The 122323-nt window shown below is 47.9% G+C and overlaps 2 protein-coding genes across 4 annotated transcripts; one reads left to right on the forward strand and one right to left on the reverse strand.

Moving 5' to 3' along the window:
* The first annotated feature begins 24410 nt into the window (after positions 1 to 24410).
* Positions 24411 to 93764, forward strand: LOC119453204 (uncharacterized). Its single transcript, XM_037715225.2, has 8 exons — positions 24411 to 24814; positions 78988 to 79049; positions 80461 to 80694; positions 81016 to 81106; positions 82366 to 82659; positions 84334 to 84649; positions 87230 to 87915; positions 90785 to 93764. Exons 2-8 carry the CDS (start codon positions 78995 to 78997, stop codon positions 92364 to 92366), a joined length of 3258 nt encoding a protein of 1085 aa, XP_037571153.1. The 5' UTR covers positions 24411 to 24814; positions 78988 to 78994; the 3' UTR covers positions 92367 to 93764.
* Positions 93765 to 98133: 4369 nt separating this feature from the next.
* On the reverse strand, positions 98134 to 118721 carry LOC119453206 (uridine phosphorylase 1). 3 transcript variants are annotated; one of them, XM_037715227.2, is made up of 8 exons: positions 118345 to 118721; positions 115673 to 115802; positions 112969 to 113130; positions 109536 to 109650; positions 106732 to 106802; positions 103256 to 103397; positions 102185 to 102331; positions 98134 to 98351 (listed from the first exon to the last, which is right to left on the reverse strand). In XM_037715227.2, exons 1-8 carry the CDS (start codon positions 118542 to 118544, stop codon positions 98200 to 98202), a joined length of 1119 nt encoding a protein of 372 aa, XP_037571155.1. In that variant the 5' UTR covers positions 118545 to 118721; the 3' UTR covers positions 98134 to 98199. The 3 variants fall into 3 exon arrangements, with proteins under 3 accessions (XP_037571155.1, XP_049523592.1, XP_037571156.1); XM_049667635.1 differs by lacking the exon at positions 118345 to 118721 and adding an exon at positions 117757 to 117894; XM_037715228.2 differs by lacking the exon at positions 118345 to 118721 and adding an exon at positions 117671 to 117818.
* Positions 118722 to 122323: the final 3602 nt, after the last annotated feature.

Below are 122323 nucleotides of genomic sequence, written 5' to 3' on the forward strand. Positions count from 1 at the left end.
ACTGATATACTAGTATTTAAGGCTAGCTTCTGTTGAAGATGTATTCTTAGAAGTCGCATTGTTGTTGTTGTTTTTTCGCTGTAACGCTCGTTTCCCATTCCAGAAGTTTCCCATTCCCTTTCAAGACGTTTCATAAGTTGACACTTGTGTCTGTGTCTTCATGCGTCATTGTCTGTAGTTCATGCACGAAACCTGCCGTCGTGGAATAGATTCCCAATTGATCCAAATCCTTCTTTGTGTGCCCGTGGTGCCCAACATAACTCGTTAATCTTTCTTCAAGTTAGTACACTGGTTTAAAGAACATGCTCCATAAGAGAAAATTCCTGTCCTGGTTACCTCCATATATGAGCTTCACTAGGTTTGGTAATAATATATTGATGAGAGTACCGTGCCAGCTGGCACACCTCCTGGAGTTGAGTAAGATGGCTTTAATGGCGTAGTTCCCCTATATTGTGATTTTTGTAGCTGTGAGGTACCTCGGAGCATTTGAATACACCATAGCGGAGCTGTTTAAGCTCTTGGTTAGACCGCGTAGTGTGAACAAAAAAAAATTACACCATCTTCCCGTAGGGGAACCCTGAGTAGTATGCGAAGCAGCCATGGGGTCGACTCAAGGTAGTTTTATCAGCTGTATAAACTTGGACATGCAGCAGCACCAGCAACGCGCAGAACTGTTGTCGACGCCGTCGGCGTTTTGCCCGCGTTCGCACCGAACGCGCGCGGCGTTGATGACTGTTGACAGTTGCCGGTGCCTCTGGGGCGCCTACCGTCGCGTCACTAACCTAAGCTGCTTCGCATTATCGCGCGCGGAGCCGCAGGTGTTGCCATTCGTTGCGCAATCCGGAGAGGAGATGAACGTCGGAGAGGAGAGGAATGGGAGCAGGATGCGCACGCGCAGTAGGGGTGTGGACGCCGCACGGCGGAGGGAGGGAGGGAGTGACATAGCCCCAACCATAAGCAGCTTCGCATCTAAAAGCAGTGGCTTAGCTCGGCTACGCCAGGATATACGTAGCGTGAGCTAATAAGGTTCAGCTGGTTATTCTTAGCTTTCCTGGTTGTCTAGGATTAGCTTGATTGTCATGCTTACTGCTCCTTCAATGACACATCAGCCTCCTGGCGACGCCGCTTTGCTAGACGTTCCTCCCTTTGCTCCGGTGTCTCCGCAGCACGTTTAGCCTTCTTCTGTTCGTTCTTCCTACGCTCAACCGCTAATTGCCAGGCAACTACATCGGTATCCGATGAGTTAAGCTTCTCCGCTCTTCTGCGCCGCTGAGCAGCAATTTCTCTCTCCTTCTAGATGGCTATATCACACTGGCAAACACCCCGCTTTATGTATACTCCCACTGATACCTGTGCGCATGCGCACAAAATGAGAGACGCTATCAAGCGGCTCCGGCGCAGCGTCAGACTTGGCTACTGCGTAACGGAGGCGCACAGCTGGGCACGGGCCGGCGCCAGTGCATCTGCCGCGGCTATGACGTCACTTCTCTGAAATGCGCAGACCGGCGAGGCGCGCGCGGTGGCGGCGGCTCCGGCGCGCCAGCTGTGCGCCGTGTGACGTCCCTGCTCCTCGCGCAAGCGCAGCACGGCTCTCCAGGAGCCACGCGAAACTGCTCAACCTGGGCCAGTGTAGCTCACGCTACAAAACTGTGCCTGGCGATAACGTCTCCACGCGTTGCCTAGCAACCACCTCGCGGAGCGGCATGTGCTTCGCCTCCTCAACATACCGCGCACATGTTGCCTTGACATGGGACGTTAAGGAGAGGGAAGGAGAGCATGCGCGCGGTGTGTGCTATGCTCGGGAGAGAGAAAGAGAAAATGAGAGAGAGAAAGAAATTGTAGCAGCACCAACGAGGCAACGCGCAGAACTGCTGCCGACGCAGTCCGCGTTTCCCACGCGCGCGGTGTTGATGATGATGATGATGATGATGATGAAAATGATGATGATGATGATGATTTAATGGCATCCTCTCTGAAACGGGGCGGCGACAAATCGTCACCTAGCTTTCTTTATTTAATCAGATATACTATACATCTTCTTTATCTAGCATTTTCGTATACCTGTCATTATTCTTTTGCTTTTTTACCCGAAATCTATCTTCTACCACTACTCATGATTTTAAGAGATCAGGTCATATCAATATCTTCCAGGCTGTTTAAATGCGAAGCATTTCTTGGTGAACATTTCCTACTTTGACAGTATCTATCTATCTATCTTAGGAGGAAAACCTTGGGAGTAACGTTAAGAGACAGGAAGAGAGCGGTGTGAATCAGAGAACAAACGGGGATAGCCGATATTCTAGTTGACATTAAGAGGAAGAAATGGAGCTGGGCAGGCCATGTAATGCGTAGGATGGATAACCGGTGGACCATTAGGGTTACAGAATGGATACCAAGAGAAGGGAAGCGCAGTCGAGGACGGCAGAAAACCAGGTGGGATGATGAAGTTAGAAAATTTGCAGGCGCAAGTTGGAATACGCTAGCGCAAGACAGGGGTAATTGGCGATCGCAGGGAGAGGCCTTCGTCCGGCAATGGACATAAATATAGGCTGATGATGATGATGATGATGATGATGATGGTGATCTATCTATCTAGCCGCCTACGTCTTTGTGCTCTCATGGTCGTTTCGTTAACTTGGTAGGTACCAAAAATTGGCATAGTGTGACAGGACTGTATGACGAACATAAGTGATAGGTCATGACATAAATGTCATGACATGCGTGTCATGTAGGTCATGACAATGACCTCACATAAAAAAACATTAGCACTCAGAAACCACTGAAATGAATTCGGACGAGGGTACTAAGTGAAGGAAACACTAAAGAATGATGGTAGAAGTCATAGTCATGAGCATGACTCAGCATAAGTGACAATGACTCAGCGAAAAAAGATTAACACTCGAAAACTACTGGAATGGGTTCGGACGTGGGCACTAAGTGAAGGAAACACTAAAGGGTAATGGCGGAAGTCATAGTCATGAGCATCACTCTGTATAAGTGACAATGACTCAGCAAAAAAAGATAAACACTCGAAAGCCACTGAAATGGGTTCTGACGTGGGTACTAAGTGAAGGACACACAAAAGGATGATGGTAGAAGTTATAGTTATGAGCATGACTCAGCATAAGTGACAATGACTCAGCAAAGAAAATTAACACTCAACAATCCATGGAATGGGTTCGGACGTGGGCACTAAGTGAAGGAAACACTAAAGTATGGTTGTAAGAATCATAGTCATGAGCATGACACAGCAAAAATGACATTGTCTCAGCGAAAAAAGATAAACATTCAAAAGCCACTGAAATGGGTTCTGACGTGGTACTAAGTGAATTAAGGCTAAAGTTTGATGGTCGAAGTCATAGTCATGAGCATGACTAAGGCTTTCGCCTTAAGTTCTCTCAGGTGTAGCTAAAGCGACTCATGACATGCGTGTCATGTAGGTTATGAAAGAGCCGCCTACGTCTTGGTGCTCTCATAGTCGTTTCGTTAACTTGGTAGGCTCCCCGTCCACTGCTTCGCATAACATCGATTCCCACAGGGCGTGGGATCTGCCGGCCTTTTTCCCCACCAGTACTCTAATTGTCTCTTGCTTATCTCTACGATTGATCAGTTGATGTTTGCTTCCACTTTGAACCCAAGCGCTTCTGGAAGTTGTACGTTACCTACGGTTCTCGCTGGCTGAATCCCTTCGCATTCCATCAGGATGTGCTGAGCGGTCTTCGGATCTTTACTGCAGCATACACATGTCTCATCTAGTTCTCAATATTTTCTCCGATGTGTTTTGGCCCTTAGGCAACCGGCTCCAGCCTAAAATAGCAAGGCACTGCCCTTTGTGTTATCGTACAGATTTTTTCTTCTAATTTCTTTCTTCTCAGTCTTGCAAATCTCCGTGGTCCTTTTTGTTTCCGTTCTTTACATCCAATTCACTGTCTCTATTTCTCTCCCTTTCTTTCTGATGATTCCTGGTTTTCTATGATTGTCCGTGACTGCAGCCGGCGCCTCTGGCGGCGGCTCGGCAGGTTTCGACCAGCCAGGCCCCAGCAAGTGTGGAGGCACAGCTTGGCCATGACGTCACCGGGGAGATAAAGCTCGGAGCCGCCGCGACGGTGGCAGAACTCTCGTTGACTCTGTGGCGAGTACATGTAGCCTTGACATGGGACGACCAAAGAAGATCCGGACACCCGAAGAAGCCGCTCATCCTGAAGCGCGTCGCGCGGCCAAGCGAGAATCTGCGTGTCGTCGGCGAGCCGATTCGGAATACCGTACCTAGCAGCACTTAGCATTTCCTAGCAAAACTTAGCCAAGCCTAGTAAAACCTGGAAGAAGCTAGGCTGATCACTAGCTCCGCTGTTTACTCCCCCCTTGCACCACTAGTGCAAGCTGCCCGCATTTTTCGCTTATTTGTTGAAACTCTGAAGCGCCGAAAGGGCCACTACAGTAGTGGTAATACATGAGAGAATATATATCTAACTTTAGTATAGAATTTAACGCATAAACATAGCATCAAGCAAGGTAGTACACGTATTTCACGCATATATGGCAGTAACGCCCACATTACAGACATTTTTCAGATTCATAGTAAGGATAAGATAGCGCACAGTTATCAATTAGTTGCACACATGAAAAGAAAAGAAAGACAGCAATTTTAGGGACCTACGCCATCATAAAAAGCTTGAAGTACAGCGAAACACCATCAGAATTGGAGGACTTTTAAGCTTTGCCTTTAAGAGTAGAACGCGATATATCATTAAAAGATTGCTGACTGCTTCTCACGCTTCCCGGCAACTGCAGCTTATGTAACCGTAATGTTTACCGGGAAAGGTGGCGGCGAACGCTATGCACGAAGGCGAGCTTTCTGGTAGAAACGAGGCCTCGTGCGTTTGCCGATCTTGTTATTGTTTCGCACTTTTAATATTTCAGTCTGAGACGATTTAACATAAAACGCATGCGCTGTCGGTGTTTTGTTTCATGACATTTGTTTGTGGGCTGTCATTCTCAAAGTTCCGAGGAATAACTTTGTCAAGAATTCAAGACAAGGTATTAGCAGCTGTAGTGGTGATGTAATGGTGTTGCAATATAACCCGCCTATGCCGTATGTCATATAGCAAGGCGTGGCATATACATGTACCTAAATATGTACGAAAATTTTCGCTCGTCGGGACGCCGGCGCCGGACGCCGCCCACCGGATTTTCTGCGACACGGGGCCCTTAACTCTATCGCGTTAATACATACATGAATCAAGCTGCGTTCAAAACGCGTTCGACGAAGATACTACCATCCTGAAGCAGGTTCCATTCTCGAATTACCCTGGTGAAGTAGCTGCCTTTAAAGGTGCATCCTTTCGTGTGAATGGTGGCGATATACCGATACTATGCCAATCTCTTGAACGATCAACTGGCTGAAATTTAGGAAAATTCGACGCATATTTTTCGTTGTGAATTGCCCGGAAAAAGGTTTTAATCTCTCAAAGCTTGTCCTCAGTTATAGCGGTGATAGGTTTGCCGACCTGCAACGATCTGATATGTAGAGGAGTGGAAGTGGCGACACTTATTAAAGGTAAACCTGGTAGCTAGGCGTTGGAATCTGTCTAGTTTTGTGCAATTCGTTAGTGTGTGCGGATCTCTAACTACTTCGGCATAATCTATAATAGCCTTTTGTTAGTGTCCTATATGGCAAGCTTCTTTTTTTCGGGTGTCGTACTACGCAAATTACGTCTTTAATGTTTATCTAAAAATTGGAAACTATCGTGCAGAGCGAATCTTACCCGTTCGCTCAGCAGCTGTTGCGTCTTCATAACAACCGTAATGTTCTTGCATTTGAATAATTTGCTATCCCCGTTATTGGTCTTTCTTCCCGTAGACTGAAACAGCAGTTGTTGCCCCTTATAGTATTGGTCCATAGCCGAGTACTGGACAGCTTTGAATAGTGAATTTTTGAATCGAAAATCTAAGATATGAGGGCAGTTTCGTAGCAGTTGTAGATATCTTTTTCCCAAGTAACGCTTCAGCGCGGTGGTAAACTTTGTTACCAGCCACTGTTTTTTTTTTTTTTTCTTTTTACCTGCGCATCTAACGACGCTCAATTCGCAATCGAAGATTTGAATAATTTCCCACCCCACTGCTTACACATGCCTCACCGTACATTCCCGATCAATCGCTGGAAATAGCATAAACCCAAGAACATGCAAGACTATTCCCGACTCCCGCACAATCCGATCAGACGCGCCTGCTTTACTGTTGAAAACGGGACAACGTTCAAGAAACCATCCTGCTTCCAGATCCCGTGGACACTCGCGCCAGAGTTAATTATCGTAAATTTTGTAAGAAACTCTATAATACATGCGTTTCTTGCTCCAAGCAACAACGTCGTGACAGTGATGACCAGATTAAAGTGATCAGCGGCATAAAGTCTAACAATGAAATAAAATGAACCATTGGCGAACATATGAGGTGTTTCCGGCTCTGCGTATTGCTTCCGGCGTCTGTAGTGCGCAAAAGCGTGGCCTATAAGATTAGATTGTGTTACCCAGACGCAGCTGTCACGGGGACCCGGATTAGGACGAGACCTACATCAACGTGGAAGTCGAACTTGCTCTTCGCACACTACGCTTTAAATCTGTGGAAATTACTTTGTGGGCAGTTGGGGGCGAATGAACTTCCTTCCGTGATCGGCACGAGCTGCGATCAGAATCAATAGGAAACGATATGCCAACGGCAACAAGTGCAACATCGCAATGAGGTTAGCGGACGTGACAGTTGAATTGCTATACAAAGCAAACTTTGCTTTGTCTATAGGCCACCATGGTTTCGCGTCGGTCGGTATCTCGCCGGATATACCGGGTGTTTTAATTGCGAAACATTTCTTGGCGAACATTTGCCACTTTTGGAGTATCTATCTATCTATCTATCTATCTATCTATCTATCTATCTATCTATCTATCTATCTATCTATCTATCTATCTATCTATCTATCTATCTAGCCGCCTACGTCTCGGTGCTCTCATGTCGATTCGTTAACTTGGTAGGTGCCAAAATTGCCCACTGATGACGACAGCAGTTGACAGGACAGAAAACGCTGTGGCCAACGGTTTAAAGGAAGGAAAAATGCAGTCGCTAACAGTCGGAAGACCAGAATCGGTGCGTGCGGCCTAGTGTGAATCAGCCTTAAGTGTCCGCCGTCCGTCCGTCCGTCCGTCCGTCCGTCCGTCCGTTTGTCCGTTTGTCCGTCATGTCTGCGTGGTCTGTCTGTCTGTCCGTCCCATTTTCAAAAGCAGAAGCCGCGCCAGACCTGCGCGGCCCATGGAGCCACGCGCAGCGGCGTCGTTTCTTCGCGAGAAATGAGACCTTCCGCTCTGACTATGTTTTCCTCCACGCAAACGAGCGCACCAGCACGCGGAAACAGAACATGTGCAAGGAACAGCCGCCATCACCGCGCGGCGTCGAGCAAAACGCCGTAAAATGCAGTCAATCCGCATTTCGAGGTTCTGCCGACGAAAAGAATGAAATTCTCGCGCGCGTTTCGCCTCACTTTTCTCTCTATCTCTCTCTGACGTATCTCTCTCTCTCTATTTCTTTCTTTTGGGTCTGCATTCGTGCTCTTTCTCGGGCTTCTTTAACAAAGCGTGCACCTAACAGTTGTTGCAGAAGTGGGAATGTACACACTGCCGGATCCGGCCCCGTCCGGTATGTTTTCACACGGTCAGCGACGTTTGTAGGAGAAAGAAAGAAAGAAAGAAAGAAAGAAAGAAAGAAAGAAAGAAAGAAAGAAAGAAAGAAAGAAAGAAAGAAAGAAAGAAAGAAAGAAAAGAAAGAAGATGGCGTTGAAGCCACCTGCTGCACACGTGCAACTTCCTGTCTCTCAGAACTAAACTGAGTGTCACAGGCTGAGTGTCACAGGCAGGCTCATAACCAGCAAATTACGCGACGTTATACGAACTCTGATGAGCAACACAGAGTCATTTAAGACTGGTGAAGGATTCACTCAAAGCCACGTTTTCAATCAATTAGCTGAAGAAGGTTTGCAACTAGTAAACAAAATAAAGGCGCAAAGTTTACCTGTATTGAGTTTCGTGCCGAAGTCTCAGCACTGGTGCATCCCTTTGATGTCTCTGGTTTCGAAGTATATATACCCGTATGTGGACCCGTTTCATCGCAGGAAAAACGATCAAAGCTTGCTTGGTGCAATAGTTTATCCATGTTGAACATGTGTGTGTGTGTTTGTGCAGCGTGAAACAGACACAGCAGTCGGTGTATGTGTGTGCGCGTGTGTGAGTGTGTACAGTACTCACGGATTGAAACGGGACAGGCAAATTTTTGGTAGATCACTCCTTATGTGCAATTACTCGAGAGTATCATGTCATGTTGCTTCGAATCTGGTCACAAAAGGTGACGCGGACTCTGATCTAAGCGTACGAGTCGAGATTACGCTGATGTCACACGAACTACCGACGGTGGAAACAAAAGCATGCGCATTGGTTAGGCCTAAATTGTCTCGTTTCAATCCGTGAGCACTGTACGTGTGTGTTTGCGTGTGTGCTTGTGTTGTTTATGTGTGTGTTTGTGCGTTTGCGCTTGTGTGTGTTTGTGTGCGCTTGCGTTGTGTATGTGCGTTTGTGCTTGTGTGTGTGCGCGCTTGTGTCGTGTATGTGTATGTTTGCGCGTTTGTGTCCTTCGTAATGTTTGTTTCTATGCGTGCGTTTGTCACGTGTCTGTATGTTTGTATGTCTGTGTTTCTGCGCGTGTTTTATGTACGTGTGCGTTCGTGCGTGCGCTTGTGTTGTGTGTATTTGTGTTTGTGCGTTGCGCTTATGCGTGTTTGTATGTGTGTGTTTCCGGGCGTGTGTTTGTGTGTGCATTTGTGTGCGCGCTTGCATGGGTGTTCGTGTGTGTGTGTTTGTGTCTTTGTTCGTAATTGTGCGCATATATACGTGCGTTTGTGCGTGTGTCTGTATGTTTGTATATGTGTGTTTCCACGCGTGTGTCAGTGTGTGCGTGCGCTTGTATGTGTGTGTGTGCGCTTGTATGTATGTGTGTGTGTGCGTGCGTGTGCGTGTGTGTGTGTGTGTGTGTGTGTGTGTGTGTGTGTGTGTGTGTGTGTGTGTGTGTGTGTGTGTGTGTGTGTGTGTGTGTGTGTGTGTGTGTGTGTGTGTGTGTGTGTGTGTGTGTGTGTGTGTGTGTGTTCGCGTGTCTGTACACGTATGAGTGCCTGTCTGTGCTTGTGTTGTACGTGCTCGTCAGTATGTGTGCCAGTTTGTGCAGTCAAGGCGTCGCATCACGTTGAAGGGCGCTCCCCCTGTCCTAAACCTGCTAAACACCTATCGCCCATTATTGGCGCTTCGGGCACTCTGACGATCCTTATTAACTGCGCGTCGATACGAGAAGGATCATTAATTTTCGGCAGGCCCTTGGGTGGGGTGTACGTTGCGGGCTACGCCGAGCAGTTCCGCGTATAAATAGATCATCTGCCTATCAGCTATTGGCCGCATTGTCCCGAGGGCAAGACGTTTATATAGCAAGCGCGTCCAGGTGTGCAATTAAGGCCACTGCCTGTCCGCGGTCACATTTCAAACGCGGAAAGACCCCACACACAGTGTCGAAGGCTCGCGCTACAACCTGCCATGGCGCCCTCGTGAACATAATAATAATAATAATAATAATAATAATAATAATAATAATAATAATAATAATAATAATAATTATTATTATTATTATTATTATTATTATTATTATTATTATTATTATTATTATTATTATTATTATTATTATTATTATTATTATTATTATTATTATTTATATGAAATTAAATGAGAGGTTGGCAGTTTTTTTTGGCGTCGGCTACTACTCTTCGCGGGGCACGGCATACTAAAAACACGGAAAGTACTGAAAAGCAAGCATCACGAACCTTTGCACGCGAGTAAAAAAAAAAGGCACAGAAGAGAGCGAAACTTTTATTGTCCTGCTGACATAGCCCGCCAAGAAAATCTGCCAAATTCTGCTTTGGCGGGCTACTGCTACTCGCCCTTGTCTTCCTGCCCGCAATATTTAGCGGGCTATGTCAGCGGGCAATACCAGAAGCCGTCCAGGGCCTATGGTGTTTCGCGTAACGCGAACCATAGGCGTATCGACCGGGTGGGCAGAGGGGGGAACTTGCCCTCCCCCCCCCCTTTCCCACCAGGTAGATGCGCCTATGGCTCAAGTTACACGAAACACCCTGCATAGGCCCTGAACGGCTTCTGGCATTGCCCACTAACCACAGACGTATCTACCGGGTGGGCAGGGGGGGACTTGCCCTTCTTCCCCTGCCCACCCGGTAGATATGCCTATGATTCAAGTTACATGAAACACGCTGCATATGTAAACAGAGAAACACACAAACGCACGCACGCACACACACGGGTATCCGTGCGTGTGTTTTATATGTGCGTGTATGCTCCTGTCCTCGACTTCGTCCCGCGACGTTTAGGCATCCATTAAGAGAGTCGTTAGAACTTTCTCTCTGTAGGGAACCACCACGGGGACCTCTCGGAACTGAGGACAGTGTCACCGCGGACACGGCGGCCGCCGCGGCCTCGTCCTCCTCCGTCCTCCTCGGCCGGAACGAAGCCCTGCCGAGGCGAGAGCGACGTCCCACCGCACGACGCCGGTGCTGCCGGCTGTTGTGCGTACGCCGTCCACCACCTCTCGCCTGCCGGCTCACGCGCGTGAATGTATATACAGCGGGTGTCGCGTGTCCTGGTTGTTCTATTAAAAGCCGTAGTCCAACTCTCCCCTCTTCCTACACGACGTGTCCGCATGTCTGCGTGGTGTGCGTGTGTGTGCGCCCGAGGGGGCGACGTAGGTCGTCGTGCCTTCCGATTACACGCGGAGAAAGCGGTCCGCTCGGCAGCCGCCGGCTCGGCGGCAACAGCAGCAGCAGCAGCCGCCGACCGACGACGACGCAGTCTACGAGAAACAAAACGAACGAACCAAAGAAAGGCAAAACTATAGCTAGCGGGAAACGCGAGCAAGCGGTCCTCGGACGCGTGTTTTCTGGGACGAGGAAGTCGCGCTCCTCTCTCCCCCCTCTCTCTCCGCCCTCTCAACCACCGCCCCATCTCTCGCCCCTCTTTTTCTCCCCCAGGGGGCCACAGGGTGGGGGCTTTTCTGTGGGGTGCTCTCCGCCGAGCAATCGGTCGACCGGCCAACGAGGCGTCGATGTTTTGGAATCGAATAGAGTGCAGTGACGACCTCACACCAGGGGGCAGAATTCACAAAGGTTTTCTTTGGTATAACTGATTTTTGCCATTGGCTAGCCACCTCCGCTAAAATTGTGTCCAGCATCAGGATATGGGGGGCGACATGCAAAAAAAAAAAAAAAAAAAAAAACGCCCGTGTACCGTGCGTTGGGTGCACGTTAAAGAGCCCCAGGTGGTCAAAATTAACCCAGAGTTCCCCCGTACGGCGTGCTTCAAAATCATATCGTGGTTTTGGCATATCGCGTGTGTGTGTTCACTGCGCGACAGCGCATGCGGGCCTGCGTGCCGAATGTTGAACGTCACGTGATCTGTCGATCTTCGGAAGCCCGGCACAGTTGAAATGGTTCAACGGGTCGGCAGCACCGAACGTTCGCTTTGGGACAAGCACGCACGCTCACCTTTGCCGGCGTTTCTCGACGCGTGACCGTTCTGACCGTTAGTGATCGTGATCATCGAGTGCACTCTGTTCATTTGTGTGTACGGGAGTGACACCCGCGTGTTAGTAGGCGAAGTTATAGTAAGCGAAATGTTGACTGCAACCTATACCGCCCACAAAACTACCGGTAGCATTACTTCGTGTAATATGCCAATACCTCGCTACATTGAGAAGACTTTAAATGAATATATCTATCCTACGCGGTGCTGCAGCAGACAATAAGCTAGCCGCTTAACAGCGTAAGAAAGGCGCAGTCACGATTCTGAATCTGTACGAATGTGTTAACTGCATGATGACCGGCCCTTTGCGATTGGGTCGGCGTTTTGGCACCCTTAAAGTGTTAGTTGTGATCGTTGTTTAAAAAAAACACCTCGCTAATCAACGTCAAGAACACAGAACGAACGTCTCGGAACACGGCCGACGTAAAGCCACCAGCTAATTTCTGTTCACTTGTGCGTTCGGTTCCATAAGTTGCTGTCAGTAAGTGTATGTCCGCCCACGGAGCGTGGCGTCATAGGTAGCTAAACCAGACTACTCAGCGGCGCAACCAAGGTCTCTCTTACTACAAGGCTAACAATACTCCCGCAGCATTCGGGCTAGCAAACAGCTAGTGGGGCCCGTTTGAGTTATACGCTCGACGCAAACGTGCTCGAAACAGCACCCACAACGGGAAACAGTCTATACCCGCAGGCTCAGTGCGCGGCAGTGCGAGTTGACGGTTGTTTTGCCTTCTATTTTGGGGGCGCAAGGAGAACGTGAGAGCCCGAGTGTCGGTTGCAAGAGACGAGTATTATTGACCGCCGAATCTGTCCAGCTCGACAAGATGTTTACCGCGCCTTCAGTCTACTGGACGCTGAAGACGATCTTGAAATGTCTTTTCTTACTTCATTCACTTCACCGCGGGCGACTACAGTCCCTCGATGTATGGTATGCACCGAAGCTTCTGTTTACGCTATACGTTGTCGGTTGCAGATCGTTAACAGGCGCCGTCTTTTGTTCCTCTTCTCTCAACCCACTTTTGCAAAGCTCGTCTTTTGTTTTCCTGTTTTTTTCTTCGAAGCACGTTCTTATTGCGTACACCGCGTACACGCCGTATAAGTGTACATTCAACGAGGAAACGAAGCTCCACCGGCCACTTTGCACAGTCTACAAAAAACAGGAAGACACGGCCTGGCTCTTGCAAAACGGGAAGGCGGGGTGGGGGGGAGTAAAAGATAGAGTTGCACCCCCTCCTCCTCAGCTTTCGTGCCTGATTGAGACAACAGCGGACCGGAAGAGCGCGCAGTGGACGTTGCTTAGCTGCAAGGCACGGGGATGTCCCGGAGAATGCGGGCTATATCTAGCCGTCTCAAGGCAATCCCGAAAACGAGGGGTGGCTTGTACTCAATCTGATCGAAACGAATGTCTAAAATATATCAGGTGAACAATCAGGTTTTATTACATTGCTGGTATTATTGGTTGATTGAGAAAGAGAGAGAAGAAAGGGCAAAGGCAGGGAAGTTAACCAGATGGGAAGATCCGGTTTGCTACCCTACGCTGTAGATTGAGTACGAAATGCACCCTATACGGAAGATTGTATAATAGCCGGCGTGGACGCCAGCAGTAGCAATTGCAAGACAACCTTTTATTTCATGAAATATTGACCCTTTTCGCAGCGATCCCGTAGGCGCTGCCATGTTTGATCACGTGGTAACGCGTCCATTGCTTGCCTCAACTGCCTCAGTTGCCTCCGTGTTTACAATGGATGTGTATGACGCCGGTGCGGCTTAGCAAACCTCTGTTTTGGGAGATATCGCAGACTGTGACTGGGTGGACGACAGGAAGCTTTGGCCAATGCTTCAGAGAACATGCAAAAGCGCTTTCGGAGCTGACTAAGCTATGTCCAAACGGCACGAGCAGCGTATAAGCTATGTCCAAACGGCACGAGCAGCGTATATGGTGCTTGTTCTAAAAGCGGGGCTAAATATGTATTGCAAGCTATCCAAACTTTCCGCTCATGAATTGATTCAGGATTAGTGCATTGCTCGTCCTTTATTTGGCAAATATTTTGAAGCAGCGGCTTGTCACGTTTCTGACTCAGTAAATTTCCTCGGTGCGGCCACTATCTGTTTATTTTCTGCCTAATTGCTCACGGGTGTGCTCAGTTCCGTTGGATTTGTACTTGCTGCGCACAAGGCTTCAATGTAGCTGTTTTGTACATTGTAATGCCTTCTAGCAAAGAGGTATTATCGCTGGTAACTCGCTTACTCTTACTGGACCGTCACGAAATATTTAGCTTCGAACATTCGTGCGCTATCGGTGTAATCCGTCATTTATTGTGTGTATAAAGGTACGCATATATAGGTGTGCGCCCATTCACTTATTCATGACACGTTGGCGATAGAGAGGGCGTAAGTTTCCGTGCCAGTTGGGGTAGATGTGTGTAGATACTGTGCGCGAAACTTACTACGACAGGAAGTGGCGCTACTCCCTTTGTCATTGTTTACCCAGTGGTACTCACTCTTGCCCACGTTCCGGGGCTGAAGCCCTTTCTTTGAAGGTTAGCGATACAACGCCTGGCGGAGGAGCAAATTTCTGTCTCCTCGAGAAGAGCCGTACATCTCGAAGTGCCGCTAACGCGTACGGACAGTCGCAGCAGCGGTTCGCAAACTTGACCACACAGATTCATTCCGTTCCTTAATATACAAGTCACTATTTTTGCAGCCTACTACTGCACATGTCTTCAATCCACGTGATTCAATCCAGCATGATCGGAGCATATTGCGTTTCCAAAAAACTCAGTTGCATTGCCGACAGCTGATTGCACAGAAGCAAGGTAGACGCGGTAATGGTTTCGTATTCGTGCGCTGTCGCTGAGGCCACGTGAGGCGCGCCGCCGAAAGCGCCATCTCGTTTCTTTAGGACAAAGTGCTCCGCGAAAAGGGTCATTAAGTACGATACGTTGATTACCGGCGCACCTGCGATTAGTTTAAAATAAAGAACGCTTCGTGTACGTGAGGGCGCAGTGCACCTGTATTGAGCCAACTGGCGCAGTTATCACAAAAAAATATACAAGAAAATATTTGTATTTATCCTAAATGACTCAATTTATTCTCAATACTGCTCTAAATAGACTAGAAAACTTCCCGAAAGGCTGTTGACTGGAGCGCCATATTCCTCCGAGACAATGAACGACCTTTTTTGTTCTCGTTTTCGGCGAGAGGTACGCAGCTAAAGAAGCACGCCATTCCTATTCGAATCAATTACTCATATTTAATTGTTCGGGAACGATTGATTGATTGATTGAGTGATTGACTGATTGGTTGATTGATTGATTGATTGATTGATTGATTGATTGATTGATTGATTGACTGATTGATTGATTGATTGATTGATTGATTGATCACACAATACCTCGAGTAGGATGGCAGGCTGTCAACTAGCTTCTCATTTAAGATAACACCCTGTCTTCAGCAAGGTTGACATTTGGGCGAGTTGGCACGAATCCAGGGTGAAATTTGGGTAGCGCTACAAACGAGAACGAAGAAGACACCACAAGAGAGAAAGAAAATTTAATGGTGTACAAAAGACACCGGAATTTCATTTACTCGCCACTGATGCTTGTTTCTTGGAGTCCGTGTTTGTCGCGCTACCTTTATTTCACTGTGAACACACACACACACTCTCTCTCTCTAAGTCCCAAGCACAAGACCGAAGCTGTGAGAGACGGTGTAAAGTGGGGACTTCGGACTAATTTTGACACCCTGAGGTTATTTAAACGCGCAACAACCAAAGCTGGATACGCGATCGCTGTACGCGTGGTAGCTACACACGCTGTAGTGTCAACTATACACCGCAAAAGGTGTAGTTTCTAGTACTCCCTATACTGTTACAGTGACGATGACGTAAAACATGAAAAAAAAACGCACGGTCACTCACGACTACGTCTGCCACAGCGCTTAGTTTTAGCATTGTTCTGGAGTGCCTAAGGCAGAAATCATACGTCACGAGTCGAGGTATCGGTCCGATATACTGGAATACATGGGAACGGGAAAACGGTTTTAATGCGAAAGCATTATATGCCCCATTGTACGAAAATCTGTCGGCGTGATCGAAAGATGGTTCCGAAAATGGCCGCCGACGGCGCAAAGAGTAATAAGGTGTCAAAAGTGCTCGGGGATTGACGTCAAATTTCTCAGGCTGGTTCCTGTAGACAAAGCGAATTAATGGCGTTGAAAAGCAACGACGGAACGCGGCGAGTGATAAATATTGGTGGCCGAATTTGTTTGCGTAGCTTGGCTGACTAAAGGTTTCACCAAATGGACTATATTGCTTTCGTATTGCCACACGTAACAGTCATAAGTGGCTCTGCCGAATTTGTTTTCTCCCCTTGTAATGCACCAAGTTTGGTGAGGTTTCTTGCGTTTCAATGAAAAGGCTATAGAATGTAGGGGTTCTATCAAGAAGATTATTTTTTATTCATTTAAGGGGTCATATTTTGTTTTGAAAATGTCAAAACTGAAGAAAAATTGAACTATCAAGTTGTCAACTTCTGTAACTCTGTAGTAAACAAAGATATCGTAATCCTGTAAACTTCACCTGTTATAACATATAAAGCGGTCTTAAATTTTCTTCACCATATCCAATTTTTGAGAACTTATGCAAACAGCAGGAAGTCCTAAATGAATATTATGCTTCCTATACAGCTGCTAATATTGAACTTTCTCTTCCGAACGCAACAAATTCTTGTTGCAACAATTTCAACGACTTTCATGAGAGCATTTCGGCGTTTTACATGTATCCGAATAAACTATTCAGATTTGGCCCAGATCAGCTGCCAGAAAATTTCGGACTGCCTAAAAAAAAAAAGCCTAGTTTCAGATATTTGAGATGCATAGCAGCTTCCGTGCAAGATTTTACACTTGATACTAGTGAATGCACCACGAAAACTTCGCAAAAGTACAAGTGCTTCATATCGAAACTGGGGATGCGGAACATTGAGAAGTAACGAGGCGTCTGAGCGTGGCCTCCGAGAGTGGCGCAGTGTGTTAGGAGCGGTTAAACATCTCGAAGGCGGTGCACTGAGATTTGCGTCATGTCCGCTAACCAGCAGATGACTGCGTGCTTTGCAAAAATGCTATTTTAAAGTCGAATAATAACAAAAGATAGACACACCCCTGGCGGTTGCTTTGGCAAGATTGCAACCAATTTAGCCAGCGGGCAATTTTCTTGCATTTGACCTTTAACGTAAACAAGTTGAAATAATAGAGGGAACAAAGCGCGCACCTTTTATTTACTGAGCATGCACCAACAAGCCTAGCTACAAATACTGCAGAGTAAAAAGACGTTGGCGAACTTCGCCAGCTGAGAACTGTCCCAACTATGCGTAAAGAGGTCACCTCCGTATAGGTTCCGAAGACCAACACACGTACGACGAACGCTCAGGAAATCCAGCTATTTGGCCAAAGCACCGGTGAGATCGTATCATTTTGACCCGACGAACCGGTACACGCAGCGCGATATTTCACCCGTTTAATTGCGGGTGACGCGACATTTTTTGAGATATTCGAACTTTGTACCCAATTGCGGACTTGTGCCCATTATTTTGAAGCGACGAGTCTGCTGGGAGTTTCGCATCATAATAATACAATCAAAAGTAAGCTCATTGGGACATTTAATGGACTAGCTGGTGCATTTCTGTTAGCTTGATTGATTGCGCAAGGAAGTACGAACCCCACAAGGAAATATGTGCGGCACGAGAGCAATGACTCGGCGTAAATTTCTTTGCGTGGTATTTCTTCGTAGAGGCAGTTACTCACGCTGACAATGAAGTATGAACTCTGAACTGTGCGCGGCCAGCTGACAAGCCCTTCATGTTGGTCTAGTAGGTGAAACATAGCTACCAGAAAAGGAGCGCGGAAATTATTACTAAATTAAAAATTACTACTAACATAGCTATTACAGAAGGGGCACATACAAGCACGAAATAGGCAGGACGCGGGGCTCGTGCTGTCTACACTATAAAACAAATTACACCCTTATTCATCCGGGTGTAATGAATGTAATGAATACGGGTGCAAATCGGTTTATAACACATCTTTACACCCAAAAAGACACCCCAACCGTGTAAGGGTGTGAGTTATAGACCCTTTTCACTCGGGTGTAATCAACGTATTTAATAAGGGTGTAAATCGGTTTATAACTCACATCTTTACACCCCAAAATTACACCCTAATGGTGTAAGGGTGTGAGCTATAGACCGATTTACACCCATATTCACTCGGGTGTAATGAATGCAACGAACAAGGGTGTAAATCGGTTTATAACTCACATCTTTACACCCAAATGGGGTAAGGGTGTGAGTTATAGACCGATTTTACATCTTTGTTCACAGTTCAGGGTGTAAGTCATTTTACAGTGCACTTCCTTTACGAATGTGGTTATTTCGCGCCCCACTTCTAATACCTGGCGAGCCCTTTGCTGCCCGCCGTCCCACCCGGCAGAAAACGAAGCGGGACTCAGCATGGCTTCCGACCGCTCCGTCGTCTACTTGCCCGTCGACCAAAAGATTTGGAACACACCCTTAAAGAGCTCTAGTCACGGCATTACCCGATTTCCTCGTGCACACCGTCAAGGGCGTGGTGGTAGCTATAGGCTTGACGACGGAGCGCGCACGCCGCCTCGTGACATTTATGTCATACCGTTGCGGAACGCATTGCGTGCGTTGATCTGGCATTTATATACAAGGCGGCCGCGTAAACACGAAGCGTTTTCGTTCCGCGCGCTGGCTTATTGCGAGCCGTCTGCGGAATCCGGGAGCGCCAAGTGAGGGAGGGAGTGTGCCACCGACGTCATAACATTTCCTCCCGCCTCTCCCTCTCCCTCAAGGGCTGCAAAAGATAGTGCCAACCTTTCCCTTCTTCATAAAGAACCACTTCTCTCCCTCTCTCTTCTTCCTCTCAACGGGCCAAATTCTCATGCGTTGTACTATAGGCTATAATACGAAATATGACTGCCGCGTTCCTTTGGATGTGTGTGCGTTTTTTTATCTCCCCCTCTTTCTATGTGTGTGCATCTTTTCTTTATATTTATGTCTCGTCTTACCCCTGCCCCAATACAGAGTAGCAAACTGGATACCAATCTTCCGGTTAACCTCCCTGCCTTTCGCATCTCATTTATCTCCCTCCATCTCGATGTGACGCTCTTGTTGGGCCTTGTTTTGCTATCAACTCCTCTTGGCTACAAGCACAATTCTCATGTTCAAGACTGTTCGTAAGAGCAAATGCTATAGCTATCGCGATGTCGCCCACATTATTAGGAAAGGTGGCTGGTTAATGGCATATACAGCACTCACGAACAAAATACCGAATTCGGCCCCTCACCTCCAGAGGATTAGGCCTAACGGCCCACGGGTATACAACTATAAGCTGTATAGATAAACGCTGCGGGGAAGGATTGCTTATTTACATGTCCGCATTTAAAAATGTCAAAAGAAAGGAAGCGCAGTTGAATACTGCAAGAAGATTACGTTGTGCAATGAGACTACAAAACTTGTAAACAGCGCTGAGTCGGCTAGGTCAAGACATGGCCAGTTGGAGATCTCTAGGAGATGCGTTCGTCCAGCACTGGGCATAAATGACTATGATATTGAGGAAAACAATCAACCATGCTGTTGAGTTTCACTAGGTGGCTGTTTTTTTTTTCGTTTTTTTCTGAATTCCTACTTTGTCGTTGTACTGCCTCCATCGTTAGGGAGTCAAACCGCGACCTTATATTCACAGCCCCACAACGCCGTAATGGCTCATCAATCATCAGCACGAGCCCATCACAACATGTCGAATCGCTTTTGTCACTGATCATATGCGTATAAACTGTTGTGCTTGCACTACTGCCATTGCGTAATTTAAACGTAAAGGGAAAGGCAGAATGATGCACACTCGGGGTGTGTTCCAATTCTGGCCAGCATTGTATAGACCGTAGACGTTGACAGCTAAGAAGACAGTTTCGAGCCCAGGTAATGGAATTAACTCCCCTATTGAAAAAAGCGCCCACATTCCCCATAACTCCTACATGCAAAACATCGTATGACATATAGGAAAAACGGGTTTCTGTATGGGATCCTACATGTTTCATATCTGATTATCGGATGGATTTTCCAATAGGGTCGTCTGGAACCATCGGGAAGACGTCTCTGTGACACGACGCCCCCTCGCGTCAACAAGGAAAAGCTAAGAAGCGCACATATTGTCGCTGTTCTTCAACACTTTGCGTGTGCGATCCTATGAAAAGACAACGTGGCTTACATTAATCGCATTTAAAAGGGGTAATTCCCGTTTTCCTTTGAGCAGACGACCTGAATTCCGTCGAGTCGCCATCTTGTTTGGACAGCAAAGTACCATGTGTAAAGGTGGGGAGGATGCCCCGCTGTATCGTCCCTCTTCTTCGCTACACCTGCATCGTTTTTTACTTCAATGCTGCCTTCGCGAAGCTGCCTTTTTTTTTTTTTTTTGCCGGCTTCTTCAGAAATGGAACAGAACTTGAGATGGCCTCTGTCCGCTTAGCCGTCTATTACGCCGTCTACGGCGAGTTTGGAACACAACTTCTCTTTTTTCGCGAGAAAACCTATGTCCCTTGCTTAACTTCCATTTTCTAGAGTTATCTTGCTCCAAGGTGAACGAAGCACGTTCGCACTGCTTCAGCATGTCTTACGTCAGTTATCTTACATTAGTTTTGTTGTCATTGTTGTTGTGGTGGTTGTTGTCGTTTCGCCTTTGTCATGTTCTTCCACCCGTGACATAGGTGTTTCTACTTTCCACAGGTCACAAGGAGAAGCCGGTACCATTTCTTGGTAAAATATAGCCTCCCTTAGTCACGTAAGTATAACAAAAAATTATTCTTGTCTTTGTCCAGGATTTCATAACAAATCAGATCCGAGAAGTACGGAACCATGGCATTATCCTCTTCTTCGTCGTGATGTAGTCGTCATCGTAGCACGGTTGTGGTCATCATCGCCGTCATTGTATCTGTCGTCGGGCAAGAAAACGCTATCGCTGTCTTGGATGGATGGCCCGTCCGGATTTTCTTTCAGTGGCACATCCCAGCAACTTTCTTTCCCCTCCTATCTCTCTCTCTCTCTCTTTCTTTCTTTCTTTCCTTCTCCGCTACTTTCTTTTCTTCCTTCTCTAGTTCTTTTGCTAGAGACGTTTCCATTTCTCTTCAATGTGAGCTGGCGAGCTACGTTCAGTGGAAAATATTTAAATAACTAGAAAGGAGATTCCGACAAAAGTGGAAAGAAAGAACATAAATACTCGAAGACGTAATGTCACAATTGGGCGCGGGGTTCTTTCTATTCTTTCCTTTTTTTTTTTTCTCAAGCTCTCTCTTTCGTTCTGTCTTCTTTTCGTTCGTTTGTTCTTCCTCCATGTCATTCTTACTCTGTTTGCTTTCTTTCCTTCTTTTTTTCCCTTCCTTTTCCTCACTCTTTACGTTACCGCGTTGGAAAGCACACGTGGCTACCGCGCGAGAATGGCGTATACACGCTTGCTCGGCACGCGGAACAACTCCGATCAGCGACCTCACCTTTTTTTTTTTTTTTTTCTGAGATCGTTGTGCGTCGGTGCATGAGCGCGCATCTGTCATGTCGACGCGCTGTGCGAGCCGTGGGAGAAAGGGTGCGCAATCTACAGGACGTCTCCGAGTCCCCAAAGGTGGAACCACCTAACAGCAGAAACTTGCATTTCCTACGGGCTTCACGGCTGCCGACGTTGAAAGTGTTCCAACCTATTATAGAGCTAAGATTACGCAGCAAGGTATAATTTGTATTCCATTACACGTATACAAGCATTAAATGTGGTGGGATAACCTATCATAATGTGACCTCAGTCAGTCGGTCAGTCAGCCAAGTCAAGTCAATCAGTCAGTCAGTCGCTCTGTCACCTGGTCATTCGGCTGGCCGACCGACCGACCGACCGACCGACTGACTGACAAAGCAAACTGCCAGCTTTGAAGATGCGGGTTCACTAAAGAAAACAAGACCAGGTGGTACGCTATACCCTAGCATATATTTCGCCAGCATTGTTCGTGACTTCTGCTACCTCACATCAAAAAATGGTTCCCGACAGTCTACAGATCACCTAAAGAGCTCTCGTAAAACGCTTTGCCTTCTTACATAACTCTTCTTTATAAGATACACTTAAGCTCGATATTTACAAACTATAATCCGCCGGCTTAACAATCCCGTTTCCTGCCACCCATTATGGGCCATTAACGTTCAAACCCATGGCTTGCAAAACGTATAGAGACACTTACGCTAATTCACAACCTAAGAATTCAGTGCACGCTCCACCCACGAAACCGCAGTGCACCCGCCTCCCATTCCACCGCTCTCCGCAACATAAACAGATGAAGCCACCATGTGCCCCGACTTCCCCTCTGAAATAGAGCCACGCCAGCTGGAAGAAACTCACAGCTGAATTCCTAAACGCTAGGCTAATTGGAAAATAAACACTCATTGTTTACCTGTATCTGACTTCTGACATCGCGATTTCCTATAGCAGTTGCCAAGATGTTCAGGTTTCATCCTAAAATTTGTGAACACAAAGATATACATCTCTGTGCGATGAAATTAACCATATCAAACACGCAGGAAAATACAAGGCGCCTGACGCCACGTGTAAGTGAGCGAACGTAATTGGCTGGCCACCTGTACTAATTATCTTCGAGTTGGACTGCAGTTCATATGCCTCTGCACTTTTATAGGTTGTCGCCGACTATAGTAAAGAAAGATAGTAAAGTCGTTATTCCGTAGACTGTTTACAGGCGTTCTTTACAGGAAATAACGTGCGTATGTATTCTCGAGAAGTGGTCGTATGCGTACCTTCGTTGTCTTGCATGATTCCAGCTTGAACTCTCACTTTTCAAAAGCAATTTGCAAAAAACTAGGTGAGGAGCGAGTTGAGTTTTGAGTCCATAGTTACGCAAACTTTCTATTGACTGGATAAATCGTGTCAATAATGCAAGCATGTACTACCAGCTCTGTGTACTGTCCGCTGCTCCTTGTTTCGTTTTACGTGATGTTTCTTTCTGTCCCGTGTAAGTCGCCGTCAGAACAATGAAGACACGTGGCTAGCGGCTTAACGTTTATAAAACGTGGACTGTTAGGAGCAAACATAATACTGCTTTGTAAGGAAGACGCACGAAGCTAGCGCCATTCAATGCACCCCAGCACGATATCTCCAGCATACTTCCTAGAAGGAGCGAAAAATCCCGCCAGCACCCATCTTACGACGACCGTCATAGATGTCAATGCGTTTAGCCTTCAAGCAATGTACAGATGCACCGTATTGCTGAAGACGCCCTCCATTTCCAACCTTCGCGGTCATTCTCAGATTTTCAATTCCTTCGGACAAATGCGACACACAACACTGTCTCCGGCATCGGCCCATTTTACGGCCAGGAAATTGGCCCTCACCACGACGTCATGGCTGGGCCCTGAACATGACGTCACGACGATGACTGTATGACGACTACGACGCAGTGATGACGACGATGTTATGACGCTGACGGAACGACAAAGGCACGATGACGTCAACGGCCCGATGACAATGCGGTGACTGTTCTGAAATGGTTAATGTATGGCACGACGACGGCCTGACGACGAGGACGTGGCAACAATTGAATGACGTGATGACGACGGTGACGAGAGTCGAATGAGGAAGACGGATCGAATGACGACGATATAACGACCACGACAGCATCGCGACCACGAGCACGCAGCTAGTGACACAAGCTAGGCGAAAACTTGGTCACTATGTCGGCTTGAGAGGCTTGATAGATAAACATACGAAGTCGGCAAGGGATGCTAATTGCATTGAAAAGGCCCTGAATGTGAATTCGAAATAAATATGACGGTGATTATTTCACTAAGTTAACCAACAAGGCCAAGGATGGTATACACGCGCAAAGAAGTTCTTACTGATAGACTATTCGTAAGAACAGATAACTATGCTGATGTCGGACATACTATTACCAAAGGCGACAGGCCCGTGGTCAACAGCACCTAAGAGAACCATCAGATTCGTGAATTAGGCTCCTATAACGATGAATGAGCAACAGTATATGAACAGGCTCTCCAAAAAAATTGAATAAGTTTACGAGTGTGCTGAAAGTTCACCAAGCCAGGTTTGGATGGCAGTCCTGAATTTCAAGTTACCCTCTTTTGCGGAGAAGAAAAATCGGCATTATCGCAGAATTCTCCATGTCGGTGTAACTTTAAAACTTGGGGGGAATACGCATTCGCCGCTTAACGAGCGCCGCGCGCCCAGTCGTACATACAGAAACCCGCAAAACCGCCCGAGACAACACCAGCGGAGAGAACGCGCTCGCTTTTTTGCATTTCGCCCGGCGTGGAAATGCGGCCGACGTCGGCGAGCGGCGGCCTCCAGACTCCGTGTCCGCCGCCGTCGCAGGTAAAAAGCGTGGCGCCGCGCAGCGGTGGCGGGGGGAAAAGAGAAATAAGAAAGAAAGCACCGCGTTACAGGCGCCGCCGCCACCCTTTGGGACTGTGCACCGGCTTACGAAGACGTAGCGAAGAGAGGCAGGACCTCCTCCACTTCTTCTTCACACACCCCTCGCCCGGACTGACGAGGTAGTGGCTGTGGTGGCGGTGGCGAGAGAAGAGGGCCCGTGACGAGGAGGCGAAGGAGAGGCAAAGTTGAGGCTGAGGAGGGGGCCGTCTAACGGGACTCCATCCACAAGCGGGACACCCTGAGGCGAGAGGCGCGCGCGCCTGCGCATAAAGACGCTCTTGTAAGCTGGGCCACGCGAGCACAGTCACAGCGCCCCAGAGAGGCAGTGAGAGCAGGGGTGTCCGTCACCCCCCCTTCGGGTCCGTAAACGTATTGTGTCTTGGTGCGCGAGGAACGGGACCCCACATCGACGCGAGGCTCTGCGGTTTCTTCTTCTCCGTTAATTGGGACACATCAGCAGTGGGTGGTGCGCTGCTGAAGCAAGTCATCTTCTCTTATTTTTTTATTTATTTTTTTTTATATCTGGGACTCCGCGACGAGAGGGCAGCGAGGGAGTGTGTGCCTTCCTAAACTCCGTGGCCGCCAAGACGACCGCCCCCCCGTCGGCCCTGGATTAACCTCGGGAGGCATTAGACAAGGTACGTGTGAAACACCCCGATGCTCACGAAAACCAACTGCGCAAACCATGGCATGCAAAGAAACGTGCGGATTCGAACCTGGGTCCGAATTCGCGAAGTATTTCGTTTGTAACAACTTTCGACGTTTGTTGGTCGGCCTCGCTGATAACATTGGCGATAGTGGTGATTACGATATGTACAGATGAAGAAGATGAGTTGCGAAAATTGCTCTCACAGTATGCCCTGCACGATGATCAGCTGGCGCCTGCTCTTCAGAACAGCGTAAGAACGTTTTTTTGCGAACGCGGGCCTTGATGTCCTGGCAGTCCTGGACTGCTACTTCCGCCAGACGGAAGGTTCAAGCTTCTAACGCGCTGTTCCGCCGTGCGCGCAATAGCCGTAACAGCGATGCCGCGATGATGACCTCAGTCCTGGACTGAAGATTACGAAAGAAACTACCGCTGGCGCGGGAGGAGGGGGGAGGTTAAGACTCGGTGTCACATTCTTGAATATACCGCGCTGACACCGGCGAATTAAGGGGCGCCGGCGACGTGAAGACATTTCGGCAGATTTTAGCATGCAACCTGCTAGGATGCACGTTCACACAACAGTCACGTGATCTGTAAACACTTAAAACGTCAGAACTTTCGGCACACTCACTTGGACAACAGGAAACGCTCGCCGATCGATGTCTATACTATTGCAGTTTCCGCGGAATGTGTCCTCCCCATTCCAAGTTTGAACAGCGCATCATTCCAAATTGTAGCTTCTGGAACCGCATTGCTCGTACTCTGTATATACGACTCCGCCGGTCCGCGACGCGCCGAAGCATAAATGCTTGTTCTGTAGAAAGACTCCTCGATGACGAGACATGGGATCGACGTGTCAGCATGGGCGCACGTGTAATGTTTTACAAAAATTACAAAAATTATTTACGCCTTTCATTGAACGTCTGCAGAGTTTATATGCAATGTCAACAGACATCTCGTAGTTAGCTGGTAGACTAACGGCGGTACACACCTATCTGGCCTGCTATTGTCTATCACGTTCCCACCATCGACCAGTTCGGTGGTCTAGTAATCATCCTGGTTATCACGAATACGTCCATAGAAAGGACACCGGTTACTATTTTTCTAGACGCTGTGAACAGTTTATATAGATAACCGATTCCACATAAAGGCAAATATGTCTACGAGAAGTTTCTGGAATGCGTTGCGTAGACTTTCTAAAACGTACCAGGGCGGGTAGTCTCGAAACCACCGAGAGTAAAAGTCGAAGCTCCGCGGGCGAGTAGATTTCAGCGCGAGCTGGAATACGAAATAGGCCAAAGAAAAACTTGAAGCACAACTCCGCCCGCTGACTTATCTATACGTCGCTTCTTCGGCTCTGCCCGGGAAAGTGACGTGGAAGCACGCGCGGATAAGATGTAACAGGTGAACCGGTTACGTTCTCAACCTGCCATAAACGCACGACTGTTCTGCGGCGACTGTATCCTCCACATCCTGTAGCTGTGACCAGTCATACAGCCGCGTTCGCCATGAATTCGACGACGCCGTGTATCGTTACATTTACTCCCCTTTCCCCTTACGGCGGGCCCCACGGCGAAATGAGAGTATGTACCGAAGCGGGCAGGCAGTGCAGAGACCCCCCCACCTTCCAACTTCAAATCCACATCATACCAGCGTGGCGGCTGGGGGGTGCAGCAAAAATATTTGGGCTACGAGGCAGTAGGTCACCAGCTCCCAAGGGGGCGCGCTTGGTGGGAGAAAGGCAGGACGATAAAGAAGAAGCCGCCGGCCTCCCTTCGCCCGCCGCCGGTTCTGTAGCTTCTTCTTCGTTCGCCGGTCAGTTTTTTTGCGCTATATCGGCCGTGACGTCAGGAGGCAAGCATTTCGGTCTCGTTCGAGCGTTACGCAAGAACCGACGTCGCCGTCGCCGCCACCACGGGCCGGTCGGTCGGTGCACGCTGCGACGGTGGTCGGAGGACACAGTCCAGCGGGTTCTGCCGCCGCAGTTGCTGAGACGGGGCTATATCGTAAAGAAGGACTATTATACGTTCACGCGGTCTTGGCTTGGCTTTTTTTTTTATTGCGGAATCGACTCACTGTTCCAAGGGCTGTGGCCTATTATAAGGCAGTGACTTTCTCGTAGACGGAGTGTATCTAGGCGTATATTGCGGTAAGGACACAGTCGAGCGGCTACGACTGGATGAAGCTCCGTAGACGAGTTAAACAAAGGTTCCAACTCTTGCCTCGTCGAGGTGTTGAGGATTTTTTTTTTCTTCTTAAGGCGGTCAGAGAAGGTTGTCACTGTCTGGAGAGCTGAGGGAGGTCCGGGCGTGTATTGCTGGGGAGGGAACCAAAAGACGGTGCTTGGTAGTGCTTTGGACGGTTTATGTGATTCTGCGAGAGGGTTCATGATGGCTAAGATCAACACGAGGGATCACTTACTGCATACGCGGTGTTAGCATAAAAGGATGCTACCACGCTCAAACTGCAGTCCTTACGACAGCACCATGGCTGATATGCATGAACAGCGCCATTCATCAAACACTGTCTACGCAGAGGAGCAGTGGTTAAGGATGCTATGTAGCACGCCAAACTGGCATCGTAGCCGACGCGCGTTACTGAAATGTTTCGCGAGTGTCTCGATCGGTTTTAGTAGTCAGGTTTCAGGGCGTCTTGATGAGTATTCTTATACGACGGCTGCGTCTGATCAGTGCACGTCGGCTGTGCTGTCTTTTTTTGAAAACGCTGAGGGCTGCCAGCATGCCTTTCGGCTACGGCTAACATAATAGGCTTTAGTGCAGCAGCGTTTCTTTATAATTTCTCGAAACATGCGGGAAAGGCAATGCCACAGCGCCGATAATTATACGGCCGTGATTCTGACACTATACGTCCAGTTATCTACCGTCTCAAGTCTGAGGACCACTGACGGAACTCTAGGGATGTTTACCACCTGCACGTTAGCCAAAATGATGTTGTGCGAATTAAGCGCGTACTTACAACCATTTGTAAGTGAGAAGACTTAAAAAAGAAAAGAAAGACGAAAAAAAAAAGTCATGGAGGCATGACAGCATATCCGCGGTATAACTTTCGCATTGTATTTGTGACCTAACCTAACCTAACTAAAGAAGCCACGGTCTTCTTTGAGCACCACGACCTTATGTCGGGCCGTAACCAGACAGCGTGAAAGACACTTTGTTGCGGTGCAACTAACTCGAAAAGAAAAAAAAAAGAAAGAAGAGGACCGAGTGTTTGGGTTGATTGTGGCGATGTGTGTGGTTCCTCGCCGAAACGTCATTCTCATGGTTGCTGAATTGGCTATTCAGTTTCCACGTCCCTTTTACCAGTTGTTTGGGTATCACCAGCCCCGTTCGGTATTTCGGTTTCAAGCTGATTACGCAGCACCTCGTCCTCGACATCAGCATCGAATTAGGACGTGTCTAACCTCTCAAGGGCAAGATCATATTGCGAAATTAAAAAAAGAAGAAAAGGGAAGGGGTGAGGAACCACCAAAAATGTCTTTAGCATGCACTTCTCTCCGCGAGAAATTACAGAGGCATATCGCGCGCAGTTACTGTCCGACATTTGAGGGGATCGTTTTCGGTCTGCTGGCGGCGAAACCACACTGAACTGCTCTTTAACGGTTACGACCGAAGAATGGAGCGGCAAACGCGCCGCTGTTAAACTTGTAGAAAGTTGGCGTGCAAGCGCGCCAGCCAATTACGTTCGCTCATCTTCGGTGACGAAATGGCGGAATTGAACTTTCCTTTAATATCGGCTTCCCTCGGGAACTGTTGTTTTCAAGCGCGGCAGCACAGATGCAGTACGGTATTTGTGGCCGGAGCTTGTACTGAATCCTTACGCTGTCACCGAGTAACGTTAAGTCAAACCCAAATATGACAAACCCGGATATAGCGAATTATTCTGTATATGGAACACGCGAAACTTGCTGACCGATACGCATGTAAAGTAACTCTTTCCATAACGAACTAAGACATTGACTATATCTAACTCGAGGCGCCCGCTGCGAGCGTAATGGTAAAAATAAAAATAAAATAAAAATAATAAAGATAATGAACCGTGAACGGAAATGGGCTGGAGCCCGGCTATCTGATTTCGCTTGGCTTGATTTGATCTGTTCTGTTTTTCTTGATACATTTCTCGATACTATGCAATCTCGTGCATCGAGAACACCACTCTTAATGACGCTGAGATACAGTTCAAGGCAGAGGAAATAATTGCTGCCTACCAAGGGTAGTTTTTGTCTTCAATAAAGGGATTTTTTTTTCTTGCCTCTGTTCTCTAGTGGAAATAACAATATCCAGCGGGGATAACAACTCCGCATATAGCGAGTAACACGTCACAAATATATCGTTCGGGTAAGTTATAGGCGAGTTTGGACATATCTAATTACCTGACGCATCGAACTATTTCCTTGCGCATAAGTCTGATTCATTATAGCCGGCTTTGACTGTACAGGCAGGGTCAAAAGATTATGGGAGGGGGGATCCGAAAAACAAAAAACGACAGGCAGAATGTTTCTTGAAACACGGCACGCAGCCTAGGTTTCCCATGTGCTACGTGCAATAGTGCACGCGATCAAAATTGCGTTCTACTGATTTATTCGTTACGAGCTAAAACTGGCCAGAGATTACGCCTACCTTAGCGGAACCTGTATCCCGTAAGCTTCTGACCCTCCCTGTACGTATGCAGAGCCGGCATCGAACCGCCATTGCACTTCTGCACTGACTTTATATTTCTTTATCGTTGACAAATTTTCTTTCTCGTTTCCTTTTCTTCTTTTTTCTGGGTTTTTTTTTTTCCTAAGCTGACTAAACAGAGCTATAGCCAACGGACTTTCAACCGCAGCATTTTTCAGATTCGAACAACTCAGCCCAGGCGCCCACTCTCGATAATATTTCCTTACATCGCGAACGAACCAACCGGGACAAAAACGTGACACGTCTTTGTCCCTTTTGGTTCGCTCGCGCTGTAAGTGAAGGTGCTAGGAGAATGCCAGCAAAAATTGAAAAAGGAAGAAAATGAGAGGCAGACATAGACAAAGCGACAGAAAGGTGTCAGTCGCTTTGTCTATGTCTGCCTATCAATTTTTTCAACCTTTTTTTCTTCAAATTTTGCTGGCATTCTTCTAGCATGACCACGTACCAGCTAGCTCAACAAGCCACTCTCAAGTGGAGATGCAGTTAGTACCAACTCGCCCAGCTAGTGAAACCGTACACTTCACTCTCGATCAGAACCGAAAAATGAACTAAAACCGGCTCTCACAGCATGGAGAGAGAGAGAGTCCTTCGGTGTCCAACAAGGAAAAAGAAAAGAATGCGTCATCGCGGAACGGCTCGAAGCGTTCCTGTATAGCCGCGAGCAGTCTCCGGTTGAGCCGTCCCTCCGGTAGGGCGACGCATTTCTCTCGACACAATTTGCCGGCCGGCCGGCCAGCCGGTCGCATAACGGTTTGGGCGGAGGCCGCTATACGATGGCACCGAGCCATCGGGGAATGCGGTTTTCGACATCGCCGTTTGAAAAGTCTCGCCGATGTCCCGTTGCGCCGCCTGCAATAGCCTCTGCAGATGAGACGATGCCCTTCTCCTGGAACGCTTAAGCGTGGCGCTCAAAAAGATCGCTCGAAGCCCACGCATTCCAAGATTGAATCACTCGCAAGAAAGTTTCCCCGTCGAATCGTTTGGCAGCGTCTTTTTTTTTTCAATTTTTTTCAGCTGTTGACATATCTTCAAGGAGGGAAAAGAGCTTGTCGCATATTTGCGATTACAACGGCCCACCTGTCTAATTTGGGAGATGACTCGGTATTGCCAAGTATATTCCTGAAGCACACACAGATGACTCGAAGTACAGGCATTCGAAGATTGAATATCTCGCTAAAAGTTCCCCGTTGAAGTTTGGCAGCGTATTTTTTTTTTTTTTTCAATTTTCGGCTGTTGATTTATCTTCAAGGAAGAAAAATACTTGTCGCATATTTGCGATTACAACGCCTCCTGTCTAATTCGGGAGATGATACGGTATTGAAAAATATATTCCTGAAGCACGTACAGATGACTCAACGTGCACAAATCATTCGAAGATTGAATCTCTCGTATATATAGCTTTCTACTGTTAAATCTTTGGCAGCGTCCTCGTGGGTTTCTAAGCTGATGACAGCCGTTCACGTGGGTCAGAACGTTGTCGCAGTTTTGACGTTCCAACAAACTTGTCTAATTTGGGAGACGACACCGCATTTGCCAAATACCATTCCTGGACTAAGTACAAACTACTTAACATTCCTCGTGCCAATCCTTTCGGGCTTCGTTAATAGACAGGATGCATCTCCGAAACAAGATAAGCTTTCAAACAGTTTTGCTTACCGTAGACGTTAGATAAGACTGAAGGAACAGGGTCGGCGGTGTTTTCGCATTTGTTGACCCGTGAGCGAACATCATTTGAAGGTAGTTCTATAGATCCTTCGAAGGTTTTGAATACAAACGCGAAGTGAGCACTGCCTAATTAGGAGATGACATTACGAATTACCGACGCGCAAAGTTGCCAAGCTGAAGCTGCCACCGATGGCAAGTGTCTTTAAAGGTGCGTAGCTTGGAGATTTCACGCGTTTCCCTGTGAGACAATAGCCAGTTTCCTAAAATTATTGTTATAGCGTTAGCATTAGGAGTGTCAAAGTAGAAAAAAAGTGTGTGTATGCTGTGTGTGTGTGGGGGGGGGGGGGGGGGGGAGGAGCCGGTCACGTGGTAGAGGTAAAGAAGGCATGGGGGAGCTCAGAAAAGCGTGTCTATGTGTCTACAGAACGTCTATGGAGTCTCAAGCTTGTGCTTCACGAGGTGTCGCTGACAGCCCGTCTGTTTTGGGCTTTTTGTTCATTTATTCAGTCAGTCAGTCAACTTGTCAGCCAATCAATGAGCGAATTAGCGATTCAATCATTAAATCAATTAATCATTCCGCCCGCTAATCATTCAATCAATCAGAAGGTCAGTCAGTCAAATCACCAATCAACAAGTGAGTCGACAAAGCAAGCGGTCAATCATTTAGTCAGCTAGCCCATCGGACATTCAATAAAATAATCATTTAATCAGGAACACAGTCAGTCAGCCAGACAGTCAATAAGTCGGTCGGTCAGCCGCGGAATCAGTTAATCGTTCAGTGAATCTCTCAATCAGTCGATCAGTCAGCGAACTTAAAATCTTAGACTTAAAAATCAATCGGCCACCTAATTAGACACTCAGTCAATTTATTCAATTCAATCAGTCAATTTATTAGACAATCTACAGTTGCTCTACAGCAAATTTCATTAAACAGCATGCCTTCTTTTTTCTCTCTCTCTCTTCTTCTCTTTCTTAACTGCAACGTCGCACCAGCTTCTACACGTCACAACAGGCCTGCGCAGCGCTGTTGCCGCGTGCGCAGTCCTGTGCGTTTTCCGCCACGCCATAGAACAAGCGGGGCCCCGCGACCAGGCATTATGTAGGCCACGTCTGAAAGGTGGTCTCGGCGCGTAACGGAAGAGAGAAACAGACGCTCGCCGCAGCTTCCCCGGGTCCTTGTTACGCGCCGGGCCTCATATACGAACGAGACGCGCGATCATCCCAAGGGTGCCCCCACACACAACAGATCGTCTCGGGGATGCGTGACGCCTCCGCGTAAAAGCCACCGCGACGCCCACCTAGATGCAGGCGGAAGCGCCCAGCCGCCGTCGGGGAGGTCTCCCGAGACCTTCGCTGTGCTTGCTCGAGCGAGACAGCTATAGCCGCGCCGGGCCTGGCCGGGCCTGGCGTGCAGCTGCTCGCCTCTTGTGTAGCACGTTGAGGGAGCCCGCGCCATTGTTTCACTCTTACTTTTATTTGTCTACGCGCGCCGCCTTCACTGTATCTCGTTAGTTGGTTGGCCATTTAGAAAGCGAGCCTCGAGCGAAATGAGCGGTGGTCTATATGTTCGGGCAAGATCCTCGACGCCCCGCATTGTTTGAGTGGACGATAGTCGCACCGGCTTCGGCTGTCGTAACGGAAGCCGACGAAAGGGGCTGTTATTGGTCGACCGGGGTGTTGTTGGTCCTTCACACACACAACAAAAAAGCAATTCCTTGTTATAGTTTAATAAGGCTTGTAGAGGTTTACCTGCGATGTCTATAGAACGTCTATAGTGCTAAATGTGTGGACTTATTAGGGCAAGGCTTGTAGACGTTCATCTGTGATGTGTACAGAACGTCAAAGATAAATATGTCGACTTATAAAGGGTTCTCCAGCTAACATCTACAGAGATTTTTGCAAACAAGCTGTTTAATTGGTATAGAGATCAAGATAGACAAAAAATGTACATGTTAATGGCTTTTTTTATATACCGATTCTCAACGGTCGCATTGCTTGAGCTGGCGATCGCATTGGTTCGGCTATCGCAACAAAAGCCGAAGAAAGGGCGTTCTATTGGCCAACCGCCACTATTAGACCTTCGAATGGATGGTCTAGGCCTGTAAACTTTTTCCGTGATGTCTATAGAGCGTATATAGACAGTTTGTGGACTATTACGGCATGGATATTTAGATAATACGCGTATGCCATCACCAAAAGAATCTGTTGGGCGGTCTGAAAAAGCTTGTAGGCGGTTTTCTGTGAGGTCTATAGATTGTCTATGGGCAGTGTGAACACGTTATGACCTGCACTTTCTTTCAGCTAGCATCTACAGACTTCTTGCAAACAAAAAACGTTGCGATGTATAGAAAGTCGACAACACAAGATACACAAGAAAATATACGTGTTAAGCACTTCTCTCTATATAGGGTGTCACTGTAGACCTTTGATAGCGAGAATGAGAAGTCATAAGGAGGGAAAATGTCTACGAAATAAAGGGGAAAGTCTACACAGATCAACGCAGAGCGAGGACCACAATGTAGACGTCGCCGTAAGGTAGGCTTTGTCGTGGAGAGAGCTTTAGGGTGATCTTAACCGCTGAGAAAGAAGCGTACATGGTGCAATTCTAACAAGATGTAGGGTCACATTAAGTGTAAGAAGGGATAGATTACCTTTTTTATTAATGCTGAATACGCTAAGCTCTAGCCCATTCGACTGCAGTGTCAATCCAGCCCTTGGCTATAGGTCTTACGCCAAGGTCTAAACAAATTGTCAAAGCATCTTCTCTAGTGAAGTAATGTCTCGGGCGTCGGATAATTGCTAGACTGGCGAATCAACGCGCATTCGTTGCAACACGTCCTTTTGTTGTCACCGTAAAGAGCTTTAAAACTAAAGCCAAGAAATATGACACGTTCATTGTCTCCGCATTAAGGCCGGTGGTCGTTCTCGTGAATGAAACTCCCTTCGCCATCAAAATTGTCTGTCGCAAGGGTCGTCCTTCGTTAATCTCTCGCAATGCGTGCACCGCTGTAATTGTTTTAACGGGGGCAGCACACGCTCACCGGATGCTCGCGCCCGGACGAGCCGAGGGACAAAAGCCCCACGCACTGCCGCTATCTTTACAGTGTCAGCGCGCGCCCTCGACGACGTTCGAGGCAGAAGCAAACAGGTTCTTTTATGCCCGAAGGTCGTCCCTCGCGATTACGAATCGAAGAAGAAGGCACGCTCGTTCTTCGAGGTTTCATATACGTGCGTGCGCTATTTGGCACGATTGTGCGGTCGCCCGCGCACTGGATGACTCTCCATTGGGTCGGTCTCGTCCGGCCGAGCAGGTGCATAGAAATCCTGCTGCGTTTTTGACGACTGTTTGTTTGCCTTCAATTTACTTTCCATTGAAAAACAATTGTATATCGTGATTGAATCAACTGACTTTCTATTGAGAATCACTTGTATATATCGTGATTCAATCGTCATCTCAGCCAATGTCTCAGTGACGTGGAATTCCGTGCTTTCGAAGCGCGGAAACAACTCGCTTTCTGTCTTTATGCCTACACTGACCCCTATAAAGTTGTTACGCACAACCCGTTCTGGGAAAAGTTACGTCGAACTTTCCAGTACAGGTTTGGCTCACTTCGAGATAGCAGCGCTTCCCAAACCTAACTGCATGAATGTGATGGATCCGATACGGCGGTTCTCCGACTCAACAGGAAATTGCTGCATGCACGACAAACTGAGGAGTAAATCGAGGCCCTTCCCATGACTTCCCCGGCAATGTCCTTCACGATTGCTGTGGGCATGGACACTGCAACGTGTCTACCTATTTGTGCGTGTCGTCTTAGCGGCAGATATGTCTTTCAGGTGCATAAACAAATTGTTGTGTTTTTACTGACTTTTTTACCATTCAGTTAACTTTCTGTTGAGAAGCAATTGAATGCCGTGACTGAACCACCCCCTCGCCGGATCGCTCCGTAACGTCGACCACGTGCGTTAGAAGCGTGGAAATAACTCGCTTTATGTCTTAGTTGACCCCTAAGCAGCCAAAATCGTTACGCATAACCCACTCTGTACCGTTACGTCAAACCTTCCAGTATACGTGAGGGTAATTTCAGTATAACGGCGCTTCACATGCTTAAGTGTATACGACGAGGGTTCCACTGCGTCTGTCCTTGGATCCAACGCGCCATCGATGCGTGCACGACAAAATGATCCGAGTAAATCGAGGCCCTTCTCATGACCTGTCCGCTGGCGTCGTCCTTCACGATCGCCGTGGACACTGCATTAAGCCCGTAACCGTCAACGGAACGCCTTATTTCTACGTGCACCACAGTGACGTCAGTATGTCGTGATCTAAGTGCAGTGTGTTAGGTTCTCATCGGGCGGGACGTTACTATTGTACGTCATGACATTGTTTTCTGATGAGATGTGTGTGCGAAAGTAGCAAGCGGTTTGCGATTGTGACGTCATCGACCATTCGCATCTCAGGTCGACGATGGCGCTTGCCGAGAGTCATCAATGACCGGGCGCAGGAAATGATTGCCTGTGACAATGCAAAATGTAGCAGCTTGTCCACTTTCTCGGCACTCACGTTCCTAGTTACATTGGTGGGTGTGAGTGCCCTTAACCATTGTTGGGTCTGTGGTCTTGAACTTTCCTACATGAAGCGGCCGCAAACAATACTGCTTGGCAACCACTGCAAGATCAGTCATTACGTTCAACTGCTTCTCAACAACAACAAAAAACAAAAACAATTGAAGGCCAACGAAATGTCAGCAAGAACACAACATAGTTTCCATAGCAGCTCTTGCAAGGGAGTCTCGCCCACGTGCCATGCGACTGATAATCGAGGTAGCATGGCTGCTCTTTTGGAATGCATCTGCAGGGTCTACAGACTACTGATTCAGCGAGATTCTCACTTTGGCAAAATAAACTGCAGATACAAGCGTGGCAGGCAGCCTGCATGCTACGCCAGGTCATGTGTGAAACGTCAGAAGACAAACAGTTTGAACACATCTCAACTGCCCCAAAACACGTGCATATACGTGGACATACACATTAATCGCTCGCACACCCACCGGGCTGGATTCGTAAATCCTGCTCTACTCCGATGATGAAGATGATTATTATTTATTGGCCTCCCCTTTGAAACGGGGCGGTGACAGTCACCTAGCCTGCTTGAGCATGGGAACAGGTGTGCCATCTTTAATAAGATATGCATGCTAGCTCTTTATTCTAGCATTTTTGTGTATATCTTAATATTTTTTCTCTTCCTCGTAACTTCTCTATCTGCCTAGCACCGCTACCTACGCCGCTACCTCCACTGAATGGACACAGCGCCACCCTTCGACTGAAGCAGATACTCACGCATAGATATGGGCTTGTGAGAATAAGAAGTGTTCACAGTGCAGTGTAACAACTTGAAGCTACGTGAGTGTCATTAGGTGGGGACTCCACAGTGGTGGCACGTGGTGTATATCTGGGTGCAATAATCCCATATATGTAGTTTTATCGTGCGGACCAAAAAGATAGTCATGAAGCTCTTTGGCCAACGGCATCATTGCGCCATCAAAAGTTGTCCCTCGGTCAATCAGGTTTAATACTGTCAGAGGGGTGTAGGGCCGTATCCAGGAGTACGCCTGTTATAGGAAAGCGAATTGGTAGCTGATAATATATTTGGCTAATTTTGGGGTACTGTCTGTGGGACTCTTGGTTGGTTAGACGAGAGGGATGATCTTGAGTCGAGGTGTATAACGTTGAGTGGACGAACGTTTAGAAAATGGTGACTAAGCTCTTTAAATATCCTTGAGATTCGTGGCCCTCGGGAAGAAAGCTCGCCAACCTAATTTAGATGAAATAGCTTTCTAATTTCCTAGCGGCTTCGAGCAATACATCGCTTATTGACGGTCCCGAGGTCACTGGTGAGAACAGGTTCATGATGAGGACATGGAAAGCCCTCAGTCTGCCAAGCCATGACTACTGTACTCATTGTAGGACAAGTGATGGTGTTGCTGCTTATCGTACCCAACGCGGTTTACAACGTCCTATAGGCACACTAGTACGGCACATCGACTTCGCAGAAATGGAGTGGTGACCGATATTCTCAAGACCTGAACAACGTTTTTCTCTCTCTCTCTCTCTCTCTCTCTCTTATACGAGCAGCGGGCAACTTGTGACGGAAAAGGAGGCTTTACAAGGACGCTGATGATCGCCAAAGTAGTATGTGCCAGCGTCCGCGATGCATACGTTAGCGCAGGTCGTTTGAGGTCGTCGAGGCTTTACCGATCCAGATGCATTTAAAACAGTAACTAGTTTATTTTATTCTTCGACGCCGACGCTAAGTGCCGCTCGCTGACTTAATGTACGACGTCATGACGTCACATTTGCTCAGGACTGTAATGCGATAGCATCCTCTAGATCTGCTCATCCACACCATGAATTACACCGCCTCCGGAATCGACCTAGTTTATTTTGCATCGACGCCAACTGAGAAGGCCGGTGAATACTCTGTAAATGCTATCGCATTAAAATGACTAGGTATATATATATACATTGCAGCACTTTGCATAGCAAAAATCTGAACAAATATTTTTGAGCGAAGTCGCAGCGAAATGCTAGCGCTCTTCGCGTAACCATAGAAACAAAAAAAAAACGTAATGTTAAATAAATGTATCGTGGCATAATGTGAAAGTATAATTCGCCGAATGTTGGAACGGAAAGGGTCCACCTTACATGGTTGTCATGATTAGCTGTCATGGTTACCTGGTTGTCATGTAAGTGAGTCCGCATGTCATGCGTCGCAGTTTATTGTGTGACTGTCGTTCGCGCCCCTGCATCAGTAGCACGCAAATACGGCCTGTGTACAGGCGTTGTCAAATGTTCACGGACCGCGGGATCCAACAAAACGGTGGGTTACCGAGAAATTAGCCAGTAAAACCGGGCAGCACTAGTTGTCCGCATATATTATAGTACATGCCGGGAAACTCGAATACTAGGAAGGGCTGTGTCAAGGCTGCTGAAATATTTAGCCTTCTCAGACCCATGTGTCTCGACATTAAGCCAGAAAAATAAAAGCTAAAAACATTCCGGTGTAACGTTAAGCCATATTTAGGCGGCACTGTGTGTCATATGAAACGTTAATTCATTTTGTCATCCCCGGTCGCTGAGAAAATTGATACTTTTTGTGAGACTTATACCATTGCATCATCATCGACGACCCCCCAGGCGACGCGGCAATTTCCAGGATGAAAAGTCGAGGCAACGAATTGCCACGTGATCTTAAGCCTTTTTCCCACGTGTCCACGCAAAGAAAGAACGCTTGTATTTGTACAAACTGGGAAACTTTGAACAAAAGCTGCGGTTAAGCAGCTTTTTCACGCCACCCCCTTTCTCTTCTTGAGATGAATAAAGTTGTTTGATTGATTGATTGATTGATTGATTGATTGATTGATATATGCCACCTTACCTAGGAAGTAATTCTTCAGAATCGTAAGGCACCGGTTTTCAATAACAATAAAGTCTGAAAGATATCCTGTGACTAGCGCTTCGTTCAGTCTGAGAGGTATATAGCCTTTCTTTTCTCAGATGGCCAAAGTCGATAAACACCTGGCGTCGCCTGTGCGTGTACACTTTCACTATGCAGCGCATACGTGGCCACGTTACGTGTTGTCTCGCAAACAGGCCTTGGTGTCTCCCACGATAACGACCAGTCCCGCCTGTTGTTCTTGGAACGCGTTTGGACAGCTTTCAATTTAGCATCGGCCTTGGAGCCACGCTTCACCGCAACTGGTCTTCGTGACAACCCGCGCCGAATACCTCGTTGTTCGTTGCCTTGACTTCGGGCATCTTGCAGGCACACCTGATTAGTTCGACCGCGCTGCTTTGAGCACGCGCGAAAGAAGGATTCACCGAGCAGTTGCTTTCAATTCCTTCGAGGATTAGCGACGCCTCTGTGCGCGCTTCAAGGGTTTTCAAAGGGCACGACGCCAGCTGGGACACTCGATGGCCTTCTCGGAGCATGTTCGTCACCGTGTATGGATGACCAGAGACGGTCCATGTTTTGGCCTGCGCATGACGTCACGGACGCCATATTTGGTACACTCTGACGCCGCAATCGCTCCGCTACGCTCTAAAGGCTGTTTCAAAGAAATGTTTACACCCTTTGGGGCGTATCTCGTCGCCCGACAATAATCGTCATCCATCTGGCGCGTGCTTTACTTTTTTCATCGCGAAAGTGTGTTATGGTGGGCTTCAGGGAAAGTCTGTACCATGTACGAACGTCACGCGATCATCGCCACGCTAATTTCCTCGCATTCCCGCGAGATGGCGCTACTTTGCCGTTTTGTGATGGAGGGAAAAACAATCTGGGAAATGATTGATACGAACGGATCCGTTACAGGCATAGGTAGCGGTACAAGGTAGATGTACCAAGATGTACCAGCAAGGTAGAATAACCAACTAGTCCAGTCAGCCACCTTAGATGTAGAAGTTTTCAGGAAGAGAAAAAGATGAAGGACGAAGGATGTATAGATATCGATGAAGGATATATATATATATATATATATATATATATATATATATATATATATATGTCCACTCCTTCTCTACTACTATCATATTTACTGTCCTCTCTCCATGCCATTTACTATCACGTCCCATTCCGCGCAATGCCGGCCCCCACTCACAGGTCAACAGGCTCATCCAGACAGCGTCCGGCCAGCAGTAGTTTTCCTGACAATTTTTATGTTCCATTATCTTTTTTTTTTCTTCACAATGAATAAACAACGAACTACTAGTGCACTTGGAGGTTGGAAAACCATACGGCGCGTCAACGGCATCACCTGTAAAACGCGCGATGACGCTTCGCTTCCGGCAGTTCTCTATAGTAAACCGCGCGCCTGGCACGCTGTGCCAGATGCCTCGATCGCTACTCCCGTCACGCCTGTCAAAAGCCCTGTCAAGCGTGACAGATTCACTCCTATCAGGCGCGACTGCGCGCGTTTAGGCAAGGATGCCAACGCTGTTACCGCTACCAACGGTCCACTTACGAAATCTAGTCGTCAACGCTGTCATGGCTGACTGACGAATCTTTCAACGACGTGCCAACTTGCGGAGTAAATTCGATTTCGGACCTGTTTGCTTCGAGAAACTGCACTGCACCTCACCAATAGCGTAGTATTCAACTGAGCTAGTTGGTTCATAGCTAAGACGAGCTTCAACAGCTGAACTGAAACACGGGACCAAGGGAGACAGACAAACAAAGACGTCGCTGAATAATCGATTGATTAAAAATCAGTTAACAGTCGTTCAGCGACGCTCTCCCTTTGTCCCGTGTTTTCAGTTCAGCTGAAACCCCAAATTCCTTCCCCTGTGCTTTCCTTGGCTTCGTTACTTTTTATTTATGTCCTGCAGTGGACATAAATATAGGCTGATGATGGTGATGATGATGATGTGACTAACAATTAGGGAGTGTGCGAATAGTGATTTTGAGACTGAATCAAATACGAATCGAATAATGGCAGAAACGAAGCGAATCGAATAGTCTTGGAATAGTGAACATCCGTTATCACAATTAATGTAAAGCGTTGTTCGCCTCCTAGTATTCTTAAAGTTAGCAAGTTCCTGTCAATACATAGTACGTTACGAAGCGTTGTTTATTAAAAGCAATAATGGGGCAGCACAGAAATAGTTTCTTCAGATGCACATGACTCTTAAGAAAGCGCAAATGATCGTTGTATAGCCTGTAAAGTACGCTTACTTAAGCGACGTAGCCTGCTTTACTACGCAAGTTCTCATGTTTTATGTTACTACTATGCCCACGGAGGTGAAAATTTACCGTACTCTTGCTCCAATTTTATGTTTAATTAGCGTTTTGAAATATTCGCAAAGGTATTCGAAAAGTATCGCCTTTATGAATAGTGACTATTCGATTCGTAGACCTAATCGAATAGGACACTACTCAATTCATTATTCGAAAGTTTCGAATATTCGCACACCCCTACCAACAACCCTTCTTCTTGCTCATTGCACAATGAGTGTCTCGACCCCGGCAGGTCTGACGCAGGTCAGGTAGCATACAAGGGTTTATTGGTCAGCTACCTGGCTCCCAAATGTTCATGTATACTACGTGACGTTATCGGTCAAAAGAATGTTCCTCAAGCGCCACTACGGTCATGAGTAGCGCTGGCTAACACTCCTCAGGTTGAATCTTGTACACGTACGTAAATGCCAACAATGTGGACGTGAGAACAGCCAACCGCCGTACGCAGCACAATTGGCAGTGCATAACGCGCGCGGAACGATTGATTCAGCTCCCACCGGCGGCAAATTGTTTTTTTTTTTCAGCCATTTTCATTTTCCCTTTTGCTTATCCTTTCTACACTTTAATTAAAGCTACCAATAACTTCCCCACGCTTTCCTAGGCTACAGTGTATGTTGGCTTCGTATGGTTTTCTACACCGTGTGTCCCAGCTAATGTTAGCCAAGCTGTTCAAAGAAAAAGAAGATTTAAAAAAATCACGGTGCAAGATACGATTATAAGACCTCCTGCGTTCAGTCATCAGATGTCTGACGACAGAACGCCGTGAGCCTTAAAATCGTATCTTCCACCGTGTTTCATTGCGATAGAAAATGTATGGACACTCCAGACGAAATTCCGCCGTCGGCGTCGCCGTGACGTTCCGTATAAAGTTCAAGTGCGATAACATCGCGGCCGCGCACCGTACTCTGTTAGTGTTGGTGTTAGGTTAGGTAGTGCACATCTCTTCTACTTCAGCTGCAGCGGTTGAGCGCGGCCGCGCGCGTCCGATCTTGGAGGCAATTTGCGCTGGGTTCGAAGGTTAGCAGACCTGAGTTAGCTGATGGCTTCGGGTGCACTTGTATTCTTGCGCGCCTAGTTCGCGTTGAAGCGAGAGGCGGCACGAAGACGAATTCGCTCACCGCTGCTGCGGCTCTTTATCACGCCAGCGCTCTAACAGCGAGTGTCCGCGGTCATCGAGTGAGATGTGTTCGTGTTTGCCTGTGCGTGCCTGACAACGTTCTTCTCAATATGATTAGTCAGCGAACCTTTACAGCAGTTTATACGGCTGATAAAACGACTAACCTTACTTCGTATGGCTGTCTAATGATTCGCTATCGCAATCAATGCTTCGCCTGTCGAGCGAAACTGTGACTTTCTCATTTTCTTTTTTTTTTTCTTTGAAGCTTGGTTAACGTTAGCTGGGACAACCTCCAGTATAGAATACGTTCGTGCGGCTTGGTTAGTCGCATCAATTCGGTCATACAGGCATTGCCACTGTCACACTTGTTCCTACCGGTGTTTACGCGCAATTAGCGCTCTATCATCATCGTCAGACTATATTTATGCCCACTGCAGTACGAAGTCCCTTCCCTGCGATCTCCAATTACCCCTGTCTTACGCTAGCTATATTCTACCTTGCGCCTGCAAATTTCCAGACTTCACCACCCCACATAATTTTCTGATTCCAACTTGCGCCTGCAAATTTCCCAACTTCATCACCCCACCAATTTGTGTGCCATCCTCGACTGCGCTTTCCTTCTCTTGGTGCCCATTCTGTAACTCTAATGGTCCACCGGTTATCCACCCTACGCATTACATGGCCCGCCCAGCTCCATTTTTTCCCTCTTAATGCCAACTAGAATATCGGCTATCCCCGTTTGCTCTCTGATCCACACCGCTCCGCGCTCTGATCCACACACTAGGCTTCAACCAAGAATGGAATCGCCAGAATGGGAATTGGCCTCCCTGGTGCAGTATTCGGCCACTATACCTCCCTCATGCACCCTGCAATTAATAACGCTCTATATGTTCCCACAAAACGTGCTTTACAATGTGGCGCAGTTCGAAGGAGACGCAATGGACGTTTCAGCCGTTCTCTCGGTACATATGGCTTGCAAAATACGTCACCCCCACGGGGACATCGTCACCGACCAACCGGCCCGTCGGCTAGCGCGAGAACTGGAGATCCCTTCTCTTTTTTTTTTTTTTTTTTTTTTTTCTGGGTCGGTCACACGGCGGCATCTCGGCGTCGTTGCTGCCAAGGAGGTTTAAAAAAAAAAAAACCTCCTTCATTGCGACGAGCAGGCAACACGGGTTTTCTCTTCTCTTCTCGACTGTTCTCGGATTCCCATGGATGTCGAAAAGCCCCCCCGCGGCGTTTCCGTGGACCGCGCTCGCGTCGAACCGATAGGCATCGCTTTCGCCTTGCGCTCTGCGCTCCAACTAGCAGAGAATGCCGTTTGCGGGAGCCCGCTCGCCTGCTCGTGCTTATATTATTGTCCCCGCTCCGACGCTCGTCGCCATATATACCTGCAACCTGTAAACGCTGTATACCGTATTTATTCGTGTAATGGCAGCAGCGTTAGAAAACGACAATCTTTGATATATATATATATATATATATATATATATATATATATATATATATATATATATATATATAAGCACAATTGCACCTAAGACAAGGAACAGCGGAAATGTCGCGTACAGGGGACACGAAAGTACACAGGGCGATTGCTGGACTACGTGAACTTCATTGTAGAGACGAGCCTTCTGGGGTCCTACTCATAGCATGCTTCAATTGAAGCCTTCCAGATAGAGAAGCCCGGTGATATCAGCATCAGGGTAGCGTAGCTTGCCTTAACTTGGAAGACTGGTCGTATCGCATCCACACTGTAAAATATATTTGCACTCTTAATTGTCAATAAGGGTGTAAATTGGTCTATAACTCGCACCGTTTGTGGGTGCGAATGACAGGCCGATTTATATCCTTATTCACCTTTAAAGTGTGTAAATTATTTTACTTTGTATAGAATCATGATTGGGATAGTCAGTTTGACTGCTGAAGTGTGAAGCACGTTGTAGTTGTAGTGTCGCATGGTGTTGGCGCATGCTCTCGGCGAGACCTTGAGGGCTTAATTAAGTCAACAATACAATTCAGTCGTTATAGTCCAGCCTTTGTCCTGTGTACTCCTCGTATCTTGAGTATGCGCCCTTTTTCTCCGATTCTCGTTATACACATAGTTGATCATGTACCACTTCGATTGTTCAGTAAGTGCCACTCGCTTAGGTGACTAGGTATACAAGCTACGCGAGTGCAAGGCCCGCACCGTGGGAAGCTTTCGAAAAACTGCGAGGCTTAAACGAGTAAATGCGGTAGTAACGGTACCTGCCGGCCGCCCTCGTTCTCAGCGCGTTGCCCACTCGCGCTTTCGCTAAAGCCGCCGCCTGCGCCGTTTGCTTTCTAAGAATGCCGGGCACACTGCCACGTGCTTTGTCTGCGACTCGCACCAACAGCCACGCCGCAGGCGCGCGCGTGCATGCAAAGAAGGGAAGTCGTAAGGAAATGCGCGTACAGTTTGGTGCGCCAGACGGCGCTACGCGAAAAACAATGCTGAATGGACCGGCGGTTTCTTTGGAAAACAATGAACGCGCGTTACATTTGCGGGCAGTGTGGAGCTTGTTTTGTTGACGGGGGGCCTATAAAGGGGAGCACGCGATCTCGTTAGGAACGTGATTCGCGTCACGTCGATTATCTTTTGTTTTACAAACGTAGCTGTAAAGAGGATTTCCACGAACGTTCTTTCGCGCGGTGGTGTGGACCGCATCGAGGAAGCACACGCACGTTGTGCACAGCGGAGCCGGCGAAGTAGAGCCGGCTCAAAGATTTGCCTTGTAAAAGAAGCTGCCTATATTCTGTAGTTCTTTAACCAGACGAGCATTCTTTGGAAACTTGGCACACTTTTCGCTGTGTCCATCCGTATCCACGCCAACTTGGGCCACTCGTCGATATGGGTAGTGCTGGGTAGTGCCACTGGGTAGTGCCCATAGGTATGTGCCACTGCGCATGCGCCCGGACAGGCATATTGAAATGATTCTGGGGTTTTACGCACCAAAACCACGATTTGATCCCGAGGCACTGCCGTAGTGGGGGGACTCCCGATTAATTTTGACCACCAGGGGATCTTTAACGTGCCCCAAATGCGCGGGTCATTGGCGTTTTTGCATTTCGCCCCCACCGAAATGCGGCCGCCGAGGCCGGGATTCGATCCCGCGACCTCGTGCCTAGCAGAGCAACACCACAGCCGCTAAGCCACCGCGGCGGATCCAGGCAACTTGGAAGTATACGACTTGGATCGTTGGATATGTGAAACTGGTCATGTGCCTGAATAGACATTTTCGGGAGGCTGGCCGGTAGGTACCCGGATAGGCAAGCAGAAAAAGAGACAAGAAGGGAAGAAGTGGACATCAGAGAAGTAAAAAATATTTTACAAAAAAGTCGGCATCAAGAGCAGCCGAGGTGGACAAATAAAGTGAAGCGAACGGAACGGGACCAGAGCGTGCATTGGGCAACGAGCGTTGAGCTATTGGCTATACAGAGAAGTGAAGAAGATGTCGGTATCAGAAAACTGAAGAAATTGACTAAGCACAAGTTAGGAATTTGGCAATACGGTGTGTCGCTAAACGTTGCTTCAATGCTGATCGCATTAACTTCCACACTCGTCGTGAGATGGGTTCTGCCGCAATGCTTTTTTATTGTTCTTGTCATGTACTGCCAAGTACGATACCATCTGAGACCAGCCAAGCTAAAGACGTTTACAGCGTACACTAGGAAAATGAAAATTTCACTGATATGAATACGGGAGCATGGAGTCTCATATGGCGGAAGTGCTAAGCTTAGATATAGCGAATTGCTTCAATGGCACTGAGTCATGCTCCCTAAAGGGTTGGAGAAAAGAGCGCCTCTTCCTCTTCACAATCACTCTACCTCTGAAAAGACTCGCGTGTAGCAAAGGAATTGAACCGGATACAGCGAAGCGTTTGCAGATCCTTGGGTAGCTTTCAGCCAGCGGCAAAACAGACCACTATAGTACTTCCAAAGGCTGTGAGAGCTTGCTTCGCTATCGTTTCTCTATGAGTATGAGTTGCTCGAATTTGCATGCATCTGCGAAGTTTTATTTATTTATTTATTTATTTATTTATTTATTTATTTATTTATTTATTTATTTATTTATTTATTTATTTATTTATTTATTTATTTATTTATTTATTTATTTATTTATTTCTTCCTTCCATCTTTCCTTTCTTCCTTTTTTGCCTTTTGGTCGTGCATAAGCAGCATAACACGGTGGTCGATTACGTACGGGGTATGCGTGCCAGTGAAGGCTATGCTTGTCTATACACTCGACATGCTCGACATACTATAATCGACACTTCCGCATTCCTTCCCCCTAAGGGCTGACTTGCGCTCTATCCGCACAGCCCTTCCGCGCTTCCTTCCGCACGCGTGCGGACAGCTGCGCAGGTCGCTCACAGGTGCACAAATTTCGGTTAACACTGATTAGTGTTAACACTCAGTGTAATATAAGCCCGATTAATATAAGCCGAAATTTGGGCATCTGTATGTGGCATGCGCAGCTTTCCGAACGCCTTCCACACGCGTGCGGAAGGCCGTGCGGACTGAAAATATGTTGGCCCCAAACGAACGCGGTCGCCGCTGGCCGGAATTCAATCCCCTACGGCCTCGTGTCTCGGGAGCAGAACGGCTCAGCCGCTGAGCCACAAGACAGGGTTGATTCTGCCGTCACATTTACCAACAAACAAAAAAAACGAACAAACAAACAAGGACAATCGTTGACCGAAACGCTCTCTCCGCTAGCTTTCTCCGAGTTAGCCTTGCTCGGGCAGGCCGTAAGTAAAACGTCGCCGTGCGTCTCTTAAAGTGAATTTACGGGGACACGATAATCGCCGTGCAATCATCCACTGAGGACGTGTGTACGCCAGGCCCCCATTAAACTGTTTCCCCCACTTCCGTCCGAGGCACCAGAACAATAGGACTACTGTGTTGTGTGCGTAAGACAGTTTTATTGTCCCAGCCCAGTAGAGGGCTCCGGAAGTGTATTTTGAGTGTGAGGGCAAGATCAGCGGCTTATTTCATCTACACAAACTTTCTCTCTTTTTTATTGTGAAACCTCAGGGCAGTGATAGTGTGTCCCCCTCCCCATTCGGTCATTAGTTGTTTTATATAATGCAATGTAATAATTTGGCTGTAAATGTTCAACTGGACCCGAGAAGACGTTATCGAAATTCATGACGTCATGGTGCGCTCGTTAGGGAACATTGGAGCGGCGTCGCCACCGTACTTTCGTTGCTATTTTTCTCTGTTTGCTTGTATTTTTTGTCATTTTTATTTGCCATACCAAGCCACCTCTCCCGTAAGAGTGTCCGTTCTGACACTGCAGAAGCGTAATTCGCTAAAACTCCCTAGCTTGAATTTCTAATTTAGGATGCGATCTTGTACGCGTTCCAAAATCCATTCCATCGAGCCGCACACGATTGGCCAATTTGATCGTCACGGTTCAAATTGACCAATCGTGTGCGGCTCATGGTTCAAATTGACCAATCGTGTGCGGCTCGATGGAACGGACCGCCTCCGTTCCATTTTGGAACGCGTACAAGATCGCGCCCTTAGTGTCCATTTGAAGTTCGCCTATCGTTTTCGGTTTCATATCGCTTGACTCTCCACTCTTGGCAAACACCCCAAAAAAACGTGGCGAGAGAGCATGAACATGTTCAATTATAACCAACTATTTTGTCCGCAGTCGAAATGCAGCAGCCGCCGTAGCCTGCCGCGAACTCGAGCTCAGCAGCGCTTTGCCATAGCCACTGCGCCAAAACGGCGGGTGACACCTGTTTTCCACTCTGTGTTTCCTGGAATGCCGCTTTTGCCATTCGCTTAGTTCTGCCCGTCATATAACACGAAGTAGGAGAAAGAAAGAAACAAAAAAGTAAAGTAAGAAAGAAAGAAGTAGCACAAGAAAGAAAGAAAGAAAGAAAGAAAGAAAGAAAGAAAGAAAGAAAGAAAGAAAGAAAGAAAGAAAGAAAGAAAGAGCAGATGACACCTTGAAAACATGACAGCGTAACCCACTGCGTATACAGTCAATGAAATACGGGGCGTTGCGCTTCGTTTACGCTGTGCCACCGAGTAACGGCTCGGCACGAAGACGGCAAGGTCATCGCCCTTGACACCGCGGCGACGCCAAGCGAACCGTGGCGCAAGCCGCGCCTGCAACGATTCCTCGCGCACTTCAAAGTCCGTGAAAGCTAAGTGACAGCCACCGAAACGACTCCCAAACAGATTCGATGCGCCCGCCAGCGACCGCCGTCGAAAAGGTCGAGACTTGTCAATTACTTCAAAACGCTACAGCAAGGACAAAGTCGGTATGAAAGACAGTACGGCGTAGCTGATATACGGCGCACATATGACGTGGGCGTAAACGTACGCAGCCTACGCGCTTCATTTCAGGTGGGATCGTGAGCTGTCGTTATCAATGCGAAAGCATTATACGTCCCGTGAGAAAGAAAAGCTGGTGCTGTAGGCAACGAGTGGTGCCAAAGATCATCATCAACATCCGTGACGTCATCAGCGTCTCGTACGAGGTCAGCAGCAATATCGAATTAAAGTTATAACAAGTTAGAGTGAGGTAACTTAAGGTGAAGTAAAGCGAATAGGGTGGATTAAAGTGAATTAAGGTGGATTCAAATGGCTTAAGGTGGATTAAGGTTATTACAAATTAGAGCAAGGGGGATTAAGGTGGATTAAAGTTGATTAAGGTTGGTACAAATTATAGCAAGGTGGATTAAGGTAGAGTTGTGAAGGACACGTGACAATGTATGACGTCACGTATCATGAACGTAACCAATTCGAGAAGTCATAATGCTTTCGCATTAAATTCGTGTAAGGATACTTAAGTGACTGTCAGTGTTTTACAACCTTACAGTTTCAGGTCACTTCAACATGCCGTAGTTGCATAGGGCGTGTCTAAAACATATGGCACCCGCTGTGGTTGCTCAGTGGCTATGGTGTTGGGCTGCTGAGCACGAGGTCGCGGGATCGAATCCCGGCCACGGCGGCCGCGTTTCGATGGGGGCGAAATGCGAAAACACCCGTGTACTTAAATTCAGGTGCAGGTGGTCGAAATTAATCCGGAGCCCTCCACTACGGCGTGCCTCATAATCAGAACTGGTTTTGGCACGTAAAACCCCAGAAAGAAGAAGAAGAACGTTAAAGAACCCCAGGTGGTCCAAATTTCCGGAATCCCCCACTACGGCGTGCCTCATAATTAGATCGTGGTTTTGGCACGTAAAACCCCACAGTTTAATTTCTTTAGCACATGGCAGCCATGAGGTGTTTCCGGCTCCTCAGTTACTTCTGGATCAAGAAGGGGACAAATGCATAGACTTCGACATCGTTTCTGTTATTCACAGCCAACTGTTTCTGGGGCGTGTTCTTGGACACCACCTATTGCCCACAAAGAGGAAGACGCGTTATACCTTTACTCTCCTAGTTGACAAAGTCCTTCCGACGGGTCACGCTAAAAATAGTAGCACCAGGAAATAATTTATTCCTTTATGAATGAAACTAAACCTGGAAAGTATCGCTAAATGACTAGGACGTGCTACGCTTGTGGCTTACGAGCCCCACCAAGAGGAGCGTGCTGAAAACTATTAGCTGATTTCATGGCCTCCGAGGTTTACGACTCATGCTGACGTAATAAGCGTCTTTGTCTCTCTCGGTCTCGACTGTGAGTCTGCGAGGGTCTACGCAGGGGCTCCACGTGTCTTGCATATTTTTTGACAGGCTCGCAAGATTGAGAGTAATCCTGGTAATTGCTGCCTGGACCTTCAGGACCTCAAGCGAAGCCTTATAGGTCCTCGTCCTTTCTACCGCCACAGATAACTTTGGCCAGGGCGACCGTTACACCAGCCATAAATTGTACCTCGGATCAACTATATAATGACATGTAATGTCTAATGTCCCAAGTGGTCCGTTCCTGCATATGCAGCGCAAGCGCGCCATCTACTATGGACGTGAGCTGGGACAAAGACAGTCCTCGAAAGGCTACGTAGAGGTGTGAAGCCGAGAAGTCACCAACATGGAGAATATAAAGAATGGCTCTTCGACAATAGTATTTATAAGTCGCCATTGCACTAGTAGCTGCATGAAACGGGCCTCCACGCTTATATTTAATTTTCATCCTACATTATGCAGCGTGACCACACCAGGCGAATAAAAAAAAAGATAGACTCCGAGCACTCGGAAGTTGACTTCCAAAACAAACTGATCTCCGTGCCTCCGGGGCGGAAATGTTTCCGATGTGAAACGGCGACAAGCAGGAACGAGAAGCACGCGTTCTTTCATAGTATATTTCGCTTCGACGCAAATCAAGTTATCAGGGTCGTTCCAAGGTAACAAAAGCGATCTCTAAGAGACGTCGCGTAGTTGTGACGCTCCGCATTCATTTCTACCACCTGAGGTTCTCTAACGTATACGCCAAAATGTAAGTAGACGAGTGTTCTTGCAATTCATATCCTTATATAGGAATGCGGCTGTCTCTGAAGGGACTCGAACCCACGACGTGGTGCGCAGCAGCACAACGCCGTAGTCACTGGGTCATCCCGACCCGTGTAGGCTTTGGCCGGGCGTGGCAGCAAGCGCTGATAAGGTGCTTCGCTGCAGCGATGATGATGATTGATGGATTTTCATTGGCGCAAGGGCTACACATATGATCAAGGAGTGCTGTAGCGAGTTACTGCCGGACTTATCGATCACTGACAGTGCACGTGCCCGTCCCCCCCCCCCTCCCCCCTTTCACGCTTGCATGTTTTCGTGAACACAGCTGCGAAGTCTCAGATCCATGCGCAAGCTGGTAGACGGAGACTACCAACATTGAGTGCTCTGAGAAAGCCAGCACTTTCTCAGTTCCTCCGTTCTCGACCACAGTCGCCAGCCAGTTCGGGCACCGAAAATAGCTTCGGCAACCGGTGGCGCGACTCCGATAAGCATCTCCGGATCGGGTGCGCGTCGAAGCAATCGCGACGTAAACGCACCTCCGCCCTGACACGAACAGGTTCTGTGGTCACATAAAACCAGCGTCTATATCAGTATATGACGAGCTCCTTTTTTTTTTTCAAGAACCACGAGAGGTATAAGCACTTGCTTACCGTCTCTATTCATGGCGTCAAGCGAGTTCTACAAGTATCACGTCACGGGCAGGGCACTTAGACCATCCACCTGTCGGTCTGTCTTGATTTCTGGTTTTATTTTATTTTCTTATTTTTCCCGAAGTAGTCCAGGCCCCGCCATTCGTGTCAATGCAACTCGACGCTTCCAGACACTGACAGCCGCGTCTATGTGGTCCCTGGTTTTCTTATCTTTAGTGTGCGCGAAAGAAGACATCGATAACTTTATCAGACTCAGCTGGTTACCCTTCTAACACATAGCGTATGGACAAGCATATTCAGCAGCTCGAGGAAGTGACCTCTAAAATTTTAGAGACAGTTCGTTGAGTCGTAGCGCGCTGCTTCTATAGGGTACCGCGCAGTAACTTCAAATAACCGTAACGCAACTACAACGCAACCGAAGCCAAAACCACGCCACAACCGCACCGCACCCGCACCGAAACCGCACCGAAACCGCACCGAAACCGCACCGAAACCGCACCGCTGCCACAGGGGCTCCCGCAGGCGAAAGGTAAGTGCAGACGTAACCGCAGCGCAATAGCATCGCAAACGCCAGTGCACTTCTCAACACTCACACTTTTCACCAGTAAGGCTAGAAAATTCAGCTTTCTTTCACTACGTGTATATTTTTCCTGTTGACATTCCGCTGTGCGCAAGCTTCTGTCAGCGACAGCGCGCTGGAGCACGATCCCAGGTACACATAACGCGATGCGCAAAGTACGCAACGCTCTCGACTGTGTACGCAGCCGTAACAGCACGCTCAGACAGGTCGTACAAGGGGGAAAGAAAACGTGTAGACGAAGAGGAAAGTGGCCGTACCGACTTTTCCTTCTCGATTTCCTCCTATACTTGGCTTGCTTCGACGAGCGCTCAATTCGGAACGAACCACCGAAATCCCCGCCACTCCTCACCGCCACTTGCGGAGAACAGTGTTGTTTAAATGCGAGAGCATTAAAATTCCTTTGCCTACTCCTACACACTTTGTTAAATCTGGGTTTCTGGCCTTCATGCGACGCTACAGGGCTCCATATGTGACTCCACGGCGCTGTCTCCTCAATCAACGACATTCGGCTGGCGCTTCCCATGATACCCGTGACGATGATGACGATAATGACGAGGACGATGGTGATGATGATGCCAATGATGTCAATCTCGGTCATGACCACAGACCATTGTGATGATGCCGACGACGTCATTGATGAAGATGATGATGCTGTGACACCTATGATGATGACGAGGACGTTGACTCGATGCCCTTGACGGTGGTGACTACGATGACTCCTGCGGTGAGAATGACGATTGATGGCCGCATTGATTACGTGATGATATAGTGATGACCATGTCTGCGCTTGGTAATTATTCAATTTTGGTGGTTGTGAATTTATGGTGGTGATGATGAGAATCCCCCCTTCCCTCCACAGACGATTCTTCATTCAACTGTTCTCGCACTGGCATTGAAAGTCTTCGACAGATAGGTTCTTTCGAAATGTTTACGTTTTTTCTTCTCTCTCTCTCTCTCTCTCTTTATTTTTGGTCTCTTTCTGCTCTCGGAGCCTCCATATTTGCCGCAGCTATGCACGGGATCGAACACGCACCAGATACTCTCCAGCTTCCGGTGAACGCAGCCATAGTGTCTCCATCATTCCACAAATTTCGAAATGTGTCAGTGAAACCGCGTAAGCAGTCCTTTCTCACGCAATGCAGCGAATCCAGTCTGTAACCTTTTCTTTTTTTTTCTTTCCTTCATATTTCCTCCACGCTGTTGCCCGTATCAGTGGAATCGCTCATGTGCGTGTTTATCCTGTACTGGCGCACCGTACTCCGCACTTCCTTCCTCAGACTTACCAAACAGTTGTTTTTGTTTTCTTCTGCTTATATCCACGCGCGAGTGCTCTGTTTCGACGAGAACAAGCGCGAGGAAATGGAGCTAAGAAAAATAAAGCAGGAAAGACGTTTGTCAGCGAGAGTATTAACGCGTGACTTTAAGCCATAGTTTACACCGCAGACGGCCGCTTTCGCTTCTACGGCTGGACCTCAGATTGCCTTGCTTTTTGTACCGTCTCCACGTCGTTAAGCCTTTCTATGCTTTAACGATTCGTTGTTTTCGCTAGATCGCCCTAAGTCTAATCGTGCCGCTTTCTAAGTTTCCTTCTCTTGTCAAAGGTGAGTCGTTTCAGTAAATGCAATGCTTTAAATGCCCTGGCAGTTTCCCAAAGCTCCGTGTTCGAGAACAAAACGCCAGACTTCCTATTTAGGCCGCGCATTGTTCCCTTTAATGTAGGCCCAGATCCGTGTGATAGATAAATCAAGAAAGAAGAAATGCCGCTTCTATAAACGACTCTAAGTAAGAGTAGCTGAGGATCAAGCAAGCAAGCAAGTCGCCGCTTTAAAACTTCAGCCGGCTGCCCAGCTGTGATTCCGAGTTCAGTCATTGGACGAAAGCGGGTGAAAAACGTTAAACAATACCGGCTGCCTATTGTTTGCTCTGCACAGAGAAAAGACTGGAAGTGGAAGCAAACGAAAGATTAAGCACTGCAAGCAGGCATGCAACTTGAGTAGCACCCGTCACGGCAGCCCGGTGGCGACGGCCGTTGCTGCTGCCGAGTACGAGGTCGTGGGTTCGAATCACGGCCACGGGGGCCGCATTTCAATGCGATAGGAATGCAGCAGTGCTCGTTTACCGTGCATTGTTCTGCACGTTAAAAAATACCCGGTTGGTTAAAATTAATCCAGAGTTCTCCCAGTATACGGCGTGCCTCATAATAAGGTCGTTGGTTTCTGGCAAGCACAAAATCCCATGTATTTTTTTTTTTTAATTTAACCTAGAGCATGTGTGCTTGCACTTAAAGGGACTTTACTTGCACTAGGTGTACAATGACACCCATTCATGATTGCATCGCCCGTGAAGACAGACCCTCGTACCCCTCTTCAATACGACAGGTGATGATGTGAGCATCACCTTTTAACTCGTCCTTTGAACGTCTCCGGTGCATACCTAAATACGGGATGTCAGCGCGATCACCTAAAGCTCAGGGGCGTTAAGATGACCGCGACTTCAGCTCCGCCTGCTGGGGCTATAATGAGGAACTCTCCCCACACCGTGGCAGCCGCCCTGCCCATCAGCACATAAACAGAAGAATGAAAAGAAGGAACACAGAACGGTATACACGCGCTGAATGCGGAACACGAACGACGCAAACAGCGGCGGTCCAGCCAAAACAGGCCGGGCCCCCACCATCAGAAGGAGAAACGTCTACGCATCTGCTGTACTGCTCTTCGCGTAGCATCCCCGTCCACCGGCCGTTCTCTATCGCCATCGCCCTGGTTTCCAGGGGCCAATGCCTCCGCGTCGCATCGACGCAGGCGCGCCGGCCGGGATGGGCGCATGCTTTCACCGGCCAAGGGCGATTCATCGGACCCAACGGTGGCCAATCGCTTTTAATCACCACGCCAGCCGCCGCCTCTAATCGACTGTCGTCATCTCGCCGGCGCGAACGTTCGACCGCCTGGCGTGCAGCGAACCGATCGAGATGGCATACCTCTGATCGAGGCGCGCGCCTTCGCCTCTCCAACAGGGCAACCGTATAGTAAACAGTGGCGCTGACGACGTCCCCCAATCAAGGACGCGACGCGTGCCTAAAGCCGCCGCGCCCGCGTATGGTGGGACGTCGAAGTCGTCAAAGCGTGCAGGAATCGACGGCGCGTGGATGGCGACCGACACCCGCGCCCGATGGGCGCCATTAAAAAGGGAAAACGTCCTTTGAAAGCGCCCCCCGCCTCGCGTATCTTCTCCAGCGATGCATTAAGACGAAGCTCGCCGGCGTGTTCCGTCGCTTCCTGTTGGACACGTCTCTCCTGTACATGTTTGGACCGGCAACGCGGCTATTGCCTTCCCCCTCACGCACCTCCCCCCCCCCTCCAGGGCCCTTACCACACTGGGAAACATACACGCACATTGCTTCGTGTATATCCGCAAAGCTGGGCAGAGAATTCAGAGGCAGGCCTTCGAGAGACGCCATCGAGGGTAACAATGAATCAGTTTACAACCGTAAGGTATTCCTTCAAAACTACTTTTATCAATCTGACGAGAAAATTTCGATTACTCGGGTGAATAACTGTATTTCTGGGAACATTACATTTGGCGCAGTCGTAAGAAGTAGGGAGGTTACGTTCACAATAAAATTGGCGTCAGCCCTATACGAGTATCACCGTAACGATGGCCAAACTTTCCGCATTTTAAATTTGGGTCCTAAAACCGATTGTCAGTGTGACGTGACAAAATTTCAAATAATTTAGGCGTATTTCCGGCCATATTACCGCGGATAAATGTCGTGGGCTACTTGGTACATCGAGTCTTCTGTTCCTTCAGAGCACAGCGTAATCGTTTTTTCATCCACAAAAAAAAAAGCGAACCAGTCCCCGTGCAGACGCAGTCAAAGCTAATGACGTCACGAGGGAGCTGGTGCGAGAAATTGAAGGTGGCGTCGCTACTAGTCTCTCGATCTCGCGCCCTTTCTTGGCCAGTTGAGTCTTGCACTTCGAGTATACACTCGCTTTTTTCGGTATTCTTGAAGCGTAATCAATGTAGCTTGACGTATTTTACCCGTTGAATGTCTCTTTGACCATTTCTTTGTCGATCGGGTTCATTTTTTTCTTTTATGTTAGCGATAGCCGACCCTTCGGTGGCCTATTTTCACGAGTTCTCATCGTTTTATAAACTACAGCTACAACTATAAGAAACTAGATGCGCTCCTACAGTGGTCCATACGGACTCCTTGGTGTGGAATCCTGTGGACCGCGAACAATATGCGACGACGTCAACGAGAAAACACACAACATCCACAGGCACACTCACCTAGGGGCTATCTGCTTCGCTCTGCTAAATGCTGCTCGCCAGGGCGTTGCATTTCCTCATTTCGGTGGGGTTTTTTTTCCGATAGAGATAAGATAAAACCGGGCTACGAGTGTCCAACGGAGAGTCTCGGAGAGTCGAGAGGGATAAATATGCCAGCCGAAATAGCGCACTCTATGAAGATTTATCGCGTGCTCCATTCAGACTATACGGGTGCGCTGGGGCGGCGCTGCGTTCGCCGCAATGGCACCGAATCGCTGCGTGGTTAAAAGCCCCGAAGCAGCCAACGAGGAAAGATGCCCTCTCCAAGAACCACAAGAGCGAGCCGACCGGGCAAATAATAATAATCGCGCAGCTGCAACGTCTATACGCGAAGTATCCATGGTCGCAAGCTGCATGCATCCGTTGGCAAAGTTGGGGAGATCTTTTCCTGGACCCGAGAGGAATGGTCGCAGTAACTAAACATTCCTTTAATACCGTCCTCTATTTTATCGTGCCTTATTCTAATATCGCTCAGTGAGGGTGCAATTGGTTACCTACCTGTTCGCCTGGTCTGATTATAGACCCCTTGTTGTTTGCACACAGCACATAGGTACAGATCCCAAAAGACTCCCGGTTTCCCCCTCTGGAATAACCCGCTAAATTTAGCGGTTAGCTACAGGAATAAGAGTCTCAATACTCTGTAAATATAAAGGACCTTCCCGCTGTTAGTAGCACTGTTTGATTTAAAAAAAAACACGTTACTACCAAACGCATATGAAAGCTACATGCATAATCTCAATGCGTGTGGCGTGTTTCTTATATTAGAACATAATAATTAAAAACATGTTTATGCAGGTGGACAACGTAGCTCATTTCACTTCATAAACTTTGGTGCCAAAAACGTTCGACCGGAAGTTTCGTACGATCACAAATGCATTGCTGGTACAGTGCCGATAAAATGGTCTATAGCAAGTACTCGCATGACGTCACGTACGCCATATTGTAGTCCAAATCACAGCTTCCATCTTGCTGCTGGAGGTATATAGCTGATCTAGATAACGCGTAGCTTGTCATCGTGCTGGCTGTACTGCAGTATAATGGCCTCGATGACGTCAGGGCATTCCTTCTATTCAGCTCCGTAATACGTCACTGTTTTCAGCGAAGCACGCTCGTGCGCAGGAGCACGATCAAGTTCACGACCAGTTTTTCCATTGCCCACTTTAAACTTTGAGCTAATCAGTAGAAATTTTAAAGATGTATCCTAATCTTCTTGTTTAATGCCATCAAAGCTAGAAAATAAATGTATCCGGCCAGTGGGCGTAGCCAAAGGGGGGAAAGGGGGGGGGGGCATACCAGGCACCCCCGTGACACCCCACCCGGAGAGAGAGAGAGAGAAAATGATTTAATGAAAGGCAGGGAGGTTAACCAGGACTGAGCCCGGTTGGCTACCCTACACTGGGGGAAGGGAAAAGGGGAGAGAGAGAGATTAAGAGAAGATATAAAGTCCGCTGTTGATATCGCCGACATTAGCAACAGATCTCTGTTCTATCACTGATGATCAATCAGTCCGGATCATAGACGACGACTCAGTTCTGTAGTTTTCAAAAATCGCAGCAGCGCTTTTGTGGCCTTTTGCAGCTGTGATATTCGAGGCCATGGTCCCAAGATCTTGCTCAAGGTGAACGGTCTTCTATCTAGCCTATCCCCACCCGGAAATCCCTGCCTTAGTATGCGGCCTGCCCAGCAAACCCTTCCCCTCCCCCCTACCCTCCACCTGAAAAATAATTTCTGGCTACGCCACTGTTTCCGGCCAAACGTTCACAATATAACTTCATCCGGGGCAGTTCAGAATTTCTCCCGGTATACAGAGTTCCCAGCTTCGACCAGGCGATAAATCTTTATTATAGCCCAAGCAACACACACTCACAGCGCATACAGAGTGAACGTGCGGGTGAGAGCACTGCGAGTTTCTGAAGAAAACCACTAACACTAACGGCGCGCCAGTTACAGGACGTCCGACTGGCTCGTTTGATTTCCCGAAACCGAACTGCTAGCCTTGTCGTGTCCTCGCCACGATGGGCGCTTCGCTGTCGTCCTTCAGTGACTGAGTACGGGTCAAAATATATACGTGCAAGCTAACTGGCCATTCATTGTCTCCTTCTCCCCCCCCCCCCCCCTCTTTTTTTCTTACCGCGATCAACGACTCGCGGCGCAAATGTTTCCAATACAACGAAAAGCAACTCCGACTTCGGGAGCTGTCAATCTCGTCGCGATCCCTGTGACAAATTGCGCAGATCAAGGACAGTGACAAGAAGAAAGATGCCACAACGCCCGGAACCTTACGGCCCCACATTAACATGGCCGCCGTCTCAGCGTCAACCCACTTTCCAACCGTCTGCCTCAAAGCCCCTCCGATCTTCTGTACGCCACGCAATCGAAAGCAATAACACGCCCATGGTAAACACGCACCATTCAACTCTCACGCGTGGCCCCTTGCTGGTTCGAATATTGTGACCCCCCCTCCAACCTTGTTCGACCGAGCTGACCCTCGGATCTGGCACGACCCCAAACGCCTCCTTTCTGCCCCTGCCCCTGCGGCCTGTTCGTGAAAACGGTATCCCAACGACCGCTCGTGTAACAGCACAGTTCTTCGCGCGTTGTATCGGCCCACACACGCACCGGCCGCTGATCACGTGTGCATTCAAGACGCGTCCTCCCTCTCTCTCGACCCTCTGACCCGCCGGCCTGGCACGACGCCACGTGTTCGCCCACACTCTACGTCACGAAGTAGTGTGCATCGCTGTGAAAGCTAGAGATCTCCCAGTGAGTTCTGTGCTTTCACCGTGCACGCGGTCCGGTAGTCTGCTTGCAACCAGAACTTTAGCAGACGACGCCTGCAACAATAAAGTTCTCTCTATCTCTCTCTCTCTCTCTCCCTCTGCAACATTTACGATGAAAAGCTTTGATCAGCAAGTGTTTGGTGCACAGTAAAGAATACGCGGTGTGCATGCGGTCGAAAGTTCGTAAGATAGCATTTTATTTAGTTATCTTCATTTTATTTAGTTATCTTTGCCTCGCAGACGCGAATGTAAACGCGATTTAGAACCGTCATAGAACCAAACGCAATAAAGAAGATAACGATAAAAAAGAAATACGATGGAATGCAACGTAACGGAGCAAGAGATACAAAACACACTAAGGTGCCATCTTACAACAAACCTTTCTGATTTTGTTTCATTCAAACACGGTAACGAAAATACTGCTGTATAGTGCAAAGATAACAGACAGCTGTACCAGAGAAGACAGGAAACCTGCAGTTCGGTTACGCAAAGTAGAAAAATTTGCAGATAATATGAAGAGCACTATCGACTGAGCTGTCGTAAAACGGGACCCTCTTGCATCTTTTCCACGGGGAAACAAGGGCGCAGCAAACTCCTGATCGACTAAAACCTTCGCCTCCCTGTAGCAGTAAAAGTAGCGGTTTTCGTGTTGCAAAAAAAAAAAAACGAAACAAACAAAGGGTCCCTTCCGCGCTTTGGTAAACACTCCAATGTTTCGAGCGTGCCTCGTTTTACATTTCGCCGTACAACTGCGCGTACAATTCTCCACGAAGTGTCGCCCAAAACTTTTTCTCCTGCAGGCCCTATATCGTCGGGTGAACACTCGAGCTCGCTCGCCTAGCTTCAGTGCACATTTTTTCTTTCAACCACACAACTGCACGCTTTTTTTTTCTCTCGAAACCGGCTTATACGGATTAAGCCTACACCCGTGCGCTTTTTTGCCTCGGATCGGTTTCTCACTTTCCACGCTTCGGCGACTGCGACGGCTTCTTCATCGAGTCTGCAGCCGCCGGCGCCGCGAGGGATGACCCACTTTCTTGGATGCGAGGTTGTGGTAAGGGGGGGAGTGTAAGAAGCTTCCTAACCGGTCCTCCCTCCTTCTTCAGGGGGGGAGGCAGTCCTTGAACCCGTGCCTTGAACCGCGAGCAGCGGGTCTCCTCAAGGGGGCACGCGCTCTTGCGGCCTGCTGTCGTTATATAGTCGTCGTGGCGGTGGTCGTCGTCGTCGAAGCAGCTGGTCGACCTTGCCACGGCGCCGGTGAGAGGCACCGCGCACTGCCGCCAAAAGAATGCCGTCCCGGAAAAGAGAGAATCGCAACAGCGGTTGGTTGTGCGTCGCGCGTTGGTTGGGTGATGATGGCATGCCCCCCACCGGCTTTGGCGAGCGAGAGGGCCGAGCGGCTTCACCGCGCGCACCGGGTGTGTGTGTCTGTGTGTTGCCCCCCCGACCGGTGGAACAAGGACGAATGAGGGAGGAGGCGGGAGAGGCAGCGAGAACGCCGACGAGAAACTGTGCGATATACGTGTAGTGCGGTTCTCTTTGGTTCTTCGTATTTGTAAGAATTTAATTCTAGGGTTTTACGTGCCAAAACCAGCATTTGATTATGAGGCAGGCAAGCCGTAGTGGGGGACTCCGGATTCATATGGACCACCAGGGGATCATTAAAGTGCCCCCAATGCATGGGACACTCGTAGTTGTAGGAGCAGCGATTTCAGTGATATTCGGCACGACAAGATGTCGACCCATCTGCGGTTTGTAAATTAGGGAGCTCCTTCTCCATATTCCACTGGCAATATTACGGCTGCATTCTCAATAAAGTGATTGATTGATTGATTGATTGATTGATTGATTGATTGATTGATTGATTGATTGATTGAGTGAGTGAGTGAGTGAGTGAGTGAGTGAGTGAGTGAGTGAGTGAGTGAGTGAGTGAGTGAGTGAGTGAGTGAGTGAGTGAGTGAGTGAGTGAGTGAGTGAGTGAGTGAGTGAGTGAGTGAGTGAGTGAGTGAGTGAGTGAGTGAGTGAGTGAGTGAGTGAGTGAGTGAGTGAGTGTGAGTGATATGACCCATTACCTGGGTGATATAAAGCAGAAGATAGCCCTATTCTGGTCACTGACATCAGATACTGTCCTGCGTTAGAAAAAGAGAAAATACGGGGAGGGGGCGAAATTATATTCAATAATTATTGCGCTATTTATGCAGCAGACACTAACGGGGTCAAGCGGAAGACCGGGCAGGAAGGCAAAGCACAAACTGACGCGAAGAAGCGCGATCTACCAACCGGTTTATTATCAGATCAAACCGCTTGGTTTACTGCGAACCCGACCAATCCATTGCTGCTGCGTGAACAAGCGAGTGGGGAATCTAATCTATTAACACAGCCTCTCCGATCGCGCCCTCACGCGTTTGCTTTCCTGGATTTTCGTTAATGTGCAGTCACCCACAAAAGCTTACGGACCACGGAATCTCAGAAAACGTTGAATTACCGAGAAGCGTGTAACAGTACCCAGAAAAACCGTGCATCACAATGTTGTTCGCATATACCTGGTATTCCTGCAAAGACCTTAAGCAATTTCTTAAAAATTGCCTGTAGCAATTAGCACGATTCTAAGCCTTGATCTAAATTACTCGGTGAAGCGGCCATCACTTCTACAATAAGTCGGAATTCATAATTGAATAATTAACAAATTACGCCAATTAACTATTTATTTCATTAATTTAGGCCGCATATTTCAATCTACGAATTGTAGCTCATGAGCTTGCAAGGCATGTCCACGTGAAAAGTATTGTGTAGATGACACCATGCATTTTCGAGATATGCGCCATCAAACTTGTGGTAAAAGTGCACTGCCGTTCCACTTACTTTCTTAACAAAACGTCGTTTTCAGCATTGAAGCACAAAATTAACTCGACCACCAATGAATTTCTTCGCAAGGTTCGGGAATTATTATCTCGAAACTGGTGTCATTTTGAGGTGGAACCGCCTTGCGAATTCCTCGGCTAGAATTTGTAAATTGCAATATGTAGCGTAACGTAATTGGTTAAAAAAACTTCATTAATGAATTTTTGTTAATTAGTCAATTGTGCATTTCAATTCCTCGTGCAAATAATGTCCGCCTCTTAGAGGCGACCAGCTTAAGGACTAGAACAGTGTTATCTGCCACAGGCTATATTTAAAAATTGCTTGAAGTCTTTGCAGAAACAACCAGTATACTAGTACAGAAAAAAACATGGGGTTTTGCGTGCCAAAACCACGATTTGATTATGAGGCACGCCGTAGTGGGGGACTCCGGAGATTTGGACCACCTGGGTTTCTTTAACGTGCACCTAAATCTAAGTACACGGGTGTTTTCGCATTTCGCCCCCATCGAAAGTATACTAGTACAGACTGAAAATACTAATACCAGGCTGGCGTAGTGTGAGGCTGTGGAGATATTAAACTTTTTATCGGATCTCGTGGTCCGTAAACTTTTGTGGTTGACTGCACCTTATCCGTGCAGGTGCAACGCGCGTGTATGTAATTATGTTTTGTTCGCGCAGTCGCAATCATCGTCGAGTTCGCACTCAAATATGTGATTTGATCCGATAAATGAACCAGTTGGCATAATTGGCACTTCTTCACATCAGGTTGTGTCTTCCTTCCTCGACAGTGATCCGCTTGCCCCAGTCATTGTGTACTGCATAGCCTCCCGAATAACATCGCTCGAGCCTCGTCTGCTAGGCTGTCATCTTCAAAAGTGTGCGCACGCTAGCTTTGGAATATGCGAGGTCCCATTGTTCATATTCCTGGTAGTACATCGCGCTAACTAATGCTTTCTTCAAGACAAGGTTTTCTTAGCTGACTTACCCGCGTTTGGTGTATCTAGGATCTCGGTATTTTGTAACCACTTCCAGCAAAAAAAAAAAAAAACGACCCTTTTGCGCCTCCAGAGCGTCGTATCGAGTCGCAAATGGTACCGTAATGTAAGTCGCAACAAGACAAGAAGCGATAATTAGTTACAAAGTGTACAAAATTAATGATACGTAATTAGCGCCAATATAGTCGTAATATAACCACATTGCGCTCTACTCCTGTAAAGGGTGCACCACCGTAGATAAAGACATGTTGAGGCAAAGCCGCCGTGCGGCACATTTTTGAGAGGAGCGAGTTGGTTTGTACTAAGCAGGACTCACACGAGGGCGAGTCAATGCTGTCTGGAAGGCAACTTTGCCGGTACTCCCAAGAAGTGAGAATTAGTCGCAGAATAGATAAAATTAATGATACAGGGTTAATGAGCGCCAATATATGGGATCGGCCCATCTGGTCTCTTGGTTAAAAAAAATAAAGGGTCTACTAAGTAAAAGGATGGACAGTTGGGCGAGTTGGTACGGTAACAAGTTCTTCGTTTAAGCGCGAAAAATACGGATGGTGGCAGAAGAAGAAAGGACAAGCGCTTGTCCTCTCTTCTTCTGCCACCGTCCATGTTCTTTCGCGCTTAAACCAAGAATATGTCTACTAATTAAGTGTCGACGCTAAGGAAGACAAAGTAGACATGATTACTCGTGAAATACTATTCGAATAAGATACGAAATGAGTTAATAGTGAACTTTAAGATGAGGCAGAAAGAGGCAAAATAGAGATATATGATCAACATTTAGGCATGCAGTCATTTGAGCCACCATGAACGTCAACGTTGTCTTCTTTAGCGTCGACATCTTGGATTTTTATGTGAATTTTTTGGCGCAGGTCCAGTTATACGTAAAAAAAATTGTAACTCGCACTGCAGAAGACACATTTTGGTCGTGCGCGTATTCCGCTTCACACCGTTGTTGTAAAGACGACGGCGCCGGTTAACACTGGCAGGGCGTCTGCTCTCCTGTAGGGAACAACCCGTAGCAGACGACGCTCGCAAAGGAGAGTACGCTGCGCGCATGCGCGTGCAGTATCGCTGCATCTCACCACTTTATCGCCGTTATAAGGCACTGCAGACATGCCATGCGGTCGATGCTCCCGTGATATACTTAAACATCCGGGGTGCCGTATACATAGCTCAAGAACATTGAGTGCGCACCGCACAATTGCGTGCACAATTCATCGTTCTGTTAGAGGATATATTTACCGAGGGCCGCATTGCTTTCACGGACGAAATCCCCACAACGGCTGCAGGCACTGACTGCGGCTGTTGTCAGAACACTCCGGTCATCATCGAGCAATGCATGAAAGCCGGCACTTTCACGGGGAGCCGTAACACGACAGGCTACGGCCGCATACTTCCCGGAAGAGAGAAACGCACTTAAACCGTACGTGCCTGACTCAATTGTTTCCCCACCCTCGCAGACGAAGCAGACACTTCCCTGAGAACGAAAACAGAACCGACGACCATTGTTGAGTTTTCAACTACCAGGAACGGCAGTGAAGGAGCCTAGTTAGTCCAGCAAATTGCACCTCCTCAAGCTTGGCATAGCGCGTTCAACGCGTACCCGCGTAGTCATTGTAGAAAAGAAAGATATATTAGGAATAAGCAAATAAATAAAAAGAGGACAAGAGTGGGCAAGGTCCTCACGCGTGACCTGCGCTGCTATTGAGTCGTGCGATGGTGCTTCAGCGACCATCCTTTGCGTGTCACATGTCACTCGACAAAGAGCGCACTTTTGAGTCCAACTTCGCGAACACCTCCGGGAGAAACGACCGTTGTTAAGTTGCCTCAGTCTACACTGTAAATGCAAAAACAAAAATAATATGAGAGAGAGAAGAAACACCCATTCAACGACATTACATTTAGTGCAATTCGCCAGCGCAGTCTCCTCTATTCACCACAGCCAATCTCCTCTCTTCAGCCGATAAACCGTCCCATTAGAGGATAACCAGCCGACGAACAACTGGCAAGCAGCTTTGGATGATAAATTCAGGTTGTGTCCGTCCAACAGAAACCTAGATTTAAAAAAGGAAGACAGAACATTCGGACTCACCTACAGCGGCGGCCCCTTACCTTAACTCACAGTAAAGCTATCGGAGTACAGTGCTTTTCTTGGACATTACGGAACCGCGGGGAGTCAAAAGTAATGCGAAGCCAACACCAACGGCGCCTCCCATATCCCCCAGTGTTGTTGTGGTAAATGCGTTCAATTATCTCGAATTACCATTATTTTGACCGCACATCTTCTCTTTCTCTCTGCGCGTACAGTAGGAAGCTGAGATCTAGTCCTCCGACCAGCCTCCCCTCCTTTCGCAAATCTATCTATCTATCTATCTATCTATCTATCTATCTATCTATCTATCTATCTATCTATCTTTCTATCTATCTATCTATCTATCTGTCTGTCTGTCTGTCTGTCTATCTATCTATCTATCTGTCTATCTGTCTATCTATCTGTCTATCTATCCATATATCTCTCTATCTATCTATCTGTCCATCTATCTATCTATCTATCTGTCTATCTATCTATCTGTCTATCTATCTGTCTATCTATCTATCTATCATTCTATCTGTCTGTCTATCTATCAGTCTATCTATATATCTATCTATCTATCTATCTATCTATCTATAAATTCCGGGTCTTTCACAATGAGCTATATAGCGTTCATGCTGGATATTCGGGATTCGACGACCAACTCTACGCATTCCTCGATTGAGGCGTGCGAAGAAAAGATTACTTGTGCGTATGGCGGTCAGACACTTCACTTCGGTCGCACGCCTCTGACGGGAGAAACAGCTTGCGTGTGAAGCGAACATACAGAGGGGCTTACGCGTGTATATAAGAAGCGCGGCGTGCGGCAAAGGCAGAACGCCCGCGTGACCCGCGGCGCATACTATTATAGTGCGTGCTCGTACACGCGTAGCCTTTGAAGCGTACACTTAGAGTCAGCCACCTATAAAGGATGATCCGGGACGACGATCGCGTGTAGCACAAAGCCCATTCACGATTATCGGCGTATTGGTATACAGACTTCACGGTCGGAGCGGGAAAGTGGGCTAATGACTCTTGACACTGACATGGCACCGATGCGGCGCGAGTGGTCCAAGTTCACGGTGAGCTATATGGACGACATCCATATATCGGGGAAAATACGGCCGTGGTGTGTGTACGAGCCGCGTACCGGAATACATAGGAGCTCGCACAGCTACTGCGCATGCGCAGTCGAAGCCATCGGTACACGGGCGAAGCGTTGGGGCGTTAGGCGGTGGCGTTTGTTTGAGCGTCATTGGCGCGTTGTCGGTCACGTAAAAGACAAGTGTCTACACGTGCACAGATGCCGGAGTCTTGTGTCTTAAAAGACTGGAAAAAGTAAGAAACAGTAAGCTTTCTTTCGATACCTCTATTCCGGCGATGGGCGGCCAACTCGCTTTGATGAAGTTCGTGAAAGGGCTGTGTGCTGAGAGGAAATAAGTTAAACGGTGGATCAGTGGCTATGGCTCTCCGCTGCTGAGTACTAGGTCAGGAGTTCGACACCCGGCAGCGGTGGCTGCATTCCAATGTTGGCAAAAAGCAAAAAAAAAAAGAGAGAGAAAGAAAATTACCACTGCACTTACATTTAGGTGCACATTTAAAGAAGTAAAACTAACCCTGCCGCAGTGGCGCTTAGACCACTGTTGCTCGGTCGGTCGGTAAGTCGTTCTCAATGTGGCAGACCTCGGGCAGAGTAAAGCAGACCGCGTAAGCCAAGTCGACCTCAACGTTGCGGACTCGGGCAACGAAAATGGCCGCTCCAACGTTTCGTTGACGTCGTGGGCCGCGAGAGGGCGTCTGTTGTTGTTTGGCGACAGGAGATGTGGGAAGGAAGCGTTGAACGTCGGGGTAGAACCGGCGCCGTTCCAGAATCGCAGCTAACGTTTCCCGCGCTGCTTAGCGGTACGTTGCAATTATAGCGCGCCTACGCGAGTTCGCGCGCCGAGGGCTGATAGGAGCTTCCTTCATCGCTTACCGCACTAGTGATGACGGATGACGTGGGCACAACGGTGTGTCTGGTTACGGTATATGGAAATATTCCATTACTAATGCGTGCCCGCCCACGCAACGTGGTCGCATGATGCTGGTGATCAGGGACAGCTTGCACTTCAAACATAAACGTTCCGGCAGTAACCACGTCTTTAGAGTAGACAAGTTGTAGACGAAGAAATCTTGAGAGAAATTGGGCGATGTTGTCGGTCAGCTACCATGGGGATTGTGGGTAGTACATGGATTTGTCTAATCCGCGTTCTTCGGGCTTCAGACGTTCTCGTGGCTTTATTCGTCATGATTTGGCTTTCTAAATTTCCGACCAGTCACGTTTTCCTAAAGGCAGCAAAAAGTATTTTGCGTACGTGCGTAATCATTAATAATTGCACTTGCGTGATCAGTTTGCAAAGACAACAAACTTGCGCAGGTCCAACGCCTGTTTCGGAACCGCGAGAAAGCGAAGGTTTCGAAGTGTTTGCGTGAGCATTGTTGCCTGACGCAGATGCCTGATGGCATTTGCTACATAGGGCTGACGTTGTATTATGACTTTCCGCTTTTTCGGAGGTAGTCGGTAGCCTATAGTCGGTGGCAACCAAGGAGGTTGGTGACAACCTGAGGATCACAAACAAGCACCACCCACAAAAACGCAGTGCACCGGCTCTGCACCTCTGAAAGACAGCTGAGCCAGCTGGAGTCTGCTCAAAGCTCAATGAACTTGATCTGCTAATGGATAATGCTAGGCTAATTGGCAAATAAAAGCTAGTTGTTACAAGCTAAACTGTTACCTTTCGCTGAGTGTGACATCAGGGTGGTCAACCGCAAAAATTTGCCATCCCGGAGCTCACTTGACAGACGTCGAGTGAGCTCCTGCTCAGCGCGCGGACGCGTCTAGGGGTGCCATTCCACCATATTGTCAGATTTGGAACAATAGCGGTATTTTGAGCCAATCGGAGAGGCTGTGGCAGACCTCTGGGCCTCTTTGACTGGCTCAAAATGCCACCTTTGCCAAACTTGATAACATGGCGGAATTTGACAATGTCCAGAATGGCAACCCTCCAGTGCTGCATCTCGCGAAAGTGAAACTAACCTCTGAAGTCATCCTCCGAGATAACCCCTCCAGGTCGTTAGAATGCGCAGCCTAATGCTGCGACGTCGGTGACGTACCATCACAAAATGCCATTCACGCAGCCCTTCGAGGCCATCGCAATGAACAGCCGGCGTACGTAGAGCCGGTGCGGACGTACTGGAAAATGTGCCATATTATCGGATACAACGACACGGTTGAACATATTCGGGTATAGCGAAGTAATTGCATCCGGTTGTAATGAAGGGTTTGCGAAGTCTATAGGGTATATTTCGGGAAGTGGCAAACCAGACCCCTAAGGGTTCCGAAAGGTGGGAGAACTCGGTGATAGGTGTTGTCCATATCCACCCCCCAGCGACGACTCTCTTCTGAGAAGCAGACACCAGTCTCGAAAGCTGTGCTTTTGCTGGCTGCATGCGGCGGAAGCAATTGCAGAGCCGGAAACAAGTCATGGACGCCATGCTTTGAAAATTACATATGTATCATCGCTTCCTTCGATGTACGACGTCGTCAGCGTAGTTGTCGTCACGCTGTCGTCGCCGATGCGGTGCCAGGGTTGTCTGTTTGCAGCGACACAATAATACATTACGCGCCCTCAGAACGGCCCCTATCCATCGTCTTCAAGATTGGGCGGTAAGCGAGAGACAACGCGCACCGCCCGATCTCGGAGGCAATGCACGAACGATTCCTTCTTTGCTAACGACTCGCACATAGCGAACGACTCCTCGTTCGCGTGATATGCGCGAGTCGTCGCTCAATTTGTATAACTTCTTTAGCGCGTACACACCTATTTGGATGCTGTTAATTAACTCTCTCATGCGCGTTCGAGCCTGTGATTCAGCGTTTCTGAAATATATAAAGTGCAATGGCTCCGTATAGACTAAACCGACTTTAATTACAAGAAAATTGCAGGAATTTTTTCCAACGAGATTTTTTTTTCCTTTTCCTATTATGCCTGCGCTCCTAAGGCCCAATATTACGTAACTTACGCAACGACACGTTTCAGCGAAGGTCCACCATAATTGGTGACTGAAAGGGGGTTAACATTCCTCTCTCGTGCAAGTAAATTTTATGCGTGTGCTTAATCGACAAGCATATCGACGGGATTTTTAGGCGTTCCCGTACGTACATATACAACCTCGCGCGCGCCACCACGCGTCCAGATCGCGAACGAACGCGGGAGTGGCGAAGAATCTCTTCGGCCTCGGCGCGCGTGTGTCCGTGCTTCGGCGCCGAGGAACGGTGCTGGCCGATGTAGGTTGTCGGTCGTCGACCCGCCAGCACCATCGGCTCTCCAGAGCCGCTACAACGGCGATTGACCTGCAGCGGCGGCGGTGTGGCCCTTTCTGTCTATATGTGGGCCACGCGGACGCCGATTCGATGCCGCACTCCCGTCCCCGAGCACCGGGGTTCACGTCTTTTCGACAGTCGCCGCCGGAGAAACATTCCTCGATGTCCCAATCGCGAACCGAACCCCGTTCGCTGTAGGCGTAGCACAGCGCGCCGAATCCGAGACCGCCGAAATAAGACTTACGTCATGTATTACCTCAAGAAAAAATAGCAGGACGGTCGGCGCGAAACATACAGAGTGCACGCGCTGACGCGTTTCGCGTTCCTTTTTTTAATTTTTTTTTTCCTTTCGTGCTTCAAGTGGCGTTATTACGTTTACTCATAGACTGGCAACGCAGCTTTCAACATCACAGCAGGCGCGGCAGTGAATGAGTAAGACATTTTTATTGATTCATTCGATAGTTATTATTGAATCAAATCCAAAAGCTATAATATTGATTCATTCGTGGCGTTTAATGTCCCGAAGCATCGAACCAGCAACGAGAGGAGCGGCGGAGTAGGGCTCCGGCTTAATTTTAACCACCTGTTGGAGTGTTTTTTCGACGTTCACCCAAAGCATGGTACAGGATCATTTTTGCACTCCGCCTCTATCGGTATGCGGCCGCTGTTGCCTGCAGTCGAACCTGCGACCTTGTGCTCGGCCACAGAACGACAAAGCTGCCGAGCTACCAAGGCGTGTGAACTCAGGCTTCGCACCGTAAAGAAAACCAGCTGGTTCGGCGTCTCTCATAGTCCGCGACCCATCGTCAGTCTATTGGTCAATACACCAATTAAATCACTAATCGCTCCTTATGACAGCGTATCAGCGGTTCAGGACTTGTTGCGTCGTCAAGGCGTACACCTCTGAAGGCAAAGAAAAAATTCAACAGGCGTGGATGAATGCGAAAGCATTACGATCATCGCGGGATGCCTATGCTCTTTCAGTCGTTAACTACATGACCGAAACGTTTAGATGCATTGTGTAATTGCGACAACCAACGGTGTTCGCCACAAGGTGCGCACAATGCGAGGTCGTGGGTTCGACTCCCAACAAAGGTCGTGGGTACGAGCGCCTTAATTAACTCTACCTTAATTAACACCAAAGATCGTGGCCACGTTCGAGTGCCGTAATGAACTCTATCTCAATTAAACCTGCCTTAATTAATTTTGCCCATCAACTGCCTCGATTAGCTTGCTTGGGCTCCCTTGACTTTTTGGACCATCGTGTGGTCACGCCAACGCCGACAACGCCGAACTTCACGCCTCATGAGCCATATATAATGCTTTGGCATTCAAATCCATCTGCATCCCGTTCTGGTGGTCACGTCATATATTTGTGACCGAAGGCTCGCGCTTGCGTGGTTATTACTCCCAGAAATGTTATGAGACCGCTGGACGGTGTTAGCGGGGAAGTTTGGGTAGGCGCCGGCGTCCCAGAGGCCTCGATGACCTTCGGTGACCTTGATGACCGCCTTCCGAGGAGAAGCGCAGTTATCCGGCATTCCAACCATCCCGTCGTCGCTAGGGTCACGCAAGTCGAGGTCGCAAGTCGCGATCGCGCAAGGATTATCACGGCACACATGACGGCTCGCTATGCTCCAAGACGCTCTCTCGTGATTATAGCCGACACGCGAGGTGCCAAAGAATTCCAGCGTCACCGGCCTTTTATGGCATTTCCCGCGACCTGTGCAAGCATATTCGTGGCATCTTCTTCGAATACGCGCTCAGAACGAGGGACAAGGAGCCGGCGAGTTGGTACTGGTTCAACTCGGCCACCGTTGCCGTGTACTGATGCCAAACATGGTACTCGTGGCAGCTTCAGCTTCTCGTTATACTATGAGGTGCTCCGCAGAGCTAGAAAGGTCGCGTATAAGGCACGAACTAATCTTTATTACGGCACTGAAACAGCGCTGATATGTTCCTTGAAAGAAATTTATTATGCAACAGAGCGTGACCGTGTGACGCTGTGTCTCCTCGGCGACGGTGTTACGCCAAAACACTACTGGCACGGAAGAAGCGACCACCGCGTTGGCCATTGGCACAAACCCTGCGAGAGACCACGTCATTGGTCTTACAGACTCACAAGCGCCTTGCAGAAATCAAGCTACAGGTGGAATCTCAGAGGTATAGCGCCTTTCTATGCTAAGAAAGTATACCCTGGCCAGAACAACCACGATAATCTGGACCCCAGGTCACGAATATCTCGCTGCGAATCTGAAGGCACACCTCTTCTTCATTCTGACGTTTTTACGTGTCAAAACCAGTTCTGATTATGAGGCACGCCGTAGTAGAGGGCTCCGGATTAATTTTGACCACCTGGGGTTCTTTAACGTGCACTACAACGCAAGCACACGAGCGTTTTTGCATTTCGCCTCCATCGAAATGCGGCCGTCGCGGCCGCGATTCGCTCCCCCGACCTTCGTTCTCAGCAGCGCAACGCCTTAGCTAACTGAGTCACCGTGGCGGGCCTGAAGGCCCATGTCTCGTCGCGAGCGCAAGTCCACAGAGCATCTCAGCGAGCTGATCCCGAAGAGGGGAGGCACTAACCCACCCCCAAACAGTCTCAGACCATCTTCCAACACTCTAGACTTCGAAGACGGAAATGGCTCCAACCCGGGCCCACGCATCACTCACGTGCGACGAGGCGGTGTCGTGGAGGCAATTATAGACGAAACACAATCCCACACCGCAAGCTATGACACGCGATGTATCCCACACAATATCCATACACACTTGTTCCGACAGCAACGCACCGGCCACGCTTTACCGCGCCGTATGGGCATGCCAACAAACAATCTCCATACCGCGCAACCCGCACACCGAGTCGGTCCCGGAAGGCTTCCGGGATTAACTTGATACAGTCGAGAAAGCTAGGGGAGTGCCCCGGTACGATTTTGTACTCCATAGTATCTCAATTGGTAGCGCAACGCACACATAATGCGGAGATCGTGGGTATACGGCTCCCACCGGCGGCAAGCTTTATTTCTTTATTTCGTCCACTTTCCTTTCTCTGAAGTTTATCATTACAACGCTTCAGTTAAAAACTACAGATACCTTTTCTAGAGCTTTCCTTGGCTTCATGATCTGTCGGTTGCATATGATTGCGACTAACAAAAATCGGGCCCCTCGGTCCCCTTTATTCGCGTTATGTGCCACTGTGCGACCGTGCGACACTGCGAAAGACTGATATCAACAGTGGTTTAACGAGGGATGTGTCTCAGGCTGGAGCCAAGAGGACTTGTCGTCTTCAGGGGTCCATGACGAAGACAAGCCTTCGCTTGTCCTGACGAAGCCAGGGGTCCTGACGAAGCCTTTCCCGTGATTTCCTTTTCCTGACGAAGACGAGCCATGTATTCGAAGCGTTGCCTCCACCCTGAGACATCCCTTGTTCGACCACCGTTCGTAACTTAGACTCTCCACCTTACTGTGAACGGGTGTTTTGTTTGGATTTCGACTGAATCGGTGTTAGTTCCGCTGCACGTGACCTTGTGTTGTAATATACCTTCAGCACAAATTATAATTATCAGTTGCCGTTTCTGGCACCAAAACTGACGCTTCGACTGGGTCATTATGAGTCGGAAGCCCTCCATGTAGGTTTCCTTGACTGACTCGCTGACAAATTGATTGACTGATCCATCACTCGATTGATTGATTGATTCATTCATTGGTTGATTGATATACTTGTCGATTGGTTGGCGATTACCTATGGATCGGTAATGTGGCTGTGCGCTCGCCCGATTCATTGAAGAATTCATGTGCCAATTAATTGGCTCACCCTCCGGTTGATTGATTGATTGATTGATTTTACCGTCTCAAAGCGACACAAAGGTGTCAGAGACAACGCAATATACATGACTCCGGATATACATTTATAAGCCATTTCACTTAAGTACTCGTGAGTATGGGAGCGGGAAAAAAAAACATAGATAGATGTGGAAATCGAAAAGGAAAACAGGTGAACGAGAGTTGTCGGCCCCTTATTTATATCTCCTTTTATATATATTATATCCGCATTCGCTTCATCCCGAAGCGTTTTCGTTTTTCGCTATACCCCGAAGCAACGCCTCACCACGTATCTGGAATTTCACGCGCGCGGTTGCACGCGTCGCCACTCAACTGCGACTTCTTCCTCATTTTCTGTTCACTCTTTCCCTGCCGCGTTTCCGGTATTCAAGTATTGCGACTTATTTCAATGATTCGACTTTTTTCCCCCCAATACGTTCACATATTTATAGCCAGGCCAACAACAAAAAAAATCCCGTTGTTAGCATCTCCTTTCCTGAAAATTTGCAAATTATCTACCAGTTAGTTTTCATAGCGATCACAGATGTTACGCGTTGTGTTAATAATTTTTTTTTATAACGTGGTCTTATCGTACCCTACACGACGTTCTCTTCACCTAGCACTGACAAGCGTTAACTGTTGTTATCCTGTGCTGGCAGCAGCAGTGATTGTGCGCGTGTGCTCTGTTTCTTTCTCGATTTCTTTCTTATCTTTCTACGTTCCCTTCCGTAATTCGCCGGTGTAGGGCAACAAGCCGGATATTTGATCTGCTTTACCTCCCCGCCTTCCATGCCTGCCTGTCATCCTTTGAAACAAGGCACGTCCTTGACCTCGCGGACGAGCACTGCCTTTGCATCTCGGGCAACGAAAGCACTTTTGTGTTTTTCTTAGAGACACTGGTCTCAATGGGACACTTCAGTCGAGCGTTAAGTGCTGTGTTTTTTTGTGTGTTGTGTATCTTTGTTTGTGAACTGTGCCCATCATTTCGTTTTTCATTACATTCATCTTGATTAGATTGCCGGGCGGCATGTTTCCAGGATTTAATAAATCTCTCTCTCTCTCTTCCTTTATTAGGTATCTGTCTTTCTTTTATTTTTTTCGTTGCCCATCATCCTTTTTTGTGTCTCCTGTAAGCGCTGTGATGGAGCAAAGGAGTTTATTTAGGAAATGGCAAGAGACGTCGACCTGAGATTGACTCCTCTATAGGCCTCGAGTAACTGTGAGGTAGGAGTGCAAAGACGGACACATGTACAGAAAGAAAATGCCAAAGCAAACACATTTCTTTCTACTTGTAACCGTGTTCGCACGCCTGACTTTCTGGCGGACTCACTGATTGATTGGTTGATTGATTGATTGATTGATTGATTGATTGATTGATTGATTGATTGATTGATTGATTGATTGATTGATTGATTGATTGATTGGTACAGCAACTGTACGTAGCATGAAGCTACAAAGGAAACCCGTACGCGTTGCTTAGAAAGAAAGCTTCCCAGTTGAAGAAAAATTCATCTTCGGTCTGAGTCCAGGTTTGCCACGTCAAGCCATACTTTCGGCACTCACACGCGGAGAAATAAAAGCAGCTTAACAGTTTTTACTGGGTTCTCCTGCAACGACACCGAACAGTATCGAGACGTTGAAGAACCTTCCCAACCATCAGAAAGCAAATAAAACGCTAACTAGACCGCAAAGGGTCTAGTAGACCACAAAAGTCTAGACCGCGAAGGGTCTAGCCAGCCCGTGGGCATCGACAGTGTCTCAAGGCCTCGCATCTCCCCCAACGATACGGAAAGGCATCCAGACGTCGAAGCATCGGCGAACCATTACAAAGCAATAAAACGCAAACGCGACAGGATAGACGCGTGCAGCAATGTTCGATGCCTCAAGGCCTCTCTTTACGGATCGCACATTCGCGCGCGCACGCCACCGCCACACAAGAGAAAAAAAATTGGAGGACGCTTAAGCTTCGCCTTTAAGAGTGGAACGCGATAGCATCCAAAGATCCCTGGCTGCTTGTCAGGTTTTTATCTCGTATATTCAAATTACAATCCGACGCTATATCACCATCTGTAGGTTGTGGTTAAGTCGTACTTTACGATTTTTCTGACGGATTTTGAGAAATTCAATTTTTGTTCACTAACGCCTTGCGCCACGCGAAGGGCCTGCCCGGTCGGGGTGGTTCGGGATGACGTGGTTCGGCATGATTATTTCGGTCAACGACGCCGGCGCTCACGCCGACTCCGGATTTTCTGCGACGCGCTGCCCGGCTTATAACGCTATCGCGTTAAAAAGGGACCTTCGCGAGCAGAAACGACTCCCCACCTCCGAAAGGAACTCTCGAAATTCAAAACAGCGCTCGAGTCGTTTTCTTTAACGCCGTATACGCACGACTTTCGCGAAGCGAGGTATATAGTTGCGGCGCCGGCGCATCGCTGAGCGCGCGACGGTGGTATCGAATACGCGTCGTCGAGTGGCGATGTGTTAGATCTCTCGCGGCAGTCGGAATGCGGCCACCAGCAGAACTCCCGCGCTCCGCTTTGCCGTGATCGAGACGGAGGAAAGGAGAACGGGGAGGGTCTGGCGCGAAGTGAAATTCCAACAGCGATCCGCTTTCGCCAGCCCGTGGGAGAGCATTGTTGCATTTTAAACGAGGCGCGATAGCGCGAGACGGGGAAGAAGGCAGGCGCTTCAAACGAAAGCGAGCGCGCAAGAGAAATCACGCCACTAACACAAGGCGCGCGCGCACACACACACAGTCACACGGGCGTGTGAATTAAGGGAGTGCGGCGTGGGAGTTGCGATAAGGTGCCTACACCCCAGGTAAGCACCCAGAGCTGAGCCAATGTGAGGCCACGTTGACCGATATCGTTTGACGACGGACCAACGTAAGGCCAGCGCCACGCCAATATGGCGCCACGTTGGGCCAACAGTCGCACTGCTTTGTCCGAGACTATTAAGGTGTTTTCGTATATTGGTGAAGGGAGGACGGTTCGGGAAATCGTTCTACGTCTCTTGGGCAGTTAAAGGCCTCGCACGTCAGGCTTTACTAAACGATATGCGGTTGTAGTCCCAACATTAAAGAGGTGTCGAATTGAGCTGCCCCTGTTGGGCCAATATGAGTCGCATCATTAGAATTACACTGCCGCTGTTCCCCGCCGTGCGGCGCTGGGGTTCCTTTTTCTACGTAGCAAAATGATAATTCTGGATATTGTTATTTCACGTTGGCACGGCAGTTGAAGGAATTGCACTTGAGGGCCCTACCGATGTCGCACGAGCGTGATACGATGCTGGGCGGGCCATTGCTGTCTCACGTAAGGCCAATGAGTGGCCGCAATCGGGCCAATCTTGTCAGTCGCTGTGCCTATACCGGCACTCTTTCTTGGGCGGCGCTGGAGCAGCTTACTGCACGTCATGACACACGAGCAAAAGAAAATCATTCAGGATATGCTTATCTCACATCGGTTTGTCATTTAAGAACATGACACGTGATGCCCTGAAAACGTAGCCTATTTGTTGGTTTTCTCCGTATCGTGAGCTACAAAAGAAACAACCACTGATCGATCTACGGTCGCAGGTACGTGCCAGGGTATAATGGGAAAGGGGAAGAATATATTGAGCCCACGTACACCGCTCCAACGTGAGAACAACGGTTATAGCAAGGGCAACGAAAAATACGAACACGTCGTGAAGGAAAAGAGGGAAACTATGTTCGCACACAGACGCCGAAGAGTTCTTAGGCACCTGAATATATACATGGACTCGGTTACGTTCTACCTCGTTTTCGGAGAATACAATGACCTCGAGAAGCTTTCTGGTCAAGGGAAAGCCTATAAATGGCATTCACCTTCCAATCCGAAGAAAAGAACTTGTCGCTTTTCCGCATACAAAAGCTTTAGCAACTGTCGACGCTTAAACCGACGCAATGGAAATTTAAACTCTGTCACATTTCTATACGCATACGCAATTATGTCGATCACTCACAGTTCGAGCGCTTCTTGTGCGTGTCTTGCAACGCACCAAATGTATTCCTGTGGACTTTCCAATTCATGCCGGTACACTGAAGTTATATTTTCCTTTCCCGTTCCTACCAAGCTTCAAGCATCGCGTGGAATTGGGCAGGGGGGGGGGGGGGGGGGGGGGGGGTGCTGCATTGTCAGACTCCATGACTGTAAACAGCGCCTGACACGAGCAGGTGGAGTACAAGCTTTTACTTGTTACATCGAACACAACAGTGAAGGCTATATACGCCGCAGTGTTTTTCGTTCTCTACACCTGACTGCATATTAACATCCCGTCCTCGTATGCAGTGAGCAAACACTACAACGAACATAGCGTTAATATTGTGCAAGTACGGCACCGTGATCGTAATCTTCTACAGCGAAGGTTACAGTACAGTGTCTGTAGTTTTCTACAGTTAAGTACAGCTCAGTGACGGCAACCTTCTGTAGTAGGAACTACAGAAAGACTGCATTAGCGCGAGTGCAATTTTCAAAAACTAACCACAGCGCTGTGAGCGCAAAGAGAAAAATTAAGCGCAGTGTCTGTAGTCTTCTGTACAGCTAAATCTACGAAGAGGACTACATCCCAGCGTCTGTACTACGTGGTATTCTACATAACTGCGCCGAATTCTTAGTGCGGTACTGCAGAGAAGACCATCAAGGCAAGCATACACTACCTGCAGTCTTCCATGGCGAAGACTTCAATGCAGTAGAATACTCTACAGCGCTGTGTTTGTTGTCTTCCTGCCTGCCACAGCCTGACCGACGCTGCATTTCTTTCTTTATTTCTGCTCCACCTCCATGAGTAGAGAAAATGAGTCAAGTAGCTTATCTTAACGCTAAGACGTTTCCCTTAATCTATTTTTTTTTTCGTCGACCGCACCTGTCTCGGTCAATCCGCCACAACTATAATCTGTCGTCAATCTCAAGCACCGCCACTTAGGCGGATGGATCAATCGCCGCCTGCCTGCCTGGCCGCTATAATCATCGACCTCCGCTCGGCCCTTGAGACGTGCATTGTTTGCCGTCCACTTTGCGTGTGGCCGACCTTGGCTATGGCGCTCGCCGTTGTCTGCTAATTCGATCACGCCACCTCCCCACGAGAAATGCATGTTTCAGCGCCTCGCACCGCTGCTTTGCAGAGAAGACGAAAACCAGGGGAAGCCCTACTCGCGGTGATAATGAGCACACGTGACAGGTGGGAGGGCGGCAGTGAGAACTCTAGCAATGAAGTTCGCTTTGACTAAGAGTGCTCGCAGAACCGTAGCCCAGGACACGTCAGAGGATTCGTTTCACAGCCTTCAAGTTGTCTGCTTCTGTTCCTGTTGTAACAGTATAGTGAAGAGCTCGAAATTCAGTTTGCTGCCTCCGGGCGTCCACCTTTGTGGATGTCGGTTCCTTTTTCAACACGACGAATACCCACGAGGAGAGAATGGCCACACAGATGAGATATAGAGCGAGTACCTGTAACTACCAAAATTTTGAAGAAAAAAAAAACGCAGGAAGATAAACATATTTGATAAGGAAATGTAGCGAAATTCAAAAAAAATTACAATAAGTAAAGTAACGTGTCTCAAATATCACAGCAGAGAGGTGGAACTCCTGGCTACGTAACCTGTTGGGCGCTTCTATAAACTTATGAAGTACATCGCAAGTTGACCTGTAGCTGCGGCCAAACTGCATAGCTTCAAACGGTAATAAATGTGGAATATATAGTCATCGAAAACGCAAGGTTTGAGAGGGAGGTGACGAGAGGGGGGGGGGGGAACACAAGAACGCCCACGTACCATGCATTGGGTGCACAAAGAACACCAGGTGGTCGAAATTATCCCAGAGTCCCCCGCTATGGAGTGTCTCAAAATCATATCGTGGTTTTGGCAAGGGGAAAACTCCGAATATAATTTAATATTATTTCGAATTGTGTGCGGCTGTGTTATAAGGTCTGAACTTGGTGCAGCAAATAAAACTCCTATCCCTTTCTCTCTCTTTTTTTTTTCTCTCGCAGGGGAACCATGTACCTGTGGCCGGCGCTCTTCTTATCGGCCCTGGGTGCCGGCTGGCTATCACGTGAGTCACCTGACCACCACTGTCATCGCTTTCCGCCAGCTTCTTCTCGTCTATCTAATCTCTGTGTAACGAGAAAGGTCGATAACAGCACGGCGAATACACCGCGACGCGAATGAATCGTGGCAACGGAAGTACCGAAAACCATAGAGTTTCCTAGAATAATCACCAGAGGGAAATGTGGCGCTGCGATCATTAAACAACCATGGGAATGATGATACTGCCTTCGGACAATTATGTTTACTTAATTACTTAAAGCGCAGAACTTTCTTGAAAATGGTGAATTTAGAAAGTCAAGAAGCTGTTTTAAAGTCAGAAGGGCGAAGTTTAGGCCCAAATCCATGTACTAACAATCATTCCTATGCTGTAACAAGCAAAAGCAAGAAGGTTAACCGTACCTACATCGGGTTACGTTGCAGGGGAAAGGAGGATGCAGGACGTAAAGTACAGTACGCTTTAAAGTAATTTAGCACCCTTAAGGCTGAATGATGGTGTAAATCGGTCTATAGCTCACACTCTTACACCCGAAAGGTGTAAAGGTGCGAGTTATAGACCAATTCGCACCCTTTCTCACCCTTAAGGGTACAAATTAGAGTGCAGACTACACAGCGATGCGTCTCTGAACAGTCCCTCAGGTCCGTCGAGTTTAGAGCGCGCGCATATAGGTCTCTGCACTGATGACGGGTAAGGCCATGCACTGGAGAAATTTGCATCTGAGGAAACTCGGTGGTAAAATTGGATTGACAGGATGGGGGTCTTCAAATACGGGTGCAGTGACTACGGCTCACATACTCTGTATATATATTGCGAGTTTGTGACAGCTGGGGACAGTATATTGAAAGTGAAAATAATCAAAGAGCCGCTAGTAGTGGTCGATCGTTTCCTTCTTTTCCTGCTATCTCATACACTTAGGTTCTTGGCCCCACTTCCGGTGGTCGGTTTGTGCCAGTGTTTTAGAACAGCTCCAGAGTTGCACTTTCTAGCACTGAATCTTGTTGCGAGTTTGAGCAGAATTACCAATTTCGTCTCTTTCTCTCTATCCCTATCTGTCGACTCTATCCCTCTACCTATGGATTCTTATCTATCAACCATCTCTCTCTTTATCTACTTATCTGTCTCTCTCGCTGTCTACTCTCTTTCTACTTATACCTGTCTACTATCACCTATGGATTTTTATCTATCAACACTCTCTCTTTATCTATCTCCCTTCTACACACTCTTTCTACTTATCTCTGTCTAATATCTCTCTAGCTATGGATTATTATCTATAAAGCATATCTCTATAACTCATTTCTAACACTCTCTATTTATATATCTGTCTCTCTCGCTGTCTCTCTCTCTCTCTCTCTACTTATCTCTGTCTACTCCCTCTCTATATCTATCTATTTATCTATATCAATTATATATTCTACAGCGGCAGCCGCGGCCGAGGGAGGGCACCACCGCACCCGCCGAGAAGTGCAGCCGAGGACTGACCTGAAGATCGTCTGCTACTACTCAAACTGGGCCGTGTACCGACCCTCGCTGGCCAAGTTCACGCCGCAGAACATCAACCCGTACCTGTGCACGCACATCATCTACGCGTTCGCCGGCTTCAACAAGCGTTACGAGCTGAAGCCCTACGACCCGTACAATGACATCGAGCAAGGTATGCGACTGGCTGATCCACTCTTCCCTACAGCAACTGTACCGGGTGTTGCTTTTTATGTGGAACACGTTCTTCTGAACGAAACTGTCATGACTTCCTTAGCCTCTGCCGTTTTCGCAGAGAGCCACGTGGCTAGGTAGACATTGTCATCAAGAAAATTTTCGGTGATCTCATCACCTATTAGCTAAAATTTTCTAATAACTTTTTTTTTCAATAATTGACTTTTAAGTCATATGTTGTAATTGCGAAAGTCTCGAACTGTAGTGCGAGGGTCAACAGTTTGGGCGTTTCCTTCTGACCTTCTAATACCAACACCCGCAGGCAACTACAAGAAGTTCGTGGGACTGAAGCAGTACAACCCTGGTCTCAAGACAATGGTCGCCGTGGGCGGATGGAACGAGGGCTCTAAAAGGTAAGCAGTGGATGCACGGAACTGTGAATATGCCTTTGCTGCGCAAAAGAAGTATTCCCGATGATAATGAATCAACAAGCGTGGCTTACTTCCCGGCGTCATTCGTTTTTTGGAGTAACGAGCGGTTGTAATGGGAGTGTGAAAGGTCGTGGAGGCTCCCGTGAGGGGGTTACAACGTCAGAAAGACCTTTTCTAGAGATCTTCCATCTTGGTCGGCGTCACTGTCCCAGCAGCATGTTGACAGATTGCGCTAACTGAAACAGACGAAGAAAAAGCAGACCGGCCGGCGGTGGTACTCTGGCGAGTGTCGAATTCCGACGTGTTGACGTTTCGAGCCAATCAGAAAGGCCGTAGCAACCTCGTGGGTCAATCAGAACTGACAAGATGGCGAATCTGACAATATGGTCGAATTCGGTTCGTTCATATTTGGTTGGTTCATAATGCATATAGCTGCAAACCGGCACAGACGACGAAAAATGCTTGTCGGGGATGTTATTTTGGGTCACGTGCTGCGGACACTGTCAAATTTCGCCATACTGTCCAATCCGCCATCTTGAGACCTCAGATCGCCTCGCGCGATGTGGCTACGCGGTCTCTGATTGATTCTAAACGCAAACGTGGTGGAATTCGACAGTGTCCACAACATTTGGCCCAGGATATAGCATCTCAGACAAGAATTACTTGCCTTTTTTCTCTGTCGTCTGTTTCAATTTGCGCTCTATGCCTTATGAACGCCCTTGTCTCTGTATCGCCCCCCCCCCCTTTTTTTTTTCTTTGCGTTTTTAAAACAAATAGCTTTCCTTGGTCCTTTCGCCCGTTTACCGCCGATGCACAAATTAAAAAGGCACCAATTATGGGCCCGTGCTGTCGGGCACACAATTCCGGGCACACTCGTCACCAGACACGAGCCATTGTAGCTCTTCGTTGTGTCCACCTATACGACCGCTACAGATTTGCAGGTTAACGGCTCTGTTCTCTGCCGAAATAAGCAATGAAACAACAATAACTTCCTAAACGTCCTCACAGCAGCAATTATACGCCGTCAAGCGCATCATCCCTTTAATGAAGCCACAAGCTCTCAAGCAGCGTTCGCGCGGCTATTCGCTTGCATTGCTAATCATCGTCGATGGCTTCTACACAATTTTTGTTTCGTCATAATCATCGTCGCTGTCATCGCGTTTCTTCCCGGTGACCAGCCGAGATTTCGCGAGATTTCGCAACCTTCACCACGTCTATCCCCCATTTGTCGTCTGCTGCAGGTTCTCGCACATGGTGTCCGAACGGAGCCAGCGGCAAAAGTTCGCTCGCAGCGCCATCAAGTTCTGCCGAGAGCACGGCTTCGATGGCCTGGACATGGACTGGGAGTACCCGGCATTCCGCGAGGGAGGCAAGCCCGAGGACAAGCAAGGATACGCGCAGCTCATCCGGGAACTACGAGAGGCCTTCGAGGCCGAGGCCGTGCCCAGGGGCAAGGACCGCCTGCTACTATCGGTCGCCATGCCCGCCGGCAAGGAGTACATCGACAACGGTTTCGACGTGCGAGTCATCTCCAAGTAAGTGTATGCAGTACAGTGACTCCACGCTTTTGAACGCGATAGCGTTAAGGGCCCCGTGTCAATCCGACGTCGGTGTCGGCGTGGGCGCGCCGGCGTCGGTGGCTGAGAAAATCATCCCGAACCACCCGGACCGCGCAGGCCCTCCGCGTGGCGCAAGGCGTTAGTGAACAAAAATTGAATTTCTCAAAGTAAAATCCGTCAGAAAAATCGTGAAATACGACTTAACCACAATCTACAGACATGATAGCGTCGGTTTGTAGTTTGAATGCACGAGAAAACATAATTCTGTTACGAGGAAACTCAAACGCAAACCCCTTTTCCAGCATTTCTACCATTTGCCAGAAAGCCTGGCAAGCATTCAGGGATCTTTGAATGCTGTCGAGGTCCACTCTAATAAAGGCGAAGCTTGAGCGTCCTCCAAATTTTTCTACCATTACATAAATGGTTCGGTCTGACGTCATCCGAGCCTCCAAGTTGGAGGACCAGCGCACAATGAGAAACTGTGCCCGCGACATAACGCGCAAACCTGTTCGCCATACGTCAAATAATTTTGCGACATGAAAGGGACACCGAGATAAAGAGACAGTTTACACTGGTGAAGTATTTTCTTAAACCTATTTACATTCCTTCGCTGGAAAAACTGATTACTAGCAAAGAAAATTAACGGCGAACTTGCCTTGAATTTCGGGACCCAACCACAGCATCAGTACAGCACTTACACGGTTTCTATGTGCGCCTACTCGTGCGAAGTTTGTATCCTCGCATGCGCGCAGTGATTCCTTACGATAGACATCGGTGTGACGGGTCTGTATTCCATTCAGCTGGAATAATGAGTGCGCCTATACCGACGCTAATGTGTGCCTAAAATTTGCTCCGAAGGCTACCGTATGCACGTGCACCAAGAGACGCAGCTGGTTACGCATATCCGCGACCAGACTAGCGGTCAAGTGCCCCCATCGTTCTACGAAAAATGAGTAGTCAAATTCTTTCGTAACAACTATCCATTTCGTCTGCTGCTGAAGTGCTGATCGGCTGGGGGCGCCTGTCTCCTCTCCACGAATACCCCAACGCAGCCAATCAGAACTTCAGCAGCAGACGAAATGGTCATGTCCACTAGGTGGACACTTGCAAATTAACAGTTTAATTTAAATTCTATATTCGGTATCTTTATCCAACCGAGTCTTTGCCAATCCGCAATTGTGTCACGAGTTCAGAGGACAACAACAACAAAAAAAAAAAAAAACGGTCTGCTTTGGAGCTACAAGGAAGACTCTCGCGAGACTTTGATGTTTATTAGGGCGCAAGTTCGCCCAACATATACTAATTAACTATAATATATATATACATTCTTCGAACCGTGTGTTACAATATACTATAGTCAGGTTCAACTTAAGGAGGCAGGAGAGGCACCGCCCAGATAACCGAAGCGCGGCAGCCGATTTCCTCCGCGACTAAAGAAATAGTCCCGCTGACGCGACTCGGCCCAGTTCGAAATGCGGGCTGCCATGCTCTCCGTCGGCGGGGTCACCGACCGCCCGGCTCATGACGTCAGTCTAGAGTGCGCTCCCATTGGTGGAGGCTCGTGCGCATCCGCTTTTGAGAGACAAATGCCGCTGCCTTGTAAAGTTGTACCGGACTGTAACCATATACACACTCGACGGTGCACTGCAGGGCGGCCGACTTCCTCAACCTGCTCACGTACGACTACCACACGGCGTACGAGTCGGCCACGCAGCACCACGCTCCGCTGGGCGCACCCGACGGCCTGCGCGACTGGGACGACGAGAGCCGACTCAACGTACGCTGGACGGTCGACTACTACCTGAAAGCCGGCGCGCCCCAAAACAAACTGGTCGTCGGAGTGCCCACCTACGGCCGCTCCTACACGCTAGAGGACCCCGACGAGAACGAGCTCGACTCGCCGTCGCAGGGACCCGGCGAGCCCGGCAACTCGACACGCGAGAAGGGCTACCTCGCCTACTTCGAGGTGAGTACGTGGTCGACGTCTTGGTACGACGCGACGAGCGTCGTATTAAGACCGCGCGCGCGCGCGCGCGAACCCGGGCGGTGTCGTTTCCAGTCAAATGCATGTAGGATATCCCGGTAGGGTACACACATGAAGCAACCTGGCTGGAGCGTGTCGACTCGGAAGGGTCGGGCTGAGACCTACTGAACCGGCACGAATTGAGTCGCCTCAAGACGCGACGAGCGAGCGATGTACCAATCAAACCGATCTTGCACGCGAGCGGCGTTTCAGCCATAGACGCATATACCGTATATGGTCGGTCCGGACCGGCAGAGCATCGCCTCCAAGATGTCGCGCACGCCAGCCTACTCGCGCAGATCTCGGAGGCCGTGGACACAGCATAGACGCGTCAACCCGGCTGAAGCTGTGTCGACATGGGTTGAGATAGTTCGCTTGATCCGGCAGGTGTTCATCACGTACGAGGCGAGTCATCTCAAGAAGCGACGAGCGGTCGGTCGAACTGCGCGCGCCAAGGCGGCATGTAGGGGTTTCAGCCAGAAACGCATATAGGGTCCGGCCATATACCGTATACTCATGAAACCGGCTTGTCGGTTTGAGGCAACTTGACCTGGCGTGATGCTCAGCACACGAACTCGCTTCTGGCGGTCCGAGATCTCAGCGGCAGCCTGCGTCGAGTCCTTGGACAAGTTGCGGCAATCGTGAATACAAAAGCCTCCCCCCCCCCCCCCCTCCCACACGCACACACAGTTTCTTTCTTTACTGGGTCGCCGGAAAGCGACTGGGACTCTGATATAGCCGCCGTGACTTGAAAACGTGCGTCGTGAAGGATGTATTACCAGACGCTCGAAGAAACGTAAACCTTAGACGCAGAGCTCTATTACGTCACAGCTTACGGGCGCCGCGTTCACGTCGCAGGCGCGCAAGTGTCCACGACTTGGTCGTTTCGGGCGCTTTCACAATGATTCGAAGCGTGGACAGCAGACAGTTTTGAAACGAACGGCTCTTCGTATATACAATGACAAGGCGTTCACCCTAGCCGAAGAACGCGCCGTCTCTATCTAGCACGATTTATAGGCATGTCCGCATTTCGCTCGTGAAGGCCTCCCATCTCGATGAAAAAGATCCGCGATGTTGCCGTTCATGGCCGGGTCAGTCACGGTCGGGCCCACGGCAGCGGTGTACGCAAAGTGTGACCCCATCGCTTACATATGTACTTCAGGTTAGCAGGTTCCTTTCCCGAGTGGAGTTACACGCTTTATGCGAGTCCTGTTGCTATAGGATAGTTTGGTATATACTGCGTCAGGAAGTTATAGGTGCGGTGCAAAACAAACCACAGGCCAAACGCCAATTGTGTTGCGGTTCGCGTTGTGGTCCGTGTTTCTCTTTCAGTGACGGTATACGAGTCAGAAATGTGCCGTGGTAAGTGGTGCATAGTATACAGGACGTTCCACTTAACTTTATTGAGCCAAACTTTGAAAATCTGCAAATGGCTACGTAGCTGGACAAAACCAAGGTAATGTTGTTTGCCGTCACTTGGAGATACTCAGATTATTTTTTTTTGCATTCCGCCTAATGACATAATTAGGCTTTTTAATTAATCAACTTCTCAAATATTATAATTAGATGGAAAGTTTCAATGAGAAAATTGTAGAGCAGCATGAGAAACTGTCGATACAGAGAGAGAGATGGTGAGGAAGGCAGAGAGGTTAACCAGATGCGCGGTGTAGGAAGTTACCTCTTACACCGTGACCAGATGTTAGTCTCTCCGTACAGCAGCTTTCTGTTGCTCAATAGGTGCTACATAAAAGTGTTTTTCCGAGCGTGAAAGAAGCCCGCGATTACATGCAAAGTGCCTCGAGCGGCCAGTCGCGCGGCAATCCGGGCATATCTCGAAAGTTGTGCTAGTCTTAGGATTTCTGCTAAGCAGACATTACCTCTCTACTCCTCGGCTTCAATTTCGCAATTACATGTGGCCTAAAGTTAGTAATTAATAAGTAAATTAGCATTGTTAACGAAATTACCGTTGAAATCTTTCTTACAGCTAATGTCCACCTAGCCGGGTACCCTATCAGTTGTGGAAGCCAAAATGGCTCCCGCAACGGAGAGCACCATCATATGCAAGCCATACGTCAGGTAGTCACGAGCACAAAGTCAATGATGCAAGCGATGCTTAGACTGTTATGTCACGCAACAAAGGCTGTACGTGCCACGAACCTCACGACGCAGAAACTGGTCACGTGTGAGCAGAACATCGTGACATATCATGGCACTCGCTCCAGCTTGTTCGGTGGTCCGCTATGCCCATCGAGCCGGAGCGAGTGCCAGCATGGTCGCGATGCGCTGCTCCCACGTAACCGCCGCCTGCGTCATGACGTCATGACACATACAGCTCCTGGGATACGAAACCGGTACCGGTTCGTACAGAAAAGCTATTATGGTAAGTTATTTAGGGCCATCTGAGGCCCTGCCAGTACATTTCTTCTATGGTTTCGAGGTCCAGGGATGGCCTAATGGTCCCCCCCACCCCGCACCTGGTAACGTCTTGCATCACTTATTTCTTTCATTTCGTTCCTCCCGCAGATCTGTCAGAACGTGAACGAACTGGACTGGGAGCTGCAGAGGCCCGAGCCCCGGCGCATGGGTCCGTACGCCTTCAAGGACGACCAGTGGGTCGGCTTCGACGACGAGCAGATGGTGCGCGAGAAGGCGCGCTACATCCTCTCCAAGGGCCTGGCCGGCGCCATGGTCTGGACGCTGGACAACGACGACTTCCGCGGCCACTGCGGCGGCGAGCAGAGCCCGCTCATCACGGCGCTCCGCAAGGAGCTCCTCGAAGGCACCACCACCTCGGGCTCCTTCGAGGACGAGGACGAAGAAGATGAAGAGGAAGAATTCGCAGCCAGCAGCAACGCCCGCTCGACGACCGCGACGCCCAGGGCCGCCCAGCGACAACAGCAGGAGATCGGGCGCCGCGTGGCCAAGTCCTCGCTGTCGCCGGGACGCCGAGGAAGCTCAGGCACGCGGAAGAACTTGGCCCTGTCGGTGACCACGCCATCGCCGCCGCCGACCCCGGACCCGGGACCGGCGTTCGAATGCGAGGACGAAGGGTTCTTCAACAACCCGCGCGACTGCCGAAAGTACTTCTGGTGCCTGGACTCCGGGCCGGCCAACCTGGGCACGGTGGCGCACGCGTTCACCTGCCCGTCGGGACTGTACTTCAACTCGAAGTCCGAGGCGTGCGACTACAAGGAGAACGTCGTCTGCAAGTACGGATTACCTTTTGGAAGTTCGCAGTCGAGGTGTTGCGAGAATTGAGTGACGCATTAATTTGGTCAACGTAGCTATATAGTTGGGCGAGTTATAATTGAGCATAACAAGACGTATGGCGTGCTTAGTAAACGTGGACATGCGATTAGAATGACTGCATGGACACACTTTGCGCTAGTGTCCTGTATGTCGTTCTAATCTCCTGCCCATTCTTATTAGGCGCATCGTACATCTAATTAGTAAACCATAAGCCTTTTCTATAGGAGCCTTGGAGCACGTCCTCTGGATCGTAAACTGATGACCCTTTGGCTTACCGGCATTTCTTGGGCGTGCCAGCGGAGCGCTGGAGCATTGCGATAACTTGATTTTTTTACAACCTACAACACTCGCTTCGCTGCGCGCGAGCGGACAGTTATAATTAATGTAGTACAAACATTTTTCGCTGCTATCCAGTGGGCGCCGCCATGTTTTATCACGTGGTATGAATCCATTGCTTGCCTCAGCTTCCTCCGTGTTTACAATGGGTGTGCAAGACGCCCGGTGCACCGGCTGAGCAAATCTATGTTTCGGCGGAAATCGTAGACGGTGACTGGGTGAACGACACGAAGCTTTGGCCACAGCTTCAGAGCCCATGTAATAGCTTTCCGGGCCCATTACGCCCAGTACAAACGGCACGAGCAGCGTATACGGTGCTTGTACTAAAAGCTGCGCTAGAAATGTATTTTAAGCTGTCTAAACTTTCCGCTTATGAATTAAATCAGGATCAGTATGTTTTGCTCTTCTTTATTTGCCAAACACTTGGAAGCAGAGGCTTGACATGTTTCTGATTCAGTAATGTTCCGCGGTGCGGTCACTATCTGATCGGTTTTCTGCCTAATCGCTTGTGGGGGAGCTTAGTTGCGAAAGATTTGTTCTTGATGCGCACAAGGATTTGGAACGTAGATGTTCTGTACTTTGTAATATCTTGTATAGCAAAACGTATTATCGCTAGTCACTCGCTTACTCTGTGGACCGTTACGAAACGTTCAGCTTCGAACATTGGTATGCTGTCGGTGTAGTCACCGTCACCGATGTTTCGGCGCACTGATTCAAGTGTGCGCCCATTCACTTATTCTTTATACGATGGCGATAGAGTGGGCGTAAGTTTGCGTCAGAGTTGGGGTGGATGTGTGTAGATAACTTGTGTAGAAACTTACTATGCCAAGAAGTGGTGCTACTCCCTTTGTCACTGTATAACGAGCGGTACTCACTCTTGCCGACGTTCCGGGGTCGAAGTCCTTTCTTTAAGAGGTTAGCGATGCAACGCTGGCGGATGAGCGAATTTGTTTATCCTCGGGGAAAGCCGTGCATCGCGAAGGGGCGGCAACACAGACAGCCCTTGTGTAGCAGCGGTCCATGCACTTGGTCACACAGATTCCTTCCATTTCTTAATATGCCAGGCACTATTCTTTTTTTTTTTTTCTTTTTTGCAATCAACTTGCGCACACGTATTCTCTCTACCGCCCCACATTTTGCAGCATGAATGAAGCACAGTGCGTTAGCGAACACCCAATTGCATTTCCGACAGTTGATCGCACAGAAGCAGGGCAGAAGTTGTGACAGTTTCGTATTCGTGCGCTTTCGCTGAGGCTACGCGCGGCGCGCCGCCGAAAGCGCCCTCTCATTCCTACGAAGCAAACTGCTCCGCGAAAACTGTCTAAATATTCGTTACGGTCTACATTTACAGGAAAATCTTGCTTCGTTAATACGAGTTTTTAAAATGAACGTTTCTATGGAAATTTCAAAAGACATTATTACTTCGTTTTGTCTACTAGTTCGTTATAGCGAGGTTTGAAGAACAATCGCTATATTAAGCACAGCGAAAACGTACGTACGTGTCGAACAGGGCGACGTTGTGTACCGCTAATTCTCGCAAGACAGCACGCAACGAAAAATCAGTGATGCAATGACTTGCAATGAATATCCTACGGACATCCACTGCCAGGACATGGACATCCTAGGGATGTGTCGAGAATGTCCTGTGGGCTTCCCTCAGGCACGATCGTTTGGCCGCACTTTCCGTGTCCTGCGGATATTCCTTGCACGCCCGCGAGGGACATCATGGTGGCATGCCGCGTAAATATTACAGATATGTCAGGGCCTTTCGCACGGTGTTCGCTATAATGTCTACTACGTTCTCGGCACACGCTGTGTGACTGCTGCAACGGGCAGAGCGCCCACGCACGTTTGCGTGCAAACGTTACACGGGCACGGAAGTGCAGTGTACTTCGCATGCTCCTAGGGCCTCTGCCAGGCACAAATGGCTTACTGAACTAACAGAAGTTTTAAAAGTAAATTGCGACAGAAACTTTGCAAAGTACGGCGTACACACGAGCCGCAGACATGACAGCTTCGGATCCTAATTCGAGTCTACGAAAAAACATAACTCTCTTACGAAGAAACTCAATGACAAAGCCTTTTGGGGGATAATCAATTCACCTATAAGCCGAACAAAGTCCATGCGCAATATCCTTGGACATCCGTGGTGCGATATTCGAAAATGGACGTCCGGTGAATGGCCTGTTTGTCTCCGAAACGGTGCACGGACTTTTGGTACATGATATGGATGTCCACGCACGAAGTTTTTTCACTTGTAGTGTCAGCGCACCTTGTTTGACAAATAGGTTACTTTCCTTTTTGAAGTCTACAAGGAGGGTATGAATAAATGCGTAGTATCTTGCTCTGTTAGTCCTCTGTCACACTGAGTTGTGCGCCTTTGTAGACCTTAACCCTTAGTTGTTGTTTTTTCTCATTTTGTAAAGAAAACTAGAAATGCGTGCGGATATTAAACACCAAAATGATAACACCAACATTCGCCGACTTTCGCAGGGTCCAGACACCAACCGAGGCTCCGTCCACCACGACGCGCAAGCCGCGGCGGTCCAAGGCTCGCTCCACCACCACTACCACCACCACGACGACAACCACGACCCGAAGGCCAACCACGACGACGACCACCACAACCACGACCACACCTCGGCCCCCGACCACGACCACAAAGGCTCCCGACCAGAACGTCGCCGAACTGCTCAAACTCCTGCAGAGCATCGGCGGCGTTGAGAAGCTGCAGACCATCCTAACTTCAGCCGAGAACCCGCCAGGACCCGGCGTCGGCACGGCTTCCCGTCGACTGCCGCCTCAGGTGTTCGCACCCACCGAAACGCCGTTCCGGCCCGTGTACAACGACAGCAGTGCCGCGGTGCAGGGTCACGTCATCCGGAGACCCCCGCTGTTCCAGGAACCACAGCTGTTCCAGTACGTCGAGCCGGCTCGCCCGCCGCCGACGCAGTTCGCTCCACCGCCGCCGACTCCGTACGCTGCACATCCGACCCCGACGCCCCGAGAAGAGACCAACGTGTTCGTGGGACCCATACACGGAACGCTGCCTCCGCGAATGCCCTTCCAGTTCGTGTACCAGGCGCCCGAGAGAGGACAGCCGCAACAGCAACTGCAGCTGCAGCCGCCGTTGCAGCAGCAGCAGCTGCAGCAGCAGCAGCAACAGCAGCAACAGCAACAGGTCTTCCAAGGCTACCAGCAGGGAGCGCCCGTCGGTCCCCCTCTGGCACCAGCGCCTGTAAATGCTCCGCTGAACATTCCCGCGCAGCCACCCGCGTTCTCGCCCCCGACGGTGCCGCCCTCGGTGTACCCGACGCAGCCGTCGACGTCCTCATTCACGGACTCGGCCGTGACGCCGATAGACTTCCCGCCGGACTTCCAGACGGACGCCGAGGTCGTGGTGCCGCTCAGCTTCAAGAAGGGAACCAAGGTGCGCATCAACAAGGTGGTCAGAGTCAACGGCAAGCCCACGGGAGACCAGCCGGCTCCCGGCGGAGGTCGTCGTGGAAAGAGAATCCGCGTGCGACCGGGCGACAGGCTCACGGTGCGCCGTAGGCCCGTCCAGCAGACCCTGCCGCCGACCACTACCACGACCACGACGACGACGACGCGGAGGCCGACAACGCCGGCGCCGCCGCAGTACGAGGACGTCGAGTACGAGTACGAGTACGAAGATGAGGAGCCGTCGACGACTTCGACGACGACCACCACCACGACGACAACGACGCGTCGACCCAGCCGGAGAGCCGGACGCCGCGGAGGCAGCAGGCGTCCTGCAGCAGCTGCTGCCGGGGGCGGTCACCGACGGCCCGTCGTGGCGGCGGCTCCGTTGCCCACCATACCCCCGGACCCGTTCGCGCCGCCGATCATCCTGATTGACGAGAATACCGTAGACTGTCACAAGCGCGGTGTGTTCCCACACCCGGAGGACTGCGGCAAGTTCGTCGTGTGCGCGCCCAACTCGAAGGCGTCCACGGGTCTGCGCGGCTATGTCCACAACTGTCCCGCCGAGAGCTTCTACAAGAAAACAGTGGGCCGATGCATGAAGGGCGACCGGGAATCGTGCAACAAGTGAGGACGTCGCGGGTTGTCGCGCTCCCCCGCCATAGAACGTGTTCCAAACTTTGCCAAGATCAACGTCGCAACCAAGACACAAGAGGAGCCCTCCCTCCACACCTAACAAACATAGACATGCGCATCGAATCTGCAGCATCTTCGGAGGGCTGCTGGTGCACGGCACTTCCGTCTAGCTTTTGGAGCAGCTCAATATGCTGTTGGGCGCAGGTACCCGGACGAAAGGGCGCACAAGAAGAAGGCAGTTACATACAGTGGTGCATGGACACAATTTCGCGTAGTTTGTGTCGATGGGCCACCCTCATTTCAACGTCTGTGCCAGCGACCAGGAGCACCAGATGACAGTTGGGCCAAGAAGAAGCTTCTACGAACTTGACCATGCGCCATAGCAAATGTTAGGCAAAGAGGCACATGCAACATTCAGATATGCATCCGAGAACAGTCCTGCTCATTCTTGTTTTGTTTTTGTTTTTATGCATACATGCTTCACAGCAAAATGTACACTGCAGCAAGGTATGCGGGGTTGTGGTGGGGTACGTCCAATAGTGCCATGGCTTTAACGTTATTTGGCTCAACCACAAGGTTGTGGCACACAGCAAGAATGCAGTCTATGCACGAAAGCACCTGGTGCAAGAGTAACTTCCAACCCTGTGTTCCCGGCATCTGCTTTTGATCCAGCAGCTACAGAGCTAAAAAAAAGAAATTGTGCCACCTAACCCACCAGCAATGAAGACAAGTCAAGACATTACCTTGGATGCTGCCGAACTCCACCCCATTTTTTTTATTTCTGCCATGTTTCTTTCTCGAGCCGGTCAGGAACGGCACAGCCCTGAAGTTTCCTAGAAAACACTATCAGGTGTGATTACCTTGTTAGCGACAGAGTTAGCCAATCCTTCCGGCATCCAAGATGAGGAATTTGGCAATGTGGCGGAATTGGATGATTTTCAGGGGAGCTATCCTGGATGCCATCAAATTCCACCGTGTTGCAGAATTTACCAATTTGTCTGCTCTCATTGGGTACGCCCTCCCTGATTGGCTCAAAACATCAGCATGGCGGAATTTGACAGCACGGCAGAGTTTGACATTGTCCAAAACAGCACCCCAACTCATTAGAGACAGCCATAGAAGACGAAGACGCAGCCAATCCAGTGACGTCAGCAGTGGTGTCAGCAGCTCCCTGTGAATCTCGCTGTGTGGTGTGCAGGGATGTTCGACGTTTGCCCTCGTGTGCACAGAACTGACGTCCCTGTGAGGTGACGGGCTCAAGAGACGCTATAGTACAAAAGGCGCTTCCCTGAAACCTGGAAGTCGTGGCTGTGGCTTCAAATGTGCTAATGACGCTGTCTTGTCATAGAAAGAAATAAAACGAGAAACATGGTATGCTGCGTGTTGGTGCATTGCTAAACGAGCACATGTTGGAGGTTCCCGAGCATGCATGCGGGATCATGAGGTAGATCGTCAATGCTGTCACGTAGGTATATTGACTTCCCACAGTGGAATCATCTCAGAAGGAAGACTATAGAGAAATATATTAATATATTGCTTAAGAAGTACCTTAAGAAGTGTCTGTTTGAGCCAAATATGGCCTGAAGTATGAATAAATAAGATACAATGGCAGATTACAAATGTGGAATACTAAATAAGTTAATACCATAGAAGTACAAGAAAACAAAGGATAGGTGATGCTGCGACCTGAAAGGGTAAGGCATGTGTCTGCTGCAGCAAAAGTCCGTGGGCAACTCAGCACATCGTAATGGAATGTCCAGATATTCACCCAGCAAGAACCATAGGGAACGTCAACCTTTCTGAAGCGTTGGGATTCAAAGCGGATGGAAGCATTAATTGGTGACCAGTCAAGATAAGCAAGAGACTTCTAGAATATTGATGGGAAACAAAGCAGGGAAGAAATTGATAGAGCCAGAGTCGTTACAAGCATAGGTGACAGTACAATATAGAGATAGAGGTTTTAATGGAGAGAAAAGATCAAGGAGAGATAGGCAAAATGCTAGACTGCTGTGCATGTATGTACAGTGGAACCTCAGTTGATACGATCTTCACGGGAACCGGAAAATGAAGCGTATCCCCATCCGAAAATCGTTCCATCCAACGTATTATCCAACCAAGTTGTATTTTCAGGAAACGAAAAAAAAAACTTATCCCGAAAACGTATTAAGCAGAATCGTATCAACGAGGTTCCACTGTAATATCCGATTAGCTCAGGCAGGCTAGGGCTGGGTGACATATTTGTTGCCACCTCGTTGTGAGAGGGATGGCAATACAAATAGTCATCTCCTACCACCTTGCCACTAAGTCGTGGCTTTTGATAGTGCCTGCTCAGGTCCAGTTAAGTTTATCAATACAGGAAGCTTTAAGCTAAACTCTTAAACAAGCTTTGACTCCATCTGTCAACTTTTGGAAACCTTCCTTGCACAGAACTGCTCCAATTCATAGGGATAAAGAGTGATGCCCCACTCACATCATAGAAGTGGCAGCTCGGGCATAAAGTTCCAAGAGAAGTGCGACTTTTGTTTCGAGAGATAACCTACTTTCTTTCATTCGAAGTACTACACATAACGTTTCAAAAGAATACTACTTGACTGCCACATTCCAAGAATGTTTGCAGTCAAGCTACCAACCAGCAACAAGGCCAGCTTTGTCAGCAAGGCCAGCAATAGTTTCCATGGGATCATTTAGCTTCTCGTTTGTTACATTTCTCTTTATGGTTGTTACATCCGAAAACATGCAAGAGCGCACCACCAATGCGGCAACGTTTGTCGGTGGCATCTACGCTGGCCGCAACATGTTGCCGCTGAAAACAGACACTTAGCAGAACCTGCCATGAAGCACAGGATTGCCATCACCATGTTCAAATCGTCACTGGTTGCTGATATCAACATGGCTCACGAAGTCGAAAGCCAAGAGAAGGTGGTTTAAGGCACAAGTGGCTGTTCTGGTCATGTTTGTGGATGCTGTCTCGTTCAATAGCAAGCAATGTTGCTTCTATATACAAGGCTGTGCATAAACTTATGCGGGTGTCACACGGCCAGGTTTTGAATGTGATCGAGCCCGATCGAGATCGAATTTCTCTGTCGCGAATGGCTTGTTTGCTCACTCTGCGAATGGGAGCTAATCACGGTCAAAAATTGCGATCCAGATCGGGCCCAACCGTGACCAAAAGTGGACGTGTGACACCGGTATTAAAAATGGCTGTGAATGCTGAAAAAGAGGCTGTTATTTAAGATCCAACCCAAGCACCAGATGGAAACTACAAGCTTCATTTAGTGCAATTCATGGCTACGATTGCTCCAAAAACAGCGTTTAGCATTCGATGTAACCACCAGGCAGAGATGGTAAACATTACTGAGAGGGTTTTCAGTAGCTTATTGATTTCCTATTTAACTTGAAATAAGGCTATGTGTGAGGATGGCTTCTTGTTGCATCAGTAGTGTTACCGCAACTATTATCAGATGTTATGTTTTCTTGGATCACACAATAATTTCCCACGGATCCCCTAGAAATGTACTAATAGGGTTCTACTGTAGTAAAATAGACTTCCGCTATTTCAACTCCATCGAGGGTAATTCGAATTTTTCGTTAATTTGACCCCGACTTAATGTCCCAGCTGATGGCCAAGCACTTCTATGACACCAAACTTTCGTCATTTTGATCCTAGAATTAGACTTCACCAGATAATTTGAACTTGGCTGTCATCACGCACGTGGCCCGACCTCAATGGTGGCATGCAGTGGTGACTGCAATAGCGGCAGCGTCCGTCTTGGCGGCACATAAGGTAGAATGAATGCATCAAACACATGTCATCTCTCGTCTAAAATGCATAGTTACGGCCTGGCACAAGAAGATAATTAATAAAGAATGTTAGCCCACAGTGAATTATTACAGTACTTACTTGATTCTAATGCGTACCTTCTATTTCCAAGATAATTTCTTCGAAAGTAAGTGGTGTCCAAAACATGTCTATGACGTGTTTCCAGCTCCACAATTATTTACAGCGCATGCAGTCAGCAAAAGTATGATCTTCGATATTCATTTTTGGTAGCCAGAGAGAGCCATCCCTGGGGCATGGATTGGAACATCACCCGGTGCGATTCGGTACAAAACCAAAACCTCGTTCGGAACAGTCTACTGTCAAAGCCAGCTGAGCCATCGTCATCACCATTGCCACCACAAGATAGTGGCCATGGATAGCGACAGAAAAACGTCTTGTATAGCATGACGACAGCAATGCGCCAGTTTCAGTCCAATTACGAAAGCACATTCAAACAATGAGTTATTTTACATGTTAAGCTAGCAGTAACAAGTCACGCCACGTGTTTTTGAGGTTACCGAGAATTGCATGCATCGCAGGACAAAATAACAAAGTGGCTAGTGTAGGTGTGGGCCGCCATTTTGTTTGCGATTGTTGCGGAGCCGCTTGATAAATGCAGAAATCAAACGCAATATGGACCAAACGGAAAACAACATGTTGTGGTTCTTCATAGACAGTGATAAAGTGTTGTCCGAGAGCGATGGCGATGGACATTAAATAAATAAATTTCCATTCCACGAAGATAATTTTCACTGGTTTCGTCTTTTTCTTGTTACCAGAATCGAAAGCGGCTACATATTTCTTGCTAAACAATCTGGTGCATATTCGATTTCTACTATGTCTAGGAGTCCTAATATAATTTTTACATTACTTCTCTACTTTGAACCCATAAAAAGTGGGTGCGCATTCTATTCTAGGACGTGTTATAATCCGAGCTAATTCTGCTAAATTAAGCATCAGTGTGTACTGGTGTTTTTTCTGCTTCTCGTTTAATTCGACCTGCCAGATAATTGGGCCAATGTCGCCGGTCCCATCAGGTTCGAATTAACGGACGTCAACTGTAATAGGTAGGAATGTAATTTCTAGGTAACGAGGGTATACGTATGAATAGTAAGAGGGCATACTTCTTTTATAGAGACATGAAAACTGGTTGTAAAACAAGAGAGAAAAAAACAGCTTGCCAGTACACTTCTGTAATTGCGTTCTCCATCAAATCGGTGAAAGTGTAGCCAGTGACACAGCAGTAGTAATCTGTGGATCGAACTTATAAGGACAGTAAAATGAAATGCTGAATCACTTTAAATTGATAAGGTATTCTTGTAGGACTCTACTTTCATTGATTTTGTGGTAATGCGCTGATTACCGTACACGAAAATGACGGTAAATGTTTCACTTTTGAATCTCTCGCCAAAACCCCAGTCACTTCGTCACTTCAGTGTGATGTGACGTCAATGTGATGATGTGACGTCACTTCAGTGTGATATTGTGGATTGCAAAGCATTTTTCCTTGCATTTCAGCCATTGCAGTTCAGTAAAGGTACTTAAAACTTCCCAAGTTCAGTCTTCAGCTCTTTTAGAATACAATGAAGTCCATTTTAACAATAAAATTTAACTAGGTCATCTCTTTATCTTTATTGCCAACATATGCCAAGTTTTTGCCAAGTTTTGCAACATTTTGCCAAGTGTCTTTTCACAGTAAGAATGGCTTTTTTTTTTGGTATTGTGGAAGGGTAATTTACTAACACTTGGTGAATTCATTTTTCTCTTTAGTGGCCCTTTTAAACTGCCAGCAGACAAAGTGAACATCCGAAAGTTTCATTACGTGGTCATTGTAAATGATGGTGTGGATTATATACACAAGCACAGGTTATATGTGAAGAAGTACGATATGCAAATAGTCTGAAGTTCACTACCACGAGAAACGAGGCGTCGTACACAAAAAGCTCTTTGTTAAGGAAGTTTATGCCCCTGCAAATGGCGGTGAAGGGCGAATGAGTAAGTGCACTAACTAGGGTGACGACGTAGCGACCGCCAGGCGGCGCTGTATGAAGCGCAACACTACATGCTGGGGCCGCAGCTGCCACTCATTCATGATGCTCTTGGGCGCGGTGACCTGGTCACCCTGCAGCCGATCCAGCAGGGTCACACAGACTACAGCACCTGCATGCAAAACCCAAGGACAGTGATGTAATGACCACACACCGCCAACACGTAGCATACATGTTTCAATGGATACCACCGCACATTGATATCACTGGCAGTGACAAAGCTGATGCCACTTGCAGCCTTCTCAAACAACCCGTAAATTCAACATTCCAAATAGTAATCGAGCCACAAAATTGGACATCAGTGCTCACTTTCCGTCACTTTGGCTTCTGCCATGTGCACCCCGCATAAAGGAGCAGTTACTTGTTAGAAAGCCTCACTACTGCATCGGATAAGGAGAGGATCTGCCTATATGAAAGCATGACTATTTAGGATGGCGTACCAATACTGCTCTCAGTACGTTATGAAATAAGACAGGCGACATTTGAACAATTCTCGTGGTCATTGACAAGCGACAGTGATGAAAGGGATGCTCTTATTGAGAACCCACAATTCTGCATGTGTGCCTGCAACTGATTGCATTTCCAGAAAGGTTAGTTACTAGTCGACAAGGAAGCTTCACGTGTTCTTGAATTCCTAAAAGACACTGCTTTCCTGGACATGTGGTAAAATACCCCGGTGACATTGCAAGAGAGGCTCAGGTGGACCAATTAATTGCCGGCCTCGAACTGGTGGCCTCCATACAAGCCCAGTTGCTGACCAATGAATAATCAAGCTGTCCGAATAATCAAGCATGTCCAAATTATTGGTTGTTGACTGCATTCATGGACGAAAGTCTGTGGCAATGAATTTATCTGACTTTTCGTACGAGAAATGAGATTTTCTAGTTATAATCAAGGAGTACTGAAAAAAGGCAAATATTTAGGCAACTCCAGCAATATTGTTAGGTGTTCAAATCGAATGAAATTTGTAAAGCAGATTTTGCTTAAGATGAACCCAATTAGGCTGAATCTCTGTACTATATGCCAAACGATACACAAGCCCTCTGATGGTTTACTATAGGTCCCATACAATAAGCTATGCGTAGCACGAACCAGCCATTCGGTTAAGCAGAATTTCTGCAGCCATCCCTGAAGCTTACTACTCACATCAGTGAGAAGCCCGGAGTAACCTCTCGCTTGGGCAAAAGCTAATCGTGTTGGGTTGTGCTAATAGCCGAAAGTTTCTAATACCGAATTGAATATTGTCTACTATTTCGATTCGGTATTAGAATTGAATAGTTACTATTTGTAAGTACAAATAACTTTCAGGTCATCCTCAAACATTCTAAATAATCAACTGTGCACTATCAAATATAAAATTGGAACAAATAATTTGTCGGCCCTTCAACTCCGTGAAGATGGTTAACCAGCGAATCTGAAACGTGCCACCCCGGTGTTTATCACTGGGTTAATCCTGAGGGTTCATTAAAGTATTTCTCAATTACGAGTTTACACACACGTTCGGCTGTGACTGAGAGAACGACGTCACTGACGGTATGCCTACAGTCTGCCGTTGTCGCTTGCATCCGATGTCTCGAGTTTGCTCAGCGGCATGATTAGCAGCATTCGCCCGCCATTGTTGCTTGCGATTCTTCAAAATTAAATTACTTCAAAATTAAATCTGTCCAATGAATGGCTCATACCCCATAAAGCAATGGCTCATACCCCCATAAACGCGGCCTCCCCATTACGACGACAGAAGAGAAGTGAAATTCTATGCTGGAATGATTAGTGGCAACACAGCCAGCTGTGGAAGCAGACGTCAACGACGAACGCGGGAGTAGTAGCACGAGCGCGTGCCGAGCATGAGCACGAGCCAACAAACCAGCTGCGGAAGAAGACAACGATGCTCGAGCCAATGCTGGTGATGATCGTTTTCTGTGGACAAGCGATTTCGCCTAGCTATATAAAGCTTCGCTTTAAAATAGGGTAAATTTTATTCCCACGGGCATAGTAGGCACCAAATATGATAAGTTTTGCATGGGAGCAGGCTATGTCGCTCAAGGAGCTAGACTTTACGAGCTACAATACCTGCCTTGGCGCTCTTTGGCCATACCTGGCCCTTGCACCACTAAACACTATACATCATCATACATCACCTGCGATCATTCGCCTTCTCTAAAGAGTCTTTTGTACGTGAAAAAACAGCATATTTCTTCCTAACACTCCGTTTGGGCTTTTAATGAGCAACGCTTCACAACATGCAATGTCATGTCAGGAAAAACTTTCTAACATTATGAATACCAGGCACATCATTTTACATTAATTGTGAAAGCTGCTGTTCATTATTCGAAAGCTATTAGAAAAGTATTCAATATTTGTCTCGTATTGGATTTGGTTTCAAAATTTACTGCGTTCAAGCCTCAACACAACGAACACGGAATAACGAATTATCGGATATAACGAAGTAAACCGAAGAATTCCTCACCAATAGCTATGTGTATCGAATATAGTTATACCGAATACCGGATAGGTATTTTCATGTCAGATACGACTTCATTGTAACGAGGTTCAAACGTAGTTGCACATCCCTAAAATCGTGTTTCTGTGGCCGTTTTAAACTACGCTAGTGTCGGCAAAAATGTGAAAACATGCTCGGCTGACACCATTAAAGAATTAATTTGGGGAAGTCCTCAATGTGCCTTGGCAGATTTACTGACAACCAACAATGGTGAGAACTTTGCCGAGGAGCCACAAAAACAAGTGGTGCTCACACAGTGGTGTCGGCTGATAATTCCCAAAATAATTTGCCAAGTTGTTTCAACATGACAACACCGAAGCATTTTTGAGCTATTTAGGTGAAATGTAAATTTCGAGACAGCCCAGAGATTTCCAAAGCACCAGCAAGCAGCAATTGCCGAGTGGCATGAAAGTGTGTGAAACCAATGCTCTGAATCATGCAAGTGCAATAAACGTCTCTTCCTTTACGTGTGGCTTTTGGTTTGAATACTCTTACGCACTTAGGCTGGCGAGCTCATTTTATTTGATCACTTTGTTTAAGAGCAAGTTTAAGATCGGCAGCTCCTATTCAAATAAATGGGAACGGAGAAATTGTCTTTCTCGGCAACCACTGCACCGATTCTTCATGAGGTTTGCTGCATTGAAAAGAAGTTATGACATGGTAACTGTAGGATGTGGATTTCAATTTATGCCAAATACTCTTTTTTTTTTTACTTCCCGAAAATTTTGAAATTTCAGAATACTGAAGTACAAGTATCGAGTTCACAACTCCGTAACTCAGCATTTAAGAAATGTAATAATTTTGTAAACTGCACCTAATAATAAATCTAAAGAGGACAAAATTGATGTATTATACGCCAGTCTGAAATATACCCCTGATTTGCGACGAGGAATTTCACAATACCTTCATAAACATTATAGCAATATCACATAACCTGTAAATTCATAAACCATGTTTGCCCGCTTGAGATGCTTTACCAGACACATTTTGCAGAACTGCAATATCTCGTGTTGGTTCCGAGTTACAAATTTGTAAACTTCATGCTTCTACCTCTTGGCGTCCTAAAACAAATTTCTTCTGCCTAGAGTTGCTAGAATTTCACTTTTGTCTCTCAAACAGAACAAATGTCATTAAGATCAGTCCAGCGATTGTCTCATAAAGGCGTTTCTGCCTTTTACATGAACTTGAATACGAAAATCTCAGAGTTGTCCTGGTGTTAAAGCTTCCTCTTAAACAAACACGAATGAGACTGTGGAACTAATTTCCAAAGCACGGTCATGCGGGCACTTTGCCTCCGTATCTTTCTCTTCAGTGCCACCGAAAGTGGTGCGGCAGTATAGCTTTCATCTATGCAAGCTACATCTACTCCTCACCAAGTGCTCCAAATGAAATTCAGGCCCAGGCTCAGGGCCACTGAGCAGGCAGTTCCAGTGCATCACACTGACCTTTGATGCCGGCATGGTGACACATAGCAGCGAAGAGGGTGGCCTCCATCTCAATGTTAACCACGCCAATGGAGTGCAGCTTCTTCATGAACTGCAGTTTCTCTTGGTCCGTGTAGGCGCAGAAGGCACCGTCCAGCCGGCCCTGACCTGCACGCGCGCAATCACCAATATCGCGATTCAGCTGACAGTTTGCCGCGACTACACACTAGTGATTTGGGCTCGGATGTTAGCACAATCGCAGGTCCGACAGGGCCGCATGGCACAATGACAGTTAGAGAGTCACATGACACAAAAACACTCATAATTCATTGCAGTTGAACATGCCATCCCAAGATGTTACTTCTAGTACTGCCGTTCCCAGAGTGTGCCTTCCCTAATGTCAACCACTGACGTTCACAAGAGGTAGCTCTCTGTGCTGCCCTGTTCAGTTTTGGTTTTGATTGGGTGCTTTTTGGTTACTTAAAATTATATGTTTAGATATGTATTCAACTGCTCCATGCATGACCTAAGGCACACATAAACATCTAAATCAACTCTAAAGAGTGACACTGTTCTTGCAAAAGTAACATGTGTATTATTTGTTAGAAAAAGGTTGATCACTAGTGTACAAAATGAAGGCCACACTACCCCTTATACTGTATTTCCTGCCCAAACCTCGCCAGCAGCATGTCAGTTCGACGTCACTAGTTAACAAGTTTTTTTTCTCATGCCTGGGACATTTTACGACATAAAACTTCTCAAAACTTTCTATGTTCAATCTGTCATACCTCTAGAACGGAATGTAACACTTATTTGCAGATAAACAACGAGCTAGCAGCTTAAAAAGAAGCTGTGAAAATTTACTATGTTATGAACAGCTGGTGGGGAACTTCCAAGGAGGCAGTGCCACTCGTCTTTTGTTTTTGCACAACTTCCGGCATAGCCAAGTGGCCATTCTGCTACTTCAAAACCATCCTTTACCAATGCAACTCAATGTAAAAACGTTTAAACAGCAACTATTTATCTGTGTGTTACCAGAACCCAAGCAGGCGTTCCCTTCTTGAATCAAAGTGTTAAAAACAACGTCCTCACCTTCGTAGAAGTCGTCTGCACACATTGTCTTTCCCATGACCACATTTATCCCGGGCAGCGAGCGGCGGGCTTCAACTGCAATCTCCTCGGCCAGTGCCGTGTCCAGCTTGGCAGGACGGGTCACAAGTTTGCCGAGCATGTGCTGCATACATCACAAGAAGCTATGACAGCAATGCCCCCTTGTGGCAGAGCATCGAGTGCACAGTTTCGCTCAATGTAAAAAAAAAGTCTCAGTTTAACACGAAGGTCATAGCGTCGACTCTGACAGCAAAGCATTCGAATATTACACAAAGTAAATAGGTGAGCAGTATAAATTGCAGTACATATTCACTTACTAACTCAACAAGTCTCGTGCCACGTGCACAAAAGCATGCATGAATAGAGTTTGCACGATGATGACACTTACACGCCGACGTGATGAAAGGGCTGGAAGGCAGGGAGCATGCCTGCTTGTCCTAAAGTGAATGTTCTGTGCTGCCACTCTCTTTACCATGTTCCTCTGCTGTGCTATAAAGCTCAGCAGATCACTAGATCTCGAAGACTGAACGTGCGGGAACACAGCATGCACCTGCAGCAGATCACTTAAGCTCGAACACTCAGCGTGCGAGTCGCGCTTTCAGCTGTCGCACTCGGGGACAGCACAGCGGCTCTGACAGCAACAGTGCAAGCGCACCTCAAGTGTCTGTATAACTGCTACCGCAATAAGATGAGGTTGCTATATGTATTGTGTTGTGTGCCTTTGAATGGGCTAGCATTCGTCCAGTTCGGTTTTCAATTCTTCATCTAATAATTCTGGTCCGTATAATCGAATGATTACTATCACTCCACTCTATACCTTTCCATAGCCTGTTGTTGTCAAGCCAGCCTTTATTATTTTTTTTATGACCCTTGCAAAAAGCCTCTCTCCCGCATGGGCCACTAAGTTAGCCTACAAATTAAAGTAATCATACAAATTAATGTAATCATGAATCATGAAATTAAAGTCTGTTCTCTCTCTCTTATCATCCACTACTTATGACTGACTGATCCTGGTGATAGCAAAAGAAGAATGCTGTTCAGACCAATGATGAAACATGTAACAGAAAACAATTGGAATAGAATTGTAACATTATTCCAGCCTGTGTGTCCTAGTGAATGCTGACATATGAACAGACCTCCTGCCATATTTTGATTGATTGATTGAATTATTGATTGATTGTTTGGTCAATTGATTGGCCAATCAATCAATCAATTGGGTTTGACATTGATTGCTTTTGGCCTCACATAACAAAGCAACATAGTGGCTGTATGAAAGACATCGTGGTAGTGTGCTCCAGATTAATTTTGACATGCTCGGGTTCTTTAACGAGCTCCTAGTCATTGGGACATGGAGCATTTTCGCATTGTGCCTTCATTGGAATGCGGATGCCGCTGCAATAGATCGAACCGGTGACCTCGCTCGCGGCAGCAGAATATCACAGCCACTGATCCGTCATCACAATTAACTGAGTTGAACTTAGTATAATCTGTAATGAATATGATTCAAAAAATTCTAAATGTGCTGTTAATGTCACAGGCACCTTATTTCAGAGACATTCCAGTGGAAAAAACACATTATTAAGGAATGTATATTCGTAATGTTCTCCTGCAATATAGTTTCTTGGTTTAACTAGACTAATGTCAGCAGCCACCTCATTTACAACTTCATCCCAAACGCTTCAGCAGCAATTATCAGCAGATGTCATCACTCTGAGAATGAACAGGTGCAGTGAGCACAACGCATCCTTGTATATAGCACAACATTGATCGCATTCCTGTTAACTTGTACATTAAACACTTTGCTCAAGCTCATGGTAATCACATAGATAATTTGAACCATGGTAACAAATAACAGTAATTGCAAAGTACTGGAGTGAAAGCAATTATTTTTGCATTACAGAGCATTGTTTTGAATAAGCAGGCGCATTAGAGGCCAGCAATAATGCTTGTTGCCTGCTAAGCAGTGCATTATACAGTGTAGACTGCTTATAACGTAAGTCGCCGGAGTCACAAATATCCGCACTATAAGCAGTACCGCACTATAACCAAAGCAACAATTTTCAAGGCCCGCACATATGCAAAACATGTGCACCGAGCCGCCACGCGTATGCGACAGTCGAGGAATGCGGCTAGAACGTTTGCATTCAATTTACAGTCGAATCTCGTTAATTCAAACCAAATCACGCGGCGGTGCCTCCAACCGGCATTGCTCCAGCACCGCCATAGAGTAAAAGCTTAGGAGAGACCCCTCAATGTCGCGCGCGAACAAAAAAAAAACAGGATTAAAAAAAATGTGGCGGAAATTTCTCCCTCTCTCAAATGGCAAGGTCGCCGATTCTGTGTTGCGCCGGAACATGCGTGTACATGCCGACGTCTCAGCCACGCTACCGTAGCCACGCGTTGAAAATGGCAGTGAACCCTTCTTTCTCCTTTATGTTTCCTCTACTTTCTAGTCACGTGTTGACCTTGCACGCTGCGGCTACGGCACAGAGGGAAGCAGCGGCGCTGTCCCAGGCCAGCCAACGAAACTGCCCACGCCGGCAAACGCCCCGCTTCTCGATAACGGCAGAAAACGAAACTTCAGGGAGCTGGCGCCGGGCCGGCTGGAGCGGCGGTGCCTGCACAGCGGCAGGCGCGCATGGTGACAGTCGAAAGTGAGGGAGCTACGAGAGAGGGCGAGGGGAGCCACCGAAGCGGCGGAGTTGCCGAGGCGACAACCGCTTCCCTGTCGCCCTCCTCCCTCACATTCCACGGTCTCCGCGTGTGCCCTTCACCGTGCGTGCTGTGCCGGCGCCGCCCGCTCCGAGCGTTGGCCCGTGTTCGCAGTTTCGTGGCCCTCGCTCGCTATGTGCACCGTGATATTTCACGACTCGCACTCAAGATTCTGGTTTCAGCCTCGCTGGCTGTTCGTTCGCACCAGGTGCCCTTCTCCTCCACTTCGTCTCTTTCTTCCTTGAGCACTTCTTGGGGCACCCGTTTGAGGGGAGCGTTCGCCGTCTCCGCTGAGTTCCGTACTCCCAGGCAGCCGCACTGTAACCGGTATTTCGTTTCCCGCGACTGCACTATAAGCGATACGTGTATACATGGAGTGCTATGGGAAAATTAACGGGAGTCTGAAAAGACCGCACTATATACGGTACTGCATCATAAGCGGTTACGTTATAAGTGGTCTATACTGTACCATCCTTAAACATGAAATGCTTTCAGACCCGAGTTTCGTTTTACCGAAGAGCCAAAAAAAATATTACTATCAGAGTGATCTGAAAACGGCTCGAAACAATGCATTTGCAAACAATTCTGCTAATGCTCATCAGAGTTTTATTCGTCTGGTGTTCAGTACATGTTAAGCTGTAGCTCTTAATGTCAACTGCGTTTCGGACTTAGCTGCACCAAGCAAATACGTACACTTAAACGTTGCTGAATGCTGAAAACAGCAGCAATGTTGGATAGTGACTGACCATGTTTAGTTCTTCCCTGAGGAGGCCATTAACTGCACCCGTGCTCACAACAACCGAACCAGCAGGCACGCCTATATGAGGAAAGAAAAAAAAAAAGACAGGTGTGCATAAAACTGAACAAACTGCATGAGTTGACGCCTAGTAATACAGCATGAACACAGTGTGAACGGGGACAAAAACAGAGAGAGAAAAAGAAAAAGCAATGGGATTTGTTTTTCTTTTTGTCGCTTGTTGCCTGTTTTCCCTCACCCTCGCCTCCACTGTCACTGTGTTTCACAAGATGGTAGATGTGCAATAGCATAGACAGGCAAACATATTTGAGTGACAACTAATGTACGTATGCCCTTTGGAACCATTCAGAATGCTCCTTAACCAGACTGTGAGAGAAACAGAAAAAAAGCATACTGCTGACGTCGATAAGGATGTTTGATGATGGTGACAGAAATAATCGTCAACATGTTTTGATAGACGGCACGACAATATAATGACAACAGCAACAGCACGATGACAATGGAGTGATAATAACGTGACAACGACGGCACGACCGCACGGGAATCGTGACAGCGGCATGACGGCAACAGAACAACAGTGTGACGATGACGACATGAGAACGGTTGCGCCCCATCTGCTGCTTCCTGCTCCGTTCATTTATTCTACGGAGGCCACACACTCCTCTGACCACTTGTCTTTAAAAGTCAGCCGACTTCGGCCATTCCTCTGGCTCTAATCATATTGACTGCATCACTAGCACGACACTCACAGTAGGCACTGTTATCTTCTCAATAACGACTTCTTCGTTGCGATTCAGACATCGCTTTCAATCACTATGGCAGGGCTGCAAAAAGTATAGCCCACGAGCAGACTTTTAGTGGACCGCGGACGAGTTTGGACTTCCATGGCCTCGTGTGCTGTTACTGCAATCGAGCATGGCCGTTCAATGAGAGAAATTACAATTTTGACCCCAAACACACTGCACGACATGAACTGTCAGCAAAGCAAGGGACACAAACCCCCGTATTCAGAAATGCAGCTTAACTTGAAGCCCTTGCTTGACTTGATTTAAATGTCGCCTGTCGTGAGTGCGCTGAAGGAAATGCAATGAGTGTCTTGGGCACGTTCATGCCAGGTGTCATATAATCAAGTATGGGCTTCAAGTTAAGATGTATTTCTGAATACAGGGGTAAAACCAGAAGGATGCGGAAGCATTGGGTCTCTTGTCGGGAGCAGATAAGAAAGGCGTACGACCACCGAACGTCTTCGCCTAGTTACCGACGCCAAGACTGCAGGTGCTGGGGGTCGTGGCCTCGGAGTCCGACGTCAAACTCAGGGTCACTCTCTAGCCTACGCCACCGCTGCGTCTCGAAACGGGTGGCTGGCCTACACTACCGGGGCGTCACATAGAGGCTAAACGGGCCCATGCCGTCGTCCGAGCAGACTTGACGAGGAGGGCTGTTTGTTTTAGTGATGAGTACGAGGTCGAGAGGTAAGGGAAACTGAGCAGGGGGTTTATTTACATCGGATAGGCAAGCTTATTTACAGAACAAGGGAATCATCATACTGGCCGGAGTACAGAGTGCAGTACGTCGTAGCATGTCAGCGCTACTGAATCTCAACAGACTACATCGTACTGGGAGAGCACTGGCTACATCTTTCTCGGGGAGCACAGAGATGAGCCGCAAACATCCACTTAAATGCCCTCTGACCTCCCTAGATCCCTAGCCCAGGGAAACCTACGGACACCCCTTCCTCCAACCGGAGCATCCAAAGTCGCCGAAGGCTCTGCCTTGAGGCTCAGGGTGCGCAATAAACACTCCGGCACCTTTATTCCCCGAACACACCCGGAAAGGTAGCCTCGGCTGCACACGGCTGCACTGTCACAGAGAACGGAGGGGACACTCATAGATAGGGGGTGTCACGGCTTGACCCAATCTGGCGCATCTTGGTTCCTGGGATGGGACGTATTGGGGGCCTCACCAAGCTGATTCGTCTCAGGAAATTACAAGTGGCTCGAAGGTCCCTTCCCACGCTGGCCGATCGTAACAAGACAGCATTATTGGCGCAGTGTCCACAATTGAAATCGAACATTCACTTCCCCAAACAGGCATGCCTTTGAGGCAGCAAAGATGATGTTTCCCACTAAAGTGGTGTGGCCTGTGCCGCTCCCCAAGAAGTTAGTTTTTTTTCTTTATGCTTGCTGGTTTTGTGTTGCACAGCATTGCACTACGGTATTGCCTGCTGTGGCCTCCGAGATACATGTACAGACTCTGCCGCTCTCAGGCAGTGGTGGTCCCAGGCCCCACCAAAGCGGGAGAGAATGAGGGGTTGGAGAAGCAAGATGACAGACTGGGCCAGTTGGTAAACCAGGGCGTTTTAGAAATAGTGGATACAAGCATTTTTGCATACCCAAAGTGTCACACCTTGCTTTGCATTCTTTTGTACATCCGGGTGTTTGTGACTGCTAACTATAAGTGCGCAAAACATATCGCTTCCTAATGATCCATTACAAGCAGCACCATCAAATATACAAAGACAAAAGGGAAAAGAACCACAGAGAACTGCGTGCCAAGCTACCAAATAAAGTTTAATAGCAAAATAATTATCACCACTTATATGCCTGGCTTAACTTTCTGTACTAATGCAGACAACTATCGAAGTAGTGGCATGTTGGTACATATATAGCATAGTTTTGCCAATTAAACTTTAGTTAGTAGTTTGGCATGTGTCCCATGGTTCTCCGCGGTCTGTTCTAGTCCGCAGCAGTGCTGTTCGCAAAGGACAACCAAAGAGGTCTCGCAGCCCCTCACCGACGCCTCCGCTGGTGCCGATGCGGAAGACCAGCACACCCCGGCAGCGGGCGTAGTGCAGCAGCTTGAATACCTCGTGCAACAGGATGGACAGCGACGGGGCACCCATGCCATGCTGCACGTGGCGGACGAGAACACCTGTTTGCATCTTTCCTTGAGATAGCACCGTTCTTGCATCATGCACTGGCGGTGTTCACAGGCCCAGGAAGAGATCAAATACAGTTAGCCCATCATATTGATGACAGCCATGGCATAGACTGTTTTCCGTTGCTGAAGAGGACGTTATAGGATGGAAGCTCCAGTCTAAACACATAAGAACGGCGAAATCGCATCTCTGAACGTCCGCTGCACTGAATTTCATGAGGTTTGTTGCATTTGAAATAAACAGTTACAATCTGGTCACTCCAGAAAGTGCATTTTTTATTTATGACAAATTTTTAGAGAAAATTTCTAGAAAATTGGAAAAATTACAGTTTACAGCTCTCTAACTAGGAAATAAAAAAAAATATCACAAGTCTGTAACTAGCACCTAATACTGCATCAAAAGTGCACAAACTTGATGCATTATACACCACTCTTAAGTATACCACTAATTTGCGAGTATGATTTTTACAAAACCCTCGTTACCATTGTAACACTTTCATGTGAGCTGTTAATTCATATATCACATTTGCCAAGTTCAGATACATTAACACATACAATTTAAAGAACTGCTATATCCATTTTTGATGCAGAGTTATGGGTTTGTAAACTTCATGCTTCCATTTTTTAGTGCGAAAGCACTACTAGCCTACCAACCTGGATTTCTCCTCTGTCTGTATGAAGCCTCTTCATACAGCCCCACGCCCACGCACCCAAGCATTTACATAAAAATAAAAGTTTCATGTGCTAACAGGAAGCAAATTCTGGGAGCATAAAATCATTTACTGTAGTGGTTGGAAAACGTAGTGTTTTTGCAGTGAACTTCGAAGGAAAGTGGTGGTGGTTGCAGGGTCTTATCTACAGGCTGATCATTTTTAAGTTTTATGGAAATTTTTAAAATCGCCTGTGGCAAATAGCATAATTCTTGTCCTTGATCTGGATTATTCAAAGAGGCGGACATTACTAGCACGAGAAATCGAAACACATATTTAACTAATTACAACAAATTTACTCATTAACTTCTTAATCACCTTATGGCACATATTGCAATTTACGAATTGTGGCCAGTGAGCTTGCAAGACATAACCACTTGAAATGAATTTCAAGGATGACATCAGTTTTGAGATTATTTCCCAAAGTGTGTAACAAAATGCGTGGGCGTTCCAGTTACTTTTGTGCTTCGATGCATAAAAGAGCGTTTCATTAAAAATGTAAATGGAACAACAGTGAATTTTTGCAGCAAGTTTAATGGTGCATATCTCCAAACTGGCGTCATTCTGAAAATTCCTTCCGAGTGGATACGCCTTGCAAACTCACCGGCTACAATTCGTAAATTGCAATATCTGCCGTAAAGTAATTAATTAAAAAGATAATTAGTGAAATTTTGTTAATTAACTGAATATGTGTTTCAATTTCTCGTGAAAGTAGTGTCTGCCTTTCTCAATAATCCAGCTTAAGGACTAGAATTATGTTATCCCCAACAGGCCATTTTTAAAAATTCCACAAAACTTAAATATGATCACCTTGTATAACACAGGGTGATCTGTATAGTACAGGGTGATCTGTATAGTACAGGGTGATCTGTATAGTACAGGGTGATCTGTATAGTACAGGGTGATCTGTATAGTACAGGGTGATCTGTATAGTACAGGGTGATGCTGTCGGCGCAGGTGCACTTAGAACGCAGTCTCGATGCTGATGCCGAGGCCATGAGAAATGAGTGGGCTAACGAAACTCCCAAACAGCGACAACGCTAGGGTTGTCACGTTCACGTTCTAGCGCACAATAGTTCATGCTTAGCCAGAGCTAAACCGTCAGCTATTCTTTTTACTTATTGATTCATGGAAATGTTTGTTAAAATTCGCTCCGTTTGATTTCAAAGATGCTAATCTACCAACTCGCCCAGGTTACTATTTCGATCCAAATGAAAATAGTTTCTTGCTTTCGTTGCATCATCTGTTCTTCTTTCCTCATTGCAAATTTACAGTTGACAGCAAAAGTTTATAAACCACGCGAATGCGTGCCAAAGAACCTCTCCATAAGACTTATGGTGCCATCAGCTGACATCAAAAGCCGCACTACACCAGAAAATGTGATCTTTTGTTGTTCAGCAGTGAAGAAAATTTCTCGCTTGGCACAAGGCTTTTTCCAGTTTTTTTCTTTCACATGCGACTTGCTCCTTGGTAGCCATGGAAACACGCTTCTGCTTCGATGGCAGCATCATTCGAACTGATACCAGCCACATGCCACTGGGCTGGATGCCTTGCGTCGGAACGGGAAAGTTGTAAATGTGTCACGCAGCACACGAAAATTGACATGCCAGCGGACAACAAGAGGACACATTTCCGGCCTAGCACTGCTCTCGAATGGCAGGCGTCACATCAACAGGCGGCGTGGAGAGGCAGTTTAAAGCACGGACTTACATGGTCCGCAAACTTCTTCCGTCAGCTGTAATTTCTCGGGTACAGCGCAGCTAATGCAGCGCTTGCAATACGCGACTAGTCTTCGGCAATTATGCTTCCGCATTCTGCCATCAGGTGCTGGGCCTGTCTGGCATTGGGCATTCTGCCCCCCATTGACATGCAGCGGCTGTGTCAGGGAATCGGACCCATGGCTTCACGTCCAGCAGCAGAATACCCCACCGGTTGTGACAACTATGCCATAAAGAACTACAACGTTGGAGAAAGCAATAATTGCTAGGAGTGTTCCAGAAACCTTTTTTTTTATGCTACGTACAATACTCGTATACTAGTTTGCGTGCCTCAAATTAAAGATCCCCATTACTAAACAGCCTCCACCACTGAAATGCTATGGTAATACAGAAAGATAAACAAGTTGGTTCACGTTCGTTCTGAACTGGAAAAATTCAGCACACAGGACGAGTACAAGCATAAGCACGTATCATGTGGAGGTTGTGGATTTGGCAATCCACCATCATCATGTAATCTAGCAACAAAAAAATGCAGACAACATGCGAATACTTTCGTTATGTAACCTGATGAAATTTTAGAAAAATCTAAGAGCTGTTTGGAAGTAATTTCTTGTTTCAGCTTACAGTGGCTAGCATATGTGAGAACCACAATTTACAGCTACAGTAATTTTTCTTTCAGCACCTATGTCGAGCATTCGCTCGGAAAAATTTCCCCACCCGACCCTCAACTTCGCATCAATGTTCAAAGAAAAAACTCGGAGCATTAGCCGAGTAAGTATGGTACTCATTTTGTTTGGCGAGCGTTTCCTGCTAAAACGACACCGTGGAGTGCAGTGCTTCCATGACCGCACCCATACTCACGCTTATAGAAAGCAGGGGTCCGACCTTGTACATGGAGTAGCGGCCAGCATAATGGCTCAGGTCACAGAGGTCGGTACCGGTGGGCAACTTGAGATCCAGCTCCTCCTTGGCCAGCCGAGCAAACTGCTCCATGCGTGACGGCGTGCCACCCATGCACACAAACTGCAGCACCAAAGCAAACGGCCATGATTGATTGATGTGTACGGCATAATGGCACAAAGGCCAGGTCTGGCCAGAGAGCGCCAAGCAAGTGAGTGATAACGAGTTTTCAATGGAGCAATGAATGGCAAAGGATAGACGTAACATAACTGTAAAGAGGCCTAAAAAAACATGCGTTCGAAAATGCGTAAAATATTTATGTATTAAAATTATGGCAGTGGCTAGTGGAGTGTGCTATGAACATAAATGACAAAAGGATGAACATGTCAGTGCTAGTAGCAAATGCCAGGGGACATAGCCAGAAACGTTTTTCGGAGGGGCACGCAGTTGACTGGGGATTGGGAGAGTGAGGGTAGCTGGGTCGGCCGAAAACTAACACAATAATTTTTGGGAGGAGTGAAACCTAGAACTACACTGGTGTAAAAAAAAAAAAAGTTCTGCATCAAGAAACGATGCCAGATGGAGGGGAATACACTGTCGGTAAGCTAGAGGAAAGTGCTTTTTTTCAGCTTCTGCTTTCCAACACTCCAACAAGACTTTGAGGACGGAGCAAATGGACATCCCAATGCCACTGTTTTATCTGGCGCCGATTTCAATATCTCTAGCTAAAGCCTCCAGCTAAAGCTTCCTCTTGAGAGCGAGCTGTAACTCCACTGCTTCTACCTAAATACATGCAAACAAATAAATTTTTTTGCTCGGCTTCCAATGAACTGGCTTTGACTGTTTAAAAAGAAAAAGTTTAGATATACTGACTGTAGGAAGTAGATTTTTTAAAGCACCTTTTGAACAAAACTTTTTTTTAATTGCAACAATGTAAATAAAAACAGACTGATCTATGAAGTTTAGAATGCTGCAACTCAGCAATAAAGTACGAAATTAGAGTTCTGTAAACTGCACCTACATTCAAAGTGGATAATACTGATGTATTCTACACCACTTTGAATTATACGAATACTAATTTGCAAGTAGGACTTTAGTAAAACACTTGTAAGCACTAACAATTAAACATAAGCTGCAAAGTCACTCATGAGAAAATTTGCCCTTATTCGATGCTCCACTTTCCTCTTAAATGCAACAAATTTCAGTCAAATTGGTGCAGCGGTTGTCCAACAAGATATTTATGCATTTTACACAAAAGACTCAGATATGTATTCGAATAAGGAAAACGGAGTTGATTCCGAGCAAGAGCATTCGCTTAACCAATGTACGCAATCGAAATGGTTCGCGTTAACTCACTTTTCTTCATCCCATCTGCAGAAAAATAACCGGACGTTTCTAAACACTTCCAGTATACCGCAAAACTACGCTTGTCACACTTTGTCCCGAATGACGTGAATATACTTCCAATTTCATTGGCTGAAAGGTGAGTTAAAGAGCAACACTGAATCAGGTAAAGACGCACACTAAATAGCAAACTAATTTCAGCGGTGTTTGTAAATTACACTTCTACAAAAGGTGGTGCCCGAAACCTGACATCTATTACGTGTTTCTGGTTCCCGCAATCGCTTCTGCCACATGTAACCAGCAAAAGCATGGCATTCGAGTTCTGAACTTGTTATCTAGAGGGCGCCAGCACTGGGGCGTGGATTTGGACACCACCTATACCAAAAAATACCACCCTTACCATAAATACTGGCTTGGTAAGCAAGAAAAGGCACAAACGGGAAAGACGGGTAGCAAAAGCACCTACGAGTTGCCGCACTAACTAGTTGTGACGTCAAAGATTTTTGACAGCGTTAGCTCGGGTCTGGTTGTTATCGGTAAAGGTGAACTACACTGTATCCCAAGATAGCTGACAACTAAACTTGGCAACTTCCAGGATCTCCTGGTAAACCAGTTCAGATATGAAAAATAGTTTTGAGATTCATGATGCCATACTGACCTGCCAGCGTTTCGGCACGAAATTCATAAAAATGAAACATTTTTCTTTCCTTCCTCTTTCCTTTATAATTAACCCATTACCGGGAAATAAACAGAAACAGGCCGGTTTCAAGAGAATACTGAATCAGCCAATTGATTTAATATTTTCCTTCAGTGTCCCTTTAGGACTGGTAAAGTATTCGTTAAGAAAATCTATTTTCATTCTTTCTTCATTTGTCTACTGATTTTTTGCTTCTCTGTAGATCAGTGGCCCCTTGCTCACTGTGCACCCTGGCAACCGAAAATTAAAAAAAAAAAAAAGTCGGCTGCAGAGAATCGGTGGCAGAAACAGCCACCTGTAGAGAAAAAAGCAAGGCAAGCAAAATGGGATGAGCACACTGAGCGATAAACTACAGAGAAGTGAAAAAAAAAGCAGGCAACAGCAGAAGGCAGGAAAATGTGGATCCCTCGTTATAGGCAATGATGGCCAAACATCCATTCATCTAATTTTGTGCACAAACTGCAGTGCTGGAACGTCCAGTGTGAAGTCAAATTTCAAAATATTTTCTCATTGGAAGAACGTCTGGTATTTCTCGCACCAATTTTTTTTTTTTAGGGGGGGGGGGGGGGGGCTTTGATTGTGGTATGTATGTGGACCTGTATGTAGGCAGGGCACCACACTCACCTTGACATCACCAAACATGTCCACCAGAGAATGCGTGCTGGTGGACAGGGCCAGGTGGTAGAGGTGGTCCGAGTTGAGCTTCGCCAGGTGCGGGTTTCGAAGCTGTACGTAGCCTTCCACATCTCCATCTCTGTGAACACACAGTATGCAACATGTAGTTCTACCCTTGACACCAGACACCACCTGGGTGTGCACTTGGTGTAAGCTCGACATAAAACAGATATCCCAATTCTGTGAACTACATCTAAAGATCTTCATAAGAGGACAAATGTGGCACACTAGTTTTACAGTTTATGTGAAATCATTATATTTTTACACGGGTTCTGCAAAATTCCCATTCACAAATTATTAATATGCTTCACCGTGTTGTCCTACATATAAATTTTGTCCACTTTAGATGTGCCGAGAAATGCAGTTTAGATAACTGTCACAGCATTTTTTTTAACCTAGTTAATGAAATAGTTGGAAACAACATGACGCATCATTTCTAGACTTTTTCTCTTAAATGCAACTTACGTTATCAAAATTAGTTCAGTGGATGCCCAACCTAATGACTTCTCTATTCCCTTGTATCTAGATAGTAGCTCATGAATCAAATCTTTCTCTTAAGCTTTCTAAGCACCGCATTTGCACCCAAGAGACAATCTGCAGCTCGTAGGCCCAAGTCATTGCATTGAAAACCTTGCCGCAAGACGTTTTGTTTACACACCCAAGCTACGTATGCAAGGTGTGTGTGCACTGCAATAACTGCAAGGACGCTGCTGATTAGATAGCTCAACTAAACCCCACCATGCTGTTTCCCGCTGGACAGCTAGCTAAAGGACCATCAATCAAGGGGCTTTTTTTAAGCCAAACAGCAGCACTTCACATGCCAACATTGCCAATCAAGAGGCTTCAAGCTTAACAGCTGCAATTTGCATGCCATTGCCAAGCACGAGGCTTTAAAAGCCAGATATCTGCTGCACTTCGCATTCCAACGTTGCCTATCAAGGAGTGTCAAGCCAAACAGCCGCACTTTGCATGCCAATGTTGCCAATCACAGGGCTTCAAGCCAAACAGCTGTAATTCGCATGCCAGTGCCAATCATGGGGCTTTAAGCCAGATATCTGCTGCCATTCGCATGCCAACGTTGCCGATCAAAGAGCTTCAAGCCAAATTTACAGCTGCACCTTGCATGCCAATGTTGCCCAATCACGGGGCTCCAAGCCAAACAGCTGCACTTTTCATGCCAATCTTTAGCCAAGTAAACAGCAGGTCTGCAGCCATGACAGTGCAGTAATATGCTGCACTTCGCATGCCAACCTTGCCAGGTCTAGCCAAGTAAACCAATGTTTCACAGCCACATGACAGTATAAGAACGCAGTCCTTCGCATGCCAATTCCTTGCCATGTTTAGTCAAGTAAACACATTCCACAGTCATGACAATGCAGAAATGCTACCATACTGTAAAGCTAGCTGATGATCTGGCAAGACACAATTAACTCACTGAGTACTGATAAACAGGATAGTCAACATCTCTGCATCACGCCGTTTCCCTTGAGAAGGGTGCAACAAACTAATTAAACTACGCTTTTCACGTTAAATAACTTGCAACATTTCCAGCTGCATTCTGCTCTTCGATGCTCAGTTCAAGCACATTACCCAGCTTAAGTACTTTTGCAAGAGACTAGGGGTTCGGAGGGAGGGTAGGGTGGGGGGCGAGCAGCCCTAACGATGACATTCCTGCGCCCCCCCCCCCCCCCCCCGCCGTGCGTCGACCCCCCTCTAATATAGAAATTACGTATTGGTTTCACAATAACAAAAAAAAAAAAGTGTGTAAGCAAACGGAGTCACCGGCTTCTAAATGCACTGCCAGACCCCCTGCACGAAGCCTTTCGTCTGCAAGATAACCGTCTCTCGCAAAGGGTCCAGGAGTCTGTAAACGCGCGTGCACAGTGTATTGCACGATTGGCTTTTTTTTTTTTTCTTTTTTTTTTTTTTTTAATCTTTCAAACTCACATCTGGGTAGCAAGATTGTGCAGTCACGGAGACACCGCGGGAATGATGACCCTGCCAGAGCATCGAAACCAGTGAAACCAACATACGCGCACGGGCGCCATTTTGGTGTTCAACTTCCACGCGAAAACGCGACCATCGCTTCCGGGTATCGAACCATTAAAGCCTTGAGCTCGTCAAGCACAGAGTCGTAGCAACGCGGGCTTTTCCTCCATCTTAACGCGCGAGGGCCGAACCCGCGTCGTTATCACCGCCAGGGCACGTCGAGTGCAGCCGAGATGATGATGATGATTATAGTGATGCGCGCGCAACATTTGAACCTGGACGGTGGCAGGTGTCGTCAAACTTGCGTACACCAAAGTACACGCTCGAGTCGCACCGCATTAAAGTGTACTTAACCGCGTCGGTGGGTTTGCACCGGCTACGTATACAGCAAGAAGGAAACAGGGCCGTTACACAATGTTAGCGATTTATTTCGCTCGGTTTTATCTCATTCTTATAACCAATCACTCACGAACAGCTGTTATCATATCTTCCAGGTGATAACTCGAGCGGAGCGCCGTTCAAGAAGCGAGAAAAGTTGGAAAAAAAAAATAATGGAATATATCGAATCGGTACGTTACGCCGCGATCCGGCAGCCAGTTATATCCCACTGCCTGTCGGCACAGACTTCTCACCTGTCGTCTCGCGAGCAGCAGACCGGCTCCCGGGGCGCTCGGGGCGATTGCGGGAGAGGCTCGTAGTTCTCCATCGCCACGTCCGACGCCAAACTGGGCCAAGAGCCAGCAACCACCGGCTGCGACGAAGCGGGGAGGAGGCGGAAAGGGCCGTCCCTGGGAGGCCGCGGAATAGCGGCGGTGGCGGCAGTCGGAAGCATCAGATAACGCGGAGCTGGCGGCCACAAAGCGGGAGACTAAACAACCGGGGGGAGAGTTGCACGCGAAAGCCGGCTTCGCGGGCGTTTGACCAACGCAACCTTGTGTGTCGCGGCGCGCGCGGAATCAGCAGGCTTCGCGAGAGGCTGCGACCCCACGCCGTGTCAGCGGCCTAATCGTATAGCAAGAGGCACTCCTGGTTGGGACCACAGATGGCATTCGAACTGGAAATCGCCTTGCACGTCTGCGCATATATATATTGCCGCCGGTCCTGCCCCCCCCCCCCCCCCCCCCCCGAATTCGCAGCTTACATAACGTGCGGTCGACGCTCGCACGGTATCGTTTCAATTGCTTTATTGGATAGCCGTCGAAACAGCAATTACGTCATGAAGCCTCCATTCTCCCGAGAGCGCAACAAGTTGTTACCTTTTAATGCGACCATTTCACAACGCGCGCCTAGAGCAGCGCGGCTTTGCTCGTGGGAAATGGGGACTCAACACGTCATCGAAACATGTTGTGGCTGTCTCGTGGTTCGTACAGATACCACTGACGCATACGCACACACCGTGGCCGTGCTGAAGAAAGCAGCTTTTGGTCATTGTGCGGCCTTCAAACTGCTTCAAACACCCCACCGGCACTGACTGGCGGGCTTGTTTGCCGTACCACGTGACCACCACCTCCATTTTCGGTGACGTGCTGAGTCTCGCTTTTCACGTCCGAAGCCGAGCTGCGCTTGAAACTCGTCGTATAAAAGATGCTGTAATTAAAGCGTTTGAAGAGCTCTCGAAAATTGAGGCTCCGTACCGTAAATTATGGAGTCGATGGCTACCTAAAAATGCAAAAAAAAAAAAAAAAAAGTGTGTAACAAGATTTTTCAGGCGCCATACGCGGTCAGCCAATTTTAGGGGAAGCACTTCATTAGTATTAAAGAGCACGCAGCAGCTGATGTTTAGCGTAAAAATTATTTCATTTAGCGAAACCATCATTAGGCGTCGTACACTTCCCCCGTGAATTGAGTAGAAGAAATGTTGAAGGTATACCGCCTTAAGGAACACTGGGGACGTATATTCTGCGAACATCACTTTCGGCGATAGTAGTATCCCATCGGCCGTCAGGCGCGCGCTGATTGGCTGGCTGAGCAAACCCGGATTAGCCGATTGGCTATAGTTGAGCACCCAGCTGTCCAACCTGAACCAACTAGCGCTGGCGGACAGGGCCCACGGCCTCCTGGGATGAGGAGGCCACCCAGCCCGGGCGGCCCCAGATTTCGCTTGCGCACACCAATAAAGTTAACTTACCATTCGATACAAGGGAACGGATGGCGCCACCACATGAGTCACTGCTACAGCGAAAACACGGTGCGACGCATGGATTCGACATGTTTTGAGCGCGTCGCACACGATCGACACCCACAGTGGATTTATTGCAGACGAAACCGGTAATTGATGTATAATGCCGGAAAACGTGGTATTGAACCAAACTCACTGCAGCGCGTAACCTCTAAGCGAGATTCGGGCGGAAATCAGCCAACTGGCCCTGTTATTTAACACGCAGCATACAAGCCCGTCGGTATACACGGCGAACAATTGCCCTTCTTCGGAAGGAAGTCGAAGGCTGGGACGATGCAACGATACTATTACATATTACAGTGCCACTCCTTCCCTTTTTCGCGCTTCGTCAGCGGTCAGAGTCGCTGTTCGCCTACGTTTCGCAGCGGGAGCGACCGCTGTTGTCAACAGTGGATGATGCAAAACAGATAGATAAAGAGCAGAATCGAAGGAAAATGAATTCTTAAAACACATTACACCGGAGGTGCTATAATCTGGACCACGACGTGTTCTGCGACATCGTCAAAATCCGCCACGTTGACGTTCTAGGCCAATCACAAAAGCCGCAGCAGCGGCTTTGGGCCAATCAGAGGCGCACAATGTGGCGAATCTGACAAACAGGGCGGAGTGTGGCAATGTCCGCACAATCCAGGGCCGGTATTTTGTAGCGATGCCTTTCCGGGGATAATGCCTATTCGCGCTTATCGCGCTTTGTCAGTGGTCAGAGCTGAGACGGTCCGCTCGCGTTATCAACGGGATCAGCCGGCCGTGAGCGGTGGATGATAGGACTAGTATAGAATAAGCCATCGCTACAAAATACCGGCCCAGTGCCCCCGGGCACAATGATATCGGATTCGCAAGGAACCTTGACCAGTATCTCTGAAACTTCGTGTAAGTGACGTGTACACGCTGGCGGATACATCGCGTCTCGTTATCACGTCGATATCGCCATCTCGAGTGGCTTCCGTCCAAAACGCCGCGGAAAATGAGGAAACGCTCAGTTACCCCAAGACAAATTTTGTAGATACAGGCCCGTTTATCGCGAAAATACATTCCCCTATAGGATATATAGCTCGCACCTCGATCGGCTGTCGCCGTCACATATACGAACCATCACAGCGCAGGCAGAGCTTCGCGAATGTCGCGTTCTGACTGGAACCTGCAGCTCATTTGTGCTAGCGAAATTCCAGACGGGACGCCTTTATGTTTTTTCGTCTGCTTTAATTCTACGAGCTTTCGTCTGCACGTGTCGTTTTCCTTTTCACTTTTTTTTCCCCTTTGATCACCTGATCGCGACCATAACACGAGCCGGCCAGGACGTAGCGAGGTGGCAGTCGAAATTCCTCGATCGTTATCACCCGCCGTTGAGACTTCGTTTATCGCGACGTCCAGCTGCCGTCCGGCGACCCGGCCGGTGACGAGCGAAAAGCAAATTTCGGCGCCGTCTGCAAGTCGGCAAACGCACGTGCCGTGCTCCGGAAAACCGCAACAGCTTCAAAAACTTCCAGGCGGGTCACTGCGGTCACGTGGCTAGAGGCTGACGCCAGGCCGCGGACGCAGCGCGACTCACACAGCTACAGATACGTGGAAATGACGTCATCCCGGACGCTTGAAGGAGGACCATGACCGTGGTGAAGACAGTTTTTTTTTTTTTTTTGTCCTATTCTTCCATTGGGTAGAGCTGTCAATTTCTTTCAAAATCTAACCCGCTGAAACAATTTAAGGCGTTCCGGTGAAGAGAGTTTCTGACGTCACCTGAAAGCCACGTATTGCGCCCACATCTCTCCGGGAAGGTTTCGAGAACTTTAAACGAGAACAATACTGACGTCATCATATCTTCTTCCTGAGACCCGAATAGAGCTCACGAACATTATCACTTGTCAAGTTAGTTTTTATTGCAGATTAGTACGTAATATCCGAAGGCAGCGCCTCTGCGCATGTGGACAAAGTAACCGCCTATTCATGTTTGCTAGGTTTGCTGTAAAACCAGCTTTTTTTTTTTTTTCTGCTTATAACATAGATATGAAGATACAACGTCGCGTGGTGGGTTGCCATGGTGATACTAACTCCCCTCCATCAGCTCGCGCTTTTGGCGGCTGTAAGTGCTACTACGGAGGGGCTTTAGGTGATACTGCACCTTGGATTTTCATATCGCGGTATTAGAAACGCGCTTGATGGCAACTTTTAGTCGTCTGTGATGACAGCGACGGTTCGGATGAATTATAGCGTCCGTTTTCTCGAAATCTGACGGCAAGAATCTGTTTAAACCACTGTCAGGGCAGCTCCACATGAACCAATTCATGTCCAATGTATTACCGGTATTACCTTTTACGGAATGCCGATGTTAACCGTGGGCGGTAGCACATATGATGATGATGATTTAATGGCATCCCCTTTGAAACGGGGCGGTGAGAAATAGTCACCTAGCCTGCTTGATTTAATCAGGTTTGATA

This window comes from Dermacentor silvarum, chromosome 5 (assembly GCF_013339745.2).
Source record: "Dermacentor silvarum isolate Dsil-2018 chromosome 5, BIME_Dsil_1.4, whole genome shotgun sequence".
Lineage (NCBI taxonomy): Eukaryota > Metazoa > Arthropoda > Arachnida > Ixodida > Ixodidae > Dermacentor > Dermacentor silvarum.

What these genes read in the sequence shown, in the direction of transcription:
- LOC119453204 (XM_037715225.2), top strand. Translation starts at nt 78,995, where the DNA reads ATGTACCTGTGGCCGGCGCTCTTCTTATCGGCCCTGGGTGCCGGCTGG. An exon ending in GACGTGCGAGTCATCTCCAA is followed by an intron (nt 82,660 to 84,333) that starts GTAAGTGTATGC and finishes GGTGCACTGCAG; the next exon opens with GGCGGCCGACTTCCTCAACC. An exon ending in AAGGAGAACGTCGTCTGCAA is followed by an intron (nt 87,916 to 90,784) that starts GTACGGATTACC and finishes CGACTTTCGCAG; the next exon opens with GGTCCAGACACCAACCGAGG.
- LOC119453206 (XM_037715227.2), bottom strand. Translation starts at nt 118,544, where the DNA reads ATGCTTCCGACTGCCGCCACCGCCGCTATTCCGCGGCCTCCCAGGGAC. An exon ending in TGCTGCTCGCGAGACGACAG is followed by an intron (nt 115,803 to 118,344) that starts GTGAGAAGTCTG and finishes GTGTGTTCACAG; the next exon opens with AGATGGAGATGTGGAAGGCT. An exon ending in GACCCCTGCTTTCTATAAGC is followed by an intron (nt 109,651 to 112,968) that starts GTGAGTATGGGT and finishes CGCCACGTGCAG; the next exon opens with CATGGCATGGGTGCCCCGTC.